Consider the following 104,936-nt stretch of genomic DNA (forward strand, 5'->3'; position numbering starts at 1 on the left):
TCTCTTTAAGTTATTGTTTGATGGGTCTGTGTTTTCTGGTGTGCCCATAAGTTTTGTTGCAGACATGGGAGCCATACCGAGCAAGCAAGGGAAAGTTTGGAGGGGGGACAAGCACAGCTGCACCACGTGAGCTCCTCACTAGTTCATCTCTCAGCTCCCTCCTGTAGTGTCCTCTGTCTCTAGCCAAGGCTGACTTGTCTCCTCATCTCAACCTAGGAACACCCCGATCTGTGTTAACGGCAGCTCTGCCTGCTGCCTCCCCCTGCGCTGACAACTCTTCAGAAAGACTCCCTACTTAGGTGATTCTAATTTGTGTTACATTGACATAAAAAAAAGAAAGAAAAAAAAAAGAAGGAAGGAAGGAAAGACCCAACACAGTTTCTTACTGCAGACAAATGATGGTAGGAAAATATTAAAGTCAGTATTGGATTTTAACCTCAGGAATAATATTTCAATGGACCCTTTCACAACTGTAAGCTTTGATGATATTGGAGCCTTCTAGGGAGCAGGAGAATTAACCAGCAGGTGCTCTGCCAGGTAAGGGAGGACCACGGACGAGATGGACTAACAACTAATCGGATTTGGGCTTTCATGATGTCTCCCTTTTGGTCTCTGCAGATAATCAAGGGAGCTGTGTGGCATTGTTGCAGAGACTGTGTGTGCCCCCGCAGGCATAACTGATAGCTGTCAGGTGAAGGGGGGAAGGTTTGGAAGGGAGAGTAATGTACAACACCGTGGGAGTTTTGGAGTAGCCTATAAACACCTCTTGGTCACAAATGGAAGTTTCAGTGAATGCTTATTTTGTATTACAGGGTTTTTTTTTTTTTTGTTGTTGTTGTTCGTCTGTTTGATGTTCATTTGTTTTGAGACAAGGTCTTTGTCCATAGCTCAGGCTAACTTTATATATCTCAGGTTAACTTCAAACTTACGTTCTTCCTCCTCAATCTCTCAAGTGCCACCATGCAAAACAAGCTCCCTGATCATGAGCACTGATGTGTGGGACTCTGAAGACAATGGGAGTCCTCTGGCAATGCTTTATGTCATGGCCTTAGAGAACGCAGAGGCATTTGTTACCTTGGAATATGTTTTAAGTATGTATCTGTAAGGCAAGAGATGATCTCAGGTCTTCACCCACAAGGCAAACTCACGATGCTTGAGTTTCTGAAAAATACTCAGATGGAGCCACTTGTTGGCTAGGACATTGCCACAGTTTTGATGTTTGTCTTTCCCTCAAACCCAAATTTAAATATTGAGATCCTAAGCCTTAAGATAGTAATGTTTGGAGGTGGAGATTTGAGGATATGATTAGGTTATTTGAACAAAAAAAGTGCTCATGATGGGATTAGGGGGCTCTTGTTAAAAAATAAAAGATCCTTGATCCTTTCTCCAAGTGAGAACACAGCGAGAAAGCATGATCAGTGAGCTGGAAAGATGCTCACCAGACACCAAATATGGTCATTAGCTTCCCAATCTCTAAGACTGTAAGAAACAACCTTGTTATCTGTGAACCACCAAATTTATGGTCGCTTGTGAGAGCAGACTGAATGAACTGAGACAGCACTCAGCACTCAGATGGCTACCTGGAGCTGGGCAATTGTGCCCACCTTTGTGTATTGTTTTTAATTTTATAAACCTTATTATTAAAACACTGAAAATAAAAACATCACCTCCATGATTAACCAGACCCAAATTTTACAACTCGAACTTTTATACAGTTAGAATTGTCATTCAAAACAAATCTGTGGATCTTCACATTAAATTTTGCACTTTTTCTGGGGAGGGGGTTTGAGACACGGTTTCTCTGTATAACCTTGACTGTCCTGGAACTCGCTCTGTAGACCAGGCTGGTCTCGAACCCACTGCCTGGCTAAACTTTATACTTTCACTGTCTCATTTTTATTGAGGATATGCAAGCTATGGGGGAAACAACACTGCGATGAGCTTCATCAACTATGATGGTGGATGGTGGCAGCAATGTTCATAAAGCACAAACACTTTTTTCTTTTTCTTGGATTTTTTAAAATATTTATTTATTTATTATGTATATAATATTCTATCTGTGTGTATGCCTGCTGGCCAAAAGAGGGCACCAGACCTCCTTACAGATGGTTGTGAGCCACCATGTGGTTGCTGGGAATTGAACTCAGGACCGTTGGAAGAGCAGGCAATGCTCTTAACCTCTGAGCCATCTCTCCAGCCCCCTCTCTTTTGGATTTTTAAGACAAGGTTTCTCTGTGAGGCCTGGCTGTCCTGGAACTCACTCTGTAGGCCAGGCTGGCCTCAAACTCAGAGAGCCACCTGCCTCTGTCTCCTGAGTGCTGGGATTAAAGCCATCACTGCCTGGCAGCACAGACACTCTTATGGGAGTTCACTCAGTTGATCCCCTTGTTAGAAAGGCATCTAAGGGAGGGGTGATTCTCCAGTGCCACCTCATCTAACAAGGCGCTGAAAACAGGAAGGCTACCCCTAGCATCAGGTCAAATATGCTAGAGAGCTCCATTTTGGCCCCAATCTGTAGGAAAGACGTCTTCTTCATGCTTAGCTGTGCTGATGCTTCCATGGCCAAAGGCTAATATGTGTCTTGTATAGGATCACAAGCTCAGGGTGTGTAAGAGCCTCCACTGCCAGAAAAGCTCAGAGTGTGGGCAGGATGTGTGCCACTCTAATGGCAGTAGTACATGGCCAACAAAGTGATTTGCATTAGAAGCCCATAGACAATTTATAATCACACTGAGTCACCCAGAACCCCCAGGAAACATGGGTGGATATCACTAACCTCACGGAAGGAGTCTCTGACAGTAACAGCAGGAGTGTCTCTTGGTTTCATTTTAGAGAAAGAAATTCTAGAGTTTTTTGTTGGAGGAGCCTATCCACGGCAGGCTAGGTTGTTAGTTACAGCACAGCTGTGCTTAAGTTCAATTTGTAAACAAAGAATATATTCTCATGATAATCCAAAATGGGCTAGAAAATAGCGATTAATTATTATTACTAACATTTATTAAAGTGTTTCTCTGGAGGCTGTCACAATGCAATGTCATCCTGTGTTGTAAGAGGAGGCTTATTTGTTTCCCAGCTGCCCAGACTCCCAAAATAACCACACAGAAACTGTGTTAATTAAATCACTGTTTGGCCTATTAGCTCTAACTTCTTATTGGCTAGCTTTTACATCTTAATTTAACCCCTTTCCATTATTTTATATTTTACCACGAGGTGTGTGGCCTACCACAAAGTTCCAGCATATCTGTTTCTGGTGGCAGCTCCATGGCTTCTCTCTGACTCCACTCTTCCTTCTCCCAGCATTCAGGTTAGTTTCCCCTGCCTAGCTCTGCTTTACCCTATCACAGGCCCCAAACAGCTTCTTTATTAACCAATGATATGCACAGCATGCAGAAGGGGAATCCCACATCACCTCCCCTTTTCTGTTTAAATAAAAAGGAAGGTTTTAACTTTAATATAGTAAAATTACATATAACAAGACAGTTATAAAGCAAGAATTATAGTTACAATATTTATATCTTTTATCATAACTAAGGAAAACTATAACCACAAATTCTTAATTCCATCAAAGACTCCAGAAGGATATAATATTACTTAAGTAAATAGAAAGTACGTTGTAAGCTGTTGTGATCTAGCTGGCCTCACTCCCCCTGACGGACAGCGGAACTTCCTTGTAGTCTGTAATTGACAAGGATGTTTGTGTTCTTTTTGGCTGGTGGTTTTCCACAGAAGCAGTAGAGGTATAAAGGGCTTTAGCTCGGGACAAAATAAAGGTTGCTGTTCTTCCACCTGAAAAGAGGCCTCCGTGTCTCAATCCCGGCACACACACACACACACACACACACACACACACACCCCTGCGCCAGTCTCCGCATCCAGGCTGCACTGGTGCAGCAGCAAGCAACTTCCAAAACTCTAAAATTGACAGAGACATCTTGCTGCCTGGACAGTCACCCAAAGTTCTTCTGAATCATTGGCACACCCAATCTTTAGCCCATAGACCCATAGTATCTGGCAGATTTTTCCATGAAGCAGGAAATTTCAAAGATAGTTCCACCTATATTGGCAGTTTTTAGTCACTTTCTTCTGAGTCCTATAGAATGTCTGGCAGACTTTATCATGAAGCAGGAACCCCAAAGTACCATCTCCCCTTTCGGCAAGTTCAGCAGTCATTTCTCTGTGGGTCCAGCACATCCAGTTCACACAGCATAGCATCAAGCAGACCAGGCAAGAGCAGTTTCTTGCCCAAATGGCTAAACAATGCCATAAAGAGCCTCTTCAGTGCCCATCTTCCTCTTGAAGTAGATTGGTGCTGCCAAGAGCAGATGTGTCTCAATGTCATGAAAAGTCCTAACTTCTTAAAACATTTAAATGCCATGTTCTGAAGGTATCTGAAAGATTTGAAGAATTCCTATCTATATGAAATATATCTCTATATATCTAGAAAACCTAACTAACATGGCTACAAGCTTGACTATTATAAATAATTCTCTATTATAAATAATTCTCTATATAAATATTATAAATATTCCCTATATTTCTCTTTTAAAATATTTATTTATTTATTTATTTATTATGTATACAATATTCTGCCTACACATATGCCTGCAGGCCAGAAGAGGGCACCAGACCTCATTACAGATGGTTGTGAGCCACCATGTGGTTGCTGGGAATTGAACTCAGGACCTTTGGAAGAACAGGCAATGCTCTTAACCACTGAGCCATCTCTCCAGCTTCTAACCTATATTTCTTAATTATACATTACATTTTTAAATGAGCTGCACAAACACAATATTTTAATCAATATCAGGAATATACATATAACAAAATTGAATTTAAATTTGTATCCTTAAAGCAAGATCCATACTGATACAAATCTCTATAACATATCCCCCTTTGAATGTAAACAAACATTTATAAACAATATTTGAAAATATTGGCATAGTTCTCTCCAAACTGTTTCCTGCTGTTTATTGGGCAAAGTAATTTTGGGGAGTGTTCACGGCAACCTTTCGGAGGATCTTGGTCCATCAAACCACCTTAGTCTGGAAGGATTCCACAGGTTCTCATCCTCTGTGGAAACAAAAGAAGAACCTCTTTTCCAAAGCAACATATTCCTAGACTCAAATTTTGAAGTCAAGATACCTTTATGCTGGTTTAGCTTAGCAGCCCATACAATGAAATGTCTCACTCTACTTAGCTCCTTCACAGTCAAAAAATTCAAAGAAAACACAATAATATACATATTTCAGACACTCTTTGTATATTCCATCTTTACGTGGCTTATTATTTTTACTCTGTTACTTTTTCTACAAGTTTAATATTTAGTTTATTATCTTTACTCCTTTAATCTATGTATGACTGTATGTACTCTGTTTCTTTAAAGAGTTTTTTATTTTTAAAACCATTTACTTCCTTTTATAACTGTCTAAAAATTTTTTTCTTCTCTCTCCCAAGCCTTTGTACATTTATCCAACACTGTAACCCATTTAGAGGTCTTTTTTAAAAAAATCTGAATCTGTCTTTATTAATTTATTTGTTAATGAATTTATCATTAATCCTTTTTCCAATAGTACTTTTTAAAATGCTAATCAGCTTGGTCTCAGGGCCCTGGGTGCTGGCTCCACCTATCTCAGGCTTTAAATATGGTAGAGGTAGTTCACCGCAGGTTCTAGGACTGCTGGGTAGAAGTCATCCTCACCACCTCAACTCTGGGTAGCACCATGCAGCATATAAACCCTTTTTATCTGAGTAATAGCTAAATATGTCATGCAGAGCATTACATGGCCTGGAAATATCTCTGTGTATGGTAGCAGGAATCTGCCATGCCTCCTGCCTGTGCACTCCTAGCAGACCTGATCCCACCACCTGTCCAGGCCAGGGGTGCTGAGATGTGGACATGGTCTCAGCTACTTTCCCAAGTGGGCATACAAGTACCCAGGCTCACAAACCCCATTCAAGTGCTCCATAGCCGAACCTCCCAAAGGAGCCAGAGCCATTTGTACCGACGAACTAGGAAGTCGCTGTTTTGAAATCCCTGCATCAGGAAGACCTCTCTTAATGGAGCTGTAGCAAGCCACCAGCTGGAAAAAAATTTAGCTAAACTTTGTTATTTTGTGTCTAACATTCCCTTCCAAGCGTTCTCAGGTTTAACATGGATATAGTCACCATGTTGGAACACCAATTTGTTGTAGGAGGAGGCTTGTTTGTTTCCCAACCTCCCAGATCCGGAAATAACCACATAGAAACTGTATTAATTAAATCACTTCTTATTGGCTAGCTTTTACATCTTAATTTAACCCCTTTCCATTATTTTATATTTTACCACAAGGGTCATGGCCTACCAACAAGGTTTCGATGTGTCTGTCTCCAGAGGCAGCTCCATGGCTTCTCTCTGACTCTGCCCCTCTTTCTCCCAGCATTCAGTTTAGTTTTCCCTGCCTAGCTCTGCTCTACCATATCACAGGCCCAAAATAGCTTCTTTGTTAACCAATGGTATTCACAGCATATAGAGGAGAATCCCACATCAGTCCTGTACTCTTGGAGAAAGGCAGAGGTGTTAGGGTCATCCCAACAAAGATTGTATCTAGTGGCAGGGTTGTTCAGGTACCCTGGGGTATCCTGTCCCTTTCAAGGTGAAAGCAAATTGTGCTTGAATGGCCATTCAAAGAGGCAGAACAAACCAATCAAATCTAGAACATATGGGACCACTATCCCAGGAAACTTGCTCTTGATGTATTTATTAACTATTGACACCACAGGTGATATACACTGTCAAGCTGGGACACTAAGCTTGTGATGTGCTTTGCAGGGAACCACTTCAGGAAAAAGGTGTGTTTGTTCCCTGTGGTGGTTAGTGTTAAATGTCAACTTGACAGAATCTAGAATTTCTTGGGAAACAGGGTTCTGGGAATGTCTGTAGATGATTCTCTTAATATTATTTAAGTGAGAAAGACCTACACACACATAGTGGGTAGCACTATTCTCTGACTCGATCCTGGGTTATGTAAATTGAGAAAGGGAGCTAAGCCCCAGCTGGCATCCACTGCTCTCTGCTTCCTGACTGTGTATTCAGTGTGACCAATAAGCCTCCTGGTCCTGCCAGCATGCCTTCCCTGCCCACTCCCATGTCTTCCCTCCATTGATCCCTCTGGGACTGTGTGATAGTCTGAATAAGAATGACCCCCATAGGCTCATATATTTGAATGCTTGGTCCCTAATTGGTAGAACTGTTTTAGAAAGGATTAGGAAGTGAAACTTTGTTGGAGGACCTGTGTTACTGGGGGTAGGCTTTGAGGTTTCAAAGGCCTGTAGCATGCCCAGTCTCTCTCAGTCACTCACTCGCTTTTCCTCTCTCCTTCTCTCCCTCTCCCTCTCCTTCATATAGACTCTCTCTCTCCCTCCCCCCTCTCTCTCTGCCTCCATCTTTCAGATGAGATGCAAGCTGTCCTACTGCCCCAGCACATGCCTGCCTACATTCTACATTCTCACTCGCTCACCACCTTGATGTTCACCACCATGAACTCATCCTTTGAAAATATGAGCAAGCCCCTAATTAAATGCTTTCTTTTATAAGCTGTCATTGTTTCCCTTCCCAGCAGTAGAACAGTGACTGAAACAAACTCTGAGACAAAATAAAGTGTTTGTCCTTTAAGTTGCTTTCATCAGGGTACTTTATCATGACACCTCAGGATTATCTCCTACATTTCAGAACTCCAGTTGTTTCTATTGCCCTTTTCCCTGGAAGTTATCAGTGATTACCTGTGTCTCCAGTAAATAGGAAGTAAAACCAAAGATATGAACACATATATTGATTTATTATTTTCCTTTTTAACAGACTGAGTCAGGATGTAGTTCAGTTGGTACAATGTTTGTCTAAAATGCACAAAGCTCTGGCTTTGAGTCTCAACAGTTTACAAATTGTATGTGGTGATGCATACCTACAATCCCAGTACTGGAGAAACAGAGGCAGGGGGATTAGAAATTTAAGGTCATTTTTGTTTACACAGTGAGTTAAAAGCCAGGCTGGGTTATAGGAGAAACTATCTATAATTTTTTAAAAGTTGAAATGGAGTCTCGCTATATTATCCAAGCTGACCTCCAACACGAGGCTCAAGGGGGTCCTTTTGCCCAAGCTTCCCAAGAAGCTGGAACTAGAGGTGTGGACCATGATGACTGAGTGCACACGTGTGTGTATATGTGTGCATGTGTGTGTGTGTGTGTGTGTGTGTGTGTGTGCATGCGCGCACGCGTGTTTCTGGTCTTAGACCCAAAACCTCGGGAAGGATGGGCAAGTGTTCATCACTGCCCTATCCTCACACACCTTTTATAGGCATGATTCAAACTTCATAAAACTAGAGTTTATCTTTTACTCACTCCCAAACAACAGACAAAAATGAAACATAAACCCTTCAATTTTATTTAGAAGGTGTTTTATAGTGATCCATCATGAAATACCGGTAATGCACATTTGAAGGCGCACAATTATGAAACATTTGCGAAACTGAACTCCCTCTCTAGCTTCACAGACTTCTCTCCTTTTCCCACCATTTTATGTCATCTAAACCTTGATTCCTATATACTCCTCATGTACTATTCTCATGTACTATTTTTATTACATACATTACATTATTTAAAATTAGTTTTGCTTGGCATGAACTTTATAAACATGTAAAAATATCTCTCATGGAATATACGTTGTTTCTGACACAGAAGTCAAGGAATTTTTGTCTCCCCACAGCCCCACACCAGCCCTAGTTTACTGTCACAGTTATGCAGTTTTCCATTCTATCTTTTTACAAATTTTTCTTCTCCGTTGTCAAGAACCCTAACCAGGCAAACGCTCTGAGCCACTTCCTAATAATTCAAATCATGGGACCTGCCACAGTGCTGACTCTAACATTTGTTACATTGCTGAATGACACTGAGAGGCGACAGAAAGTCATACTTTAGACTTGTTTCTTCTCGATGGATTCTCTGCTCTTCGTCCCAGTGCTAAGGATCCTGCTCGCACTTCTGCCCTGAGTTGACCATACTTATAAAAATTCCTGACCAACAATAAAGCAAACGAAAACCCCACAACACCTAAGACTACATATTCCAGAAAGCATCGCGGCTTTCCCAGCCTCTCGGGGTTACCTTAAGAAACTTCCGGGTTTTGTGGGCGGAGCTTAAAGAGCCTTCCAATGGGCCGCTCCATGGTCTGAGTGGACGAGGAGCTTGGTCTAATAAACGTCATGACCCAGGCGCCAATCAGCAGGAAGGTGGCTGGGCGGCCCGCGGGGGCGGCGTCACTGGGCTGCGCCCGCCTAGCGAGCCCTAGTCCTGCCGCTCTGGTCCGTGTCTGTGTTTTTTTTGTCGCGTCTCCCACTGCTCGTCGCCCCCGTTTCCATGTCCCTGGTGGGTGCCGCACCCCAGAACATCCCACGAACATGGCTACCAGCTCGAGGGAGTCCTCGTTCTCTTCCTGCGCTTCGAACTCTGACCTGGATGACGAGGGAGTGCGCGGCACCTGCGAAGATGCTTCTCTCTGCAAGAGGTGCGTGGGGGCGCGGGGCTCGCGATGGGCGCCGGGGTCCCGGGCCTAGGTGGCAGGCGGGCCGCTGTCCAAAGCACACGCTTGGACACTGGGGAGGAGCTGCCGCACCCACCTGGAGCGGACCTCCCTTCACGCCTGGGAAGTGCACGGAGCAGGGAGGGGTTCATTTAAGTCATACTGACCGCGTGTGTTTGAACCTGAGGTACCACGACTGAGAGTAAGGAGCTGAACAAAGCTTACTTGATCTTGGCCTTCAGGTAAGACGGGGTATGTTGCAAGTATTAACTACAGCTTTGATGGGTTGGAAATGCAAGTTTTCTTGCTTTGTAGGTTGCAACCTATTAAAATTGGGCATGATTCCTGTGCTCTTGGAAGTCAGTCCTCCGAGGGGTAGGTGGTAGGTCCTGGGTCCCGCAGTGTTTGTTTGTAGAGTCTGTACCACACACAGACCACCGTATTTGTGGAGTGGTAGCAGATGGTGGTGGGGCATTGCCAGTGCAGGTGTACCTAGAGAAAACACAAAGCTTGCATGCCATTCATTCATTTTTTTTCCCTCTCAACAAAGTTATTGAGACATTACATTGTGTTAGTTGGTAGGGTTTCAGTGATTGGGAACACTGGTGGAGCAAAACAGCCGTGGCGTGGACCTACTAGACTCATAGCCCAGTTGGGAGGAACAGTAAGCTCATCCTTTAGTGCTGGGCTCATAGAGAGTCAGCAGTATCTTTAGGGTTTGGAATTTTGACAGGGATGTTTAAACTGGCAAGAAAAGATGGAAGGACGGGAGTAGGACAATGTTTAGAACAAGGGAGGAGTAGGGGCTTTAGAATTAGAACAATACCCTGGAATAAGAGGAGTGGCTGGGGGCCAGAGACTATTACAGTGTGGGGAATACACGCTTTTGAGTGAAGTATTAGGGATTTAAAGTATTAGACAATTCTGGAGCCAGGCTCTGCCCGAGCTGTATAAACTTGCTCCTAACTTAAAAATGTGTGTGTGTGTGTGTGTGTGTGTGTGTTTGTGTGTTTGTGGTGTATGTGCACACACACGGGTGTGTGGGTGTGTGTATACCTGTGGATGCTGGAGGGGGACGTTGGGTGTCCTGCTCTGTCACCCTGCCTTGTTCCCTTGAGGCAGGATCTCTCACTGAACCCAAGACTCACCTTTTCAGCTAGACCTTAGCAAGCTCAGCAATCCCCTCTTCCCTGGTGCTCTGGGAATACTGATGTGTGCAGTCATACCCCATTTAATGGGTTGCTGGGGATCCAATTCAGGTCCTCATGCATGTACAAAAAGTGTTCTTACCCACTGACCGTCTCATCAGCCCGCTAACCTTTTTTCTTTCTTTTCTCTTTTTGCCTTATTTTTCTTGTCTCTGCTGGGGAGATAGCTTAATTAGTGAAACGCTTGCTGTGCAGGCATGAGAACCTGAGTCCACATCTCCACCATCCATTAAAAAACTGGGCATGGCGTGCCTGTGGCCCCAGCCTGGGGAGGTGGAGACAAAGGGATCCCTGGAGCTTACTGACCAGCTAGTCTAGCCAAGTTGGCAAGTTCCAGGTTCAGTGAGAAACCCTGTCTCAAAACATAAGGTAGGAAGTAATAGAGGATGACACCTACCACCAACATAAGGGCTGTGCATGTGTATGTGCATGCAGAGCTGTACACACCTGCACATGCATGTACACACACACGTACACACACACACACAAATGTATATCACCTAGAGTAAAAATCAAAAATAGAAAAGAAAGTGGAGATGACAATGCTGGTTTTCTAAGTGCTTTTGAAGATTCAGTGATGTTTACTATCAGTAGAGTGTTTAGAACCGTGTGGGAACATGGTGGGTGTTGCTGGTGGTTGTGTTATGCATTCAGAGGTATTTTGCACTGCGTCCTTGTCTGTGAGAATCAGTATATTTTTAAAAACATATTCATATCACACCGTGTTGGCAGGCAGGGGTTGCCTGCAGAGGCCAGAAGAGGGTGTCAGGACCCCTAGAGCTGGAGCTTTAGGCAGTTGTAAACCACCCATTGTGGGTGTTGGAAGTTGAGCTTGGGCTTCAGTACTTGATCTTAACCACTGAGCCATTTCTTCAGCTCCCATAAATTAATTCTTAAGATATACTTGAGGATTCTCTTTGCTTTCTGTGATGCTGTGATCAGCATCCTTGAAAAATTTTTTAATTATATTTATTTACTTGGCATATGTGTATGACAGCAGATAGTGTAGACTAGTGGTTCTCAACCTCCCAAGAGCTGCGATCCTTTAATACAGTTCCTCATGTGGTGGTGACCCCCACAACATAAAATTATTCTCACTGCTACTTCATAACTGTAAATTTACTATTGTTATGAATCATAATGTAAATGTCTGTGTTTTCCAATGGTCTTAGGCAAGACCTGTGAAAGGGCTGTTTGCTGCTCACAGGTTGAGAACTGCTGGTGTAGGGTGAGTTAGTTCTTTCCTTTTTTTATCCTGTGGATGCTGGGACTTGAACTCAGATCATCAGATTTGGTTGCAAGCTTCTTTTCTTGCTGAGCCATCTTGCCTGTGAGATCAACGTTTTCATGTCATGTAAAACATTTAAGTCTTGCCAAAAGTTGTGATATCACATGATTGCTATTGGGACATATGAACAAAGTATTCTTCTCTTTGCCCAAGTCTGTAGTGGGAGCTGTGGGCAGGCCTGCCTTTCGTCCCGGCTGCCTGGCTAGCTTATGCCCCGAAATAACAACACATAAACTGTATTCTTTTAAACACTGCCTGGCCCATTAGTTTCAGCCTCTTACTCACATCTTGACTAACCCATATCTAATAATCTGTGTAACACCACGAGTGGTGTCTTACCGGGAAAGATTCAGCATGTCTGACCTGGAGGCTGGCACCATCGTGTCTGACCCAGAGAGGAGAGGCATACTAACTTCCCTTCTTCCCAGCATTCTGTTCTGTCTACTGCACCTATCTAAATCCTGCCCTATCAAAAAGCCAAGGCAGTTTCTTTATTAACCAATGAGAATCCTCCATCACAAGTCTTCCTCCCTTTCCCTTGCTGCTGCTGCTGCTGCTGCTGCTGCTGCTGCTGCTGCTGCTTCTTCTTCTTCTTCTTCTTCTTCTTCTTCTTCTTCTTCTTCTTCTCCTCCTCCTCCTCCTCCTCCTCCTCCTCCGCCTCCTCCTCCTCCTCCTCCTCCTCCTCTTCTTTTCTTCTTCTTCTTCTTGGAATAATAAAGTTAACATATCTTTTAGATGTGAGGCTTAAATGAGATAATTGATGTAAGTTGATGCAAAAAAAGAAAATTGATATTAATGTACCAGTTGATAATTTGGTGCAAAGTGAAGTTGAAGTTGTCAAAAACTTACTAGTAATATTTTGGATTTTGGGCGGGGGGTTTGAAGCTGCTGACCACGTAGTAGCTGGTTCCTGGCACTCTGAGTTACAGCATCAAATCCTGAAACAACATTTAAACAGTCAGCCTGCCTCCCAGGGCCCCTACAGTTCTGTCACTGTGTTTTGGTTCGCTCCCTCGTTTGGTTCAGAGTCCTGGAACAGTGGTGAAGTTGTCTGTGTCCGAGGTTGTGCTGAGGATGAGTATGGAGTGTTTTCAGCCATAGCAGGTGTTTCAGGTTGGATGTTATTGCCACTTTCACCCACATCATCATCAGGCCGTCAGCATCATGGCTTCCTTTGATACGCCAGGTTTATAGTTACCAATGCTATAGCAGCAGTCAATGGAAGACTGGCTTGGTTGTTGTGAGAGTGGGCTGTCATGAAAAGCCTTGTTTCTTTTCTTTTTTATCTGCCTCTTTCCCATCCACTTCTCTCTTCCTATGACACAGTCAGGGGGTCTTGCCAGGTTGGTGCCTTGCTGTTTGAACTTCTAGCCACCAGAATCATTTGCCGTTTAAGGTACTAAACCCAGTTGTTCTGCCACAGCAGCATGAAAGAGACTCCGACTCTCTTCGTCCTCTCATTGTGTTTGTCATGCTGTGCTGCCAGGCGCCCTGTTTTTTGTTTCCCAGCATCCACGGTACCTGTACTATTTCCTCTGAGATGAGTGCTCCATGTTCATAGCCCCTCCAGTGCCTCTGCCTCTGTAGCCATTCCCTGTGCCTAATGTTGATGTTTCCCTAGGGATGTCCTTTACTCGAAAGCTTCCCAAGTGATCCCTCTTGTTTCTCACCTATATCCCCAAGGATCAGGTGTTTGAGGTATGTGTTTTCTGTGCTATTTGTTACCCTTTCCATTTTTTGAGGTTCATTATATCCATCTGGATTGCTCCCCTTTCCTCCAGTTACTCAACCAGTTCCTTAAAAACTTGGGGTGCTCACCTCTTTCTAATTTTTCTTCTTCTTTCTTTCTTTCTTTCTTTCTTTCTTTTCTTTCTTTCTTTTCTTTCTTTTTTCTTTCTTTCTTCTTTCTTTCCTTTCTTCTTTCTTGGCATGGGCCTTGGGGCAACCTCTCCTTAAAATCTCTCCAATCCAGCTGGTTTTTGTGTCACCCTCTACAGGGACTGACACAAAATATGGAGCACTTCTAAAATTTCTGTATCATCCGCGCACAAAGGCCAGACTAACCTCTGTGCCATTGCAGTTTTAGAACATGTGGTACCAAAGCATGCACCTCCTGTGATTCTTGATATAGTCAGTAGATGAGCTCAGTGTCCCTCTGAGTACCCAGTTTGCCTGGAGGTACTCAATCCTTTGTGACCACTCTTTCCCACCATGATACCGTGATTCTCCACCCTGGGGTACGGTCGTCCTCTTTTGCAGTTGGTTTGATCAATTATTGAAGCTTTACCCACTTTCCTCAGGGCCATGGCTTTCCCTATCCTCAAGTCAGAGCCCAGAGTTCATAGTCCATCCTTCAGCAGTTGGTTGGCAGTGCCTCTATCTCTCTCATCCTTTGGTCTTAGTAGACCTCTTCAGTGGATTAGGAGAGCAGCTAGAAGGCAGACAGTAGCAAGGAGTGGTCCTGCTGGGTGTGGTGGATCTCAGAGAAATGTTACTGCTTCTGGTTTTCATTTCCTCCTGGAATACTTGTAGAACACATAGTAGGGCAACTTGATACTACTGTAAATCAACCCTGTCTGTGCCCCTAACAGTTTGTCCATAAAGAAATTCTGTCTGTGTCTGCCTGTATACATGCACTTTCACGCATATACATGTATGTGCTTAAGTGTGTACTGGTGCAGTGCATGTGTGTGTGCATGTGGACATCAGGGCTGGATGTCAGGTGACTTCCTCTATTGTACTCCACTCTAGTTTTTGAGGAAGAATTTCTGACTGAACCTGGAGCTCGCAGATTCAGCTAGATTCTTGGCCAGTGAGCTCCAGGGTCCCCTTATCTCTGTTTTCCCCCAGAACTGGGGTGGTGGTTGCACAGTTTCTGGCTTTGTGCACGAGTGCTGGGGATCTAAACTTGGGTCATCTATTTTGCTTGCACGGGAAGAGCTTTGTTTGCTAGGAAATACTGGGGTTATAGATACTCATGCTAGGTGTCTGGCTTTTTTTGTGTGTCCTGGGGTCTAGGGGTTAAATCTCAGACCCTCATTCTTGTATGTCAAGCACTTTTTTCCTGCTAAGCCATCTCCTTAGCACCTGGTTTGTTTGTTTTTGAGACAAAGTTTCATTGTATAGCCTAGACAGGTCTTGAACTCCTGTCCTTTGTCTCACTCTTGTGAGTAGCTGGGAGTAAATTTCCTAACACTATCTACTTCCAGACTTCCTTCCCCTCCAGCATACTGCCTAACAGGCCACAGATGCCTTTGAGTGGCACTGCATTAATGTTCCTCCTTAATAGTCCTTCCATGTGGTGACATTTGCCTTTGTCCTGTAGAGCACACCAGAGAAGATGAGTTTAGTAACTGTACTCTCTCAGCAGGAGGGGAGAGAAAATACTTCTTAGGATGTGTGCGTCAGCCCTGTTGTTTGTAGGAGGGTCCACGGAACAGATTTGCTATGGCTCAAGTGCTAATAGGCGAGGCCAGGCAGTTCAATTGGGGTGGTGCCCTCAGGCATGTTAGAAGGTTTGTCTAGAGAAGGATCGAAACCGTGAGAGAATCTGGTCACTTGAGAGCTGGAAGAGAGGGGTGTCTGGTATTTTTGTAGGTGACCCAGTGCCTGTGCTGGATAGTTTTCGGTCTACTTGACACAAGCTCGGGTCATCTAGGAAGAAGGGACCTCAACTGAGAAAATGTCTCCATGAGATTGACTTGTAGGCAAGTCTGTGGAGCCATTTTTTTTGGATTCATGATTGATGTGGGAGGACCCAGTCCACCGTGGACAAGTGACAGCGCCACCCTGGGCAAGTGGTCCTGAGTTGTATAAGAAAGCAGGGGGAGCACACCCTGGAGGGCAAGGGCACAGTAACACCAGAAACTAGTGTTCCCCAGGGCTTCCGCTTTGGTGCCTGCCGACTTTCATTTATCATAGACTGTGATCAGGGCCTGTAAGCCAAATATATCCTTCTCCCTAAATTGTTTTTGGTCATGGTGTTTCATCACAGCAGTAGTAAGCAAACTGAGACAGTGATCTTATTTTTAACCACTGTGTAGAATTCAGCAGTGCACATATTCTGAGTCGCTCGTCACTCTGGCAGATGCCTTGTGTGAGTGTTCCTCGAGGTTGTTCACGTCCCGCAGGAAAACAGCGTGGTCTTGCTGTGGGTGCCAAGCCAGCTGACCTCAGGTGAAGAGCCGGCTCCTGCTAGCCAGCCAGTTCCTAGAGGTCAAAGCTGCTTTCTGTGCACAGTGGAAGAGGCGCTAGGTATGAGCAGAAGCATTGGCTCTGAGGCAGAGCAATATGTTAGAACTTGCCAGAGGTGGGCAGTGGGCAGCAGGAGAGGCTTCTGCAGGAGGATGCTGGCGAGACCCACAGAGGGAGGATGTAATGGGCGGACTGACGTGGTCTAGCACTCCTCCATTCGTCGTGCAGGAGATGGGTGGTGACAAAGGGAGCCTTCTCTCTGTGCCACAGCACAGTGCTTCACCTCCCTCCCTCAGTCCCCTAATACATACATGTCTGTATTCTACCTGCTAGTCAGGGTCATTTTTTTTTTTTTTATAATCACAAACATTATCCTGTCACTTGAAAACCTAGACCTTTATCAGCCACAAAGTATAAATCTCCACAGTGTGATGTTTACCCACTGTGCCTTCCTGTGAAGGACAGACTGTAGGGGGCAGAGATGGAGGCAGGGAGATGAAGACTGTTCGCTGCCAGGAATACCTTCAGTGAGAGCTGCTGGCGTTCAGGGCAGGCTGGTCATGGGGGCAGGACTGCAAATCCATCACATTCTGGATGCGTTTGGAAGGAGGAACAACTGATAGAGAGGCCAACAGATGGGTGTGGGTGAGACTGAGTACTCTTAAGATGATCACAGGATGTTTGTCTTCGGTCAGCTGAGATGGGGCTCCCTCAGACAGATGCCTCTGATACCCACATGCCATGACCTGCATGGGATGTCTTAATTGGGGTGATAGGGGGATGAAGAAATGACAGACTCATAGAAATGTACAAAAAAGCTGAAATTGGAAGGGCCCCACTCTCTGAAAGTACACCAGCAGCCCAGACACTCAGTGTGTTTTTATTATGTACTGCTAAAGGAGTCAGGTTAGCTGATCTTTGTAGGAAAGCAGTCTCAGGCTGCAGTCACCCCAGAGGAGGACGCAATGGGTGATACTTTCTGTACACACTGTCAGTATTTGTACAGACATAAGGACCAGAAGAAGGCCTTGCCGTTCCTCCAAGCCTGACCTGGGGAAGGCCTTGCCAGTACCATGAGTCTGAGGTATTAAGGTTCGTGACATGGCTGTTCCCATATCAGCAGTACACATTCACTCAATGCTGCATCTGTTCCCCATACCTTTGTTAATTGTTTATCTAGCACTTTGTGTGTTTTCTTTGTGGTCAGCAGCTCAGGCATAATTTACAAATCTATTGCTTAATGTTTGGGTCTCCCAGGAGAATAATAAACTCAGCGCAGAGCAGGGATGCATACCTTTGAGCCATGTGACACAGGAGCAGGTTACAGGGTTACCTTTAGGCAAAGCTAGATTTGCCCAGAGGGCTGTGGCCCAGGCCTTTCTGGTGCACTGATTACATCTTTAGAACTGTGCACCAGAGAGCAAGGTGGAGATTTTGATCTAAATATTTCCAAAGCAGGTTCTACTTTCTATTTCAAGAGAAAATATACTATTACAGAAGGGGACCATTCTAGTGAAGATGAATGAGCTTCACAACTGGCCCATGAATGAAGTAAATTACATTGTGCTCCCTCCCACCCATCTGTCTTCCTTCCTTCCTTCGTTCCCTTCCTCTTCTTTCTGCTCCTCCCCTTTCTCTTTCTGATTTATCTCTGTAGCCCAAGACGGCCTCAGGTTTATGTCCTTCCTACCCCAGTTGGGAATGCATCCATACCTCACTCAGTCTGCATTTGTGCTTTGCCAGACCTACTTTCTCTTTTCTTTTTCTTTTTAAATTGCATTTTTTTTGTATATGTGTGTAGATGCATTGGAACAATGGAACACATGTAGAGATCAGAGGATAGTTTGTGGGAATCAGTTCCCTTTCCACATGGGAATTGAACTCAGGTTGTTAATGTTTGGCAGAAAGACCTTTAGCTGCCGAGCTGTCTTTCTGGCTCCAACTGTTCAATTCTTATAGGACAGAGGTGAGCACTTCCTCCCTTTGCGCCTTAATGTGAGCATTTTATGCCTGTGGTTTCACAACAGTTTGCCTCATTGCCTTTAGCGGCTGCGCGGTGTCTATGGTATGTTGTGCTTTGGGTGCTTTTTAAAATTTTAAACCTGATTTAAAATGGTTCCAGTGTTGCTATTAAAATCCTGTTGTATAGCTCAACAGTTAAGAGCACTGGCTGCTCTTCCAGAGGACCTGGGTTCAGTTTCCAGCACCCCCATGGCACAGCTAACTACATGCTGTGAGCTGAAGTTCCAGTTCCAGGGAATCTGACACTCTTTTCTGGCCTCGAAGGGAACTGCACCCATGTAGTATACAGACATATATGCAGAGAGGTCATACTCATTAAATTCCTAAAAAATAGAAAGGAGGAATAAAAATCGTATTGTGACCACCATCACTTTTCTATATGCTTTCCAGTAAAAGATTCCTGGGATGTAGTTGCAGAATCATCTCAGAAAGGGGTTTTGAGGGTTGCATTCTTACACAAAGTGAACATGTTATGAATTATGGGATAGTCTCAGTTTCTTAAGTTGTTATCAACTGCCAGGTAGAAAATATTCTCTCTTGTTAATTTCTATTGAGTAATAGCTCCTATTTTAATTCATATTTACAGCTTAGAATGTTCATTTTTAATCTGCTCCCTGTTGGCTTTATGTGGATAGTCACCATTTCATCTTTTCTTTTGGGTTGTCTTTTTTCCTGTTTTCTGGTTTTGTTTTGTTTTGTTTACACAGTGTTGTAATTGAACCCAGGGCCTTGGGTTAATGCTAGGCAAGCGCTGCATTGAGCTACATCCTTATTATTGGTTATTTTGATTTTTATTTTTGATTTTTAAGATTTTTGAACACTATTGTAATTTTCCTTCTGTATTTGATGAGGTATTTTCTGTAAGGCTAATGTGTGTCTTTCAGTTAAATTTGTTTGGTACATTTCTTTTTTAAAAAATATTTATTTATTTATTTTGATTACAATATTCTGTCTGTGTGTATGCCTGCAGGCCAGAAGAGGGCACCAGACCCCATTACAGATGGTTGTGAGCCACCATGTGGTTGCTGGGAATTGAACTCAGGACCTTTGGAAGAGCAGGCTCTTATCCTCTGAGCCATCTCTCCAGCCCCTGGTACATTTCATAGTAAAGGAAGTTGTTAATGTTCATGATGCTGTTTCTGACACTAGTTAGGTGTGTGTGTGTGTGTGTGTGTGTGTGCATGAATGTGCTCATGTGTGCACACACCCTCTCATGCATGTGGAAGCATGGAGATGTCAGGTATCTTTCCCTTTTTTTCTTTCCCTTTTTTTTTCTTCTTCGAGACAGGTTTCTCTGTAGCTTTGGAGCCTGTCCTGGAACTAGCTCTTGTAGACCAGGCTGGCCTCGAACTCAACAGAGATTCGCCTGCCTCTGCCTTCTGAGTGCTGGGATTAAAGTCGTGTGCCACCACCGCCTGGCTGTCAGGTATCTTTTCTTGGTGGCTCTCCACCTTTATTTTTTGAGACAGGACCTTATGGAATCTGAAGCTCATTGATCAGTTAAGCTCTGGCCAATGAGCAGCAGGGATCCACCTGTCTCTTCTCTACCCAGTACTGAGGTTACAATATACCATTGTTCCTGAGGTTTACCATGAGCCCTGGGGAGTTCAACTAAGGTCCTTATTGTGCATGGCAGGAATTTTATTAAGCGAGCCACCTCCCCAGTGCATTCTTTACTTTCTGACTAATCCATGGGAAGGCCATTCCTATTCATTGTAAGAGTTGCTTTTAGTATTTTGGTGGGTTTTGTTTTTATGTTTTGAAATAAGATTATATTATATGTGTTATAAGGTTACAGTGTTAATTTTACCCCTTATCTACTGATTGTGCTGACTTGAACCGCATGTTCTGTATATACTAAATTTTCATATTTAGTGTATATATGTCTACCTTATTGCTTTTGTTCACTTTGATGACTTAAATCATTGACTTAAAAGTTACTTAATTGTATGTTATTCTGAGCCCTTTCCCTTGTTTTCAGGATAAGGAAAGTTTATAAAATTCTCCTAGTTCATTTGATCAGCAGTGGTTTAGGAAGGAAAAGCAAAAGGAGAAGATAGTGGCCGCAGAGTGTGCCATGAGTCTCCTTTCATCAAGGGGGCAGTATATTTTGGGGGAAACCTACCGAAGAGACTTCTTTTTGTTGTTGTTTTGAGACAGGGTCTCTTCATGTAGCCTTGGCTGCCCTGGAGCTTTCTATGTAGACCTCAATCTCCAGCTCTGCTTTAGCCTCCCAAGTGCTGGATTTAAGGCATGTGCCGTCATCAGAGAGCTATATCCCCAGCCCAAATTTGACTATTCTTGGACATTCTATAATGAATCATGTATATATTCTTTTTTGACATAGGATTTCACTGTGTAACCCTGACTGGCCTGGAACTTACTGTATTGACCAGGCTGACTTCGAACTCAGAAAGTGCTGGAATTAAAGGCTTGTTCTAGCATTCAGTGTATTCTTTGAGGTTTATTGATGTGTATATCATCAAAGATATACAGACACAGACAACAAAGTAGATTTTAATCAGGAAAACTCCTGCATTCCAACTCAGTCTAGCATGAACTGAAGCAGGCTTCCAGTTCAATAGAACTGACTGGCTGAGTGTTTCAAGGAAGAATGAGAAAACACTGAGGTGTGCAGAGGCTCAGTGGGGTTAGAGAGTTGGGGCTTACAAACCTGGGAAGGTAGGGTTGGCTCATGTCAGATCTGCCTGGTTTTGTTAACTGATGTTTGTGATGTCAGCCCTCCCCCACCCGCCAGGCCAGGTGACAGGCAGGGCCCAGCTGGAAGAACAGTTTGCTCCTCGTAACAGCCTCAGCTTTTCTTAGACAGGTGCCGTAAGGTGGGTTAGGGTCGTCCTGGAGATGGGTTCCTAAGCTGTGAGCAGTAGATAGTGCTCGTGCAGATCTGTAGAGCCTGTGGCTAAGGCCTGGTCAGTAAGCGAGCTTAGGAGTCTGCTTGGTCAGAAGTCGTCCGCTCCTGTTTCTGTTGTGGGATTTGTTCGCTCACCTGCTGATGGACACTCAATGGGTCCTGTAGGACGTTGTGAATAGGCTTGGTCAGCATTCTTTTTTCAGTCTTCATTTCTCTCAGATTTTTCTTGTTTTGGAGTTGCCTAGTTGTGGCGATTATTTTCAGTAATCTGAAAATATCTCTTACATTCTAAGAGACTGGAACTTTCGCTGGACCACACAGCCAGTTAATAATACACCTTGAGGTCACTTAAGACCAAAGACTGATAGCCTGCTGTGTACTCAGACTGTTTGTTTAACCTGCCTTTAGGAGAACAATGGAGCAATCAACCTTACTTGCCTTGGATTCCCATGAAGTCAGCTTTTACAACCTCAGCTAAGGCGAAGCTGCAGTCTTAAGTTCTGTACTCTTCTATTCCCCAGACCAAAGTAAAACATGTGAGTCATTAGCTGAAAGCAGCAAATACAGAAACTGGAAGCAGCTCCCAAAGATCTACCATAAAGGATGAAAGCACCCATTTATGGATACTGGTTGATAAACAGTATTTGTTGTCTGGTCAGGTGGGATCAGTTGGAGCCAGTGACTTAACTCCTTGTAGAACTCTGTTAAAGATTTCTGTCAAAGGCTCTAGAAACTACAGGGAAACCCTGTCTCAAAAAAAACCAAAAAAAAAAAAAAAAAAAAAAAAAAAGATTTCTGTCAAGTATCCCATTCCTTCTCCATGGGATGCTTTCTGTGCTGTTCAGTAAGTATAAAACAAAAGCCTTTGTGAGGGACAGACACACAGACACAGATAGACACACACAGAGACATAGTCACACACAAGACAGACAGACAGACACACACAGAACATGCAGGGGACAGATTCACAAGACAGCCTTTGGCAGGCACAGATTGAAACTCATACACAGACGACAGAGGACAGAGGACACAGGGAGCACAAAGCAGAGAATTCAGATCTGCCTTGGTTAGATGACTCCAAGGGGAAATCATTTTATTTCTTTTTTCATGCCACGCTGATGCATTATTGGTGACTCAGTTAATCACTAATGCGTTCTAATTGTTGAACCCAGTCATAGTGTGGGCTAATTTTCAACCACCACACTGATTTTCCTTCTGGCTCGTGTGTTTACAAGTCCCTCCAGCGATGCCCTAGAATTCCAGTCTCTAGATTGTTGTCACATGTGGCATGCCAGTGTATGTGAAATGCATCTCGTTATGGTTTTGAATTATATTTTGCTGGTGACTAATGACATCAAGCTCTTTTTTCATGTATTTATTTGCCATTTTACATCTTTTGTCCAGTGTGTTCAAATATTTTTCCTGTTTTTGTTGATGTTATTTTTCATTTGTTGGAGGTCTCATTATATATTCTAGGTAGAATTTTGTCAGGCAGATGTATTGTATGTGCATGTATTTGCATGCACAGGAAAATAAACTACTAGAATATCGTTTATAATAGGACAGAAGATAAACTATATACGGTAGGAATAAATCTAATGAGAGACATGAAACCTCTCCACACAGACAATTGCAAAATATTGCTGATCAAGATTAAAGACTTAAATGGAAATGTGCTTTCTCATATTGGAAGATTTCTGAGTCAGGTGTGAGATAGTGCACACTTGTATTCACAGCATGTGTGAAGTGGAGGCAGGGGGATCAGGAGTTTAAGGCCATTTCAGCTACATAGTGAGTTTAGAGTCAGTCTGGGAATATGTCTCAGAAACAAAATAAAACAAAAAAACAGATTTTTGTTCTATTCAAATTGATATTGATATATAGTCATCGTAGTCCAATCACAATCCTGTCCATCTTTTTTGAAGAAATAGCAGATTCACTCCAAAATGCATATGGAAATACAAGGATCTGGAAAAAAGAGCCAAAGTGTCTTCTTGAAAAGATCAAAATTGGAGAATTTTCCACTAACTTTAATTATAAAGCTGACTGTCAAACTGTGGAATGAACAGTGGCAAAGAGATAGATGAGTCGGTCAGTACAAAAGCCAGGCAGCAGAGAGAGATGAACATTGGTACTCAGCTTTTTATTCTTTTTATTCAGTTTAAAACTCCAGCCCCTGAATGGCAAGGGCAAGAGAAATAAGCCCTTCCTCCCAACCCCTTGCTTCTGCAACAAGACAGGCAGGAACACTGACCTCGACCTCAAGGGCATGAGAACAGAAGAGCTGGCCCTGCCACTCACCAAGTGCAGCTATCTAGAGAGCAGGCCCTGCACCTCGCCCCTGGCTAAACAGTAGAGCTGGCCCTGGTGTTATGAGTGTGGGTGAGCTGAACCCAAGGCTGTGAGCGCTCCTTGCTGTCTGCTACATTGGGTGAGCTAGCTGGGGCAGTGTTGGGGAGCAGCATCACTGGGTGGTGATGGTGAGGGAAAGCTGCCAGGCTGACGAGCTGAGCTACCACCCAGGCCTATGAGTTAGCCCCCACAACACCCAACTCATCTATGAACTGCTGGAGCTTGTGAAGGGGCTGGACCTACAAACTCAAAGCTTCAGGATCTCCATGACACAAGGCAACAATAGGATATCCAAGAGTCCCAGTGAGGGCCTAATATCGAGGGTGTGGCAGAAGCCAGAGGCCTTGAACCAGACCAGTGACTCACTGCAGTGACACAAGTACAGATGTTTGGATTAAAGGGTGTACTACATGACTCGCTGGGCTACACTATAGCTTCCACACTGAGATTTTGGGTTGTTTGTTTGTTTTAGTGGTTTTACTCTTAAATTTGTTTTGGGGGGGGGGGGGGGGGGGGGGTGGCAGGTTGCAAGGGTGGAAGCAAGGGGACAGGGAGAGATGAGTGGTATCGTGATGCATGATGTGAAATCCACAAAGAATCAATGAAAAGTTAAAAAACAAAACCACTCTGGCCTGTGGGATGGTGCTGCCCACTTATCTCAGTTAACCTAGGCTGCAGACTCCCTCACAAATGTGCCCAGAGGTTTGCTTCTGTGGTGATCCCAACCAGTTGACAGTGGAGATTGACCATCACAGCATCTTAGCATTATATTACATATTGACTCTTCTTTTGCTGAGTTGGAGACATTATACCAAGGGACCTTTCTGGTTGAACTCTTGCCATTTGTGTTCAGTGATGCTTTCAGTGGTGCATGGACTCCTTTTCCGTGACTGAATTGCCTGGTGTAGATAACTGAAGGGGGAGCAATTTCTTTCTGCTCCCAGTGTTGGAGGGGACAGTCAGTCCACAATGTCCTTGCCTCAGAAGCCTGAGCAGGAACATCATGGTGGAAGAGAAATGTTCTGTCCATGGCAGACCAAGAGGAGGGGAATGCCAGTGCTCACTTGACTTTTCCTTTTCCTCCTTTAATTTCATCCAGGCCCCCAGGAAGTGGCCTGGCACATCCCACATTTGTGTGGGTCTCCGAGGTATATAGTTTCTTGTTTGCTTTTAAGAAGTCAGATCTGGCAGGTGCACTCAGCCCTCAGAAAGTGCTTAGGTGTAGCCTGTCACCCTGAAGATGCTGTTTCCCGCTTTCTATATATAAAGCAAGAAGAAGATGCTCAAGCAATGGGATGCAAACGTGGAAGTGAGGGAGGTGAAAGCAGCAATAAAATGATAGCTGGAGGCAGTGAGGCCTTAGAGACCGCAACACAGTGCAGTTCACATCCAGGGTTGAAGTTTGCAGCCAAGAGTATGTGTGCTGTTTACATATCTAGACAGACACACGCATGCACAAAGACAGACACACACACACTGGTTTTCTACATTCCAAGAAGCTCACAGCTTGTGATGTGCACCTTATTTGCTGCCTGTAAAGCAGTACCACCCCTCAAGGAGAGTGTCAACATTTGCAATAATGCCTAGCATGTAGTGAAGACTTGAGGAGCATCCCAGTGGAACTTGAGGCACCAGCCTTGATTCTCAGGCTGGAAGATGAGGAGGGCCCTACCCAGAACCCAGCTTAAGGGATTTTGTACCTCTCAGATGAAGGACTTGTTGTAGTTGACACTCAGGCAAATTGGATGTGGTCAGTAAACATTTCTTGAATGAATAGGTGGTTGGACTAGATTGGTGTTTCCCATGGGAATAATGTGAGGTGGTTATAGGTAGGACAAAGACATTTTACATATTAGTAAGTATGTGTTTATTAGAGTGTGTGTTAGAAGAAAATACAAGGGAGCAGTTAACTGTGAAAAACAAAAGCGAGTCATTTAAAGACCTACTGCATTGAGCAGGCAGTGGATGATTATTTGGAAATTTAGGAGTGAATTAAATAAAGACTGGGCCACTGTTCAGTGTCTTTCCAAGTTGGAGAGCTCTGTCTCTTTGGATATAGGCACTGAAAAGAAAGTTGGGTCTACAGAGAAGTGTTCTAGGGTTTTTTTTGGGGGGGAGGAGAGCACAGTGGAACTGGCAAGTAGAGTTGGTGCTTAGCATTGTGGGCGGTGCAGATTAACTGCTGCTGATAATGTTGCAAGCATTCGGTATCTATGGGGCAGTCCTGGGTACCTGGGCCAGGGCCAGTTAGTTCTTAACATAATCGGGACATCTGCTTATAGAGTTTTCATAGCCAGTGTTCTTGCAGAAAACTCTTTGTTCCCATTCTTGGTTATTGTCTGAGGATGAAACCCTGAAGTGGGATTGTGGGCTCATCATGTGTGCATGTATTCCGTGGCACAGTACCTTGTGGCACATGTGTGCCTGGCCACCACCTGGCAGCAGAGCTTGAGCGCCCTCTTCCTTCTCTAAACCCAAGGTCTACTCAAACAATTTTGTTGCCAGTTTGAAAGAAGAAATAGCACTCTTATTTGCGCTTTTATTTTCCCTTTAAAAATTATTATTGAGGCTAAGTTTTTTGGTGTTTGTTAGTTAGTTGTATTTCTTTTGTGAATTGTCCCCGAATATGTCTTTTCATCCATTTTTGTTTCTTCTGGGAATTTTGGGGTGCTTCCTCCCTAATTTGTGAGAGTTCTTTTGTGATGGGCTTCTGGTAGTTCTGGTTTAATCCTTGCCATTTAGCTGTATTAGCTAGTCAGGCTTAAGTGTCTCTCCCGGGGAAGGCGGCTGTTTGAGTCTGTGCTGCGCAGGTCTTTGCACTTTACTCCTTTGGAGTCAGATACTGTTTATCCTTTGTGTGTCTCACGGTCTCTTGTCAGTAAGGGCTGCCATCACCTGTGCCGCTAGGCGCAGTAGGTATTTGCTGGCTTGGCTGGGTAGTTTCCACTATAGCCACAAGTGCTTTTCTCGCCATGGCATTTAAAGACCATTGAACATAGACCTGAATTGCTGTTTGAAACTATGTTTTGATGCCTTCTGATCCAAGTCAGATGAAAGAGCCAGTATTCTAACTCACAGAGTGAGAGCCGGAACTTCAAAGAAAACTCAGACAATACAGTGGCACTTTCTTTTAAAAAGCCCCCTGTAAGTCACGGATTCTGTGCACTGGAGGCCAGTAAGCATTTCTTTGTGTGAATACGCCAGTTGGTTTAGTTAATCTCACATTGGTGACCTGTAAATCCCGGAATCTGACGCTCATATTCCTTCCTTTAAGCAGCCTTCTTTTCCTTCCTCACCTACCGTGTGTTGTAAAAAGTCCTGTATGTTGGCTGTCTGCCTGGTCAAATGGTGAGATCCTGATTTATCAACTCTAGAACACTCCCTTCTCCTTTCCTGTGGTAAGGCTTGGAAAGAATTGTGGTTGCTTCAGCTAAAGATACGCCTTTTGCCACTAGATGGCACTACAAGATTCCGCTGAAAACAATCTCCACAATGAGAAGATAGCTCACTGCAACTCAACATGTACCTCAAAACTTCTGGAAACAGTCTTCATTCTTGTGTGTAACACATGGTGCTATTTTCTATTTTTATTCTTGTCTTCATAGTTTAAAAATGAAGGTTTTCACAGTGTTCAAATTGAATTTGATAGTAATGAGGCACACATTGTTGAAATCCGTACTGTTTAATTTTTTGTTATTATTTATTTATTTTGTGGTATTAGGATTGAATGTAGTGCCTTAAGCAAGAACGGTTCCACGGAGTTGTTTTGTTTTGTATTTTTGCTTGCTGAGATAGGATTTCATTACTTAGCCCTAGCTAGCCTGCCTGGAACTTGCTATGTAGATCAGGCTAGCCTAGACCTCTCAGAGATCCGCCTACCTCTGCCTCCCAAATGCAGGGATTAAAGGCGTGAACCACCATGACTGGCTCTACAACTGAGCTTTACCCTCTGTCTACAGACTGAGTAAACTCTCTGTGGTCAGACTGTAAGTGTGTTGTTTGCTTTGGACTGTGTAGACTCAGGTAGCAAGGCCTGGCCATTAGTGAGCATTTTTGTATACTATATTAAATACCTCACTCCACGTGCTTCCTCATGGTACCTGCACATGTGCAGACACCAGTGAGAGACAAGCCTGTACAGAAACATGGCGCTAACTAAGGCAAGGCAGAAGTCAGTCTTGTTATCTAGCGTAACACATCTGTAACCTCAGCCCTTGAGAGGGTGAGACAGGAGCAATTCAGATGTTGAGACCAGTCAGGATATGTAGGAGACCTTGTCTCAAAACCAAAATCAAATAAGAAAAAGGTGTCTTTTTTTAAAAGATGTATTTATTACGTATACATTGTTCTGCCTGCATGTATTCCTGCAGGCCAGAAGAGGGCACCAGATCTCATTATGAATTGTGAACCACCATGTGATTGCTGGGAATTGAACTCAGTACCCTCTGGAAGAGCAGCCAGTGCTCTCAACCTCCGAGCCATCTCTTTAGCCTAAGAGAAAGAAGTCTTATTGGTAGTTACAAGGAAAAGATGTAGTGTCTGCTTCTGGGAGCTTGGAGATGTACTTCCTGCACACACCCTTTAGTCCTGACATAGTTTTAAGGAACATGGGGTTAGAGGTGTAAGGACTCAGAGTAGGAGTTAGGAAACTTTCTGTTACAATTGATAATCTTGACATAATGTATACCTAGTAAACAGATGATCATAAGTCCCTGTGAAGGGTGAGATGGGTTATTTTTATTTAGGTCCTGGGAAAGGAATTAGCAATAAGAAGAGAGGTGAGACATGATTGAAGTGGGAAACATTCCGGGCGGTGTCATGTTAGTGTGAAGATGTTAGGTGGTCTTGTTAGGTGTCATGTTAGTGTGAAGATGTTAGGTGGGTCTTGTTAGGGGGTTTGTGAGGGCAGTCCATGTGCATTTATTGGCCTTTTGAAGTAGATATTTTTTCCCTACGTGGTTCTTGGGAACTTGACAGTGATACGTAGGACTGAAAAATCTATGCTCACTGCCTGCCTTTTCGACTCTCCCAGGTTTGCGGTGAGCATTGGCTACTGGCATGATCCATACATCGAGCATCTTGTGAGGCAGTCTAAAGAGAGGAAGGCCCCTGAAATTAACAGAGGTAAGTGACTATCTGCCTTCCCACCATCTCAGCACCCTGAGCCCTGAGGCTTTACAGATTCGCTCTTAGGGAACCTTTCAGGGTGTATGCTTCACAAACCATAGGGAAGACCTTAGTTTCTAGTGTTCTCACCAACCTGGGATTCTATAAAACTTTCTCATCTCAACCTGATCATAAAAATGGTGTTACTGAAATTTGTTGTCTATTTCCTTTGTTTATAAAAGAGATTACATTTTCCTGTTTAAAATCTATTAATGTCTACAGATGTGGCTCATTCATAGAGTGCTTGCTTAGCATGCACAAGTTCAGGGGTTCAGTTTCTAGTACTGAAAAATATGTGCGCGCGCGCGCACACACACACACACACACACACACACACACACACACACACAAAACCTCTTTATAAGCCAAGTGTGGTAGGGCATGCCTATATTTCCAGCACTCTGAAAGCTAAGGCAGGAAAATAGTTTAAAACCATCTGGACTATACAATAAGGCCCTGTCTCAAAACAAACAAACAAACAAAAAAACAACCACACACACACAAAACACTAAGCAAAAGAAAACTATCATGTATCTTTCGCTATGAACTGTCTGCGTGAGGGTAACCTTTTGTGCCTTTTTATAGTGTTTAACACTGTTGGGCTTTTAAGTCATTTCATCAAGGGTTTGAGGCAGAAACATGGCTTACTTTCTGTCCCAGTGAAAACTAACCGAGTGATCTTAATTCAGCTGTGTGCAGTGTTGGGGAACTTTTGGCTCCTAGCGGTAGATTCTTGCAGATAGTGAGCAATGCTAAGAGGTTTAAATACCACGGGTCCCCAGGTAAGGCCATGCTAGTTTCCTTGGCGTTCCTCCCTGTGGTCTTGAGGCAGATTTCCTGATGAGTGTTTCAGAGCCAGTGATCCTTGTGGCACCTGGTTCTCTGGAGGCTGTGAGGGACAGTGTGTGTTGTCCCTGAGTGACTCACAGCCTGGTTCTCTGGAGGCTGTGAGGGACAGTGTGTGTTGTCCCTGAGTGACTCACAGCTTTGTTTCTCTGGAACTCTCTTGAAGGATATTTTGCTCGAGTTCATGGTGTCAGCCAGCTCATTAAAGCTTTTCTCCGGAAGACAGAATGTCGTTGTCAAATTCTCAACCTTGGGGCTGGGATGGACACCACCTTCTGGAAGTTAAAGGTAATTAAAGGTTCTACTACAGTTGCTCCAGTTTAGTTCTTTGGAGATGATTACTTAGTTTAAACTTTTCAAAAACATGTTAGGAGAGGGGACTGTCTCAGCTGGTAAAGCAAAGACCCGAGTTCAGTCCCTAGGATCCACATAAAAAGCTAGGGCATAGTTGGTTTGCACTTGTAACCCCACACTGGGGAGTTGGGGTGGGGCAGAGACTGGTGATCCCTGGAAGTTCTTGGGCCAGCTAGCTTAGCGTATGTGGGGGTTTCCAAGACAATGAGAAATCCTGTTTTGAACAAAAAGTAGAATGCACCTGAGAGGAATGACATTTGAGGTGGTCCTCTGCCTCCACATGCACGTGCAAAAGCAGTGATCATGCAAACACATGTGTACAGATGAACATGCATATAAATTAAAAAAATAAATATATTGGAAGCAATTCAATAGGCTTTTTCATCCCATTCCATCTGCCTAAATGCATCCCATAGTCACCCCTACTGTAACTGTCAACCCTTTGTTTTTCCTCAGGGCCCAATAAGTTAGATGGTTTCTAATTGTTTTTATACTAAAACTTCATGTGTTTTCTTCTGTGTGTTGATATACAGCAGGAAGAAAAAAATTTTCCACCAGAATCACCGAGACCAAATCTATAAATTTATGAATTTGTAATTTTGGTAGTAACTATGGTCTTTGACCATGTAATGTCATGTAGGGTAAGAGTCAGAGATTTGTGAGATGGGTATGCAGGGTATGACATAAAGCCTGCTGTGGTTGTTCTGGTTGGAGCTCTGGCTACCCTGAGGGGTAGAGAGGCACATCTGATCATACTCACAAGGAAGGGACATGATTCTGCTGAAGTTCTGCCTTGACTCCATGGTCCTGGTTTTTCTGTGACATGTCCTCTCTGTCACATGTCCTTTTTGCAGGTTTGTGCAGATTTTTTGACTTCTCTGTGAGGTCAGTCATGTGTAGTAATGGGTCTGTACATTTCCCTAGATACTTGTAAGTGTAGAATAAGATAAATAAGAATGTATGCACATAACCCAGCCTGCTTAGATCTTTGGTCTCTAATCAGTTCACCTGATAAGGACTTTGGTCATCAAAGCACCCAGCTTTTGTTTCACGTGATAAACCAATGGCCAGTGTGATCTTGGTGTTCTTCTTTGCATTTTAATTTTTCTCTAGGATAAGATAACTGGCATTTATGAGAGCTTTTATGTGATAAGTATTATTGTGAGAGCACTGGTTTCACAGATGGAGGAAGAGGGCCTGGGACAAAGTGTCTTCTGGGATCCAACAACCTCTGACTTTAGAATGGGGACACACATGCAGTGAACTCAAGTCCTTGTTTACACACAGTGCTTTGGTTATTTGGGGAGGCCTTATTAGTGACGACATTTCCGCAGGCCTATATTGTCTTTGTAGCAGAGTGTCACATGGTTGGTATAAGGAACTCGAGCAGATTCTGTGTAAGGGTGTTGGCTCTTGAGAGATCCCTCCACTGGGCCTAAGATTCCTTGATCACATGGCTTGCTTTCTTCCCCCTTATTGTAGATAACTTGATAATTATAAATCTGAGATTTTTATTTACAAACAAAGTTCACTTCTTCTAAGAAGAAAAATTGCCTGTCAGTAGTAAGAAAGGAAATGGCAGAAAGTTTGAAAGTCCTTTCTGGGAAATTTTATATTTTTATTGATAGTCATGTTGGTCTGGACCACTTTTTTTCTTAAATCCAAACTTCCTTTTAAGGATATTGTAGATATTTTTTCTTGTTTGTTCTTTTATTTTTCTTAAATTTATGTGTGTGGGTGTTTTGCATGCATGTATGTTTGCGCACGAAGTGCGTGCCTGATGTCCACAGAAGCTAGAAGAGGCTGTCAGAGCCCCTGGAGCTGGAGTTAAAGATGTGGGTCCTGGGAATGGGTCCTGGGAGTTAAACCCATGTTCTTTGGAAGAGCAGTCAATGCTCTTAACCGCGGAGTTGTCTTTCCAGCTCCCTGTTTGCTCTTAGAGAGCAAATCTGGCCTACCGCCTGTTTTTATAAATAAAGCTTTATTAGAACACAGTCACTTCCATTTGTTTGTATAGTGTTCATATTTAGCAGCCTTATGACTAGGATGACAACAGAGACCATCTGACCTGAACAGATTAAACTTTTTTTCTGGCTCTTTGCAGAAAAGAATTACGAATATATGCCTTAGAGATAATATGCCTTTCCATAAAAGCATAGAAAGAGCTTATCCATGCTCTTACTGCTGTTCTTTTATCTTCTAGCTAGAAAGGCTGAATCTGTAGAGGTGAAGCTACTACTGTGGACTTCCTACTCTTTCTGTGTGTTCTTGGGGACCTAAGACCCTTTGTATAGTTGGGGGTTTCCTGTAGACAAGAAAACTGGGATTGTCACAAAAAGAATGAGGGATAAAGGGTAAAGCCTCTTAAGGTACCTCACCTTCTTAATGTCTCTTTAGTCCTGTGGAAGGAAACAGCATTGACTTTGGCAGTGTGTGAAATGGTCAGCTGTGGTGGCTTTCCTCTGCATCTAAGTGATGCTCTTCCCGGCTGCCCTGACCTGGACTTGAGGCCTCTGTATCAGCTGATTATCTAGGAGCTCTTTAGGCTTCTGGTATTAATGCACAGAGAATCAGAGCATCAGTGATTGAAGTATGATTTGCCACAGTTGTTTTTCCTTCAACTGGGAAGGATGCTAGGTGGCTCGGGAAGGCAAGTGCCTGGACTAGCCCTGGAAAGAGGACGCTGTCTTGTGAGTTATAGGTCACTGTGAACTACCATATAGGTGCTGGGAATCAAACTTTGCTCCTCTAGAAGTACACTTTTAACCACTGAACCATCTCTCCAGCCCTTGTAAGTGTTCACTCCTTGGCCAATTCAGATAAATAGTGGTGCTGGGATCTGGAAGAATAGTTATTGCTCTTAACCACTGAGCCCCCTCCCAGCCCCTGTGTTCATTTTTTAAGTGATGACCCCTTGGCCCATTCAGATGAATGGTGGAACTGGGATTTGAGTGTTGTAAGGAGGCCGCTAGTTAGGTTCCTGACCCCCCAGCAGCTCAGTCGGTGGGTGCCAATTGTTGTGAGAAGGAGGCCACTTGTTGGTTCCTGGCTCCTCAGCCCCCAAATAATCACACAGAAACTGTATTAATTAAATCACTGCTTGGCCCATTAGCTCTAGCTTCTTATTTGCTAATGCTTACATCTTAATTTAACCTATCTCTATTAATCTGTGCATCACCATGAGGTCGTGGCCTACCAGCAAAGTTTCAGTGTGTCTGTCTCTGGCAGCTGCTCCATGGCTTCTCTCTGACTCCGCCTTCTCTCTCCCAGCATTCAGTTTAGTTTTTCCCTGCCTAGTGAAGTTCTGTCTTGCTATAGGTCCAAAGCAGTTTTTTTATTAATCAATGGTATCACAGCATACAGAGGGGGATCCCACATTATTTGAGCCTTATTCTTCATTGGCTTTGTTGCAGCAGCAAAGAAATGATCCTAACCCTGTGCATGTGATGCTTCTTCATAGTAACTGTTTCATTCCAAATGAATCCCTAAAACGTTGGGCAATACAGATTCTACAGTGACTTCATGATGGTCTCTAATTATTTCAAGTACTTTTGGAAGGATATATACTGTGTTTTGACAACCTCACAACTCCTTCGCAGCCACCTCAGTTTCAAGCTCTGAGGACCTTACCTGGACAAATACAGAAACCTCTTTGTTTTTCTTGTATCTATTTTTAAATGCATGTATATGTGTGTTTTGTGTGTGTGTGTACATGTGTATATGCGTGTGTATGTGTACGTGTGTGTGTGTGTGCGTGCGTGCCTGTGTATACAAATACATATGGAGGCCAGAGAACAACCTTGGGTCATCCTTAGGAACACCATTTACCTCCTCTGAGACAGGTTTCTCACTGGCTTAGAGCTTAGCAGTCAGGCTAGACCACCTGACTAAAGAGCCTCAGGGACCGTCCTGTCGTTGCCTCCTCGACACTGGGATTACAGACTCACACCACCATGACTGGCATTTTACATGGGAATTACACTCAGGTCCTGGCACTTGTAAGACAAGCACTTCACTGACTATCTCCCAGCTTCTGTATTTATCTTGCTCTTCTTGAATACACTCTTATAGTAATTTGAAAATGTTCTTCTGGGGCTTCAGAGATGGCTTACTAGCTAAGATCACTTGATGTTCTTGCAGAATACCCAGGTTCAGTTTTCAGCACCCATATGATGGTTCACAACCATCTTGAATTCCAGAGGATTGAATGCTCTATAAGGGTAGAAGGCACACACATGTTGCACAGGCATTTATACAGGCTCAGGGAACATTCGTGCACATGAATAAAAATAAATAAGACACTTCTGATCATGTAAGTCTCCTGACCTAAAATCCCCAAGTACCGCCATTGCTATTAGGTAATTAGTGCTTGCTACGTGCAGTGATTATGTGAGTTAAGGAATGCTTCTGTGTGGTTTTCTCCAGGACGAAGGTCTTCTCCCAAACAAATATTTTGAAGTCGACTTTCCAATGATAGTCACGAGAAAGCTGCACACCATCAAGTAAGTGTGACTTTGTTGGGGGACAGGATGCCAGTTGGTGGAGGCGCAGCTCATGTGTAGTGGCTGGAATGTGAGAGGCCTCACTGGAGAGTGCTGTTGCCTTTCACTTCCCTTTCCTGGAGCCGGCAGCCCTGCATGTGTGACCTTCAACATTCAGTGTACACTCTGGGTGACTTTCCTTACCCATTAATGAAACTTCTCTGAACATTAAAGATTGGCCTATGCAGAGCATAGTTGAATACTCTGAATTTTTTGTGTATTTTGATTACTGCTTTATTCCTGAGAGATAGACAGTAACCTGGCCCTAAAGTGATGTAGTAGTTTCTTTCTTGATTTGAGTGTGTGGAATGCTTGATGGCTATTCTGAGGGACTTGAGGAGCTTTAGATAATGCGTTTTTCTTTGCCTCTTGCTCTCTTGGTTTTTTTTTTTTTTTTTTTTTTTTTTTCTGGGGGCTTGGGGTGACTCACTCCTCATGGTAGACTTGAGAACTGAGTTCTCAGAACCCTTTTTGTAGATGAAGAATCTCCTGCTCAGAGATTTTGACTTGCCCAGGGTCACCTGACTAGTGTGGATGGAGCTAAGATCTAAATCTGACTTCAAAAGCCCTCTTTCAGGACTTAATAGGGTTTTTTTTAAATTATTTTTTATACTCTTATCCCACTTTAAGTAGTTAGTTTTCAAAAAGCCTAATTATATATTTTAGAATTCCATAGACATTGAAACTTTGAGTTTATTCTGTAGAGCGACTACATCCCTGTGTGTTGGGAGTGTTTTTCACTTTCCTGTGGTCTGTACTATGAGTTTTCTAGTTTTTTCTAAATATTAGCTACATTTTATATTTTTTTTTAATGATGAATGATGACTCTTGGAACTGTATAGTTCTGAGCTCATTCGAACTCTGGGTGAGGTGGGTGTTGGAATGGGCCTTCCATGAAGCTTAGGATGACTTCCTGGAAAGAAAAACAGACTTTACCTGTGCATAGTTGTGTGTTCTCTGATTTCTGATTTTTCTTCATTTGCTGGATTACAGGAGTTACATTATAAATATTACTGAGCTTTTAATTATGACAAAGAACAGACAGGATCATAAGATACAATTTTACTTGAGAATAAGGAAGAAACTGGAGGTAGCTGGAAATCCTGGACCTTTTAGAAAATTTGTGTTAGCCTACTTCTAGTTATTTTTAAATCGAGTTACCTGTGATCAGTGTGTTATTTAAATGCCCAAATGCTGCAGTGCAGAGCTGACGTAACCTGAAGCCCGTGTGGACTGCTGCTGCTGTTGCCCACAGGTCAAGTGCAGGGAGACTGAGGAACAGACTTCCAGAGTGGCCCTCGTTATGTACGGCCAGCAGTACACCAAAACTTCCCTCATCCAAAATTACGAAATAAAAATGCTCCAGAATCAGAAATATTTTCAGCATCATGTTCAGACAGGGAAGTGTTACGGCAATCTATGCAAATATTACAGAATCTCACAGACATCCCAAATCTGTACAGTTTCTGGTCCCAAGCATTTTGGATAAGGGAGTATTCGGTATGTGCTCACAGTTTGTGACAGACGTCTGCATTGGCAGTAAGTGCAACTCATGTGTTAATTGGCTCTTTTGCCTCCTCTTTCCCATCTTCCCATAGAAACAAGCCACTTCTGTTCAGACCCATCATGGAGTTTACACCCAGAGGACACTCTGCAGATAGGCAAGTAGCCTTGCGAGCCGCATAGTTGGGATCATAACACATTTTGCTTGTTGATACGCGGCCCTCTTTGCCGTCCCTTCATTATGCTCATTCCGCTCAGCTATGGCTGTCCATATTGCTGCTCAACAGTTTTTTTTCTTTTTGGTAGTGCTGGGGGTCAAATCTAGGACCTTCTACATGATAGTCAAGCCTCTGTACCACTTAGCCACATCCCCGAACCCCATGTAATTGTGAGTTGTTCCTGACACGTTCTCTCAGTGCCGAGCCTTCCGGATTGTAGGTGTTTTTAAAATCTCTACTAGAATTTTCCATTGTGTTCAGTTGTGATTGACAGAGAAGGTCAAGGGGTTTAATAGTCTTCAGACTCTGAGAGTGGTCTTCTCTGATATCCACATAGTAGCCTTCAGGCACCCAGACAGACCTCCTTTGTGCCACACCTGCAGTGCCGTAGTCGAGTTCCCTGTGGACTGGAGTCTTGATAAAGTTCCTGCATACATACGTGTGGCTGCCAGCCTTTGTTTTTCCCATAAAGACTGGCTGTACCTGTTGTGACTATTCCCTTTTCTGTAGCAGTTCCCGTAAGCTTGGTTAATTGGTGTCACATTAGGATCTGTCACGAGCATCCTTGCACTTTGTATACGGAGTAGCGCCTCTTCCCATTGCATACTCTCCACGCAGCATCACCATGCTTGGTGTTTCATTTTTCACCTTTCCTTTGAATTATGAGCCCCATGATTACAAGGGGTTTATTGTTTGGCTTTTGCTTTTTTCTTCAGGATCCTGCTGGGTAGCTTGGATTGAGCTAGAACTTAGGTCTCTTTGCCTATATCTCCTCAGATCTGGGGTCACAGGCAATGCCATCATGCCCAGCTTAGACCACATCTTCTTGGGCATCTTTGTATTCCAGAATTGGCTCAGTGCCCTATACATAGTACCAACAAATTATCAGATTGGTGGGCCAGTGGGTAAATTAATCTTATATATAGTGAAGAAATCCACCTGAGACGGATTCTCTTTTATTTTAAAACTAAAGCAAAACTCGAGTGTTCTGGGAAAATTTCTTATCTAAAAAGGCTCTCACTGAAGAGGTCATGGGTTGGATTGGTTGAGTTCAGCCAAGATCAGCTTGCCTTTTAAAATGCTTACTTGAAAAATACCAGCACTGTTGAGTCATTGTTTGCACATGTGTGAGTGTTATTTATAGACCATGTCCCATTGCTCACACCTTCTCTTTGCTCGTTGCCTTTTCCTGCACTGTAGCTTGAGGCAAGCAGTTACACAGCCTTTATCAGTTACCCTTTGCTCACTGCAAAACCACTGCAAACCATGTGGCCTAACGCAGCTGCCGTCTGCTTAGCTCACAATGTGGCTTGTCTCTTTCAGTTTGGTTCATTTGGACAGAACTTCTGAGTCGGGCTCTGTCTTTGCTAAAGACCTCCAGTGTGTCTCTAGGCATTGAGCTGACCCTGTCTGTCTAGAATTACAGTTCCTTGAAGGTCTCAGGAACTTGACAATACCCTAGGCCAAAAGATATTTTCCACACTTCAGTTTATTAATTAGTTGTGTTTCTGACATCTGAAATATATATGTTGTAGCAATTTATTAGTCATTTAAAAGCAACAGACAAGTCGGGCAAGCACAGTCTGGTACATTCATACATTTAGACAAGTCTGCTGTGTAGTCAAGGCTGCCCTCACAAGTGGTAGGGCTCCTCGTGTGTGACTGTTTTTCTTTCTTAAAAACTACAGTTACTAATGAGACCTGTGTACCTGCTTGATGCTGTTAGGAAAAGATCTTAAGAAGGGCCTCTCCGCCCACACAAATAACTCCCAATTAAATCAGATTAGACCAAATAAAAAATGCCGACGTTTAATAAATGCCACACTCTCTGTGGCCGGGAGCTTGGTGGGGGGGAAGACAGAGGGGAGAATGCACACAAGAAACACGAAAACCACATGTTCCTTTTTCTGGCACGAGCCTAAATAGCCTGTGGGAGTGGTCCTGACCCTCCCTGGGGAGGGGTCAGTGCTTGGCAGGCTGGGATTAGGAGTCCCAGACCAAGGCAAACTCCCAGGGGCTGGGGTGACACTTCCAATCATCACAAACTTCTTGGATATAGGGGTGTCAGAGGGCTGGAGTCTCACCTTTCAATCAAAGATCCCAGAGTCTTGGGTATAGGGGTGTCAGTTCAAGTCTGGCTACTTCCTGTGGGCATGAGGCGACGTGGGAGAGGGGAGAGCTGGGAGTTGGTGTGCTCACGTTCAGCGAGAGGGAGTGGCTGGAGCGGCATTTGGTTTGTTGTCATCCTGGAGTCCTCAGCAGCTGCTTTTTGAGAGAGATGAGAGGCTGGGTAGCTAGGAGAACAAAATATTGTTATTATGGCCCTATGAAATGGGGCTAACCATGGGGGTGGGACACAATAGCAGATAAAACCAGATTTTAGTTGGTAGGTGTCCTTGATCCAGGGAGAGTTGGTACCAATGGTGAAGCCCTAGGAGCTGGTGCAGGTGTTTGTGTTGTCTGGAGAGCGCTTTGTGAGTTGGTCTTGGCCCAGGCAGCAGAAGTGACCTGTAAAATATGCTTGAAACTGGCTGAGGTTAGCAAAAGGCTGTTAGTTTTTATGCACCTGAAACCTGTTAGGCACACCTGTCTGTATTTTAGCAGGAAACTTTATAAACGTCATGGATGAAGTAATAAGTTACAGTACCTTAAGCTGTCAAATGCCATTAGACAGATCTGGGAGGGATAAATGGGCAAAAATGAGACAGCATTTTAGCTAGACAGTCAATCCCAACTCCTCTCCTTAGTCCTTGGAGAACACCAGTCTTAGAAGCAGTGCTTGGCATTAGCTGATGAGTACAAGAGGCCCAAAGATTTTCCTTTGGGGGAGGATTAGTTTACCTGTCTTGGCACGATGAGAAGATTGATTCCCTAGGTGAAGAAAACATCCAAGAAGCTGAAGAGGTGAAAGGCCACTTTTTTGTTGTGTGGGTGGGTTTACCAAACCCAAAGGCAAGGCCTGGAGGTGGAAGATCTTCTGTCTTCTTGGAGGAGATAAAGGGTGCTGCGGAAGCTGGCATGTCTGTGTGAGAAGCGTTTTTGTTAAAATGCCATACCCTCAGATCTGTAAAGGCACTTGAGAGTCAGGGTACCATTGCCTGTTATTTTTAACTGGGCATATAAGCTAAATTTAGACATGTATTTTATCCGATTAGTTATAGTTTATCAATGCTAGTAGATGCAAGAAGATTAAAAGGAATATTTTAATAAGTCAAAGAATACTAGCACATATGGGTACTCTTACCAAAGATGGCGGACTATTACATGTAGGTACCCTTATCAAAGATGGCAAACTATCACATGTAGGTACCCTTATCAAAGATGGCAGGCTAGCACACGTGGGTACCCTTACCAAAGATGGTAGTGAGGTTAAAATGGCGGCTACCCACATGTTTGTATTTTTCCAGAGCTGCTATAATCTGGAGATATAAGTTTTACTGATCTTAACATAAGCACACATGGATACAGAAACTTAAATTGAGCACATCACGAAAACACATTTACACATTCCCACAGACATATTGTGGCCACATCATTCTAACCGACAGACAAATAAAACACTTGGAAAGCTGTGCTAGGGAACGGGAGTGGGGGTGGGGGGAGCAGGGGAGCAGGGAGGGAATGCACATCTAGGCATTGTGGACTTTTGGAGTGTTGTTTGTTTTCGATAGCACCATTTAAAAGGATTTTTGTTAAAAGGCTGCTGAAGGGCCTCTCTCCCAATGCAAAATAACTCCAATTAAACCAGGTTAGACCAAACCAAAAATGCCCACATTTAATGAATGCCAAACTCCCAGGTAGACCAGGACAGCATGGCAGGAAGAGAAGCCCAGGCAAACCCTAAATAGCCTGTGGGCGTGGCCCTGACCCTCCCTGGGAAGGAGGTCAGGGCTTGGCAGGCTGGGAGTTAGAGTCCAGACCAAGGCAACTCCCAGGCCAGTGGCTGGGGTGATGCTTCCAATCAGATACCTCACAACTTCACCTTGGAATCAGGTTGGGCACCACCTTTGTCCACATTGTCATTCACAGTGTTGACTTTTTTATTTATGGTGTACAAGAGCTTAGTTTCCCAGAGGGATGATAACACTGGAGGAATTCAGAGTGATTAGTGTTGAAATAGTTTGGTCTAGTGGTTTGCTCGTGTCTGACTGATGTTGAGTATCTGTTTCTTGCAGAAATTCAGTACACTCTGCTTCATCCCTGTGAATTTGCTATGCCACCCAGTGTATCTCAGCACACATTTAGAAACTTTGAACCCATCAGTTTTAGCATCTTCAGTACGAAATATAATCATTTGAGATCAGCACTGTCTACATTTTACGATTAAAAGAAAGTCACGTGGTTATGTTATTTGCCCAGAGACACAAGGCTGGCAGTGGGCTAAGTTGGAATGTGACCATTTTACTGAAAGAAGGTTTTGTTTTTTGTTTTGTTTGTGATCTGCAGAGACCACAATGTTGTGTGATTCCTCCTTTTGTTTGTCCAGGCTAATGTTGAATTCCAGGGCTCAGGCAATCCTTTTGCCTCAGTCTCTTGAGTAGCTGGTGCTATGTGGTAGTTACTACATGACTTTTAAGAGTTTGCTGCTAACTAGTAGATCTTGAGTTTTGATGCCTCTCTTTATGTCGGGGTCTCTGTGTCTTCATTACTGATATTTCAGGTCTGATTCTGCTGGGGGTGGCCCTGCTCATCATGGGATACTCCCACAACACAGCCTTCAGTCATGACAAGCAAGTATGTCTTTAGATATGCTATGCTCCTGGTTGAGAGCCGCTACCTAAGCTGAAGAATGACAAAGCTTATATAATGAGAATTTTCATAATTGTCTCTTCATTTTGGCCATGTATAAGCTAGTTCTTAATTTTTAAGCCTTATCAGTTGTATTTTCAAAGCTTTGCCTTTGTCCCCTTAGCAACAATCCTCTAAAGGAGTTTTGATTATAAAACTACCAGTAGTAATGCATAGGTGTCATTTTTAATTTTTTTCCCCTGAGACAGGTCTCATGAAACTCAGGCTGACCCAAAGTCACTATATAACCGAAGCTGTCTTTCAGCTCTCAGTCCTCTACCTTCTGTGCCTCTACCTTCAAGTGCTAGGATTTCAGGCTTGTACCCCCTTACCCAATACCAGGATTAAAACCAATACTAATTGGCTTTCCAGACCTGGACATTCGCATTCTGCAAGCATCACATAAAACACTTTGACCCTTCCTCCATGTTCTCTTATTTAAAAAAAAAAAAAAAAAAAAAAAAACCTAGAAGAAAAGGACAGTTGCAACTCCCATGGTCATGGTCAAGACCTTTCTGTCATCTTCTTTGGAGAGCACTCCAGTATGCATGCCTTTCCGCTTGATCTGTGGTTTCTGGCCAGTGCTGAATTTCATAGAAGTGTATGTTTTCTCAAAAATAATAAAACCTCATTGGAACTTGCTCTAAGCCCATGTCCCCTACAGGTCCATTCTGTTCTCAGTGATATAGCAGAGAGGCTTCCTCTGAGGACAAACAATGGGCCTCGAATATCTAGTAACTGGAACAGTTTGACTCGGGGACAGCCGTGTGTGGTGCTGATGTGTGCTGTTCCAGTCCTTAGGTCATGTTGTCCAGGGCTTCCTGCCTGTGGTGTGACACAGGCTGGGGCTGAGAGCTTCTGAACACTGTGCGTTCACATCTGCTTTCCTTGTTCACTGTTTGCTTCTTACTGTTTCCATACTGGTCCTAGTAAGATAAGTCTCTTCCAAACTACTTGGTTGCCTCTTTCTGCCACTGTGTTCCGTATTAGAAAACTACATACTTCAAAATTCTGTTGTGTGTCTTTTGGGTTTTGGTCAGGAATGGAAAAACTCATTCAAGATTTCTTGCCATCAATGTATTATTTTTTAAGAAGGCATATAGGCATATGGGATTGTTTGTTTATATTATAGGCAAACAAGTGTTTTTCATTATTTATATTGTTTTCTTGAGCCAGCACTGTGGTACCTTGGGGCTGACTCTGGGTTCCCTGTTTGTTCTTTATTGCTTCACTGACAGCTAAAGAGTTCCCAGGATATGCTTATATTTTTTTTCAGTGTGTTTGAATCAGCCAAATGGGCTGATGAAGATAAGGGCATCTGCTTACTTGCTATAATTTTCCCCCTTAGTCCTGGGGATTGAATAGAGGACTTTATACATGCTAGACAGATGCTCTGCCATTTTCAGCACCTTTTGTGAGGGTTTTCAGAGCCAGAATGTGAATCAGTAGTAGTGGTTCAGGATGGCTGTGGTCTCACCTTCCCACATGGTCTGTACCAGTGAGGAGATGGTAAAATGAGGCCTGTGTAGCGATATAATTGGTTTGGCATGGTGACACACCTGTTACCCCAACACTCAGGTAGTGGGAAGATGTCTGGGAGTGCAAAACCAGACTGCGCTAAAAAAACAAACAGAAACCAGTCATTCAATAATTGAAAGAGTTTCCAAGGACACACCAAAGTATCATGACTACATTGATGACCCTCAAAGCTGGGGTCATTGCATTTGTCGCCATTGTTTTCTAAGTGTAGGCTCCAGACCGACAACATCCGAGCCACCTGGGAATGTTCTAGAGATGCAGTTGGCTGCTGTGGGGAGGTCTACACAATCCTAACTCTGGGTGCAGCCCTCGGGGAGACTGTGAAGGTCCTAAAGCTTGAGAACCATTGCAGACACCATTCCCACCTCTGGCACAGCTGAAAACTCAGTTCTTACTCATTTGTAAATGCATTGCTACATAAACTAATTTCTTTTAAATGTAACACATTACAAATGGTGTAGTGTCTGTAGAACCACCCACTCAGTATTTAAATAACTTAATCTTGGACTTCTTAATTCCACTCACATTCCTGTGCCTTGAAGAAGTAACGGACAGGCACTTCATCCGTGTATGTACCAGAGTGCTCATTGTAGTGTCTCAAAGGGAGAAAATATGGCAATACCATGTGTCTAGTAGTAAGGGATTGGCTGAATATGAGGTGTTTTAGTTTGGTGATCTCATATGTTCTGTAGTGAGGGGTTGTGTTTTTCTCTCAGTGGCTTGCTAGGAAATCACTATAGAAATGGTGCCCTGGGCTAGGCATGGTGGTGCCGGTCTGCAATCCTAGATGGACAAGCTGAGGTTGAGGAATCAGTCTGAAGAAGAGTAAGATCTCATCTCAAGAAAACTAATCAAAATTAAGAGAATGATGTCTTTGATGCTGCTGTTAAGTAGGAAAAGCAGTTTGTAAAACATGTATTGAGTGGTTCTATTTTATTATGTATGTGAAAGAGGTATTTCGCTATGTGAGTTTAAGAATAAAGGAAAAAGGCTACAGTGTTATAACTTTAGAAGAGGTGTTAGGATTAAAGATGTGTACTACCATACCTGGATTAAAGTTACTCTAATTTTGAAAAAGCTGTATCTAGGTTCAAGGGATGGCTCAGTATTAAGAGCACTTGCTATCCTTCCAGAGGACCTAGGCTTGTACCCAGCATACACAAAGGAGGCTCAAAACCATCTGTAACTCGAGTTCTAAGCGATCTGGTCCCCTTTTCTGGCTTGCGAGGACACCAGGCTTGCACATTATATACAGCCATACATGCAGGCAAAACATCCATACACGTAAAAATTTAAAATAAAGTAACCTTTAAAAAAGAAAAGGAAAAGGCCATATTAATTAAAAGAATGATGTCATTGACTTGTGTTGAAATGAGATTTTATTTTTATTTTTTGTTTTTACAGATGGGCACATGCTGGATTCAAAGAGATATGCCATCATTGGAGCAGATCTCCGAGACCTTTCTGAGCTGGAAGAGAAGCTAAAGAAATGTAACATGAATACACAGTGAGATTTTTTTTTTAACCCCTTATGTGTCTGTGATTTTATGTGAGCTATGAGATGCGGTTGGTCATGATGTAGCTTGTTACTTGCTACTGATCTTTGTTGTGTCATTGCTACCTAGTGTAGCTTTTTGAGATTTTTGTTTGTTCATTTGTTTTTGTTTTTTGAAACAGGGATTCTTGTGTGGCCCTCGCTGTCCTGGAACTCACTGTAGACCAGGCTGGCCTCAATCTCAGAGATCTGTCTGCCTCTGCCTCTAGAATGTTGGAATTAATGGCGTGTGCCACTACTGATTGCCTGGTGTTTTCTGAGATTTCTACGCATTCTTTTCCTTGTCTGCTTTTCACCTATGATTCCTTTTTAAAATGCTGGCCTTAGTATAATAAACTAAGTGTGAGAGAGCTTGTAACAACATGTAAAGAGAGAGCTAGTTTCTACAATACATGGAGACTAACATGTACCAGGCTTTTCTCTTCTGGGCCACCAACCAGCCCCCAAATCATGACATCGAGGCTTATTACTTATGAATGCTTGGCCTAGCTTAGACTTGTTTCTGGCTAGTTCTTTTAACTTTAATTAACCTGTTTCTCTTTATCTACCTTTTGCCTTGGGGCTTTTTACCTTTTCTTCCTATATTCCTACTTTTCCTGCTCTTCTGTGTCTGGCTGCCTGCCTGGCCACAGGTGTGTCTCTCTCTTTCTCCCTTGTTCTCCTCTCCTTTCTTCTCTCTCTTTTTTGCCTAGACTTTTTCCTCCTATTTATTCTCTCTGCCCCCCAACCCTGCCTATCCTTTTTCTGCCTAGCTATTAGCCATTCAGCCTTTTATTAGACAATCAGATGCGTTAGGCAGGCAAGGCGAAACAACAATACATCTTTTCATAACTAAACAAATGCAGCAGAAATAAATGTAACACACCTTTACACAGTAAAATATTCCACAACACTAGTGCTCATGAAAAGTGCTCCATAAATGACCAAAGTGACAGAATTTCAGGATATATGATATATGCATATCATGCAAATCACAGTAGCCTCCAGATGACCAGGGCTATCAAACCACAGTAAACACCATATGACCTTGGCTATAAAATCACAGTAGCCTCCAGATGATCAGGGTTATCAAACCACAGTAACCACCAAATGGCCCGGGCTATCAAACCACAGTAACTACCAGATGACCACGGCTATCAAACCACAGTAGCCTCCAGATGATCCGGGCTATCAAACCACAGTAACCTCCAGATGACCAGGGCTGTCAAACCACAGAAACCATCAGATGAAACTGTTTTTCTCCCATCAAGGGGGGAAGAATGTGTAAATCTGACTGTATGTAGTGTTGGTCAGGATGTGAGTGGTGGGGAGTAGGCTGCAGCGACTTACTTACCATGTGGGAATGAACTGGCTACAAGCCATGGTGAGGAGTAATGGGAAGTAGCTAGCAGAGTTGAAATGTGCGATACAAAAGTTCCACTTTGGGTATATTTTCCAAACAAGGTGCTTCATGCTTAAGGTAGGTGTTAATTTCAGCAAGCAGAGTAGAAGAAAGCTGGAAATGCCCACTAGAAGGATAACGGATGAATAAAACAAGAAGTGCATGACTCAAATCAACGTGGAGACAACTCAGAATCTAATGATGAATTAAAAATCAAGTTGCAAAATAATGCGCTCATTGTGAGACCAGATATGTAAAGCTCACACCTCCAGACTACTGACTGTGTTTTCATAAGTACGTGCTTACATTGCAAAAGTGGCTCATAACCAGGATGTTGGTCAGAGTCAGACTGCAGTTCAACACGTGGTGGGAGGTGTCTGCACAGATAAAGACGACGTTGTGATGAATATTTGAAGTTAGTACACAGGAGCACATTTAAAGGGAAGATACGGTGAAGGGAATGCTACTTAGAAAAACAAAGCAAAGCAAAGCATCCATTGCAGAAAGTTAAAGAAGTGAACAGCTGGGGAAATAAGTGCCAGGACAAGTGTACTGGGGATAGAGCCTGGGCTGAGCTTAGCTGTCCCTGGGGCAGGGGAAGACCCTGTTCTTCTGAGGAAGGTGGGAGGATGTGAAACATGGGCAAGCTCTGGGAGAAGGGGGAGCATCGAGTCTTCATGGGTTTTCTAACACGTCTGCCACCGTCAGTATGGGAACAGTGTCTTTGCATACTGATGATCTCTTGACCTGTTCAGTCCACACTCGGCAGCAGGATTATTCTCTGTAGGACTTGTATGCTCACCTGTCCCATGCGAGAGATGGCTCTAATGGCCTAGTGCTGCCGTGGAGTCTCTGGCTCACTGAGAATTGAGAGAGCACTGTTGGTTCCCAGGCCATGGTGCTGTTAGGAGGGATGGAATCTCTAGGAAGGGGAACTGGGTAGGAGTTACTTTGGGAGCACGCTCCTGAAGGATGTTGGAGTCACAGTCCGTCCCTTCCTCTGCTCCTGGTTATGAAGTGGACCCTATTTTGCCATTTGTTTTTGGCTATATGGAGCCTGGCCTTGGGCCCAAAGCAACAGGGCCGGCTGGTCCTGATGGAAAACTCTAAGACGGTGTGCCAAAGTAAACCTCTTCTCTTTATGGCTTTCAGGTGTGTGTTACAGGATGGAGAGAAGTGAGTCAGTGAATGCTGAGTTCATGCCTCTTGTCCCTGGGATTTCCCACTCGCAGACTATAGCATGTAGCATATTCTTCTGTTGGCTCAATGTACGCACTGATATTCAGGGACACTGGTTTCCTTAGGTTTGTGCTTTGAGAGGATGTCAGTAAGCAACTCACCGTAGATTGATTGGCTTGGATGCTCCTAGGTAACCGTGGCTCCCTCATCATCAGGAGTCTTAGCTCAATCATGATATCCCACAGGCATTATCAGAGGCCTGTCTCCATGGTGATTCTAGATGCTGCCAAGTTGACAACACTAAGTCTTTTTCATGAAACTTCCTTCTAGTCATAGCTTATATAATAGTGATTACTTTTGCATTATAAAACTTTTGCCACCAAGTCTGGTAGCCTGAGTTTGAACTTTAGGACTTACATGGTGGGAAAAGAAAACTGACTCCCACAGATTGTCCTCTGACCTCCATGTACATACACATAAACAAACGTGATTAAGGACTCTTTTCTAAAGCTTGAGCAACTATATCTCTTTAGTCATTGACTTATTAGATGAGATATGGTAATATGGTTTTTCTTTTTGTAACATTTCTAATAATATAATATGAGATTTTGTTTTGTTTTGTTTGTCCTGTTTTTTGACAAGGTTTTCATGTACTCCATGCTGGCCTTGAACTTGCTGTGCAGCAAAGGATGACCACAAACTTCCCATCATCCTTTACCGACCCCCACTCCCCAGCCCCCCAGTGCTGAGATTGCAGGCATGTACTACCATGCCTAGTTTATGCACTGCTGGAGAACCCAGGGGATGCTAGCCTGAGCTGTAATTCCATACCATATGACTTAAGGTTGTAGAATTATATCATGTTGTTAATTTGGAGAAACAATCTTCCTTTTAGCAGTTTGCTTTCTGATATTTACCATGTTTACAGCATAGACTTACTTCTGTCTCCTTGATTCAGTGTTTGCCCTTCTGTACTGTCATTCAGCTGCATTGTGTTTGAGATGTCTGGTGGAGCTGGGTGGTATGAGCTCTTGCCGTGCACAAATGGACCTGTGTGTGCCCATAACCTCAGTGTGGTGGCGAGGAAACAGGTAGATCCTGGTCGTTCACTGGCCGCCAGCATAGCCAAAACGAAGAGCTTCTGGTTCTGTGAGAAGCAGTAAGGTCAGAGTGATAGAGGAAGACACCTGATTGCTCTTCTCCCCGCCCGCCCACACACACGCACACGCACATGCACATGTATGGAGACTGGCCAGTGTTCCAGTGAGCACTGGGTGTGCATCTTAGCTAAGTGGAGGTATAGATGATTTCACTGTTTAAAAAGCCAAAATGGAATTCAGGGGAACAGAGTGGTTGGTTGGTACCATCAGGACGGTGCTAGACTTTGCTGTGGACACCATTTCCTTTCTCATAACTGATGTCAGTTGTGAGCATAGGTGCCGTGTCTGGTTAAACAGGTTGGACTTGTGACAGCAGTGTACTGGGGTGCGATTGTGAGCAGCTTATCTCATTGTTGTGCTTCTCAAGTCTTCTCTTTGAGTTCTGGAATAATATTGGAACCCAGCAATCCATGCTACAAGTTTACAGGGATGATAGCTGGTTTTTAAAAATCTGAGCCAGGGTGTGGGTGGTGCACGCCTTTAATTCCAGAACTCGGGAGGTGGATCTTTGTGAGTTCAAGACCAGCCTGGTCTACAAGAGCTAGTTCCAGGACAGGCTCCAAAGCTACAGAGAAGCCCTGTCTCAAAAAACCAAAATAAAAGGAAAAAAATCTGAGAAATGTGATTGGGGATATAGGACTGGGGACTTGCCTAGCATGTATGTGGCCCTAGGTTTAGTCCTCAGTACTAAAAAAAGAAAGGGGGGGAAGGGAAATGAGAGATGGCTAGGTGTAGCGGTGTGGTATATATCTACAATACCAGCCTCAGGTGTAGCGGTGTGGTATATATCTACAATACCAGCCTTAGGTGTAGCGGTGTGGTATATATCTACAATACCAACCTTAGGTGTAGCGGTGTGGTATATATCTACAATATCAGCCTTAGGTATAGTGGTGTGGTATATATCTACAATATCAGCCTTAGGTGTAGCAGTGTGGTATATATCTACAATACCAGCCTTAGGCTGGGGGGTCATGAGTTCATCACCAGCCTGGGCTTCACAGTGAGAACCTGTCACAAAAAAACAAACAGAAAATCTGAGATGCTATTACATTTCTATAATTTTAGTTGTTGCTCATGTAATTAGGGGAGAAATTATGAATAACTTTTAACTTTGGTATGTAGAGATTATTGTAGTTTTGTAGTAATATGTTTAAAAGATATACTATGTTCTTTTTTATCAGTTTCTTATTTTTTGTCATTTGATTTCATGTAGTTTATTTGTTCCACAATCTAAAATTAAAGACAAAACAAGTCAGTTAATTTTGGAGAAATAGCCAGTCCTGAGACTCTTATGACTTACAGTGAAGGGAAGGGATAGGGACCTAGCAGAGGAGTCAGAAGGACTGCAAACAGATGGGCCAGCTGGCAGCCATCAGCCACGATGCTTCTTCATTCTCTTCTCCTTACCTGATTGCCTGGAATCCATTTATTTCTATCAGGATTCCATTGTAGAAAGAGGTCAGGCTCCACTGCAGGTGATGGCCACACTGTCTTGTTTTTGCTGCTGCCCATTGCTGGTGATGACCAGAGCAAGGGCTTAAGTTCCAGGGGAAAAGAATAAACTCCTGTGATGGAGAATCTGCAGGGTGCCATTGCCCCAGAGAGTAGGTGCACAGCAGCAGCAGATCCGCCTTTTTCTCTGCATCCCACCCCGCGTACTGAACTGATTTTCGTAGGAGAGACAGACCTCTGCTCCTTGTTCTCAGTAGTTGTGTCTTTTGACACCTGTACTAGAGTTGATCGTACAGTGCTTGCTGCGTCTGGATTTCTTGAATATGAACCGCCAGTGCCACCACATTTGCATAAGTCAATGCCCTGACTTGATGAAAACATACTTACCTCTTTTCTTTTTCCTTAAGATTGCCAACACTCCTGATAACTGAATGTGTGCTGGTTTACATGACTCCAGAGCAGTCAGCCAACCTCCTAAAGTGGGCAGCCAGCAGTTTTGAGACGGCCATGTTCATAAACTACGAGCAGGTAAGAGTTCCCGGGGTGGATTCTGCATGGGCTTCCAGTGCAGCTTTGCCTCCTTTCTTCCCTGTTCATTTTCTGTCTGCAGCCATCAGTCTGTTCTAGCAGCCCCTTTTCTCTTGGTTTCTTGACTTCCCACCAGCTATTAGCAGAGATTTTGGAACTTAATTCTTGGGAAAAGTTTTAAAATTTTTTATTTTATCATTCTATTATCCACAGATATCTGTAGAACTTGAGGCATAATGGCGTGAGGTAATTTTGACAGTATTAGCAGGAGGAGCACACTCAAAGGCCGGTAGACAAGCAGGGATGCGAATGGAAGCCGGTGACTGACTGGTGCGGAGGATGGAGACCAAGGGGCCTGGGGCTGCCACTCTGGAGTCGTGTGGAAGGTGTGGCCTGAGGGCTGGAGAGCCTGGGGACTGAGGTAGCCTAGACTGGCTACTTGTGAACCCCATGGAGATGGGGACTGATGGACTCCTCAGGTCCAGCCAGGAGTTTCATGTGCGCACTTGACCTAAGAGTTGCAAGAGCTCCTAATTTTGTAAGGGAAGCTTGATATACTCCTATATTGCAGCATAAAATGCCCTATTCCTGTGATCACTGACATTGGTCTGCAGGGGAAAAAACCCTCTTGGAGCTTTGAAATGATCCTGCCTGAGTCTGAATCCTGTGTGATGAGGACCAGTTGCGTCCAGTCTCTGTGCCTGTTTCCTCCCTGGAGAACAGTAGCACCCTGCTTCCTAGTGTGTTGTGAGGCACGCATGAGTTAGTATATGCATTTCCCCCTCCGCGCTGCCTCAGTTCTAAAAGTGTGGGCTCTTGAGAGTCTTCTGAGCTCTAGTTATTTACTGCTGCGAGATATACCCATGCGCACCATGTGGAGGCCTCTGATGCTCTCTGTCTTGTTCCCATGAGATGGAGGTCTCTACACTGAACCTGGAGCTTGTCCTCCATTCCCATCCCCCTCCCCCAGCACTGAATTATAGTTGCTTTAGTGGTTTAGATAAAACGGTGCAGTTCCTTGACGTGTGGCAGTGGGCCACGAGGGGCAGCTGGTCCCATCACCCGAGGCCTCTGTGGGTCCCGTGTGGGTGGGAGGCAGTGGGTAAAAGATCTTGGTGGACTGGCAGGGCACCTGGTCCCATGAGGAGCCACAGCAGGTGAGAGATTGATAGACATCATGCAGAGAGAGATGGAGGAGAGGGAGAGGTAAGTGGGGAGATGAGAAGAGGCAGCAGCCACCTCTTCCCAAGGGAGACCCAGCAGAGAGAGCCCACTCAGGCTGAAGATCTGCTTGCCCCAGGGAAAGGGGGGTGCAGGGCGGGACTTGTCTCTTAAAGGAACAGGACAAGCCAGCAGCAGATCATAACATTTCCATCTCTTTTTTATAATAAAAAGGCAGGAAGTTAGGCACAACAGGTTAAAGGAAATGATTAGGTAAAGTGGCACAGTTCCACAAGAGGTGGCGCGTCCCAGGTAGTTCTAGGAGGAGCTGCTGTATGTGACCTGAGACCCGCGGTCCTTGGTGGGTGAGAGATGCATAAATACACTGCAGACTGTGGGTATATTTATGTAGTGGGTTATGGAAGGGAAGGGGGAGAGAGAGAGAGAAGGAAGAGGTGGGGGAGAGATAGTGAGGCGGGAGAGGAGAGGTGGTGGGACAGAGAGAGCTCACTCAGATGAAAGCCCTGATGGCAGGGGGAGTGGGCGGGGCTTATGTCTTAAAGGGACAGATCAGACCATTACATTCCCATCTGTTTTTTATAATAAAAAGGCGGGAAGTTATCCACATTAGGACGGCGGGTTATCAAGACTGCTTTCTGCTTATTTGTGGGCATTGTCTTGGGGGGGAACCTGAGAAAGCTGGATGCTGGTCATGTCCTGGCATGGCTGGTCACTTTACTCCTGTCCAGGGTTTGTGGTGTGGAACTGTCCTGTGTCTCTTGGACCTGTTTAAGGTATTGGCAGAACAGAGGACAAAGTTAAGATTAGGAAAAAAAAATTCAGGACCAGGGAATTGAGAGGGGTGTATCTGACCTGTTTAAGGTGGATCCTTCAATATCGCTCCCTGGAACTCACAAGAATTCTTTGGGTTTGTGAAAATGTAAGTTTTAGACATATATTGTATAAATGGTCACATATTTATGTCAGAATGACTGTGACAGATATTTTTGTATAATGAAAAGTATCTTTAAGACTGTGGAAGGCAAGCTCAGAGAGGATTTTGTTAACTTACAGCTTATTGAAATTTGTTTGGTGAGGCTGTCCTTTTAAATGACAAAACCTCTCAGCTCTCAGACCGCATCAGAGCTCTTGGAGAAGGCTGAATTTTACTTGAATTATTGACTAAACAGCAGCAGAGAACTGACCTGGTTGGCACCTAGAGCTCCTCCTCAGGGTCCTCCATGGTCACTGAGGGTCGTATTTGCCTTATGCTGTTTAGCGCAGGGCCTGCCAGGCTCCAGAAGATCGTGTGGGCTAAGAAATCTGTAGGAAGACAAGCCTACCTTGACCTGAGCAGCTAGGCTGTCAATTCCAGTGATTCTGTCCATGTCTGGAGGTCTTTAGTTTAGATGAAAGGCAGTTTTTCCTAGTGGTCAGCGCTTGGCAGTTGAAGAAAATTGCAGATGGACGTCATTCTGTGCCCATTTGTCTTCTGTCTTCTTGGTAGAAGGTAGAGTGCTGCTGCTAGGAGCCAACCTGTCTCTTTTTTGTTATGAAAAGTTTTTTCATAATTAAATATTTAAATACCATATTCCCCAGATCTTTGAGCAGTTGAGGGCTGTTTACCAGGTATAAATGAGTTATAACTATAGTATAGAATCTGCCTGGAGAGCTGGGTCCAAGCTTGACTGTACTGGTTGTCAACTTAACAGGTAAGATTTATACTTGTAAAAGACATAGAAGAAAAAACTGCTTGCAATAGAAGCTTAACAGTAAAACTGACAATGATAGAGAACAGCTTAATATATTTTAAAGCAGGGCTGGATTAAATATACCGTATTTTTGTAAGAGACTTAAAAGTACATACCAATTTAAAACATGAGACTTACTGCTTTTTTAGTCTGGAATGAGATATAATGGACAGTTATAACATTTAACAGTAAACATATGTATATTTAAGTCACATGAATGCACACACACATACATGCACATTAGAGTTAAGTCACATGTACAAACACACACACACACACACACAAATTAAACAGGAGTTGGGCAAAATGGATGCTTTTGGTGGGCCCCACCAAAATCATGCCACTGTGTAAAACATAACAGAGTCAGTAAGAGGAATTTAGAGACAAAAACATAAGTAAATCAGGGAACTAGGCAGGTAATACCTCAGTAAAGATGGCGGGACTTGGTCACCTGATTTGGCCCTCAGTTAAGATGGCGGTGAGGTGAGGTCACGTGACCTCAGTTAAAATGGCAGTTGTCATGTGTTGTATGGAAAAGCCAAGAGTTTTGAGCTGCAGAAGTTTTAAATTAATAACAACAGAGACATAGAGGCCATGTAGAACATACATTTAAAACAGAATTACATCCATGTGGCCACACTCATTCTTTTATACATGAAGTAGAGAGAAAAATTGCTCAGTACCGTGATCCACCCTGTCTCTGAGCTGCTGCACCACAAGTCACAGCGGGGAGCAAAGACTGAAATTGAAAACATCTGCCTCGTGGATCTGACTAATCTTGTTGGTTTCTGCCAGACCAGTAGTAGCAGTGGCAGGGATAGAATAGAAGGAATGGGAGCAAGAGGAAAAGAACATTTTCAGACAGGTGGCAAAGGGGCTGCCCAACGAAAGGAAAACGGAGCCAGTGGGACACCGGCAGAGGCAGGTGGTTGATAGTTTCTAAGGGTTTGTTTCCCATAGCCGAAACCGTGAAAACCCTCAAAAACAGCGGGCACCTCAAGACCTGTAGGGAAATGTCTTCTCTCAATAGGCAGGGTGATAATGTAGTCTGGCTGACTCTGGTCCATGGTGATTCAGATGTCAAAGGCTAGAGGCTGCCCCAGGCCATCTCTCACAGTGGGGACCACTTACATGTGGTCCAAAAGACAAGACCAAACAAAACAAAACAAAAAAAATCCGAGGGACCCCTGGTCTCAAAGTGAATGCACCACTCAAAGAGTGCAGTGCTAGTGTGGAGGACTACCTCTGGTGGTCCGGTCACGTTTTTTGGCTATGAGAAGCAACCATAGATGAATGTCAACGAAGGATTCAACTGTAGTCATGAAGGCCATGGTTGGGGGCTTTTCCCCCATTTGTAGGAACACCAGAAAGTTGCCAGGAGATCAACGGTCAAGGCCTCAGGTTTGGAGAAATGGTTAAACTGACTGAAGGGGAAAACTCATCAATTGAAGCTGCTGTTGTGTGTGGGGGTCGGCATCCAGGCAGATAGCCAGTTCCTGAGCCCAGGGTTCCACGTCTCCTCAGCCAGCCCAGGGAGGGAACGCGGAGAGAGTCTGGCTGAGTCACGGAGCACCAATGTAATGGTTTAGATTAAACAGCAGTTCCCCAGGGGTGGCAGCGGGCTACAAGGGGCAGCTGGTCCCACCACCTGAGGCCAGGCCGGTGGGAGGTGATGGGTGAGAGACCTTGGGGGTGGGCGGAGTAGCCGGTCCTAAGAGGAGCTGCGGCCCGGTGAGAAACGAATAGGCATGCCATGCAAAGAGAGTGTGGATGTAGAGTTTATTTAGTAGGTTATGGAAGGGGAGGGGAAGGGAGGAAGGAATATAATATATAGAGAGAGAAACAGAGAGAGAGGAAAGGAGGAGAGAGAAGAGGCAGCAGTGACCTCTTCTGAAGAGAGATGGGAGAGAGAGAGAGAGAGAGAGAGAGAGAGAGAGAGAGAGAGAGAGAGAGAGAGAGAGAGAGAGAGAGAGAGAGAGAGAGAGAAGTGCCCATTCAGGCTGAAGGAGGGAGTGGGCAGGACTTGTCTCTTAAAGGGACAGGACAGACCATTACAGTTGCCATGTGGCCAAACTGACTTTTATGTGGGTACTGAGCATCTAAACAAGATATTCAGGTTTGTGTAGTAAATTCTTACCCATGGAGCCACCTTCCTAGTTACAGTTCTTTGCTGTTTAGAACTTACCTTATAGAAATTCATGGAATGCTACACAGCACTAGGCAGGTGTTGGGGACCAGCTTGACAAAAATACCTCTTGCCAGGTAAGGGCGCGGGGATTAGAAATATAGTGAAGGCTATGAAGACACAAATGAAAGTAATAAAATGCAGAAACATATAGCATCGGGAGGGAATTTTTTGGTGAGTACTGAAATTTGCCGGCATTTAATTTCCAACTGCTTAAAAAGGTAGGAGTAAGATAAGAGACTGCATTAACATACCAATTGAAAGTCACAGGCTAAGTTCATAGTTAGACATCCTGCTACTAGAACAAAGCAGGTCACCCTAGACCAAACACTTTGTAGACAAGCCACTCCCTGGGTGGAATCCCAAGTTTCCATAAAGGGAACTGGAACTTAGTTGGATTCTTAGACTTTCGTTTTAGGTGGGAACAAACTACTTCCCTATTCCAGTAGCGCAAGGCCTGACAGTTAGCCACACCTGTTGACAATAGCTTTGAGAGAGCAGAACTCTCTGATTTACAACTAGGTGGGACCTTTGTGTAAGGTAGAAGCACAATAACCTTGAAGGACCTAGATACAAGTCTCAAACTCTCTGACCTTTGGCCTTTTTGGGCCTCCACAGGCAAGTAACAAGCAGAATGCATGCTTACTTAGGTTTTTGAGACAATCTACTGTGTACCCTGGCTAGCTTGAAACTTGCTGTGTAGACCTCATACTTGGGTGATGATCATGCTTCTGCCTCCCAAGTGTTGGGATTCCAGATGTTCACCATAATAACCAGCTTTTTAAAAAATTCTTTTCAGTGTGATCTCACTTTATAATTTCCTTTTTTAATTCATTGCATGTAAGAGCAGCGAGAAGACTTGGCCATATAGTGGAGAGGTCCAGGCTAGATTGGGGTTCAGTAGTCCTTCTCCACTCCAGCCTGGGTTCAGGTTCTTGGTTGGCTGACTGTCCTCCTTTCCACTTTACAACTGCAAACGTTCCTCAGCCTGCCTTCCCTCTAGGACCGCTGGCCATGGAAGCCAGCCCTCAGCTTTTCTCTGGAAGCATCCTTGGCATGGCCTGCATACCCATGGAGAATGGCTGCTGTAATGGTCTGCCCAGTCCCTTTAAGAGACAAGCCATGCCCCCCCCCCCAGGCAAGCTGATCTTCAATCTTCAGCTTCTAGCCTGAGTCCCTTCCCTTTCTGATTCTCTCTTGAAGAGGCAGCTTCTGTCTCTCCCTTCTCCCCACTTCTCCCCTTCCCCGTTTGTCTCTCTCTCTCCTCCCTCTCTCTCTCTCTCTCTCTCTCTCCCCCCTTCCCTTCCATAACCCGCTGAGGGGACTTGTGGCGTACCCGCTGAGGGGACTTGTGGCGTACCCGCTGAGGGGACATGTGACGTACCCGCTGCAGCCACTCAGGGATCTGCAGCATGTTACTTTTACCATTACAGCCGCCACATGTCGTGTGTGTGCTGCTTTGGTCACTGGCCTCTCTATTGTCTGTCCAGAAACATCTATCTAGCATTCTCTGGAAGGTGGTGGGCTGATTCTGACTCAAGGCCTTTTACTGGGGAGTACGCCTGGGACTGCACCAGATTTCAGTGCCCTGCCTCCAGCTGTTCCTCACCTGGTTCAGCTCCCACCATCTTCACTTTGTCAATAGAAATGAAACTTAAGTCAACAGTCCTCAGCCATCAGCAGCCTCACAGTGTAGATTAGTAGCTTATGTGCTTTTCCTAGTAAATGGTCTACAGAGACAAAGCCATGTTGGTGATCGGGTGATGGCAGCACCCACTTCCCTTCCCACATACTCTGTGCTCAGCACTGCTGTGTAAGTTCTCCACGTCTTTGTTTACTTCACTGCCATGCAAATCCCTAAGGTTGGTGGTAGTACTGCAGATAGACTTAAGGTCCCAGCTTCTCCAGGGTCATAGCTACTGCCAAGCCAGGATTCAAACCCAGGCAATAAAATGAAGAAGAATGTGTTCTCAGACACCTTCTGCCCTGAGGCACACGAGAGCGGATGGCATTGCTGTTGTCTGGCTTGCCTTGTGTGTGACAGGGTACTGGTATGTGTGTTGTGACAGTATACATGTCTTCTGGCACTCGGGAGGCTAAGGCAGGAGAAGCACCAGGCAAAAGACTATCTCAGAAACAAAATAAAACCAAACAATCAGAAAGATTATATCGAGACAAGCAGATCTCTCTCTGACCCTAGACCTCAGTCTTCTGCCTGGAAAATAGTGCTGTCTGCTCTGTGTTTGTTAAGTGCAGTAAAGACAGGTTAGCTTGCCTCTTGAAAGCACACAGTAACAGTCTGTTCACATTTCTCCATGCCTTGCTTCTTAATTTTTAAAACATTTACTTATTGTATATGTTTCTGCATGTATATGGCTACACATGTGCCATGTGAGTGTGTGTATGTGTGTAAGTCAGAGGATAACCTGTAGGAGTTGGTTCTCTTCTACCATGTGGTCCTGGGGACTGAATTTAGGTAGTCAGGCTTTGCAACAAGTGACTTTACCCGTTGAGCCCCTCTCACCAGTCCTATACTCTGCTACTGCTTCTTCTTCTTTTTGGGGGAGGGGGGAGGTGGTTTAGGACAGGATTTCTTTGTGTAGCCCTAGCTGTCCTGGAACTAGCTCTGTATGCCAGGCTGTTCTCAAACTCACAGAGATCCACTTGCTTCTCCCTCTTAAGTGCTGGGATTAAAGGTGTGCGCCACTGCCTGGCTATACTTTGCTCTTAAGAGTTTATTTTAAAATCATTCTGTGCCTATTTCTATATTTTTCTTGCCTGCTTTCGCAGCTATATGGTATTCATTTTATGAAGGTAACAGATAATTCTTCCCATATTCCATTTACACTTAACACTGCATCTTTGCACACGTGTGTGAGCCTCTCGGCCAACAATAGAATTGTTGTACTAGGTGAGCATATAAGTGAGTGTGTGCTGGGATACATCAGCTCAGTTTTGTGTCACACACCCCTCCTGAGCTGCTCCCGTGTGTATCACCAAATGTCAGCCTTGGCTGGATATTATGCTTTGCTTATTTAGGACACAGTCCTTTAAGGTTGTGGCTAACCAGCCTTTTCCCTTCTCAGGTGAACATGGATGACCGGTTTGGGCAGGTCATGATTGAAAACCTCCGGAGGCGACAGTGTGACCTGGCAGGAGTGGAAACCTGCAAGTCACTAGAGTCCCAGGTCAGAGCAGATTCCGAGCACTTGCTCATTCTCTTAGCCAGCAAAGTGGGACACTCTCTGTGGCAGCTACACCGTGAGAAGCCCTGTTCCACCTGTGACACAGGCAGAGGGTGCTCCTGGTGGGAGGAAAACTCAAGTCCTGTCTGTCCCCTTGATATAGAAAACACAAATTGACATTTCCTACAGTTCATTGTTTTCATTATGCATATTTTTTATAATTCACTTTGTATTATGCAGAATTTCAGACAAGCATAAAAGAAGACTAGATTAGCAAACACCCATATCCTATCAGTCAGCTTCAGTAACTGTCAGTATTTTGTTAGTGTTTTCTCACCGCTCCCCACGATGTTATTTGTTGGTGTCATCAAAATATTTTTAGACATTTGCTGGACAATACATGTTCCCACGCTAAGTGCTTGTTAAGGGCCCTCCGACTGTTGAGCTTTCTTCCAGGGTAATGTTACAATGATCACTCCCCACAGCTCAACAGCAGCTCCTCTATGTTCTGCTCCCCAGACCGGCTTCAGTTTGTCTGGTAGATTGAAGGCATGTTTTATAGTGTGTTTGACTTGGCATCTATCCACAGTCTACATTTTATAGGTGATTAATACAGTTTTGTATTGCTCTTAATCTGTGCTAGGCCCTTTAAAAAGGAAAAAGGCATTTGTTTGCTGGAGATAACCTCCTATACCTGCCACTATTTAAATAAACTGTGTCACATGACTACTAAGTGGCATGTTGCTCACACCTGTAATCCTATCACTTGGTAGACTGAGGCAGAAAGATCATATGTTTGAGACCAGCCTGGGCTAGCAAGCTCCAAAACAGCCTAGACTCCATGGCAAAACTCTGAAGCCAGCCAGCCATCAAACCAAACAAATAACTGTTGTTTGTAGGAGAAATTTTTTCTTTGTGTCTCTATACTCTAATGGGTTTCCCCAGGAGAACACTGCATGTGCATACAGAATAGCAAAGGGACTAGACATGGACTTTTGAAACAGAACTACTCTCAGAGAAATCCTGTGTGCTTCACGGTCTCAGGTGTACATGCTGGGAATCATCCATGTCTCTCCACCCCCTTTCAGAAGGCACGGCTGCTATTGAACGGGTGGGAGACAGCATCCGCAGTGAACATGATGGAGGTGTACAGCGGGCTTCCACGGGCGGAGGTGACCAGGTATGTGAGCGCTAAGCCCAGGCTTCAGATGGTCGGCAGTGAGAGGCTGACCGTCTGTGTTCAAGGCTAACCTTAGCCAGGCTTATTTTGAAATAAGGTAAACACTGGTAAAAGCTTGAGAGAGTAACTCATTAGCCACTGGCTGAGATAGCGCCTTTGCCAAAGCAGATGATTTGAACTGAAATAAATAGTTACTCCCGGAAAATTCCCAGAGCCACCTCTGCAATGGAAACTTTGTATAATCCCTGTCTTAGAAGATGATGTTACCCATGACTTCTAAGGGATAAAACCTCGAATAACATCTTTAAATGGACTCTTTCTTCGTTATAAAAGAAAGATAGAGTCATTGTTCTAAAACTATCTCATGCTGAAGGCATGAAGTCTTATATATTTATATGGTACAGTTAGCTCTTCTTAACAAGTTGAGTGCACGCTGCTTTCTTTGCACTGGTGGTGTTATACTAAGCACACACTCCTTGCTAAACACCCTGTCTGAAATGCTCCAGGGTATGTCTTGGAAGTTATCCCATGTTAACCCATGTAGATCTGCCCTGGTTCATAGTCTGGCTGTAGAGACCTGAGGTATGAGCCTGTTTTAGTTCATGCAGATGGTCTCCTATAGTTCAGTTTTTGCTTGTTACCAGATTGGAACTGCGGGCCTGTAAAAATGTTCTTGACCATTTATCATTGCATGCAGGGTAAGCTCTTAAAGAGGCAGATTGATCACAGGATTAGAGAATGTTCTTTCTTTGTGTTGAAAGAGGCTAAAATGCCTTCCAGGAAGGCAGTCCTGTTTTGTCATATTGCTAGCAGTTGAGAAAGTGCCTTTTCTTCTGTGTTCAGCTTTCACTCTTTGTCTGAGTGTTGAAAAACTACTGTTCTGGCTAGTTTTACGTCAACTTAACACAAGTGAAAGTCATTAAAGAGGAGGGAAGGATAGAGAAATGCCTCCATAAGATCAGGCTATAAGCTGGCCTGTAGAGCATTTTGTTAATTAGAGGTTTATGAGATAGGGCCTAGTCCATTGTGGGAGTGTACCGTCTCTGAGTCTTGGATTCTATAAGGCTGAGCAAGCCAGTAAGTAGCACCCTTCCATGGCCTCTGCATCAAATCAGCTCCTGCCTCCAGGTTCCTGCTCTGTTTGAGTTCCTGTTCTAACTTCCTTTGGTGCTGAACAGCAATGAGGAAGTATGAGCTGAATAAACCCTCTCCTCCCCAAGTTGCTTTTGGCCATGGTCTTTCATCACAGCAGTAGAGGTCTTAAGACAACTATCTTGTGTTTTCATTTATATTTGTTTTCTCGTAAATGAATTTGAAGACCTCTTGTTTTTCTTTTCTATTGGACTGATCTTTTCTTCTTGTTTTAAATTATTATGAAAGTTTTTCATGCTGAAGTTCTAGAACTATAAAGAGTTGCAGGGCAAAGAAAGTAGTCCTTTGCCATTAGCATTCCAGAGACCTTTCTAGTTCATTTGTCTTGACCTTTGAGATAACCCTTCCTCCTCTTCCTCCTTTTCCTTTCTCCACTCCCCCTTCCTTGTTCTCCTGCCCTCCCTTTCTTCCCATTCTTTCCTTACCCTCCTCCTCCTTTCTTCAAGACTGCACATTCTAAGTGTGTACTGTTCCCCTGAGCTAAACTTCCTGAATTCCTTCTTCTTTTCAAAAATTTATTTTAATTTCATGTGTGTGAGCATTTTTTTTTTTACAAACAATTCTTATGGCTTAGCAACTTGTAATTTTTCTTGTAATTGATTTTATTTGTAGTGTTTGCCATGGAACAATTTAGGATGAGTCTTGATTTAAATTTTTAAAGACATATTCCTAAATGTCTTTAAAGATAATAAATCTTATTTTAAATTTATCTTTTATTTTTCTTTTGAGCCCTTCTCAGCTTTCCCGTGGCTGGTACATCATACTTCTTTTTTTTTCTATTGTTTTTATTGAGCTATACATTTTCTCTGCTCCTCTCCCTTCCTCTCCTCTCCCCTTCTACCTTCTCCCATGACCCCACACTCCCAATTTACTCAGAACTTGTCTTTTTCTCCTTCCTGTAAGATCCATGTATGTCTCTCTTGGGTCCTCTTTGTTGTCTAGGTTCTTCGGGGTTGTGGACTGTAGGTTTGTTTTTCTTTGCTTTATGTCTAAAAGCCACTTATGAGTGAGTATATATGATATTTGTCTTTCTGGGTCTGGGTTACCTCATTCAATATGTTTTTTTCTAGATCCATCCATTTGCCTGAAAATTTCAAGATGTCAAAATTTTAAGTATTCCATTGTGTAAATTACCACATTTTCTTTATTCATTCTTCGGTCAAGGGCATTTAGGTTGTTTCCAGGTTCTGACTATGAACTATGTTTCTATGAACATAGTTGAGCACATGTCCTTGTGGTATGATTGAGCGTCCTTTGAATATATACTCAAAACTGGTATTGCTCAGCCTTGAGGTAGATTATTTCCTAATTTTCTGAGTAATTGCCATACTGATTTCCAAAGCAGCTGTACCAGCTTGCACTCCCACCAGCAATGCAGAATGTTCCCTTTACCCCACAACCTCTCCAGCATAAGCTGTCATCAGTGTTTTTCATCTTGGCTATTCTTACAGGTGTAAGATAGAATCTCAGAGTTGTTTTATTTGCATTCTCTGATAGCTAAGGATGTTGAACATTTCCTTAAGTGTCCTTCGGCCATTTGAGATTCGTCTTTTGAGACTTCTCTATTTAGGTCTGTACCCTATTTTTTTAAAATTGGATTATTTGTTCTTTTGTTGTCAAGCTTCTTGAGTTCTTTGTACATTTTAGAGATCAGTCCTTTGTCCAATATGGGTTTGGTGAAGATCTTTTCCCATCCTGTAGGCTGCCGTTTTGTCTTGTTGACTGTGTCCTTTGCTTTACAGAAGTGTCTCAGTCTCAGGAGGTCCCATTTATTAATTGTTGCTCTCAGTATATGTTCTACTGGGGTTATACTTAGGAAGAGGTCTCCTATGCCAATACGTTCAAGTGTACTTCCCACTTTGTCTTTTATGAGATTTAGTGTGATTGGTTTTATTTTGGTCTTTGATCCATTTGGACTTGAGTTTTGTGTATGGTGATACATATGGATCTATTTGTATATGAGTGTTTTGCCTGCGTGTGTGTGTGTGTGTGTGTGTGTGTGTGTGTGTGTGTGTGTGTGTGGTGTGTGTACATGCAGTGTGTTCCTGGTATCCCCAGAGGCCAGAAGAGGGAGCCAGATCCCCTGGAACTGGAGTTAAGTACAGTTGTGAGCCTCCATGTGAGTGGGTGCTGAAAATCGAACCTGGATCCTCTGGAAGAGCAGCAAGCACCCTTAACTTAGCTGAGCCATTTCTCCAGACCTTCCCCTTTCCCCATTTTTTCTTAGCCACAGCATGCATACTGTTGTGTATCCAAGTTCTTTCCATGTGGTATCATGAGCATGTCATTACCGTGGATGAGCTCTTCCTTCCTAACTGCAATCTCCATCTTCTGTTCTGACTTCTGCACAGAATAGAATCCCTCGAGTTCCTGGATGAACTGGAGCTTCTGGAGCAGCTCATGCGGCATTACTGCCTGTGCTGGGCCACCCGTGGAGGCCAGGAACTTGGTAAGAGAGTGCCTCTGTCGCCTGGGCGGGAGGCAGGACAGCCTTCTCCCAAGAATGAAAGGCGCACCAGGCAGTTGAGGTTCAGAGAACTAGAGAAACATGGATGCATACCGACACAGTGTCCAGAGAAGTCATCATTTATTCTTCCAGGTTTTTATAGCACAGAATTAAGCGAACTCTCTAAACCACAAATCCTCAAACAGCTAGCCAGCCCTTGTCAGGCCTGCCATAGGATTTCTGCATTTGGGAAGGTTGAAAACCTTGAGAGTTTAAAGTAATAATCTTAATAAAAATGACCAGTGTTTGCCCTTTCACCAGCTCTTAGCCATGTTTGCTGGATCGTTTGGTTTCTGAAAGACCCACTCAGCTTCCAGGGCAGTTTCTCCCTCCTCTCTCTAGGGTTGAGGCGTAGTTTCCTGATAGAGGCATGCAAGCCCTCGAGGTTCAAGGAGGGACCTGAGTACTTGGCTCTCAGGTTTGGATCCAGCTTCTGCTGACTCCTGCCCCAGTTGCTCTTGCTTCCCAGGGCCTGGTTATTCCTGAGCAGAACAGCCCCGCAAGACCACATCAGATTCCAGGTCCCCAGTGCCTTCCAGCTTCTCACAATATGATCTGATGACAGCTGGTAGTCCAGCCTGCTTGGGCTCTGCAGTTCAGCCTACAGAGTCTTTCCAACATGGTTTTGGGTGGAAACTCCTTTATTGTTGTGTTTTATATTCAAATCTCCTCTAATAATAAAGGAAATTGTAGTTGGAACTTGGGGAACTTGAAAAAGGTAGAGCACAGAAGCTCTGGTCTCAAGGCAGCCTCTTAGTGATGTTTCCTCCGCTGTGTTCTGGATACTTTATTTATTTAAAAAATATATTTATACACACTCATATATAATTTATTTATTTACTTTTTTGTTTGATTCTTTGAGACTTGTAAAACAGCCTGGCCTTAAACTTGGCATTCCTCCTACTTTGGCCTACCAGAATTATAGGTATGTTCCTGGAACCTCAAACATGTGAAAGCAGAAAAACCATGAAGAGAGTGTGGCACTGCCCTGGTCTACACCCTCTGCCCTTTTGCTGAACTCTGATCTTATCTTCAGTAGAGCTGACTTTACATGTTCCTATAACTGGACTTCTGAGCTTTTTCAATTTCATCATGTTACATAAGCATTTTCTCCCTTGCCACCAAACTTCTCAAAGAACATAATTGCAATGAGTATATTAAATTCTATCACAAGACTGTGTCTGAATGTATTTAAGCTTCCCAAGATTTGGGAACTGCAGGTTTCTAGCGGGTTTAAGTTACCTGTCATTAAACAGTATGTTGAACTGCTTCTGTTTTTGTCACCCCACCTCCTTTTTTGGTGTGCTTTGGGAACAAGGGGGTCTGAAACCCAGGCTGGCCTCCCGCCTTACAGATATGCACCAGCGCGCCCAGGTTGGGATAATAAACATTTTAATGTCAGAGGCTTCTTCAGTGTATCAGCACACGGTGAAGAACCAGCTCTGTTTGTTCAAAGGTCAGCAGTTAGCAGGTAGATTTTGGACATTTACTGCTGAGAGCCCATAAATTGTTATGAAATGCTTTCTTAATCCATTTTAAACCACCCATAAACAAAAGCTAGCTTGACCTCTCACTTTCTTTTGAAATCTCGCTTCACACAGGAAGAGTACGAGGTCCAGCAGCGAGCTGTGCTGGTGCCCAGGGCCAGCTCTTGGACATGTAGCAGTGTCGTGCCTGCCCCCACCCCCTAGTTCCTCTACTCCGCCACAGGCATCTGACTGTATCTGTGTTTCCTCCCCTTAGGTTTGAAGGAGATAACCTATTAATCTGTTGAAGGTTCCTGCTGAGGTGGAAGTCCAAGTCTCTAGCCGAGGGAGTGCCCTGGGCCCCCTGAGGGATGGGTGGCGTCATCTCTGTTGTTGGCCCTTTTGCATATCCAGAACCCTTGGTTACAAAGGTGGTCACACCAGATCCTGTTCCTGTCACTTATCATTGTTTAAATAAATCTCACTTGCCATTTGTCTGTGTGTCAGACTTCGCTGGCATCTGTTGACATTCTTTGCTCTGTGGGGTGGACCAGGGTTCACATCCATGGCAGCTAAAACCCAGGAGCTGGCATCTTACTTGGACCTTGGTTTGCCCTGTGAGTCAGAATCCATTTGGGAATTTACTCCTCCCTGTGCTCTTTATTGCGACACCTCATGGACCCTGACCCTTGGCCTGCCACAGATGCTGGGGCTCCTCTGTGGTGCTGCTGCTGCCGTGGCTGGGCTAGCCTGCTGCCTTGCCTCGTTCATTCCAGTTGCCATGGCAGGTTGTGTGACTCCTCCTTACATACCCTGGCTGCTTGGAACCTGTATACATGTCACCTTCTGCAGCAAATGGGCATTTGGCCAATGAGATTAAGATAAGGTCTCAAAACAAGGTTTTTAGGGGTCATCTGGGGCACTGATGCAATCACAAGGATCCACATGAGCCAGACAAGAAGACACAGCCAGACAGTAGACACTGACTGAAGGAGATTGCGGACGGATGGGTTTTGAAGATGGTGGGAAGGGCCAAAAGATAAGGAATATAAGCAATTTCTATAAGCTAAAAGAGACAAGGGGCTGGAGCGATGACTCAGAGGTTAAGAACACACTGTTATTGCAGAGGAACCAAGTCCAGTTCCCAGCACCCACACTGGGTGGCTCCTGACTACCTGTCACTCCAGCTCCAGGGGGATCCGAAGTCCCCATTCTCTGTGGGCACCTGCACTCACTTGCACACACCCACACATGGATGCACACATACATACATCACTAAAACTAATAAAAATTCAGCCTTTTAAAAGGCCAGGAGTCCCCAGAAAGATGCCCCCCATCCCCATACACCCTCAAAAACTTGACAGACTGAAGTTAGGGCTTTCTTCTTTCTGACCTCCAGAACCATAAGTAAATAAATGTGTGGTGTTGTTCAGGCTCTGGAGTTATGATAAGCCATAGCAACAGTAATGAGATTAATATAGTCATTATGCTGCTGATAAGGGCTCCACAGTTTAGGGAGAAAAAAAAAAACTCCAGCCCTATGCTGGAGCTGCGTGAATAGGCATGGCTGTGGGGAAGCTCAGGCATGGTCCTCAGCTGAGGTCACAGTTCCCTGCTCTACTTGGAACCAGTATTCCCTGGACACTCCACTGCGCTCCACCTGTGGAGTGCCTGTCATTGGAGTAGGTGCGTTTAGACAGCCTGAAAAGAAAGTGAATTGCCCACGAGAAGGCTTTTCCTTTCAATCTCAGGACAAGAAGGTCTTGGGTTTGGAATGGTGTGTCTTATTTTCTTAAATATTCTTAACACAGTGTATATGGAACCCTGGGGCTATCGTGGGAAGCTCAATTTAGTGGAGCAAGTCTGTGATTTAATAAGATAAGGAATGGAATAAACATAAAGTCACATCATCACTGGTAAATATGGGCATTGTTTTTGCTTGTTTTTGTAGCCTGTGATGGTTTGAAAAAAAAATGGATCCCATAGGCTCATATGATTAGGAGATGGCCTTGCTGGAGTCGATGTGGTTTAGTTGGAGGAAGTGTGTCACTAGGGGGTGGGCCTTGAGGTCTCAGATGTGCAAGCCACACCCAGGGTGGCATTCTTTTTGTGCTGTCCGCAGATTCAGATGTAGAACTCTCAGTTCCTTCTCCAGCACCCTGTCTGCCTGCATGCTACCATGCTTCCCATCATGATGATAATGGACTAAACCTCTGAACTGTAAGCGAGCCCCAATGAAATGTTTTCCTTTATAGGAGTTGCTGTAGTATGGTGTCTCTTCAGATCAGTAAAACCCAGACTAAGAGATAGCATAGCTTTTTTCATTTTAATGTTTTAAGTACTTAGTTTTGAGACCAAGTTTTCAATATATATATATATATATATATATATATATATATATATATATATATATATATATCCCTAGCTGGTCTAGAACTGACTATATAGACCAGACTGCCCTTGAACTCACAGAGATTGGCCTGCCTCTGCCTTCTACATACATGCTGGAATTAAAGTTGCGCACCATCATGCAAGACTTCTTCAGTTTTTAAAAATTTTAGTATAAATTTTAATGATATAAAATATTAAAGACAAACGTTAAGAAATAAAATGTGATGACTCAATTCAGTTTTTTTGTTGGCTGGTTGGTTGCTTTGGTTTTTCTTTATTTATTTTTGGTTTTCGGGACAGGGTTTCTCTGTAGCTTTGGAGCCTGTTCTGGAACTAGCTCTTGTAGACCAGGTTGGCCTCAAACTCACAGAGATCCACCCACCTCTGCCTCCCGAGTGCTGGGATTAAAGTTGTGCGCCACCATCGCCTGGCTTCAGTTCAGTTTTTAAAATACATCCATGGGGCAAAGGGGTTTCCACAACCTGATTTGTAGCTGTTCTGTCTTCTGAGAACCATTCTTCCAGTTGAATAAATGTGGACAGCGGAATGTGGCGATTGTCACAGCGGAATGTGGCGATTGTCACAGCGGAATGTGGCGATGATTGTCACAGCGGAATGTGGCGATTGTCACTGGTAGGCTGTTTGCTCACTCACAGACCACTGCAGTCATTCAGGAAGCCTGTCTTACGCATCAAGTTCCCAAATACAACATAAACTGTGACATTCGGCACTCCTCATGAAGAATTGTGACCTTCGGCACTCCTCATGAAGGCCTTTCTTCCTGTATGGCCAGAGGCAAAGGGACATGGCGTCTGTGTCCATATAACTCTCAGTATAGCTGTGCCTCGGGCTCTGCATCACCAGCATAAAAAAAGCTCTTTTCTTTTTTCTTTTCTGAGGCAACACCCAACTAATAGCACTGATACCAAAAAAAGCGGCAAATCTGTAAGAACAGAGACTCTGTAGGCAGCTAAACCTGCAAGCTTAGGAGAAAAGGCTACTCAGCTCCTTTTAGGGGCGGTGTCATGCACTCCATGAAGTAGGACTTTCAAACTCTTCAAGTGTCTTTGAAATAAGGTCTCATGTCCCAGCTGGTTTCAGACTCACTACTGTAATGCAGGGTTTGGCCTCCCAGTGGCCAGGGTAAGGGGTTTGAGCCTCCTTATTTTCTGACTCCTGTAGTAGGAGCTGAGGGCAGGCCTGCTTTTCGTCCCGCCCAGCTCCCCGCAAGGCTAGCTTTATGCCCAAAATAACAACACACAAATTGTATTCATTTAAACACTGCCTGGCCCGTTATCTGTAGCTTCTTATTGGCTAACTCTCACATCTTGACTAACCCATTTCTAATAATGTGTAGCACCACGAGGTGGTAGCTTACCAGGAAGATTCTTAACCTGCGTCCATCTCAGAGAGGAGAGTCATGGCGACTGCCTCACTTCCTTTCTTCCCAGCATTCTGTTCTGTCTACTCTACCCACCTATGTTCTGACCTATCAGGCCAAGCAGTTTCTTTATTAATTAACCAATGAAACAACAGATAGATAGAAACACTCCTACATCAGACTCCTTTTGAAAAGCAAGGTACAAATGATCAGGTATTAACAATAAAACTGAATGAAAATCAATTTTACATTTGTTGAAGCATGTATTTTGAAAAAAATTTTAATAGGTAATTCTCAGATATATTATTCATAGTTTTATATTTAAACTTTGACTAATAAGGCTGAATCTGAACAGTATAATTTTCAGCCTTGAATATGGTGACCCTTCAACCTCAGGTGCAGAAGCACAATGACAAAAGGAACATCGTCTTGGGAAATGTCACAGTAAGATGCATATTGTCCTGCTGTGGCAAGTGTGGCTGCCCTGCCAGGTACCAGAGAAAGTATAACTAGGGTACCGAGACTAAGAGATGAACCGCTGCTAGGACCGGGCAAATATGGCGCCTAAGATTTGTTTATCGTATATTCAGACATGGAGTCTGTGAAGGAGCAATCTAAAGCCAAGAGGTCGCTGTTGCAGCATTCAGTTCATCTTGAAGAGTCCAACAGTCACAACTGTTCTGGTTTGATAAGACTTCCATTTTTAAAGACCAGGTTTTTAGGGTTGTGTGAGTGTGTGTGGAGGTTAGAAGACAAACTTTGGAAGCTGGTTCTTTCCAGAGGGTACCAGGGATCAGGTGAGTCATCCGGCTTGGCATGGCAAGAGCTGCATCCTCCAGGTCATCTCGCCAACTTGCCATCTCTTCACATGTGCATTTGTGCACTTCAGGAGTAGACACTCTGTTCTCCCCTCAGCCCCCACCCCCCACTGTAGGCTGGCTTCAGTCAGTGATGGGACGGGTGGGTCTTGTCTCCAGCCTTGGTCCTATCTCTCACCCAGACAGTACCTAGCTAAAAGTCAGGAGTCTAACATATTAATTTTAATTCTTCTTTGCCATTACTCCTGAAATTATTTCACAATATAGATACAAATGGAACACTGCCTAATTCTTTCCACGAGGCCAAAGTTATTCTGATGCCTAAACCACATAAAGACTCAACGAAGAAAGAGAATTACAGACCAATTTCCCTTATGAACATATATGCAAAAATTCTCAATAAAATACTTGTAAACTGAATCTAAAATTATCATTCACCATAACCAAGTAGACTTCATCCCAGATGTGCCAGAAGGGTTCAACATACATAAATCAGTAAACGTAATTCACCACATAAAGATACTAAAAGACAAAAACCACACGATCATCTGGTGAAACGCAGAAAAGGCCCTTGACAAAATCCAGCAGACCTTCATGATAAAAGTCCTGGAAAGATTAGGGATACAGGGACACACCACAAAATAAAAGAAGCAATTTACAGCAAGCCCACACCCAACATCACCCTAAATGGACAGAAACCTAAAGCATTTCCACTGAAATCAGGAACAAGACAAAGTTGTCCACTCTCTCCATACCTATTTATATGGCTATTCTTGGTTGTCAACTTGACTACATCTGGAATTGACTAAAACCCGAGATGGGACACACCTGTGAGAGAGAGATTTTTGCTTAAAGAGGGAAATTTGCTTAATTTCAATTCCATCCTTTGAGATGGGAAGACGCACCTTTAATCCAGACCTTTTGAGGTAGAAGACCTGCTTTTAATCTGGGTCATGACTTCTGCTAGAAGCCTATACAAGAATATGGAAAAAGAAGCTTTTTCTCCTTGCCTGCTTGCTCTTGTCCTTACTAGCTAGTTCATTTCTTCACTGGCATTTGAGCCTATTTCTTTGGGATTCCAGTGTATACTGAAGACAAGCTGAGGCATTCAGCCTGGTAGACTGAACAACTACTGGATTTTTGGTACTTCCATTCATGGGCAGATGGGCAGTCATATTCTATTATCCATCTATCTATCTATCTATCTATCTATCTATCTATCTATCTATCTATCTATCTATCTATCTATCTAATCTATTCTATCATCTCTGTTACTCTTGAGAACCCTGACTCCCCAGTATAATGTCTGTACTACTATGTGTACTGTGGTCCTGTAGCACCTGTACTATGTGTACTATGATACTATGCCCGTAGCATACCGCCTGCGCCTGCACTATGGAATGGTTCGTTAGTCAGGCAAGGGCCTGGAGATCGAAGTACACACACATAGACAGAGACACGGGTCATCCTTGAAACAAGAATGCCAAGAATGCCAACTTTATTGTGTTCCAGGGCAGCTTATATGGTGCCTTCCCTGACCAATGGTCACACCCTAGCTCTCAGGATCCTTCAGCTGCAAGCCACCAGAAACCACTCTCCTGCCATCAGGGTCTCATGCTTGGAGCAGCTGCAAAACAAGTTGTTTGCTCAGAGCAGCTGCAAGCCATAGGAAAATAAGTTGTTTACTCCGGCAGGCAAGGTCATAGAAAATTCAGGGTCTGATAGTCTGCAGTCCCCAACAATACAGCATCTTCAACAAGTAGTGATGATCAAACTGGATGGCTGCATGTGGAAGGAGGCAAATAGATCCATATTTATCACCCTACACAAAATGGAACTCCAAATGGATCAAAGACCTCAACATACTTTGAATCTGACAGAAGAGAAAATGGGGAATAGGCTTCAAGTCATTGACACAGGAAAAGACTTTCTGAACAAGACACTGAGGTGGGGGCTGGCATGGGCTTTCAAAACCTCAAAGTGCCGGGCGGTGGTGGCGCACGCCTTTAATCCCAGCACTCGGGAGGCAGAGGCAGACGGATCTCTGTGAGTTCGAGACCAGCCTGGCCTACAAGAGCTAGTTCCAGGACAGGCTCCAAAGCTACAGAGAAACCCTGTCTCGAAAAAACAAAAACAAAAAACAAACAAACAAACAAACAAAAAAAACTCAAAGTTCACCCTCAGTGACACTTTCTCTAACAAGGCCACACCTCCTAGTCCTTCTAATCCTTTTAAACAGTTCCACTCTTTGGTGATTAAACATGAAAATATGTGAACCTGTGTGGGCCATTCTCATTCAAACCACCACACCATTCCTGATGCAGCTCTGATGGCCAGGAACCTAAAACCAGATAGGCCAGGGACCTGGGGGAAAAGCAAATGCTACTATTCTAAAAGCACATAGCAATAAAATGACATCTAACTACATTCTGCTGTATCCATAGGCTAGTGTCTCACTCAGCCATCATCAGAGACCATTCCTCCAGGAGTAGATAGGAACAAATACAGAGACCCACAGCCAACAATGTGCCGAGAATGGGAGACCTTCAGACACTCAGTCCTAAATGGGATGTCTCTATCAAATCCCTCCCTCATGGCTCAAGACACCCTGCAGAAGAGGAGGTAGAAAGATTATAAGATCCAAAATGGATGGCACATGCTAAAGAAATAAGGCCTTCTAAACACAGTAGGACCAACACACATGTGAGCTAAGAGACTGTGGCAGCATGCACAGGGCTGGCACGGGTCTGCTCCAGATGGAGTCCCAGCACTGAGAGAAGGGAACATCCCTAACCCAGCCCTAACCCAGAAACAATCTACAACTGATAATCACTCACAGATGAAATACTAGTTTTCTCCAAGAGTCTCCTGGGAATATAAAGGTAGGCCACATGCCCAACAGTAGATGGCCAACACAAGGTGAACTCTGGCATCTTCAGAGGGTCTTTGTCTCATAATGTTAGTCAGGGCTTTGCTTTTTTCCTTTTCTTGTCTTTCTTTTTTTTAACCTTACAGTCCTTTGTGCATATATTATGACTTCAGGTTTTCTGGTTTTGTGGGATTCCTATGTGTACAGACATGTATGTCTCTATGTCTATGTGTGTTTCTTGTATTTTTTTCCTTTGGCTATTTTTTTTCTGTTAGTTTTGTCCTATTCCAGTTTGTTTGTTTTTGTTTTATCTTATTTTATTATTATTCTTTAGATGCATGTTTGTTTTTTAAGGAGAGACAGGAAAGACATGACTTCAGATAGAAGGGGAGGTGGGGAGGATCTTGGTGGATTTGAGGGAGGAGAAACCATAATCTGAATATATTATATAAAAAAATAAAATTTCAATAAAAGAAGAATGGAGAGGGGAAACTGTTTCTTGGGGGGTGGTTATTAAAATGCTCCCTAAGAATATCCTTCCCAAGACCGTAAACAGATGTGTCTGTGTGGTGTTACAGATAACTGAGAACAATGTCTAACGCCGTCTTAGAGGGGTGTTTTTCAAAGAGTCTGAGAAAGTCTGCTTTACCCATCTCCAGCCCCTCACCCTTATTCTGTACCCCCAACCCTATTACCCCACTTTTCCCACTTGGCTCCTGTCTTCACTGCAGTCTTTTGCTCTGGGTTAAATGAGGCCAGTAAGTAATTACAAGCAGCAGTGTAGACACTGCACTATCACAGGATAGTGATCACACTAACGTTCCAGTTTTAGTTATCTAAATACTCTTAGTACGGCACTGGGGGTGGAACCCTGGCTCTCCAGCATGCCAGGCAAGCACTCTGCCACAGAGCTACGTACACAGCCCAAGGAGTGTTCTTTGCTTTGTCGAGGGAGGCTATGATAAAGGTGTCAGCTTGATTAAATTTTTACATACTAGTAGGCCACCATTCTCGTCAGTCTTCATTGTCAACCTGATGGAATTAGAATCTTTAAAAACCTGCACTCAGGCCGGGCGGTGGTGGCGCACGCCTTTAATCCCAGCACTCGGGAGGCAGGCAGAGGCAGGCGGATCTCTGAGTTCGAGGCCAGCCTGGTCTACAAGAGCTAGTTCCAGGACAGGCTCTAGAAACTACAGGGAAACCCTGTCTCGAAAAACCAAAAAAAAAAAAAAAACTGCACTCAGGGCCGGCGTGATGATGCATGCCTTTAATCCTAGCACTGGGGAGGCAGAAGCAGGAGAATCTCTGGGAGTTCCTGGCTAACCTGCTCTACATAGTGAGCTCCAATGCACACAGGACTACGGAGTGTACTGACTGATAAGAGAGCTCCTGTCTCAAAAACAAGGCAGACAGAAAGCTCTACACTCACGTTAGGGTTTTATTCAGCAGAACATTGGGAAGACCTTGGCGCATCCGTTCATTTTCTCCAACTGTATGGTGTTTCTTTTCTTAAAAATTTTTATTTTATGTGTATGAATGTTTGGTTTGTATATATGTAAATGCACCATATTCATCCAGTGTCCACAGCAGCCAGAAGAGGGCATCGAAGCCTCTGGAGTTGAAGTTACAGGCAATGTGAACTTCCTGGTGGGTGCTGGAAACTGAATCCAGCGTCTCTGCAAGATTAGTCGGTGGGTGCTCTTAATCACTGAGTCCTGTCTGCAGTGCCCTGTATGGTGCTTTGTAATTGAGAGGTAACAGGATGCAGTCAACACTTGATAAGTTCTATAACTTCCTTTTTTTAAAATTTCATGCATATCACTGCAGCAGAGATCTCCGAAGCTGTCATGGGGAATTGAGAAATAGGGTCACTGTAATGGGGGAGGGTGTGGTTTCCATTCTGAAAGATGCTCCCCCTAACTTGCCCCTGGTAAGTACGAGTTTTCCACTAAGGTGGTTTGAAAACGTGTTTTCTTTGTTTTTATCACCATGTAAAAATTAGATTAAATACTAAGTTGTGTTAAGTGAGCATAGTGGTGCATGCCTGTAGTCCTAGTACTCGGGAAGCAGAAGCAGAAGGAGCCGAAGTTCAAGATTATCTTCAGCTACATAGCGAGGCCAGTCTGGGTTACATGAGTCAAGGAAGGGAGGGAAGGAGGGAGGAAAGGAAGGAGAGAAGGAAGGAAGGAAGGAGGGAGGGAGGGAGGGAGGGAGGGAGGGAAGGAAAGAAGGAAGGAAGAAGGGAAGGAGAGAAGGAAGGAGGGAAAGAAGGAAGGAAGAAAGGTTAAAGAGAAGAAGGAAGGGAAGGGGAAGAGGAAGAAAAAGAAGAGAATGCCCAACTGGTTGGAAAAAAAAGCACATACTGCTCTTCCAGAGGACATGAGTTCAGTTCCCAGCACCCTTGTCAGGTGGCCCCAGCAGCCTGTAACTCCAGCCCCAGGGGATCCAATGTCTCTGCCTCCTCAGGCCACCACACTTAACATGCAATACCCCTGGCTCCATAATTACATGTACATTTTAAAGTAAATACTTAATCTTTTTACCATTTTATTTATTTTGTGTCTATGGGTGGGTGTGCATGTCAGAGGACAACTTTTGAGAGTTGGTTCTCTGCCTCCACCATGTGGGTCAAGGGACTGAGCTCAGGTAGTAAGGAAATCTTTCATTTATATTTATGTATTTTTTATGTGCATTGATGTTTTGCCATGGATGTTGGGTCCCCCAGAACTAGAGTTAGAAATGGTTGTGAGCCACCATGTGGGTGCTGGGAATTGAACTCAGGACCTCTGGAAAAGCAGCCAGGGCTCTTAACTGCTGAGCCATTTCTCCAGCTCAGTATTTATTTATTTATTTTTTCCATGCCAACCAAAGTTTCCCCTCCCTCCCCTCTACCCACCTCCATCCACTCCTCCTCCACTGTTTCTCTTCAGATGCAGGCAGGCCTCCTTTGGATATCAGCCTGTCCCAATCTCTCCACTGGAAGTCTTGCCCCGTTCTAGGAGACGGCCGGCTCAGGCACTGTATCCTTCATTGCTAGGAGTCTTCACTAGGGTCACACTCATAGATTCCTGGGGGTTTCCATTGCTCTGGGTTCATAACTCATCCCAGAGATGCCCCAGATTCCAGTTGTCTCTCCCAGGACTCTCTCCCTCCATCCTCCCCTCACCTAATCCCTGTTTCCATCCCCATTCTCCCTTTTAGACCCTTCCCCCATCTACTGGCAATATCCATTCTATTTCCCCTTCACAGTGAGATTCATGCACCCCCAACTTGAGCCCCCTTTGTTACTTAGCTTCTCTGGGACTACTTATGAATGAGTACATACTGTTTGTTTTTCTGGGTCTGGTTACCTCACTCAGGATGGTCTTTTCTAGTTCCATCAGTTTGCCAATAACCTTCCTAATGTCCTTGTTTTTAACAGCTAAGAAGTACTCCATTGTGTAAATGTACCACATTTTCTTTATCTATTCTTTGGTCGAGGGACATCTAGGTTGCTTCCAACTTCTGGCTGTTACAAATAATGCTGCAGTGAGCACAGTTGTGCAAGTGTCCTTATGGTACTGTGGAGCATCCTTTGGGATTCCTTCTCACACCTGTCAGAATGGCTAAGATCAGAGACAATTCTTTCCATTGGTGTTCCTGTAACCATGAATGAAGCTAAGATGCCATGAATGACACCGTGCAGCTTTTCAGGGTCATTAGTGGCTCACACCTTTTTTTTTGTCTCACCTGATTAAAATCTGGGTTACCTTTAATAATGTATGGGGACTCTCCAAATTACAGAGTCAATTAGGCCTGCTTCCATTGTGGGCAAATATTATCCTGATTTCCTTTTATTGTTTGTTTTTGTGTGCTTTCATACATTTTGCATTTTAAATGAAATTTGGGTTATCTTTTCCAAATCAGGCTTTCATTTTGAAATAATTACATAGGGCGTGCATTTGTAAGAAAAGATTTGGAGAAAGCTTGCATAACCTTTACTCATTTCTCCTGGGGGTAACATCGTTCTCTTGGTTTGTTGAGATCAGATCTCTCTACATAGCCCAGGCTGGCCTCAAACTCACAATCTTCCTACCTTGGCTTCTGGAGTGTCGGAACTGAGGAGGTATGCCATCACACTCAGCTCTTGACCAAATGATAACACCCAAGGTATTTTTGTTGTTGTTATTACTTTTAGAATAGGTGTTACTATGTAGCTCTGGCCCGCCTGGCACTTGCTATGTAGACGAGACTGGCCAAATTCACATAGACCTGCTCATCTCTGCCTCCTGAGTGAGAGCCACCGTGCCCGCTGGTAAAATAAGAAACTATAGCACAATGGTACAGTCAGGACACAGACGATTTCCATTGTCTAACGATCCCTCCGAGTCTTCCTTATGGCCCCAACCATTCCTTTCCCACCACAGCTCCTCCTTAAACCATGGCAATCGCTAATTTCTCTCAATTGCTCCGGTTTTCTTCCTGACTCCCTAGCCACAGGCCCTTGCCCTCCTCTGATGTTCTCAAGGGCCTGTGGTTAGGGGAGTAATAAACTCTAGAGGGAGCTCCTACTGTCGTTGTTTTGCTAATTGGACATGTCTGTCCACTTTCTCAATAGTTACCTTTCTAGCTATAAATTGGTGCTGTTCTCAGCATGCCTTACAGCAACTTCCTTATCAGTGAGTGGGTGTTGATTAAGGCAGACACTCATAAGTGGTCAAAGTGCCACGTCTGTCTGCCTGCCAACATGCTTTCCACCGCGATGATCATGGTAACCCTCTGAAACTGTAAGCAAGCCCCCAATTAAATGCTTTCTTTCACAAGCTGCCTTGGTCTTGCTGTTTCTTCATAGCAGTAGAACAGTGACTAAGTCACTTGTCCCTCTCTGAGGAGCTATTGGTGCAGGGGATAGAGGAATCCTTCCCTTCAGTGGTGTAGCCACTGACAGTTCCCATGCTCCAGTAAATAATCTCCTACGCATATTCCTGCAAGCACCCCTAATTAAACACAGTGAGTTACAAGGATGCTCACAAAGACATGAAAGCAGAAGTGGGGCTTTGGAGGAAGAAGGGGCTCATCAGAAAGAGGGGCTAGAGTCAGTGATAGGGGTTTAAATGATCTCAGTTCATTGTGTGTGTGTGTAATGTCAAAGAACTTTTAAAAAGGAATAGGTAGGGAGGTGTGGTGTCTGCAATCCCAGCACTCAAGAGCTGAGGCCAGAGGATCACAAGTGCAGGCCAGTGCGAGCTACCTGGCGAAACTGTCTCAAAGCAAAGCAACAAACAAAAGAGGAGCTGCGAGGAGCCGGAGTCTGAGTCACTAAACCTTCAATGTTAATGCAATCTTGTAATTATAACTAATACACTAAATATCATTTTGCTGTGTTTCCCTAACTCTAGCGTAGGGTGGGTAAGAGGGCGCTAACACCATACACTACTGTGCATGGCATCCGTTTAGATTAGCCTTCAGTACCATTCAAAGATGCTGACTGTTCACAGGCCACCATGTTCAGACACCTCTCTGTGCAGGCAGTCCCATATTGAATCTGCATTCAGTTTACCTAAATGGAATCATATGGTGCCTTCTGTTTTATGAATTGGCTTCATTGTTATTTTGTTGCTTTCCTTCCTTTCGCCTTTCTCTCCCTGCCCCTCAGGACAGGTTCTTAGGTAGCTCAGGCTAGCTCTGAACTTACAATGTAGCTTCAGCAGGTTCCCCTGCCTCTGCCCCTCATTGTGGTGATTACAGATATGCTTCCACACATCTGGATTTATTTGTTTGTTTTCCAAATAGAGTCTCATTATGCAGCTCAGGCTGCTCTGAGATTCGCTGTGTAGCGGAGGCTGGCTTTGAACTCATGATCTCCTTCCCTATGCCTCCTAAGCTCATAGACTGTCTTTTTACTCCAAAATTCCTAAAATACGTACAGATCAAAGCCAGAGATTAGTAGCTCTCCCTTCCCCAGAAGTCTAGATTGTAAACAGCTTTGATTTTATGGGACAGAAGGAAGATATATTTTCTTAATAATTATTTAAAATGTAGAATCCTTTCAGTTTATAGTTCATAAAATAGCAAGCTGCTCTCCACAGTTGACCCACAGCCGTAGTTCACCAACTTCTAACACACATGATCAGCTGCACGCCCCTTAGCTGCTCTGTGTGCTGTGTGCAGTGATTCAAATTCATTATTGCCAATGAACATCCCTGTGTGGAAGTCAGGGATGGATCCTAGAAATGGCTATTGAGCCAAAGCATGTGGCATTCTACTCTTTGATTTCTGCTTATGCATGTTTAGACTCTGGTCAAGTACACGTGAGAAAGCCTGTCTTACCTCGTCCTGTCTGGCGCTGGGCATTAATCACCTTTAAATTGCCGAGTCCGGACAGCCCCCCAGTGTTTGCCTGCTTGTTCTTCATTTAGTTCCATTTAGCTTCTTGCAACCTGTAAGTTCATTACTGATCAGGTCCCAGGCTGTGTCTTGGCTTGTTTGCCCCCGTGGCTTTTTTTCATAATTTATAAGATTTTCATGTGTGTAGGGCGGAGGGATGCGTGCACTGCACATGGACATAGGGAGATGCTAGAGGCCATTGGTCCCAGCCAGTGCTTCTTCCATCACCCCCCACCTTACCTCGGAGACAGGCCTCTCTTTGCACTTGAAGCTAACTGACTCAGTCAGACTAGTTGCCTGGAAACTCCCAGGATCCTCTGTCCTCACCTCCTCAGCTCTAGACGAGGGCTACTACCTGTGGTTTTTTCCATGAGTGCTGGGGATCTGGACTTGGGTCCTCCTGCTGTGGGACAAACATTTTATTATCTCCCTTGCCCCATTAAGAACTTTTTACACAGTAGAGATAACAACACTGTGTCCATTAAAAAAAAAAGATTGCTCGAATACTCCCAGATGGTTTTCATTTCGCAAAACTGTTTTCATGGAAGTTCTAGAACGCTCTGTTTCATGACGATGCTAGTTAGAGGACCAGTATCTTGCGGATTCCCAGATGATTCATGCCTTCACAACCCTGAACCTTGGTGTATAGCACTTTTCCCCAGTACTTGGCCTTGTTTCTGGGGATGACTCTTCTGATTTACAGGTTCTGTTTGTGGTCTCGTGAGGACTGATGGACCCCTTTACGAGAGTGCCTCGCTTTCAGGGCACACCCTCCACCGTCTTTATAGGGATGCTCTCCGTGCTTTATCCCCTTACATGGTGACCTTTGGCTCACTTAGCATTTATTTTGAGATAAAGGATGAGATTCAGCTTCAACTTTGATTTTTTTTAACCAGGCAACCCAGCTTTTTTTTTTTTTTTTTTTTTTTTACACTATGTAGGTACTTTAGCCACTAACTACAAACCCAGTCATTTCCATACATATTCTTGAGCCTTAAAGGACTCATTTTTTAAAAAAAAAATCATTTAAGTTTTATTCATCCTGGCTTTAAATAAAGAATTCCTTGAAATGCAATGCATGCCTTACTTTTGACTGATAGTCTTATATGTCAGAGAGCTTTCTTCTTGTTGTTGTTCAGGTTCATAGGATTGCTTGCGGTTCCCCCTAGGCAGTGTGAAATTGAGAACCTTGCTGATACATACTATCGAGGGTCTTTCTTGCTCACTCTCTCCACCAGTGTAACTGTGTTGATGGAAACAAATGGTTTGTAGCATGAGTTCTAAGCCTGGCGAGGTCCAAAGGAAGCAGATTGAAAACCAGAGTTTTACCAAGTCAGACAAACAAAAAGGATGGGGCCTGGCTTTGGGGGCCTTTACCTCTCTGAGCCTTGATTCTGTCCTATGTGAAACAAAAGGAATAATCCTAAAACCCGCCCCCCACGGAGGACTGGGTCCATTTAATGAGGCCATAACCCATCGGGTCTGGGTTTATTCATTGCCACTCATGTACCCCTACCTCTGTTTGCCTCTGTGTGTGGGCTCAGGTGTGTGCATGTGAGTGTGTGTTTAGAGACCAGACATCAATGTCGAGTGTGTTTTCCTTAGTCTTTCTTCACCTTGCTCTTTCTTTAAAAAAAATATTTATTTTTATTTTATGTGTATGAATGTTTTGCCTCAATGTAGGCATGTGCACCATATACGTGCTGATGCCCGCAGATGTCAGAGGAGGGTTTGGGGTCCCCTGCACCTGGAATTATTTATGGTTGTGAACTGTCATGTGCACACTGGGAACCAACCCTCTGCAAGTTCAACAAGTGCTTTGAATCTCTGAGCCCTCATCTCTCCAGCCCTCCCTCCACACGTACCTTAGTTTGTGAAAGAGAGTCTCTCTCTCACAGAACCTGGGGCTTGTTGATATAAACCAGCTCGCCAGCTCGCTCCTAAGTTCTTCCTACCTCCATCTCCCTAGCACTGGGATTAAAGGCCGGGCCCAGCTTTTCTTCACAGGGACACTGGGTGTCAAGCGCCAGCCCTCATGCCTGTACTGCGGTGCACTTCACTGACTGAGCCGTTGCCCACCGAGTCATCTTAGTTTAGCCTTCAACCCCGTTTCCCGTTGGCACCTCACCTCCTTTCAGCATCTGGCTCTTCTTAACGAGCCAGCTCAACCACACAGTGTTCTCAGCTGAACTCCTGACCCTTTGCCCGGGCACTCCTAATTGTTGCCTGGAGTCCTACTCTCCTTGAAGACCAGGGTCACTTCAATTCCATTCTTGTTGGAAAAGTCTTGACCCACCCACAGTGAAAACTTGTGGCTTCAGTCAGAAGCCACCACACCCCTAAGTTCCCTAAATGGGACCTTGACACTCTTCCTTCCTTTCTTGGCCTGTGGTACTGGGGCCCCAGATGGAATATGGGTTATGACAGTTTTTTAATCCTCATAGGGGACATTTGCATCTCTGAAAGGATGATAGAGAATGACTCCTCATGCTGTCAGCATTCCTGGAAGTGTGACAAAGAAGGGTGTCTGGCCTACTGTTGACCCCGGGGTCAGGTCATTGATGGTGTCACAAAGTCCAGGGCAGTTTCTCTGAGTGTGGCTTTTGCTCTCACTTTCTACCCCATGGAACAGCTGGTCATGTTGGCTGCACTGTCTATAAACTCCTGAGATAGCATCTGTTACTCATCTTGCTCCTGAAGGGTGACTAACTGTAGCCCTTCCCTTCACCTGAGCAGGCTTGGTGGTCCAGGAGATCAGGGGCTTGCCTTCCTGCTCTGATGTGGCTGGCTTAATGGCTCCTAGAAATTCTGAAATCTGAAAAGCCAATGGTAGCTTTGGAAGAAGAATGGACGCAGAAAAGTGGTTTTTTTTTTCCTTTTTCCTTTTGGCAAGAGAAACCCCCAACTTGAAGTGACTTAAAGAAGGGGCCTGAGCAGAATGTATGGCTAGACCCGAGGTCCACATGGCTAGACCCGAGGTCCACATGGGCCAACAGTCTTGTTCTACACATGGCTCTGCCTTCCTCTAGCGTCTCTGGCCCTTCTGTTTTTCTGTCTCAGTGGTGAGCGTGGCTTCCAGCCTCCTCCTTTGCACTTCTGTCAGCAGGCCATGGAGAAAGGATGCTTTCCACACCCAGAAATCCCCAGTCAGTGAACGTGACCTGTGCAATGGAATGTCTGATGAGCAAGGTCCCGTGCCTCAAAGGTTGGGGAAGACGCTATTTCGGGGATTGGTGGGAATGGGTGGCAGTGCTACCCAACTCATGTGAACTGGGGTTAGAGGAAGGACGGTTTCCCCAAGCATAGTCAGGGTGCTATTGTTAAATGAAGGAAGAGGTAAGTCTTAGCAGATACCTGTCAAAGAGATGGAACGGGAGAGAGACTGTAAGAAAGAAGAGACTGCTGAGGGTCACAACCATGTCTACTGGAAAGAGACTAAAACCAACTGAGGGCAGGCATGGTGGGCATGCCTGTAACCCTGTGGGGGCTTCGGCAGGAGATTTCCAAGAGTGAAATGTGGCGTATATGATTCAATGGACTATCATTGGTCATTAGAAGAAGAGGAATGCTGAGACCTGCAGCATGGATGAACCCTGGGGACAAATATGACTCCACTTAGATGAGGCACTTAGAGCAGTCGGGTTTGTACAGACGAACTGTGGCCTCTGGGGACATGACAGGGGGGATGGGAAAATTGTTTGATGGGTATATTAAATTTGCTTTATGCATTTGACTTTCACAACATGGGATGGTTTTGGAGATGGATAATGGTGATGATTGTACAACGGTAAATGTACTTAATGCCATCAAACACTACACTTAAAGAAGGCTAAAATGTCAACTGGCCATGGTGGCCCACAACCTGTAGTCACAGCACGTGGGAGGTGAAGGCAGGGGATCAGACGTTCAAGACTAACTTTGCCTATATGGAGAGATCAAGGCTAGCTCACACTACACTACATGAAACCCTGTCTCAAAACGTACATACACAAGGGCTGGCAAGATGGCTCAGTGGGTTAAGGCACTTGCTGCCAAGCAGGAACACATGAGTTGGATTCCCGGGGCCCACATGGTTAAAGGCGAGAACTGACTCCTGCAGATTGTCCTCTGACCTCTACATGTATGCAATGGCATACTCAAGAGTGTGTACACACAGCCACACCAACAAACACTTACTTAATGAGTGAGCTAATTAATTAAAAACTAAACATACAGAGAAGAAGAAAGACTTTTCATTAGATATTCTGGTTTACTCCTTTAATTTCAGAAATTGAGAGGTAGAGGCGGGAGAGTCTATGAGTTCCAGGCCAGCCTGAGCTACACAGTAAGACTCTCTCAAACAAACAAACAAACAAACAAACAACTTAAGATGATGAATTTTATATCATACAATGATAAAACAGATAAGCCATTCTAGCTGGGTCTGGGCAAAAGAGCTACGTTTGCCCTGTGCCTTTAACAATATATTGATCTAGAACTCTCCTCATGGTCTACAATCAGAAGAGGCCGAGGGGTGCTAGATGGATGTGGCAGAGTAGCTTAGATCCCCCGGCCCCATGACCACCATGACTGAAACTGTTTCTGAGCCAACAGTGAGATCTTCATCTGCAAAAGACCAGGCCACTCTCCCTGGCTGCTGGGATCTGCATGGGGACACAGGCTCAGTCACTGGGCTGTGGATATCAGAACAGGAGCCTTCTTCAAGAGTCTCCATATTCTACACAAGTATGTTGATGCTGCAGGCAGTAAGATGTGGTGTGTGTGTGTGTGTGTGTGTGTGTGTGTGGTCTAATTCTGGCAACCCAGGGTCTTTTGTATGCTAGGCAAATGCTCTACCATCAAGTTACATCCACATTCTTGTTTTTTCCCACCCCTGAGACAGGGTTTGTCTGTATAACAGCTCTGCAGCCCTGGCTGTTCTGGAACTCAGCATGTAGACCAAGCTGGCCTTGAATTCTATAGAGATCTGCCTGCCTCTGTTTCTGGAGTGCTGGGACTAAAGGCGTGTGCCACACACACCTGGCTTATCCCCATTCTTTTAAGAGACCTTTTTTGGCTGTCATAACTGGGAGATGCTTCTTGCTGGCATCTTGTTAAAAACAAAACAAAACTAAACAAAACCAGGGAGGCATCCAAACATCCTAGCGCACACAGGCAGGTCTCTCATAAGGAAGACTTTCCCCTTCCTAAATGTGGACAGTACTCGCATCCACACGCCCATGCATGCTCACGCCCTCACCTCTACCCTCCTAGGTGCCTTCCTGGTCTTCGTTAATTTTCAATGAATCACAAGAAGTTTATAGCCCAAAGACATACTTCTAAAATTATCCTGTTGCATAACACCCTTTAAATCTAAGTCAGGCAATCGGCATGACTGTGTTTGAGTCTGGCTGGGGTTCTGCTCATGGCACAGGGCGGCGGAGGGAGGGGAGAGGGGCACCGTGAACTATTCCCTCATTAATGTGCAGATGTAGATACGACAAGTTTAACACACAACAGACTTTCTGGAGGTTGTAGGGAACATTGGGGATAAGGACTGGATGGCATACAAGGAAAGAAGTTTAATATGATGATATGATACTGTTTTTAAATAGCAGGATGAATACTTGACATTTCTAAGTTTCTGGAAAAGCACCACCCTCTGAGAATGCTGCAGTTGGACACATTTGATCAGAAACTGGAATTTCCATTTAGTTGACCAAGATTTTCTGTCAAAAAAAGTCAGAAAAATAAAAACAGAAGCAGAGAAGTGTAATTGTTTATTCTACTCCGTTTCTCCTCCCTTTTTGCTTTTTGGAATTTGTTGTTTATTTGTTTGTTGAGATGCGAGTTTCTTATGGAGTGTGGCTGGCTTCAGGCTGCTGATCCTCCTGTATCAGCTTTGGGAAGACAGGGCTTCTCTGTATTCAGCTCTCCCCGCTGCATGCAAGGTTTTGCCCTAGCCAGCTTCTGTACGGATGAGTGACACTTGTGTGTTTCAACTTCAATTCCTTTCTAAAGTTGTGGGTGGGCATGGGCTCTGGCATGGCTCCATCATGGGATGGAGAGGTCAGAAGGTAACGTGCGGGGATCAGTTCTCTCCATCGGCCATGTAGGTCGTAAGGCCAAGCTGGCGGGCCAGGGCCTTTCTTCCAGAAGTCCTCTCACCAGCCCTGGTTTTGGTTTTATTTTTATTGTCCTACCAGAGCTTCATGTATTCAGGTTGGCAGTGAAGTTTTTATGTAGTCAAGGCTGGCATTGAACTCCTGATCCTCCTGCCTCCACTTTCCAAGTGCTGGGATTATTTCTATGTGCTATAATACCTGGCTCAATTTTATTTTATTTTATTTTATTTTTATTTTTTGAGAAAAATAAGGTCTCATTATGTAGCCATAGCAGGCTTGGAAGTTGCTCTATAGACCAGGCTAGCCTGGAACTCAAAGAGATCCACCTGCCTCTGCTTCCTAAGTGCTACGATTGAAGGCGTGTGCCACCATACCCAACCCAGTTTTAAGTTTTTCCTCATTTTTTTTTGTTGTTGTTGTTGAGACAGGGTCTCATGGGGCCCAGGCTGGCCTTGAGCTCACTCTGTAGCTCAGAATAACTGTCAAGTTATCCTCCTGTTTCTGCCTCCCACCTCCTGGGCTTAACGGGCAACCGCCACCTCCCCCAGGTGCTATACCCAGCAGCGGTTCTTAAACTCACCAAGTAGTTCAGTGAGCATTTTCAGTTTTAAAACAAGTCTAGGGCTGGGGAGACGGTTCAGTGGGTAAAGCATAAAGAGTTTGTATCTCCAGAACCAGGATCTGAAGTCAGAAACGTGTCCAGCACCGTGGAGGCAGAGACAGGGAATACCCTGGGCAAACTGGATGGATAATGCATAGACTAACCAACCAGCAAGTCTGGCTTCAGTTGAGAGATCTTGCCCCAGTAAATAAAGAGCAACGTAGGAAGACAGCCAGTGTTAACTTTGGGCTTACACAAGCACACTCATGTGTACACATCACTTACACATACACACCAAGGAAAAGAAAAAGTCTAAAAGGCTGGTCTGGTCTTGGTAGCACACACCTCTCACCCCTATACTTGGAAGGCAGAGGTAGAAGGGCCAGGAATTCGAGATCATCTTCTGCTACAAACTAAGTCTGAAGCTAGCCTGAACTACACAAGACCTTATGTCAGAAAACAATAAACAAAAGAAAACAATGGCAACACCAAAACCTTCCACACCACCCCTGAAATAGTCTGTCTTCAACCGTTTGACTTCGCGATCCTACATTGTCATCTACAAAGTCCATAGTCAGAAATACACAACCAAATTTCCCCTCAAAATTAAATTGAAAACAAAAACTCGTAAAGCTTTATTTATGCCAGTTTTCAACATTTTGTTGGGCCACGTTCATAGCTCTCTGGGGGTGCATGTGGCCTATGGTAGATGTGCCAGGAAGGTTGTCGATGCATGGGTTTATAGACCCTCAGTCTATTATTTTTTTTTAAATTAGAAGCCTTAAGACTTAACATTTATTTTTTCCCATTTGCCATCTTTTTTCCATTAACCAACATTTTTTTCTATTATTGGGATAAAATAATAAACTCTGCTTTTGAAGAAAAATGTATTTTTCTTATTATGTTGGACTTTTTTTTTCCTGCAGAGCTTGGAGATTTTAGAAACGGAAAAGAATAAAATAAATTTAGAAGCTGGCATAGTGTCTCATACTTGCAATCCTATTACTCAGGAGACTGAGGAAGGAGGGTTTTGAGTTCAAGGCCAGCAGGGGCTGTAGAGCAAGGCCCTCTTTGAGTAAAACAAAGCAAGTGTGTAGAGGCAGCAAAGCTCCAGGGGAGAGCCATGGAGATGGCATTTGGTCTTCAGTGAGATGCAGTCTCTGAACCTCGGCTCCCTGTCTGGCTGCCTCACGGGACAGGCACGAGGAGTAAGTAGGGTGGTGTTTGTTAACCACTCTGTGCAGTAGGCCTGGATCAGGACTACTGGTCATTAACTGGTATCGCTATGCCAACAGTGTAACGACTGCAATAATAGAAGGCATAGCAAAAGTTTTCCATTCTTTTTTGAGAGAAATACAGAGGGAGAGAGAGAAGGAAAGAGAGAAAGAAAAGGAGAGAGAGGAAGAGGGAGAGAAAGTAGGAGAGGAAGAGAGAGAGAAAGAAGAAGAGGGAGAGGAAGAGGGAGAAGAAGAGGAAGAGGGAGATTTACTCTATGACTCAGGATGGAACTTTTGTTGATTCTTCTGCATTAGCCCCCTGACTGTTGAAATTACAGGTGTGAGCCACCACACCTGGCTGAAGGACTCTGATTTCAAAAGATGGGTTTTCACTGTGCAGTTCTTCTATATTTATGGGGATAAATATTGCCCTCAATGGCATCAAGACTGAATTCTGTACTCTCTTCTTTGAGGCAATAAGTTTACCTCTAGAGTCCCTCTGTATGTCCAGAACGACATGCCCCAAATAGAAGCAGTGTGTATCTAGAATTCGATTGGGGCTATTTTTAGCTCTTTACTGAGGTAGGACACACCCAGAAAACCCGTTGCCACAGCGTTGTCAGTTGTCCCACCTTGAGCACACCCACCACAGCATCCACACTGTGGCACAGTTTCTATGTGCTCTGGCCTGGTGACCTCCGAAAACCAACAGGATTGCCAGCTTCATTCACCGCTGCAGCCTGAGGTTTATGTGATGTCTTCTTTTGGGACTGCTTTCTTTTTTTTCTTTTTGAGATTCATTTGCTCATTGACCGATACGCAGGATCCACACCTCCCCTAATGCTTCTCTCATCAAAACATTATGTTTGTGTGTGGTATCACATGTAGGCCTCAATAAAGCTGTTCATATTTATTAAGTTGAGATTAAGTCTAGTTGAGACCTGGAGAATGAACAGGCTTTCGCCAGAATCGGGGAACAAGTAGGTAGAGGAAACAGTCTGTCTACAGCCTCAAAGGGAGAGTGGAGCTCAGGGGTATCGAAGACCCTGACTGTAGTCAGGCTCTGGAGTAGACAGGCCATGTTCTATCCAAATATTTTCCAAATTGTTACACCCCAGCTTGCCCTGTGTTTTTCTACGAGCATAAGAATACATAAATAACGATGTCGTCACTATTCAACAGAATATCCTCTTACATATGGGAGGTTTTTAGGGCACGTATAAATGTATGTGTATATATGTGTGTTCGTGTGTGTATAAGTTTGTGTGTGTACACGTGTGTTCTATTACATGTGCATGAAGGTATGTTTGCTTGTGTGCGCAAGCAAATGCAGAGGCCCGAGGTTGACGCTGGGAGCCTTCCTTGATCACCCCCAACAGACTCACTTAGGCAGAGCTGGCCAATGCAGTCATTCTGTGGTCAGCTTACTGCACTGGGGTTACAGACAGACTACATGGCTATGCAGTGTTTATGAGGGTTCTGAGGATCTGAACTGCGGTCCTCACACTTGCATGGTACATGTTTAGCTGCTAGCTGTCACCCCAGCTCATGGGAGCTTTCTGTCTACAGATTTCCAAATCTGAGACTTGTTGGGCCTGTATATATATATATATATATATATATATATATATATATATATCCACATAGGTAGTAAATATTGCAAGACTGTGTTCAATGTCTGCCTGTGCCTTCTTCCCCCCCCCCCATTGTACAGCATTGGTTGGTGATTGCTTTAAAGTCTACCAATCTAACATTGAAAAGGTTATTTTTTCCCATGAAAATACTGCCTGTCTCAAAAAAAAAAAAAAAAAAACCAAAAAAAAAAAAAAAAAAGAAAATACTGCATTTTTAAGTTTATTGACTCTTTGGTTTCTCTTTCTTTTTATTTCCCTTCTCTTCTGTCTGTGCTGACCATTGAACCTTGCCCAAGCCTTCAACCACTGAGTTGGAACCTCAAGTCCCAATTTTGGATTGCATGGAGACGCTTATTCCGCCGAGCCACCTCCACAGTCCCTTCCATTTATCCTTCCTTGTCTTTTGTGAGACAGGGTCTCACTATGTATCACTGGCTGTTCCAGAACTCTGTTTGTAGACCAGGCTATAGACCAGGCTGGACTCAAACTCACAGAGATCCTCCTGCTTCTGCTTCCCAAGTGCTGAGGTTAAAGGTGTTCACCACCTCCCAGGTAGTTTCTCAGACTTTGTAATCAGACTGGGCATGGCTATTCTCATTTCTTCTTTGTTGCTTTTCATGGGAAATTGTTTTTTTTTTTTAAATAATTTTTAGCTCTTATTTTTTATTTACTTGGACATCTGTATGTGTCTTATAAGTATATACAGTGTATATGTAGGGGGTGGATGCCAGAAGAGGGAGTGGGGTCCCCACCCTGGCCTCCGGCTGGATTACAGGCAGATGTGAGCCACCTGATGTGGTTGCTGGGATTTGAACTCAGGTCCTCTGGAAGAGCAGCCAATGCTCTAAACCACTGAGCCATATCACCATTCCCCAGACATTTCAATTTTTATCATGATGACTGCTATAAAATCAACTTCATGAAGAGAGAAGACCCATTGCCATTAAAAGGCAGGGTAGGACAGCCAGACTGTTGAGCTGGAGTTGTCTTGAGCTGGTCTCAAAGTGGCGTCTGAGAGACACTGAAGAGGATCACTGTGTTTTCTCTAGAAATCTAAAATGTTCTCAGCCTTTCTGTGAACTTGCAAGAACTCCCAGTCATGCCCTGGCACACAGTCTGGCGACTGCAGGGTAATCTACTAGATCTGGAGTGGATATTCCAGGGTTTGATCTGGTGTCGTGGTCATGATATCATCTCAGATCTGCCCACATTCTTGCATGAGCAGAATAGCTTGCCATGCAAGAAAAGAGGAGGACAATGTCCCATCAAATGCTAACTGCCTTTGAGCTCCACCTGCACCTGGTGGTGGGCTACAGAGACATCGTAAGGTAATAGCATCCAAATAAGAGTAAAATAGAGGCCTTGGTTCTATATCATTCAGCTGTGAAGTCATTGGGAAAATATGATCACCCTAGCCTACTGGGATCTTTGTGGTTTGAGAGACCACACTGTGCATGGGGTCATCCAGACACTTGGCAGTTCTCAGGGTGAAAACATGCTGGTTAAACTACAGACTCACCACTTGCTTTGGAGCTGTGGGATCCAGGCTTGCCTTGAGTGGGGGAGGGGCATGTTTAGAGGACTAACAGCTGGTTGGCCCAGGCAGGACTCAGAGAGGATATAGTCTGATGTTTGGAGGAGTTGAAGTGGATCGGAAGAGTCTAAGGAGAACAGCAGGGCCAGGCATGAGAGCATGCGTCTGCTCAACTGTGTGGGCCCTGCGGTGTGAGATGAATCAGGGCATAGGATGGAAGGACTGTGTCGCTGGCCAAGGGCTGCCATTTGAATGTGAAAAGCCTCCCGTGCTCTCCTGTGTTTGAGCTCTTGGTCCCCAGCTTGTGGGGCTGTTTTGGAAGGCTGTGCAACCTTACAAAGGTAGCATCTTGAGACTGAGCCTTTGGCCCACTTCCGGGCCTGTTCTCTGCTTCCTGGTGGCAGATGCAATGTGACCAGCCACTAACAATCTGCACAGTGCCGTCTCCACTACGAAAGATGGTGTTCCTTCCTAAATGGTAAGCTAAGATAGGCCCTTCCTCCATTAAGTTGCTTCCTTGTTGGAGACAAGTCACTGGACTGACAGGGCAGGGAGCAACCATCCTGGTGCTCACACAGTGCTTTTCTTTGTCTTCCCGGGCCCATAGCTAGGCTATTTCTTAGATCCTTCTCCAGTCAGGTGAAGTCAGGTAACCAAGTTCTAGCCCGTAGGTATATCTGGAAGAGACTTATTTCCAGACCCAGCCCATAGCAATCTCTTTCTACATTTACTGGAGGACACCCCAGGGCGGCAACACGGGGAGCTCAAAGATGGAAGTATCCTGGTATCCCTGTGACCACTTAGTAGAAAACTGTGTAGACGGTTCTGTCAGCAATGAACCCATTATTATTATGTTAAGGCATTGAAGTGTTGGGGGACATGTTTGTAATGGCACTTAACGTACTCTCACAGAAGCTATAAAGGCTACTATTTTTGGGGCCCTATCTCAATGTATTTGTACAACAAGCCTATGGGAGTGAGCCCCTCCCATATACTAGAAGGGGGAATTGGAGCCATGCTGGCAGTGGGTGGAGAGTAGAGTATTCTGCTCCCCAAATACAGATCCAAGTACCAAACTGTGCTGTACTGGCTCCCAGCAGTAAAGGAATGGATGAAAACTAAGTAGGCGTGGGGACTGGGTGAGGAATTACTGCAGTCTGTCTGTCTGCCCATTTGTCCATCTATCTGTCTATGTGTACATGTACGTGTATGTGTGCATGTGCGTGTGTGTGTGAGACAGATTACATGTGGACAGCCTTGTGTGTTATTCTGCATCTTCCACTTTGCTCTTTGGAGACAGGGCCTTTTCTTATTGGATGCTGTGTGTACCAGGCTCTCCAGCTCACTAGTGTCTGGTGATTCTCTTGCCTCTGCCTCCTGTCCTGTCTCTGCCTCTCTGTGCTGTAGGAACTCGGGAATTAGAAACTTGCTGGACCACTTCAGGTTTTATGTGATTTCTGGGGATTCAGACTCAAGTTTCACGCTTACCCAGCAAGGCCTTTAGTTGCTGTGTCATCTGACCATTCCTAGTTAGAATTTTTAGAAGAAGCAGTGGTGCTGGTCTTGGGGGGGGGGGGAAGCAGGAGAGAATTGCAGCGGGAGCTGCATGGGAGGACGTGTGGTGACTATCTTATCTTGCTGCTCATGGGGACGCAGAAGGAAGGCCGAAGAAGCATCTCGTACAGTGTGATGCTGGGGGAGGAGGAGGCAGGACACAGGATGGAAGATAACTGGCATGAAAGCAAGGTCAAACCTTTGGCTACGCAAAGATGCTCAGGGGAGGCCTGTCGAGGCTCTGGCTTGCAAGGCAGCCAACACACTGCTCAGTCTTTGTCTGGGTGTATCCACTTCTGTCCTGGAGTGGATACTTGTAATCTGCACCACGGTGTCCAAGTTCTTTAATCTCTTTGTGTCCTCTTCAATCATCAGAAAGTACGGACAATGAGTAACAAGACTTATCTCAGGTCTGCTGTGATAAGACTCAGTGTGCCAGTCACATGTAGTGCGCTCTTGGCAAGGGGTAGAAATGGCCTTTAGACTCCCCAGCCTTTAATATCAGTCTTCTGTCTCTGTGCACAGACACTCAGATCAGAGCTCTCAGCCCAGCAGGATCCCGAAACTCAATGGTTAGAACGGTGATGGGTTCACAGTAGCTCTTTAAATATTTGTGAGACAATCCAAGAAGGAAACACATTGTACCTTCTTCTTTCCCTCCCCCCTTCCCTTTCTCCCTCAGTCTCTCCCGTTCTCTGTTAGTCCATCTAATGATCTACTTTTCTTCAAAGCTGAGCTTACAGTCTTTCCTTCTAATAGTGGCAACGTGTGTGTGTGTGACTTACAATGTGCCTCTTAACTATCACAAGTGTGCAGTTTAGTGGCATTGAGTATCCTCAACTCTTTCATCCATCTCTGCCACTCATATCTAGAATATTCTCAATTCCCCAACAAAAACCCAGGTTCCCATTGAACAACAACCCACTCTACTCCAGGCTCTGGAGAACACTGGCTTTTTTTTTTCTTTTTTTCTTTTTTTTGGTTTTTTGAGACAGGGTTTCTCTGCTTCTTTTCTTTCTTTTTTTTTCTTTTACACTGGCTTTTTTTAAATAAACATTTATAGATAGATAGATAGACAGACAGACAGACAGACAAACAGAAAGACAGACAGATAGATAGTATTTGTCCAGAGGTCAGAGGACAACTTGCAAGAGCTGGTTTTCCCCCTCCACTCTGTAGGTCCTGGAGGTCAAAGTCAGTTATCAAGTTAGGAAAAAAAAGACCCACTAGGCCATCTTGCTGCCCCCCCCCCTTTTCTTTTTTTTAAGACAAGATCTCATATAGGTAGGCTGGCCTCAGACTTCCTCTGTAGCCAAGGATGACCTTGCGCTCTCGTGTGCCCACCTCCCACATGCTGGAATTACATGCGTGTATTAGCATGTCTGGGTCAGTGTGGTGATATGGAGAGGGCCCAACCCAGGGCTTCCTGTGTGCTAAACAAGCACTTAGCCGAGTCCTATCCCGGCCCCCTTCTTCTTTCTTTCTGTATTTATAAATGTGTCTGTCTGGGTGCATAATATGAGTGGAATTACACTGTCCTTTTGTGACATCTCGCTGTTTTTATAATGATAGGGTATGCCATCCTGAAAAAAAACGCTTTCTCTTCTGTAGCATGCTGTACAGATAGTACCTACATCATGGAATATTCACCAGGTGAATGTGAGACAATATGTTCAAGGCTGTTAGCCAGTTCCCGGCACATACAAGTGTGCAGCGTAACACCCAAGTATGTATTCTCAAATTGATGGACATTATTATGTGTGCACTGCTCTATACAGTTTTATGATAGGTGTTATAGCTCTGAGGAGAAAGGCTTCCCCTATGGAAGAGATACAGTCTTGAGGGGAAAGACTTTCCCAATGGAAGTGTTACAGCTCTGAGGGGGAAAGGCTTCTCCCATGCGAGTGTTAAGCTCTGCTTGTGGGGGGGGGGGGATGGGGGGGCTCCCCACTGCTCTGAGAGGAGAGGTATCCTGGCAGTTGGGAGCCAAAGTCCCGCTGCCCAACAAACCTCATACAAGACATTGGGAGAATGACTTGCCTCTACTCAGGTGAGAACTGAGCAGAAGACAGTTTACATAGGCCTTCTTGAGGAACAGAGCTTTCCAGGGTGGAGATTTCCAGGTGGAGATTTCCAGGTGGAGATTTCCAGGGTGCCATTACAGGGATTTCCAATCTTGATCTTGGACTTTCTCCTCTGTGAGGGTGGAGCTTGGCTGTTTCTGTAGCAGCTGAGGCCTTTATGGCAGTTAGAGATTTTGGGGGCAGAGCCTGGTGATTGGAGGTCCTCAGGGGTGGGGGCTTGGCCACTTGTGCCATGAGGGGCTTCTAGACATATTCGGAGTTAATTCGGGAATATATCTGGAGCTGCCTTGAGCCTCTCTCACGTCCGTTCACCCAAACCTTGTACGGATGCTGTGACACGGTTCAGTCCCTGTCATCTGCAGATAGAACAGCCGAGGTGAAGGAGCTGAGTGGCACTCAGTTGCATGACTAGCTCCTGGCTTCATGCTGGGCTGGGGGTTCGATGCAGGCAGTCTGAGTTGATGTGTGTGGGGGGGGAGCGCATCTCATTGATGGTGCCCTGGCTTCGAGTGTGTGAGGCTGTAGGTCCCCCCATCACCGGGTTTCCAAAGCCCACCAGCTTTAACACACACAGTAGTGCCACACTGGCTCTACTGCCCCAGGCAGCCAGCCATCATCTACACACACACTTGCTGGATCAAGTTCTGAGGATGAGCGTGGAAAATTTTGGTCCTAGGTGGCGAGAGGACCGTTGAGGACAGAACAATAATGGTAGAGGAGTTGGCTGCTACTGACGGTGCAGTTCTCTCCTGGTGGGGCCCTCCTCATGCCTGTGCACACACGCTAGCCACCTTTGGACCCTGGAGAGAGGAGGCACCACGGAAGGGGCCATGGAGTATGCTCTGCACGTGATGCAAGCAGGCCACACCTTTCCTGTTGTTGGCACCGAGCCCAGCAATCATTGATCCCACGTGGCCCTTGCCCTGTTGAGATTAGAAAAAAAAAGTTTACCCTTCTGGGGCACCTCCCATCCAGACTTTATTGCTTTCTGGACACCTTTGGGGAACGTCCCCAATCCTTTAAAAGCTGCTGTCTGTAGCGGACCGGTCTCTGTCCTGGAGATAAGGGTGCACATTCTAGTGCGGCTAGTGTGCTGCTCCTGGTCGTTCTGGCTTGGACCTTCTCGCACTGATGCCTGGGGAGGTGAGTTTGTTGCCTGGGCAAGGGCCACCTAGGTTGGGGATGGGGACTTCAGACTGGGGGCTGCTGCCACCCACGTTTCCTCTCTTTTTCCTTACGGCAGACGCCGATGTGTGAGGTGGACCTAGGTGGGGGCAAGGTGAAGGAGACCAGCATGGCTGGCAGATGCCGTGTGTCCTGTTATGAGCGATACGTACAGCCGTGTATGGTGGAACTTTTGGGCTCTGCCCTCTTCATCTTCATCGGGTGTCTATCGGTCATTCAGAACAGTCCAGACACTGGGCTCCTGCAGCCTGCCCTGGCTCATGGGCTGGCCTTGGGGCTCGTCATCGCGACCTTGGGAAACATCAGGTGAGACCAGCTCCCAGCATTTAGCCTAGTGCCAATATGGGGAGCTCTTGGGTACCCATTTGGGGGTCTTACAAATATGGAGTGGGGTCATCTAGCTCGGTAGCCTTTGATTTCTGTGGGCAAGTCACCCTCCAAGCCTATTAAATGGAAATAATACTGTAACTATATTTTAAAGTTATTTTCCAAGCCAACACACACCTATTGCTAACTACGCCTCTGCTCTATACTGAGCACCCTTCTGATGCCATTCTGTTCTCATAAACTCACGGAATAGGTCGTGTTATTTCCCCTGTTCTGTTTGTTCTTCTTGTGGGGGGGGGCGGTGTTTTGTTTTTGCGAAACAGAAAGTCCACATCACTGGTAAGAGGTACATGCTAGAGGGGGAGGAGCCAGGAGTCAAGTTCAAGCTGTCTGACTCTAGCGCCCAAAGCTGCCTCAGGAGAGTGTGGGGCGCTCAGCCATCTCTGCTCTTTGCTGTTACGCTGTGGAAGTGGATTAGGAAAAGCAGAGCAGCATAGAAGATCCAGCCAGGTTTTGTTTATCCACTGTGGTACACAGAAGGCTGCTGGGGCTCTACTCCCACAAGAGGTGATTTTTTTGGGGGGGGAGTGGAGGAGGGAATGGTAGAAAGATGACCCATCTCTTTCTTGGCTTTTATCTGGGTAGGGGCTCAGTGGGATGGGTTAGAGGGAGGTGGGCCATTTCCTAAAAAAAGCCAACTATAATAGTGGATATCGTGCTTGGGGCATCTGACTGGGTGAACATAGGGCTGCTCTCTATCTAATCTCACTGGAAACCAGATCTGAGTGGGGACAGTGATACACTGTTCTCTGGAAAGCAAGAATGGGCATTCTGCTGTCTCTTTAAATGTCCAAGGGAGGCTGTGAGTGGGATGGAAGGCACGTAACCCATCTAGGTAGGCCTTGTGGTTTCCTGGCTGGGTGAAAAGGTGAGCCACCGAGCCTGTGTGCATGACATAGATGGCAACCGCCGGGTTCAGTGAAGCCCGAGTATGACTAGCAGGCAGAGATGCACGCCGAACACACGCCAACATCTTGGTTCTGCAGTCTGCTGTGTGGTGTGCAGATGTGGAACCCGGCCCATTTCTGGAGGACTGGAGCAAGCCCTGAGGGGTCTGGGGGAATTCGTGGATGTTCTCCCTATGTGTTTGTTCCCAAGGCCACCTAGGGTCTGGCCACCCATCCCCAGCTCCCTCTGAGCCTCCATCCCACTACAAGGCTCTTCTGGGAAAATAGGGGATTTGTTGCATTTCTGCTTACAGCAGGGCTCAGACGGTCCAGCCTGCAGGCCCAGCTTGAGGGACAGGCTAGCGTACACAGTCTCACCTCATGGTGAGCCTTGGACCTGGCCTCAAGGCTTTCTTCTCCTCTTGGTTGTAGTGGTGGACATTTCAACCCTGCTGTGTCGCTGGGAGTCACACTGATCGGAGGCCTCAACGTCATGCTTCTTCTTCCCTATTGGATCGCCCAGCTGCTTGGGGGACTGATTGGGTCTGCCTTGGCTAAGGTTGGTGATCCCTGCTGGGACTGGTCTGCTGGCTTATCTCCGATGGGATTCCCTTCGCCACCCCAACTCTTGGGTTGATGTTCAATTTATGCTTGAAATCCTTCCACCAATCAAAAAAGCTAGTCCTGGGGCTGAGGAGATGGCCCAATGGTTAAGGGCACTGGATGCTCCTCCAGAGGATGTGGGTTTGATTCCCAACACCCACCTGGCAGCTCACAACCAATTGGACCTCCGGTTCCAGGAGTCCTGCATCCTCTTCTGGCCTCTGTGGTTTCCAGGCATGCACCTGGGACACAGACATACATGACCTCAAAACATTCACACACACAAAGATAAATTAAAAATATTTTTTTAGCCGGGCAGTGGTGGCGCACGCCTTTAATCCCAGCACTCGGGAGGCAGAGGCAGGCGGATCTCTGTGAGTTCAAGACCAGCCTGGTCTACAAGAGCTAGTTCCAGGACAGGCTCCAAAGCCACAGAGAAACCCTGTCTCGAAAAACCAAAAAAAAAAAAAATTTTTTTAAAAAGCAAGCTCTTCTTAGCTGCAGGCTCCCCATCTGCCAGCACTGGAGATGGAACGTAGGTACCTCGGCATGCCAGAGAAGTGCTCTGCCATAGAATGCCGTCCTCAGGCAGGGCCAAAGATTTTATAGCTCTACGCATAATTCCATGGGCTTCTTCTGCCTGCCCTCCCTTCCATCCCTGCCTCCTACCTTCCCTCCCTCCCTCCCTTCCTCCCACCCTCCCTCCCTCACTCCCTTTCTCCCTCCCTCCCTCCCTCCGTCCCTCCATCCCTATCCCCTACCTTCCCTCTCTCCCTCCCTCCCTCACTCCCTTTCTCCGTCCCTCCCTCCCTCCATCCCTATCCCCTACCTTCCCTCTCTCCCTCCCTCCCTCACTCCCTTTCTCCGTCCCTCCCTCCCTCCATCCCTATCTTCTACCTTCCCTCCCTCACTCCCTTTCTCTGTCCCTCCCTCCATCCCTCCCTCCCTCCCTCCCTCTTCCTTTCCATTCTTCCCTTCTCCCCCTCTTCTGACCCAGCAGTGCCTGTTCCCGAGGCTGACCCTTTCAACCCCTCACTCAGCTTCCTCAAGGCCTGCAGGTCCTGCCCGACACATCTTCTGCTTCCAGAGCTCCTGAGGCAGGCTAGTTTGTGGGGTATGTGCCCTTTTCCTCAAAGGGGGTTCTATAAAGTAGCATAGGCTTTTGGACACAACACCTGTTGCCCTCAATTTTCAGATGAGCAAAGCAAGGTTCAGAGAGGTCTTGTAGCTCCCGAAATCACACATAAAGATGAGGGGAACTGGGGTGCTGGCGTGGATATGTCTGATTGCAGTTGGGTTGGAACTCAGGCCTGCACGGCAAACTCCTGTGCCCAGCTCCCAGCGTCTCTCCATCCTAGCTGAGTGGTTTTTCTCCACAGGCGGTAAGTCCCGAGGAGAGGTTCTGGAACGCAACAGGGGCGGCCTTTGCAGCAGTTCATGAACAGGGGCAGGTGGCAGTAGCCCTGGGGGCAGAGATCATTCTGACGATGCTGTTGGTATTGGCCGTGTGTATGGGCGCTGTCAACGAGAAGACAAAGAGTCCTCTGGCCCCATTCTCTATTGGCTTATCTGTCACTGTGGATATACTGGCAGGGTAAGTGTCCCTCAGCAGTGTGGTGACCATGCCCAGATGTGGGTCCACATCAAGGCTGAGGACTACAGGAGCCAGGGAAGCGTGGCAAACGGAGACAGTGGGCTGGTTTGGGGCAGGTGACGGGCAGTGGTGGGGTATGTGGCATCAGACAGTGCTAGGTGATTTTGGCTGTGTGGGAATGTGGCGACCCTTCTCCTTCAGTTAGGACTAAGTCAGAGACCTGGATTTTCATAAAAGTTCCTAATTTCTGTAGTAGAAATAAAACACTTCCTCAGGGCATTGTCTCAGTCTTACAAAAAATTTCCTCTACCCATCTATTTTATTTTGAGCCTCTTGCTAGTTCTGGGAGGCATTAAGGAGACAAAGTTGGGTAAGGAATCATTTTTCCCATTGTTCAGGTAGCCAAACAGGTTCAGAAAGACAAGAAATGACGTAGGGCCACTGAGAATCTAAAGAAAGTGACAGACCTGGGATAGTCGCCCACAATTTGATGACGTGTGTAAGAGGTCACTTCCAAAAGTTCAGTTCCTTCCTTCCTTTTGGAGACAGAACCAAAGCTTTCTCAGTGTTCAGGTCTCTTTGCTACCTTGGGTGTGCTGGGAATGCAGATCAGTAGTAGCGGCGCTTTTCTGCCCTCTAGTGGCACTTGCATTACATACAAGTGTGCTCTACCACTGGGACAGGCTTTGGGTACAGAACCCAATGAAGGCTGCAGGGCCCAGCCTGAAGGCATGGGGTCTGCAGACAGAACCCAGAGTTAGAGGCACACCTGGTAATCAAGCCTCCTCTGGTGAGCCTGGGGCACATGCTCCCTTTGGTGTGCCTGAGAAACAGACCCCTTCTGGAGGAGGAGGGCACAGATCCGTGGCATGAGGACCTCAATGGGTCAGTCACGCTACAGTGATTATCAAAACACGCACATTCTATCATTTATTCCTAGCTACAGCCTATGGGCTGGGCACTTTCATTTCACGCAGAGAGGTTAGACAAAGGTTACAGTGTAGCACTGCCTGGACTGGACTTTGAATGTAGGTCAACGGGATTCCAAAGTGAGTGATTTCCTCGAACTTTGCTTTATAGACTTTGGAAAGGGATGTTTCTATTATTAACTCCTGTCATGACTAAGCAGGCATTTTTTTTTTTGCTGGCTATTGTTCTAGAATGTATGGGGAGTGGCCTGTATGAAGGTCACGTAGGAATCATCTTTTGCCTTTTACAGTCTCTGAGATCCACCCAGGAGCCCCTGGGAGTTTAGAGAGGGTGTCTGGGTGGGGTGGACTATAGATCTGATTAAGGATGTGGATTTGAGGTAGGCCCTTCTGGGATGCTGATGAGCTGTGTATCTCTGTGTGTGCAGGGGTGGAATCTCTGGAGCCTGCATGAACCCTGCTCGTGCCTTTGGACCCGCTGTGATGGCTGGCTACTGGGACTTCCATTGGATCTACTGGCTGGGCCCCCTCCTGGCTGGCCTCCTTGTAGGACTGCTCATTAGGTAGGAGGGCAACAGGGAGTCTACAGCTGGTAGACTGGCACTCGCTAAACTGGCCCTGTCTAGGGTCATTGGCTCCAAGCGACAGAAATTCTCTTTATAAGGGGACTGACTCTTGGAGTTAGGAGTCAGATGTTCATGAGTGGCTCTGGCTCCAAGTAGTGCTCAGACATGTTTCTGGGGACTTGGAATATCTTATAGACTTTCCTTTCCCATGGGTGGGCTCCACACTTAGACAGTCTTGAAATTCTTTCATTTAATTTTTTTTTTTGTACAATATATTTAGATCATACTCTTTTGCCCTCAAGGCACCAACTCCTCCCAGGTTCCTCCCCATTTCCCTGGACTGAGTCTAAGAGGGTTGGATCTGGGCTGACTGTGTGGCCTTCTTGTACCATTGCCCTCTGCAGTGCAATGGCCTCAGGCCATGCGCAGGGCCTGCTGTAAAACACAGCTAATCACTCTGTTGCTGATTGCTAAATGGCCACCACAAGCATCCTTTTGCCTGAGGGGGCTGAGCTCAGGAAGCCACCTGTCTACAGAGTTCAGGGCCTGGCAATTGGTAATGGGAGCTGGGTCTTTCTTCCAGGGAAAAGGAGACCTTACAGGACAATTTATTTTTAGGCTCTTCATTGGAGATGAGAAAACCCGCCTAATCCTAAAGGCAAGGTGAAGCGCTGCTGGTGGCATCCTCACTGCCTGGTGTCCTCAGCTGCTTGTCTTGAGCCAAGGACAGGACAATCGGATCATTTCCTGCAGGGCTGAGCTCAGAAGAGCTACTGCGGCAGCAGCTGACCTTGGCTTCTCAGGCAGATGGGATGCTGCTGTGTCCTGCGCATGCTCCCAGAACTTGGATTTCCTTTGTGTCCATGGATTGCAACTGGAAATGTATGGCCAGTAAGGCCTAAAGACGGGTGGAGACCACACAGAAAAAGAGTTTTTCTTCAGAGGGCAGGTCACAGGAGAGATGAGCAGATGGAGATGTGGTTTCCTAGCCCCCCCCCTCTCCCCTCTCCCATATATATGTTGGGTTTGGAACCCAAGGCCTCATGCATACTAGGTGAGCACTTTGCACTTTGCTACTGAGCCTCCTGCTCTCCCCACCCTCTTTCCCCTTGATCCCACTGTTACAGAGGGGATTTCAGGAGCCCAAAGACCTCCTGGCTTCCCCAGCTGCCAATGTGACTTCGTATTAAATGACTTAGTGTTTCCTTCCCACTGTCTTGTTGACAACTCTTTCATTTAAGACATGGATTCGTATGGGGAGGAAATAAAAGCCTGGTGGAGCTGCAGAGAGACCGGCTAAGCCTAATGGAGGCTGTTTTCCAGAGCCAATGTAGGTACTTAGGTGTGGTCCCACTCAGAGCCTATCTGTGCTCAGGCACACCCAATGTACACTCAGCCTGGAGCACCATGTTTGTTTTCTTAGTCTCTAGTCAGAAGACCCTACTGAAACTGAATGTAGAGCCCAGGGCCTTGATGATTGCCCAGTGCTGTCTGGATACGGACCAAGCCACATCCATTGCACTCCAACTGGGGTGAGGTGGGGATGGGGCAAAGCTGCAAGACCTTCCATGGGAGGAGAATAGCAGCAAGCAGTAGAGACTAGTGGCATGGGGAGGGGTGGGAGATATGAGCAGAATGAAAAAGAGATAAGAAGACATAGTAGTAACATGTCTTCCAGGTGAGCATGCATCTTCTCTATGAATAATGGGTCATACATAGGTGTGATTCCTAGCACCTATGTGGTGCTCATGACTGTCTCTAACTCCAGTCTCAAAAGTATTTGGCTCCTCTCTCTGGCCTCCTAGGTACTGGATGCATATGGTACACGGACATAAGTACAGGCAAAACACCCATACACATAATCAAAGAACACATAAAAAGATCATGCACCATGATCAATTCAGCTTCATGCCAGAGATACAGAGATGGCTCAACATAAAAAAATAGATAAATATAATCCACAACACAAACAGACTGAAAGGGAAAAAAACCCCCACATGATCATCTCATTGTATAAAGAAAGGGCCTTTGACCAACCTATTATCCCTTCATGATAAAAGTCCCGGAGAGACTAGGGATATAAGGGACATACCTCAATACAATAAAGGCAATTTACAGAAAGCCCATAGCCAATATCAACCTAACCAGAGAGAAACGTAGACGGAACATGGTTCCATTAAAATAAGGAGCAAGACAAAGATGTTCATTCTTTCCATATCTATTCAATAGAGTACTTGAACTCTTAGCTAGAGCAGTAAGACAACTGAAGAAGATCAAGAGGATACAAATGGAAAAGGAAGAAGCAAAATATGTATTTGTAGGCTACATGATTCTGTACATAAAAGACCCCAAAAACTCTGCTAGGAAACTTCTAGAGCAGATAACACTTTTAGCAAAGCATCAGGATACAAAATTCACACACACACAAATCAGTAGCCTGCCTATATACAATGACAGCCTGAGAAGGAAATCAGGGAAACAGTTTTTCATAATAGCCTATTTTTTCCCCCTTGGGATAAGTTGAACCAAGAAGTGAAGGACTTGTATAGTAAAAACTTTAGCCAGTGTGGTGGTGGCAAAAGTCAGGTGGTGGTGGCAGCACACCTATTTAGTCCCAGCACTCAGGAAGCAGAGACAGGCAGATCTCTGAGTATGAGGCCAGCCTGGTCTATAGAGCGAGTTCCAGGATAGCCAGGGATACACAGACAAATGTCTTGAAAAACAAAACAGCATCCCCCGCTCCCCGCAAAAACTGAAAAGCTTTAAGACATTGAAAAAAGAAATCGAAGAAGACATCAGAAGACAGAACGATCTACTGTGCTCATGGATCAGTAGGATTAATACAGTGAAAATAGCCATCCTATCCAAAGCAATCTACAGGTCCAATGCAATCCCCATCAAAATTCCAACACAATTCTTTCTTTTTTCCAAAATACAAATTATGAAATATTTTTTTGGAGAGAAAGGATCTATTTTTTAAATTGCTTTTATTGAACTATATATTTTTCTCTGCTCCCCCCTTCCTCTCCTCTCCCCCTTCTACCCTCTCCCATGATCCCCATGCTCCCAGTTTACTCAGGAGATCTTGTCTTTTTCTACTTCCCATGTAGATTAGATCTATGCATGTCTCTCTTAGTGTCCTCTTTTCAACAACTCTTAACATAAATTGAAAAACAAATTTACAATTTTAAGTTTTATATGAAAACACACACAAAAAAACCCCAGGATAGCTAAAACAATCCCAAATGATAAAATAACTTTGGGAAGTGTTACCATCCCAGATTTCAAGTAGTACTACAGAGCTATAGTAACAAAATAGCAAGGTATTGGCATGAATGCAGAAACGTTTATTAATGAAATCAAACAGTTCACATACCAATGAACACCTGATTTTTTTTGGCAAAGAAGCTAAAAATACACACTGGAGCAAAGACAGCATCTTCAACAAATGGTGGTCAAACTGGATGGCTGCAAGTAGAAGAATCCATGTAGATCCATACTTATCATTCTACAAAACTCAAGTCCAGATGGACCAAAGACCTCAACATAAAATCAGCTACTTTAATCTGACAGAAGAGAAAGTGGGGAATAATTCAGAGCTCAGTGACACAAGAAAGGATTTTCTGAACAGGACACTGATAGCACAGGCACTAAGAACAACAATCTATAAAAGGGATCTCATGAAACTGAAAAGCTTCTGTGTGGCAAAAGACACCTTGATTTGGACAAAGTGGCAGCCTACAGAATGGGAAAGAGCTTTACCAATTACACACCCAGTAGACAGTTGGTATCTTAAGTATATATAGAACTACAAAGACTGGACATCAAGAAAACAAATAAAAATGGGGTACAGGACTAAGCAGAGAGTTCTCAGAAGATGAAACACAAATGACTGAGAGACACTTCAAGAAATGATGAATAAACCAGGAGTGGTGGTGCCCGCCTTTAATCCCAGCACTTGGGAGGCAGAGGCAGGAGGATCTCTGTAAGATTGAGACCAGTCTGGTCTACAGAGGGAGTTCCAGGACAGCCAAGGCTACACAGAGAAGCTATCTCAAGGAAGGAAGGAAGGAAGGAAGGAAGGAAGGAAGGAAGGAAGGAAAAAAGAAAGAAAGAAAAAGAAAGAAAGCCATTTTCCTTCCAACTACCATTTACATAGCTAACTTAACACAGAGAAGTTGAGCTGGTGTCTAACTAGAGGTTTCACCCCCACTGACTAGTGTTCACAGTACTAGAAGGTACCAGAGGAGAGAGGTAACCATCAACCCAGCTGTAAACCCTGAGATGTACAATAGTGGCCTGCCTGCAAGAAATGCTGGTGCACTAGTGGCACAATGTTGTAGGAGTAACCAATCACTTTCTGATTGGACTTAAGGACCATCTATGAAGTGGAAGCCATGTCTGACACTGCTCAGGTGGCCAAGAACCTGAGACTAGGTAGGACAGTGGCCTAGGTGAAAACCAATGATTTTGTTTTGCTTAAGGAACATAGCAATAACATGACTCCTAATGATGTTTTGCTGTACCCATGGATCAGGGCCTTGTTCAGCCATCGTCAGAGAAGCTTCCTCTTGTAGTGTAGATGGGAACCAACAAAGAGACCCACAACTGGACAATGTGCAGAGAGTCAGAGATTTTGGAAAACTCAGTTCTAAACGGCATGTCTTCATCAAACCCCTCACTTCAGGACACAGGGATCTATGTAGAAGAAGAGTTAGCAACATTTTATTTTTATTTGTTTAAGTTAGCAACATTTTTAAGAGCCAATGGGGATAAAGGACTCAATGGAAACAGTGCCCTCCAGACACAATGGGACTGATGTACACATGAATGCACAGAGACTGTACCCAGAATGCATAGTGCCTGTAGTTTCAAGTTTAACACTGGGATGGGGGTCCAAGTGTTAAAGTGGAGAAGTGGACATGGGCTCCTCCCATCCCTAAATGAGAAGCTATCTGCAACTGACACTAGCTTGCAAAGTTAAAATTAGTTTTCTCCAAAGGAATCTCACTGGGTATTTTAACCATACTTCAGGGCAGGCCCCATGCCAAGTGGTAGATGACCAACACAAACTAACTCAGTGGTAATTTTGTAGACATTTGGTTTCATATTGCTTTGTTTGTGTATTTTTTTGTGTTATTGGTCTTTTGCTCATATGTTATAGTTTCTGATTTAGTGATTTTTTTTCCTGTGTGATGTTTTTGTTTGTTTTGGAAATAAAGAGAGAAAGAAAGGGCATGGAGTTGGGTGGGTGGGGAGGACCTGAGAGAGTTGAGGGAGAAGAAAATCATGGTCAGAATATATTGAAAAAAGTTTTCAACAAAAAGGAAAAAAAAATTAAAAGTCATGGGCCATTTATGAAAGGAAAGCATTTTAATACTATGGAGAAGTTCCAGGGAAAGACCATTTCAAATACAACAAAAATTCCTCCCCCCATTTCTATAGGTTAAACAAAGCACCCAGGGTAAAAGTGGAGGAAAGACTCCATTACATTGGTGAGTACAAACTCCACACTTATGCACAAAAATCTCTGTATCTATCTCTCTATCTTTAAAACCCCAAAGTTTTGAGTGGAATCATCAGCATCTTCAGAAAAAGGGCTGGAAATTAACAGGGCTTCTGAGGCTGGCAGGGTTCCTGTCTACCTGGACCCTCAGAACATGATCTTATTTGGAAATAGTCTTTGTAGATTCAAATAAGGGACCTATCAATATGAGACTGCATTGGGATTGAGTGCTACATACAGTGAGAGTTCTTATAAGACACAGAAAATGACATGTCACATGGAATGCAGTTCTTGAGCACACAGGAAAATGGGGAGACTGTCATAAGTCAACAACACGTGGAACCAGCAGAAGAGGGAGGAGGCAGGAAATCTTTCCTGTGAAGCCTTTGGAGGGGACACATCCTTGCGGATACCTCAACTTTATGTCTCTTGGCTTCTAGA

The 104,936-nt window shown here is 44.7% G+C and overlaps 2 protein-coding genes across 3 annotated transcripts; both read left to right on the forward strand.

Annotated features, from left to right (window-relative positions):
- The first annotated feature begins 9,290 nt into the window (after positions 1-9,290).
- Positions 9,291-64,780, forward strand: Lcmt1 (leucine carboxyl methyltransferase 1). Its single transcript, XM_038317225.2, is given in 12 exon segments — positions 9,291-9,535; positions 28,519-28,610; positions 29,665-29,786; positions 34,278-34,354; positions 35,992-36,025; positions 36,027-36,054; positions 43,846-43,948; positions 49,579-49,699; positions 57,883-57,984; positions 59,070-59,161; positions 62,665-62,762; positions 64,563-64,780. Coding segments are annotated over 12 exon segments (999 nt in total). The 5' UTR covers positions 9,291-9,428; the 3' UTR covers positions 64,586-64,780.
- Positions 64,781-93,820: 29,040 nt separating this feature from the next.
- Positions 93,821-100,201, forward strand: Aqp8 (aquaporin 8). 2 transcript variants are annotated; one of them, XM_038331729.1, is made up of 6 exons: positions 93,821-93,981; positions 94,082-94,329; positions 95,730-95,856; positions 97,280-97,494; positions 98,852-98,986; positions 99,608-100,201. In XM_038331729.1, exons 1-6 carry the CDS (start codon positions 93,970-93,972, stop codon positions 99,654-99,656), a joined length of 786 nt encoding a protein of 261 aa, XP_038187657.1. In that variant the 5' UTR covers positions 93,821-93,969; the 3' UTR covers positions 99,657-100,201. The 2 variants fall into 2 exon arrangements, with proteins under 2 accessions (XP_038187657.1, XP_038187648.1); XM_038331720.1 differs by having other exon boundaries at positions 93,822-93,981; positions 94,079-94,329.
- Positions 100,202-104,936: the final 4,735 nt, after the last annotated feature.

This window comes from Arvicola amphibius, chromosome 1 (genome assembly GCF_903992535.2).
Source record: "Arvicola amphibius chromosome 1, mArvAmp1.2, whole genome shotgun sequence".
NCBI lineage: Eukaryota > Metazoa > Chordata > Mammalia > Rodentia > Cricetidae > Arvicola > Arvicola amphibius.

Excerpts from the sequence above, each read along its gene's own strand:
- Aqp8 (XM_038331720.1), top strand. Across the intron at positions 95,857-97,279 it reads TTGGGTCTGCCTTGGCTAAG|GCGGTAAGTCCCGAGGAGAG; the intron begins GTTGGTGATCCC and ends TTTTCTCCACAG. Across the intron at positions 98,987-99,607 it reads CTTGTAGGACTGCTCATTAG|GCTCTTCATTGGAGATGAGA; the intron begins GTAGGAGGGCAA and ends ATTTATTTTTAG.